Here is a 144,179-nt window from a genome sequence, read left to right on the forward strand (position 1 = left end):
GGGCATGTGGCACGCTTCTGAAGTCACACTGCAGAGCAAGAGACGCCCAATGAAGGCATTCAAACCCACTACATCATCATATGCACTCCATAAACATTAATAAAGACTTTGTGATTGTAACACTGCGCAAATCACTCCCAGGAGCCTTTGTACAAATTAAGGCGTAAGAGCATGCAACCTCTTCTTCTCTGTGTGGGGGTTATTGATTTGTGTGTGTGTGTGTGTGTGTGTGTGTGTTTGTGTGTGTGTGTGTGTGTGTGTGTGTGTGTGTGTGTGTGTGTGTGTGTGTGTGTGTGCGTGTGTGTGTGTGTGTGTGTGTGTGTGTGTGTTTATAGCATGCTGTCAGGCCCATATGGGGTAACCATAATGCCTGTGGAAACTGAGTGCTAACTGGTGATGGATTTGAGCTCCAGGATCCCCACCCTCCGTGCGTGTGCCCCTGAGAATGCCCTGGGAGACTGGCACAAGACAAGCGGAGCAGCTGCTGAGGCCCCCCCCCCCCCCCCCCCCCCCCCCCCTCCCCATACTCCAGACCCATCACAAGCTCTCCCACAGTCTCTCATCCGCCAGAAGAAAATACAAGAGAATAATCCCCTACGTTGCATAACTGCACATGGACCTGGTGTGGAGGGCACAGGAGGGGGTGGGGTGCTGACCACTTCCTTTGTGGGCAAAAAGAGTCTAATTCAGCCCCAGTCTTGAGATTGCCTTCTCAGACACGAGTTGCATGAACAATATAGTAGTATTAAATTAAGCAATAAGCCCCAAGAGGCCGTGGTTTGCGCTGATTTTAGAACAGGTAAGGGGAGTTGTTAGGCACGACGCGAAACCCCTGCAAACTGTTACTACAAATGGTTTCATAAATAAAGACAATTCAATTTAAGAAACAATAGTTTAATGATAAACCGTCATTCTTCCGCCACTAAAAAATATAGTTCCTAAATAAATCGTTGCCACGCAACCCTTGAAGCAATGCAACAGCCGGATGGAACACTGGGTATTAAAAGTGCAATATTGTGTATTCATATAGCCGCTATATGAATACACAGCCTTGCCTTGCCATTCTCTGCGCAGTAATATGGAATGTTATCATAGAATGTTATGAGGACAAATTGTAAGGTATTGCTGGATTTTACAACGGCCTTTAGCCAATAACAATCAAGGATTTGAACAATCAGTTTTAGAATAGACTATTTACCACACAACTTTGTCCTGATTTTAGAGGAGTTGATTTGCTGATTTGCTGTCAAAATGGCATGCATTGCACACGTCAGTGAATCAAAAATATTTGAACAAAGCTTTTGCAACAGATTTAGTCCCCCCCCCCCCCCCCCCAAGAGATGAAACTGTTTGGCACTGTAAGAGATGCTATGGCTATTGGAGCACATCAACATAACACACCATGGCGGCATCAGCTCTTGTGTGATGGATTCTCTTCTATGCTATCACAATCCAGGTTTGCAGGGTCTCTGATTGAAGTGGTAGGACACACTTATGTGACCAGCGAACGTCATCCAAAGTTTCAGGCTTGACAGAGAGTTCTAGCAGAGAGTTCTAGAGGACTTTAACTTGGCTGTTTGGTTCCATAAGGCAGATATATCCCTACTGTACCTCAAGGGGATCAAATAAGGACTTAATTCGACAGTATCCTGCTCAATAGGAACTCAAAGCATTTTGTGTTTAAGTGTACAGTACCTTAGTACAGTAGTTGTCATGGTGACACACTTAACACTTCTAACTAGGGCTGTGTGAGTAATGAGTCTTCCATGGCTTCCATGGCTAAATCCCTTTTCCAGTGGCTGCAGATAATGGACCTTATCATTTGGACCTTACTGAACCCCTTACACATATATGAGAGATAATGGAATGTGTGTGTGCAGGGTGTGTGTGTGTGTGTGTGTGTGTGTGTGTGTGTGTACCTGTGTGTGTGTGTGGAGGGTGAGGGGGCATCTGTGTGTGTGTGTGTGTGTGTTCCACATAATAATGCGATGCCCTAAAAGGCCACTGGTCAGAATGGAGCTTGCCCCACACACTTCTGGAGTCAATCTGTATTTATAGCGCTGATAAAGGGTCCATCCCACCTTGGTCACCCGACCACACCAGCCCTGAGGTGGACTAATCCGATAAAGAGAAAAAAAGGACTGGCTAGTCTGCTCCACGGTTCAGTCTGCTCCGACTCCTCTCATACACACACCACTAGAAGGTAAGTCTTTATCTACTCGACTGCTAAGCATCTCTACTGTCCCCCTTCTCTCTGACTCTGTCTCTCTCTCTCCCTCTCCCTCTCTCTCTCTCTCCTCGCTCCTTCACTCTTACCCACTGCTCTTTTCTCTTTTTGTCTACTCGACTGCTAAGCATCTCTACTGCCCCCCTTCTCTCTGACTCTGTCTCTCTCTCCCTCTCTCTCTCTCTCCTCGCTCCTTCACTCTTACCCACTGCTCTTTTCTCTTTTTTTTGGTATAACTCACTCATTTTCCTCCAAACACCCAGCTGACAGTAAACTAACTTGCTTTCAAATCTAATCCCTATTCTATTCTTGCCCTCTTGACTGGTGGTGGTCCTCTGTCAGTCAGCAACGCTCAATAGGGCCTGAGGCATTCACTCAAACTCAGGGCACTAACAGTGCATCTTTGTCTTCAGCTGTGGAGTGCATTGCTTAAGTGCATGTAATGACATACAAGTTGGAATGTGGATTTAAAATAAATCACATTATGTAGTCACAAACGTCCTTATATTCATGCTGTCTTGTGTGATTTAACAAGTGCACAATGACATGATGTTGAAAAGCAAGACAGATATTAAATGTTTTAGTTTATCGTGAGCTTGTAAAATATCCGCTTGAATTCTTGTGGTGCTCCCCAATTAGCCCAATGAAGCAGCCGGATAAGTAAGTCATAGCTCAGTGACCATATCACCCTAACCAATAGCATCCTTGCAGTGAGTAGTTCCTAATTGCATAGCATGACTTGTTTTGTCTGACTCAGAATACATTAAAACAATAGCAAGTGTTGAAGTCACTTGTGAAATATTTTACAGAATATGCCGACATAGCTGTCACTTAGTTGTAACCAGTGAGTTCATTTGATAGATAACTGTTTACCAATTACCATGACCGGTTTTGGGCAATAATTGGCATTTGATCCCCTACCAGTGCTGCAGGTAGAGCTGTATTTGCACTGTAAGCTTGGATGTGGAGTGGCCTAGGACTGTAGGGTTGCGTGCAGGACTGTAAATAGTACCGAGGGCTTAATGGACCTTTCTATCGGGCCTGTTTTGGCTAAAACCAAAGCTCAGGTTCCAGAGCCCTCCTCTCATTGTCTTTAATTAGCTCGGTGTGTCATCACGGCTTCCGTGGCAGATGGGGAGGCTTGCGGTGCCACGATGCCGCGGTGAGAGATAGTGAGGGCCAGGGAGACAGCTGGTCCTTTCGAGGCACCCATCTCATCCAAGAAACAGATGATGGTGTCAGAATGTGCCGAGATCAAACAGCAGTGCTCTGACTACCATGGCCCGCCAACTCCACTTAGAGATTGCACCAACTTTTTTTTCCCCTGTTGTCTATAGATGGAGATACTTTGATATGAAATAGCTGCTGTACATAATTTAGGAGAAGGAAGTTACTATAAACTGTATGATATGCTAAGCAGATTTCTTATATTATTTCATGATTATGATTATTGTCCACATTGTTTGTGGCCACTTCATTAAGATGAGTGTTGCATAAGGTCTTTTGCCCATAAACTCCAATATGCAAAAAAGACAAAAGCAATTATATTCCTCAGAGAATGAAAGACAAATGCATTCCTCTGGAATGTCTGACTTATCCACACAATCTGCTGAACATTTACACTGGGGTTTAACATTAACACAAACAGTAACAGCATGTGGTTAACACCGCTACACTCAGTATTCTACCTCTTATGGTATTTGATGATAACAAGGCAGTTGGGCTGTTGCCATTCCCCTGATTATAAAGCAAGAAGCTAGAACTTGAACTATTATCTGAGAGAAGAATAGTTAGAAGTGCACTACTGCTAGTTCAGTATACTACATGATGATGAGTACGGATATCTGTACCAACATCAGTTTTTAAACAAGCATTAAACCTTCATTGATGTAGTTGTCACCTATTCAACACACCTCAGCCAGCCTACTTGTAGAGCCTACTTTATAAAACTGATGTTTTTATGTGAAAGCCGCCTCACAAGATTTGTCCTTAGTATTACAGCAGTCAACACCATTTCACTCTTTGTGAGAGATCAGCACTTATAGCTGCAGTGGTGTTAGAAAAAGGTAGGAGGGACATTCTGAGAGTTCCCAAGGCTTCAGTGACCCAAGACTCAATCATGCTGTAGGCTGAGGGACAGGGAGACAGGGGGATAGTGTGAGATTAGCTCTCGGACACACGACAGCTGCATGCTGCCTAGGAGCTTGGCTCGTTCCTCTGCTTTTGGAAGTCTGCTTCACCCATCCCGCTTTCAGATGTTAAAATTCCTATGTCAAAACGTTTCCACGCTTTCCTTATTGTGTTTGTCCAAATTAACACTGGTTAGGTTACTGAGTTTATTCAAAAATTCAAACATTATGTCTGGCTGTGAGAATATTTTTCAAGCTTTTCAAATACCTCCTCTATTCATTGTAGAAAGGACATCAGAAGGTACAACCAGAAAGAAAATGGCTGAGCGCTATGATTGCCACTACTGCAAGGAGTCCCTGTTTGGGAAGAAGTATGTGCTACGTGAGGAGAACCCATACTGTGTCAAGTGCTATGAGAGCCTCTACTCCAACACCTGTGAGGAATGCAAGAAGCCCATTGGCTGCAACAGCAGGGTAACTCCAACACCAGATTATGTTATCAGTGACATCCCTGAAGTGACTGTATGTAAACACACGCACAGAGTACCAAACCCACCTTCTGAGTGGTAATGTGTGAGCGAATGATGGCTTCCTACCACCCTGGCATGTGTGGAGGGGATGTGAGTGGTATGAGTGGCTGAGTCCTGTGTGAATGCCAGTCCTGGGATAGAATGGGAGGGTCTTTGGCAGGAAATACCCGCCGGGAACACACATGCGAGCGGGAGACAAACGTAACTGTGCCAGACAGGCTTCTATTTCAGGGTAACATCTCTTAATCCCAACCCCTCAGATCCCTGTGCTTATGGAGGACAAATATGCATGAACACTAGATCTCATCAAACACTAGGATCACAATATCATATTTTACCCATGCTTAAAACTTTATGATATGATAGGGGTGGTCTCTGTTGGTGACCCTCAGATAATACTGATACAAGCAGGGTCAGTCCATTTGCATTGGTTCTGTTGGTGACCCTCAGATAATACTGATACAAGCAGGGTAAGTCCATTTGCATTGGTTCTGTTGGTGACCCTCAGATAATACTGATACAAGCAGGGTAAGTCCATTTGCATTGGTTCTGTTGGTGACCCTCAGATAATACTGATACAAGCAGGGTAAGTCCATTTGCATTGGTTCTGGTTTGGTCTAGGTTTCCCTTCCCTGAACAGCAAGGTCCATTCCACTGAGGACACTTTAATCACTTCCTGACATTCTCCCCTAACCTGGACAATGAGGACAGTCCTGCCGTCCCTTGCTGTCATTTTAATTCGAAAGCATCTGTAAAAGGAGTCTGTCAAATTGTGCCCTTCAATGTGTCCTAGTTCTGAAATGTACTTCTACTTGTAACTAAGCATTGTATGCAATGCATGTGCGATATACATACAGAGGAAATGAGTTGAAGGGGACGTCAAGCAGAGAAGTTAAGCGCATGCAAACATTATTAGTGTCACAGCGTATTATAATTAGGTCTGATCTGGAGGAGGTTTAAGCATTTAGTCAAACCTCAGTGGAACTTGGAGCATGAAGAGCCTCATCTTCCATGGTTCATTTCTTGTCCTCTTCCACAAGCCCAGGACAGGGTCTTAATCAGTCCTCGTGTCTACCTCCTTCACCGAATTCCTTTCAGTTAATTAAGCACATGGCGTCACATTTAACTAATTTACACGCTGAGCACTTTTTGGATGCAAAATGATTTAGTCCACAGTCATTTGTTCCCACTGATATGGAAAGCCATTTAATGTAGATGTTTAAGCAAAGACCATTTAATGTCTTCAAACCAATTATGTTTAAAATGTCTAAATATTCCTCAGCCACTTTTCTGTGAAGGTTAGCGAAAAAGGCTTCATGGGTCATGGACTAAACACGACACAGTGCATTGTTCAACAGAGTACCTGATGGTTGTTTTAACACGACACAGTGCATTGTTCAACAGAGTACCTGATGGTTGTTTTAACACGACACAGTGCATTGTTCAACAGAGTACCTGATGGTTGTTTTAACACGACACAGTGCATTGTTCAACAGAGTACCTGATGGTTGTTTTAACACGACACAGTGCATTGTTCAACAGAGTACCTGATGGTTGTTTTAACACGACACAGTGCATTGTTCAACAGAGTACCTGATGGTTGTTTTAACACGACACAGTGCATTGTTCAACAGAGTACCTGATGGTTGTTTTAACACGGCAGAGTGCATTGTTCAACAGAGTACCTGATGGTTGTTTTAACACGACACAGTGCATTGTTCAACAGAGTACATGATGGTTGTTTTAACACGACACAATGCATTGGATGTTCAACAGATTTTCTGCTGGTCGTCTAAACGTGGCACAGTGCAGGGTTCAACAGATTATCTGCTGGTTGTTTTTAACACGACACAGTGCATTGGATGTTCAACAGATTTTCTGCTGGTCGTCTAAACGTGGCACAGTGCAGGGTTCAACAGATTATCTGCTGGTTGTCCTTCTCCAGGATCTGTCCCACAAGGACCGCCACTGGCACGAAGACTGCTTCCACTGCTTCAAGTGCAGCCGTACGCTGGTGGACAAGCCCTTCTCCACCAAAGATGAGCAGCTCCTGTGCACTGAGTGCTACTCCAACGAGTACTCCTCCAAATGCTTCGACTGCAAGAAGACCATCATGCCAGGTCAGCTCAGTTCTAAGACTTCGAAAACATCGTTGAAATCCTGCCTTTATTTCTTATATCATTGAATTATTTTCCATAGTTATCTGTTTTCTTGAGTTTATTCTCTCTCTCCATCTCTCTCTCTATTGCTCTCTCCCCCTCTCATACACACATTGTTCACTCTTTTTTCTTGAGTTCATTCTCTCTCTCCCCCTCTCATACACTCATTGTTCTCTCTTTTTTCTTGAGTTCATTCTCTCTCTCCCCCTCTCATACACACATTGTTCACTCTTTTTTCTTGAGTTAATTCTCTCTCTCCCTCTCTCCCCCTCTCATACACACATTGTTCACTCTTTTTTCTTGAGTTCATTCTCTCTCTCCCTCTCTCCCCCTCTCATACACACATTGTTCACTCTTTTTTCTTGAGTTAATTCTCTCTCTTCCTCTCTCCCCCTCTCATACACACATTGTTCACTCTTTTTTCTTGAGTTCATTCTCTCTCTCCCTCTCTCCCCCTCTCATACACACATTGTTCACTCTTTTTTCTTGAGTTCATTCTCTCTCTCCCTCTCTCCCCCTCTCATACACACATTGTTCACTCTTTTTTCTAGGGTTAATTCTCTCTCTCCCTCTCTCCCCCTCTCATACACTCGTTGTTCTTCCTAGGCACCAGGAAGATGGAGCACAAGGGAAACAGCTGGCATGAAACATGCTTCACCTGCCAACGCTGCCAGCAGCCCATTGGCACCAAGAGTTTCATCCCAAAGGAAAGCCACAACTACTGCGTGCCCTGCTATGAGAAGCAGTTTGCCATGCAGTGCGTGCAGTGCAAAAAGGTATCAGTGCAGCAGACACATGCAGTGTGTGCAATATGCAACAAGGTATCAGTCCAACAGACACATGCAGTGTGTGCAATGCAACAAGGTATCAGTCCAACAGACACATGCAGTGTGTGAAATGCAACAAGGTATCAGTGCAGCAGACACATGCAGTGCGTGCAATATGCAACAAGGTATCAGTCCAACAGACACATGCAGTATGTGCAATGCAACAAGGTATCAGTCCAACAGACACATGCAGTGTGTGAAATGCAACAAGGTATCAGTGCAGCAGACACATGCAGTGTGTGCAATGCAACAAGGTATCAGTCCAACAGACACGTGCAGTGTGTGCAATGCAACAAGGTATCAGTCCAACAGTCACATGCAGTGTGTGCAATATGCAACAAGGTATCAGGCCAACAGACAAGGCATCAGTGCATCAGTCCATCAGCCAGTGGAATGTCAGTTTACAAATAACAAGCTGACTCTCATATGAACTCTATTGCTGACACATTATGCTTTATGAAGGAATTTACAGCTTGTGTCAATTCTTTGAAACAACTGTGATTTTGGAGGACACAAAATGAAGCATATATTATTGATATGCTTCCTTTTATGCTTTTGAATAGAGAATATTATAACTACTAGCACTCAGGCGGGACATATCAAGCCGTTGGCACAAAGGGATGAAAAATGACACTGTTACTGTTCCTTCTTTCCCTCATCAGCCAATCACCACGGGCGGAGTGACCTATCACGAGCAGCCGTGGCACAAAGACTGCTTCCTGTGCACTGGCTGCAAGCAGCAGCTGTCTGGCCAACGCTTCACCTCCCGTGATGACTTTGCCTACTGCCTCAACTGCTTCTGCAACCTGTATGCTAAGAAGTGTGCCTCCTGCACCACCCCCATCAGTGGTACGCAGCTGGTTAGCACCATCCAGGCCTTGACTCTCATTACTGGCCCATGGGAACAATACATGATAGCATTTAATCACACTCCAATTTGTGTGAAGAGATGCTTAGCCTTTGTGATGTGAATGATAAATGTGTATGCTTTAAATATGTGACAGCTGTAAACAGCTTTATTTAAGACAGCTTTAAATTGCTGTGGTGGAATGCTCTGTAACAACCTCCTTGGTCCTACTAAGCGTGATCATTTTTCTAAGTTGCATTACGTAATAGGGAATTAACCTTTCAAGGAAAGATGTTAATATGAAGCTGTGTGTTGACTTTCATAGGTCTTAGTGGGAGTAAGGTGTATATACTGTATGAGTGTTGTGCTGTGTGTGGTCTTCCATAGGTCTTGAGGGGAGTAAGATGTTAATATGAGTGTTGTGCTGTGTGTTGACTTCCATAGGTGTTGGTGGGAGTAAGATGTTAATATGAGTGTTGTGCTGTGTGTTGACTTCCATAGGTGTTGGTGGGAGTAAGATGTTAATATGAGTGTTGTGCTGTGTGTGGTCTTCCATAGGTCTTGGTGGGAGTAAGTACATCTCCTTCGAGGAGCGCCAGTGGCACAATGACTGCTTTAACTGCAAGAAGTGCTCCGTGTCCCTGGTGGGACGTGGCTTCCTGACGGAGAGAGATGACATCATGTGTCCCGACTGTGGCAAAGAAATCTGAAGAGAGTGACACACAGTCCAGAGAGATGAATATTAACAGAGTGCCCCAAATGCTCTGCACTCTTTGAGAATAATGCAAAAATGTTGAAAGCACATTTATATGAAGGTTTTCAACAGCTTCTTAAGGTTCACTAACAGTTGTCTTGGGGTGGATGAGTATTATTCAAATCTAATTTATGTTGTGAGGTTTTTATGATATTATGAGGACTCTCTGCATGTGAGGCCTCGGATTACTGAAATCTACAAAGCAAAGTTAAATACAATTCACTGCACTATGCTGATTTGTTTGCTAAAATATATGACATATTTTAAAGAATGTGTCTAATCGTGTGGTTTGCTCGAAGAACTTGCCTAATTAAGTTTGGCTAATTTATTTTTAAGGTGTATTTGTGTTTACTAACATGAGATTTTATACTTGGAAGGATTTCACCCAAGTCAGATAAAAAGTCATTGTATGTGGTGCTTTGTCAATAAATCATTACCAAGTGTTTGTCATGTTTTGAGTAATATTATGTTAGACTGCTATGAACTCTTCACAAAAATGAATCTTGAACAAAAACTATTAGAAATGTTATGCTGCAAACATTGTATGATCGTCCCTTTAATTAATCTTAAAATATCCGTAATTGATTTAATACAATACCTTAATATAAGAAAAGAAAAACATGTTCAAGTCGGCCAGCCACCAATGCCTATGATTGTCATTGGCCAATGAGATTTGAAGGTCTTGCATGCAGTGGTGTATTGTTAATAGATCACTGGAAATGGGTTCAAACAGAAACTCACATGTTCATTGATGCTCTCAATGAAAAGCATGTCATTTCTGGCTAACCAGGTATTGAATTGAGCTGGTGAGGTGGTTGCAGGCCTTGATTTCTCTGTCTGGTCTGTATCATTCAAGAAAACATCAGAAAGGGCCAACTGTCAGTCAAAAGCAGCCTAGGACTTTTCCATGTTTCCTTCCGAGCAAGTTTCTTTGCACTATGTCTCCAGATGGACAAAAGATACAATACAAATATATACTTCAATCATTGATATATTTGAAACTCACTTGACTGTTACCAAACTGACAACATTAACTGTAACCGAAGGTTATAACTTCAAAGGTAACATTTGGAAGATTAGATGAACAAAATGTTGGAGGTAGACTAGGCCATATTATTTGTCAACTAGTCAGGGATGTGTTAATTTGTAGTGTAATTATATTGATACATATTCATCATGAATATTAAAATAAACACACAAACAAATGAGTTTAAGATATTTGGCCGGTAGCAACATTTGAAGCCCTTTGGCTCCTTCTTGTGGCTATTCTATGTAGTTGCACTTCATCTTTATGGACTCGTAAGTACAGAATAGTTTTAGGCTTAGTTCTGGTGTGGTTGGCTTGATTTTCCAGTTTTTCAGTACGAAGAACGGGAGCACAAGCCTTTCAACCGCGAATTCTTGAATGTTCTAGTCTTACGTGACTGACAACAATTTGTGGTACCAGGTACCACAGCATCTTTAGGCGGTTCATCCACGTGACCGGATATACTTGCATTGTAGCAGGAAACATTTGCCCGTAGTGAGAGGGGAGTGGAGAGGAGTGAGGAAGCGGGGAGGCCGTGAAAAGCTGCCGTCTCCTAACACATAGCCAATGTTTTTACGGATGGGGTATGGCATGCCTGACTTTACCAATTCACCTGTCGCACCACTTGATAAGCCGCAAGGTTTGCCATTATCATGCGGCCTGGATCACAGTCGCACACAGACAGCTAGTTAGATCAGAAGTCCATCATAACGTAACCATTAAGTTATTTCATGTTATGTGCTATGCTATGCTTTGCTGTTCTGTGCAGTATTAGCTGCCCAAATGAATATGTTGCCCATTAATGGTAAACTTAGTAGTCATTGCTAATGAACCGTAAGCAGTCCAGAAATCTTTTCGCAAGGCTTGCTCAGTACAGTTGAGCAAGGATGAAATTGTAAGCTTTCTGTATTCGACATCCTGGTTTCTGTGTAATGTTAGCTCGTTAGCAAGTTAAACATAACGTAAATGCTATCTTGCCAGGGGTAGCAGAAAGTGTGATTGTTGTAAAATGATGTTGCTGTAACAGTTGACTCTACGATTCATTTCACTTTATGCCTGTGTGTCATATGATGACTGGACAACTTCGGAAATTATTTGACGTATCTTTCACTTGCGGTGATAAAACTGCTTACGTTAGTTGAGGGCTAGCTAGCTAACGTTACTTGGGTTCCAAATCGCAGGTTGATGTATGTTAGCTAGGTTGCTAGTGATGCACCTGCAGTGTTTCCTCAAATTATTGTTCGTTTATGCTGTTGCTGGTGTGTCATAGAAAGTGCTAATACAGACGGTAACTGAAGCATAGCCGTGCTAGCTATCAACCCAGTCAAGCAAGTTAAGACAAGTTATGTTTTCATTAGTTCTGTGGTGATGTCATTAGGGCTAGGGGTTTTGAAAGTGAAAACTGTGGGAAGTATCGGCTCAGGAAATACGTTAGATAATAAGACTGTATGCTTTTTAGCTGGATATAATGCGTGTCACATTGGAAAGATCTTTCTCCTCAGTACTATAAACATAATCATTATATACATTGTCTTCTGTTTTTCATGCACAGTCAGGTCATTCATGTGTGTGTGCGTGCGAGTGTGTGTGTGTGCTGATATTGTTGTAGTGTGTGCCTTCATGCGTGCTCCTAGAGTGAATTATTTTAGTCTAAAAGTTGAGTTTTTGTGTGTGTGTATATTGTCCTGTAGAGACCTGGATGTGTGAGGCATCATGAGCGTGAAGGCCTTTGAGCTGGTGCCGGTGGTGGAGCGGGAGCTCCTGAGCGGGGACAAGGCACGCATCGTCATCGAGTGCCTGGAGTGCTGTGGCAAGTACCTGTATGTGGGCACCAACGACTGCTTCATCCACCACTTCCTCCTGGAGGAACAGACCATAGCCAAAGGCAGCGTGGTCTACCTGTCTCAGAAGCTCCAGCAGAAACACCTGGGACTGAAGAAAGCCGTGTCTGAGCTGAAGGCCGCCTCTGCGCTGGAGCGCCTCATCGTGCTCTGCGATGCCACCATCTACGTCCACGACATGCTCTCCCTGGAGGTGGTGCCGTCGGGCAGCGCCAAGATCAAGGGCGTGCTGTCCTTCTGCGTCAACGAGAACCCGGTGAGCGCCGACCCCTTCTGCGTGGAGCTGGGCGTGATCTCGTCCCGGCGGCGAGCGGTGCAGATCTACACGGTGCACGAGGACCGCGTGCAGCTGGTGAAGGAGCTCAGCACGCCCCAGCAGCCCTGCGCGCTCAGCCTGGACGGCTACTTCCTCTGCCTGGCGCTCACGTCGCAGTACATGATCCTCAACTACAGTACTGGCGCCTCGCAAGACCTGTTCCCCTATGACAGCGAGGAGCGCAAGCCCATCATCAAGAGGATCGGCCGGGAGGAGTTCCTCCTAGCAGCCCCTGGAGGACTGGGTGAGGTCAAAGATAATTACGATACTGACCTGTTAGTGACCCTCACTACACAAACTTGCATGAGGACGGTCACTACTTCACTCTTGTATTTTTATTCAGCCTTTTTAAATCAAATTTGGTATGTTTACAAGGAATGACTGTATTGACTTCCCGACTATTAACCACGGTTTATACATTGATTTTTTGCGACATTTCTGCAGCACTATGGTTAATACTCGGGTGCGTCCTATACATGGGGAATGCTTTTCATTTCACCAGGTAGTTAACAACGCACACAGTAACTCTGCCAGGTAAAGCGTGAATGGGTCTCTCTCCCTCTCCCTTTCACATCCCAATCCCATTAATGTATCAGGCGAAAACAAAATCGGCTAGTCTAATTTTCATTCACTTTCGCATTCGTTCTTTCAAAAATAAAGTAACAGGTGTTGTATATTCCACCCAGACTGTGTTTAACAGGATCTGCAAGAGGTGTGTGAGGTCTCATGATTATGACATCAGCTGGATAACTAGCTAACATTTCATGCAAATGGAACTCTTCTATTTAAACCGTTAAAGGTTATTAAAAGGTTTCCTTAGCTAGCTAGTTAGATAGCATAGCAACTAGGAAGCCCATTTGCTGGAAAGTTAATTTCTCAAAATCAGCTCACCAATAAAAAGGCAGTCATGGATTCAAAGTGATCACAACCACTTGTGGGTGATGTTAAATGGCTTCACCAAGATATAAACAATCCTGAGAGATAAAATGGGACATCAATGGAGCAAGGGCTTACTCTGATACCAATGGAACAAGGGCTTACTCTATTAATGTAACTTTAGAAGTCCGTCCGTCCGTCCGCCCCCCCCCCCCCCCCATTCTCAAACACATTCATTCAATGGTTGCGATTCCGAACGAAGATTGCCGTTTATAACACTAGGGCCCCAGGGAATCAATTAACGATTCCACTTAACATTTAGCGTCTATTCCTGTTAGGTGACAATTTACTCAAGTTACCTCAGGACTCTGTTGTTGCATATAAGTATATTTATTAATAAACAACAACAACAAGCATGTCGGGCTCACCCACATCCTGGCAGGCCAGAGAGAGGCACGGGCCCTCTTTCAGAGAGAGAGAGAGAGAGAGAGGGAGCCCAGGCTCACTCCCAGCAAATGAGAGAGAAGCTAATCAAACACATCACACAAGGTTTATATAGATAGAAGTTAGCATTCTCTGACGCCAAAACAATTTGTCAGCAGGGATAACCACGTGGTGGGTCTCTGACGTCCGAGGTCATCTTATGCTTTCTGTAATACAAGGGAGTCGGTTTTACACAAGGTCGAAATAAACACAGTTCAACCCTTCTTATCACCTGTGGTCCAAACATGCTCTTACGCAGACTAAGTGGCGTCAGTTACACACACACACTGAAACACAGAGAAGCCATGTACCTGCTTAAATAAACACATGATTCATACAAGGTACTTGATTCATACATTCATACTTGATTAAAGTCAGAGTTTCATATTTCCCCTTCAATTCCCACGTAACACTAAACTTCCACAGACCATAACACCAAATAAACGCTCAAGAAATGGTTTTCACTGTGAGTGGGAATGGGGTATTTGTGAGTGAGCGTGGACGTGTGTGGGGGGGGGGGGGGGCTGTAGCTGTAGTACTTTTGTTGAAATGCCCTTCCCTCCTTCATACAACTTATAAATGGCCAGTTGCACTCCCATCACAACTACATGGCATGTATATAATAAATAAACGTGTATGTTTTATAAATGTACATAAATACTGTAATGCAGTTTATATACGGTGCAGTTAATAGTCTGGATAATACGGTAGACATGGATATTAGGCTAGAGAAATTGGACTGGATATTAGAGTTTGAGTGTCAGATGTTGTTTTTCCCATGACATCATTTGTCATTTGACAGGCAAGCAAGTCATCTATTTGCCATTTGCTAGACGCACCAAATGACAGTTTACTAAAGATACATGCTCACATACATACAGTACACAGACAGTCAGTTGGTTGTTATTTATTTTATTTTTTATTTTAATGTAAAGTAGTATTTATTGTTACAACAGGGTTCTAATGCTCGTAGCTTGACTGTTCTCTCCCTTGTACGTCGCTTTGGACAAAAGCATCTGCTAAATGACTAAATGTAAATGTTATCCCATAAAATACAAACACATTGATCAGGTTTCCTTTCTGCCCTCAGGTATGTTTGCCAATGCAGAAGGGATGTCCCAGCGTGCCCCAGTGAACTGGTCTGAGAATGTGGTTGGTGCTGCGGTGTGCTTCCCCTATGTGGTGGCGCTGGATGAAGGCTTTGTGACGGTACACAGCATGCTGGACCAGCAGCTCAAGCAGACCCTCTCCTTCAGGGATGGACACATACTGCAGGACTTTGAAGGTACGGTCCGAACGCCCTTGGTTACTGGTCTGGAGGCGGCTACTGGGGGTCTATGTGGGTCCAGTACTGTCCGAACACCCTTGGGTACTGGTCAGCATATTAATGAACAAATGCAGATGAACTGATCTTATTTGTAGTCGCTGGATACCCTCTATTATGATCTGCTTTTCTGAGGATTGATTTTGACTAATGTTTGGAAATAAGAATAGCTCGTATATCCGGGTTGAACTGAATAATCCACTCGTATTATGATTGTGTGTGATTGCACCAATAGTATGTTTTGCTCTGAGGATTTTAGCATCATTGAGGCAGGAGCGTTCTCTGGCATCATGTGTGTCTGGCATGATTGGGCGGCTCTGATGATACTCCAGCTGTGAGTCTGAGAAACAGCTGAGTCATGCTGAGGATAGACACGGATGAGTCTGCTCTGTGGGAGTGAGAAACAGCTGAGTCATGCTGAGGATAGACACGGCTGAGTCTGCTCTGTGGGAGTGAGAAACAGCTGAGTCATGCTGAGGATAGACACGGATGAGTCTGCTCTGTGGGAGTGAGAAACAGCTGAGTCATGCTGAGGATAGACACGGATGAGTCTGCTCTGTGGGAGTGAGAAACAGCTGAGTCATGCTGAGGATAGACACGGATGAGTCTGCTCTGTGGGAGTGAGAAACAGCTGAGTCATGCTGAGGATAGACACGGATGAGTCTGCTCTGTGGGAGTGAGAAACTGCTGAGTCATGCTGAGGATAGACACGGACGAGTCTGATCTGTGGGAGTGAGAAACAGCTGAGTCATGCTAAAGCCTGTCTGAATGAAGGCTCATCAATCATGTCATCTGCTCAGGAATCACTTCCCATGATGTGTGGTCGTGATTAGCCTGGAACTGAAGATGTGTTCATGGGTGTAAATAGAGATGATATTGGGGTGTCTCTGTGTCCTGCTGTTGCCTTACTTTGGAAGAGCAGAGCTGATAAGCTGAGAGCCCAAACTATGTTCATATCATTTATGTAAACTAGATTTATGTGTAAAGATACTGACCCGATCTTGTAGTGCTTCTCATCGATTTGAAGACGTTCTCTGAAATGATCTCTAACCAATTTAAGGAAGCTATCGTTATACTCTCGGACAACCTTTGTGTGGTTTGCTAATCTTAGTTGCTATAAGAGAAGAATACAATTTGATGGCCCACCCAAAACAAACAAACAAAGCTAAAAAAAACATGTGGTTATCTGGTTCTGCCAATGCTCTCCTTTAGCAGGTATGTTATCCTGGTGTGTGTTCTCAGTTCTTCTCTCCTCTATAAACACATCTCTCTCATTGATGATAATGATGATTACATTTGTCTCTACTCTGAAGGCAAGCTGGTGTTGGCGTCCACAAAAGCAGTCTACATGTTGGTGCCATTACCTCTGGAGAGGCAGATCCAGGATCTCCTGGCCGGGAACAGAGTTGATGAGGCACTGACTCTAACAGAGGGAGCACGGCGAAACATACCCAAAGACAGGTTCCAGGTACCACTATGTCTTCAGTCATCCATGAGTGTAGTCATTAGACAGAGCCCCAGTTTGAAGCATGAACAGCTGTATCTTTTTCATGGTTCCTGTCTTTTTTTCCCCTCAGATTTTGCACAAAAGAATTCTACAGCAAGCAGGATTCATCCAGTTTGGACAGCTTCAGTTTTTAGAAGCAAAGGAACATTTTAGGTAATGTGATGGTGATATTGCCCTCGGGTCGTGAACACTGATGCTTGCTTGATGACTGTTGGATAACTTATTACTCTTAGTGAATGCACTGGGCAACTTGACTCTAAACCTTTTGCATTAAACTCAGTTCAGTAAATGTAAACAACGTTGTAGGTCTTTCTAAAACGCCAGTTTTTTTTCTGGTACAGCGAATGTAAAACTATGCACATTCAGAGGTTCAGAAGTGATGTTGGCTGCTGATTATACAACTAGAATTGCTTTACCGTGACTAACTACAAGCTTGTTCTTAACACTAAGTAATCATTGTTCTCTCTCTCTCTCTGTGTTTCTGTGTGTCTGTCTGTCTGTCTGTCTCTCTGTCTGTCTGTCTGCCTGTCTGTCTGTCTGCCTGTCTGTCTGACTCTGTCTGTCTGCCTGCCTGCCTGTCTGTCTGTCTGTCTGTCTGTCTGTCTGCCTGTCTGCCTGTCTGTCTGCCTGCCTGCCTGCCTGCCTGTCTGTCTGTCTGTCTGCCTGTCTGTCTGTCTGCCTGCCTGTCTGTCTGTCTGTCTGTCTGCCTGTCTGTCTGTCTGTCTGTCTGTCTGTCTGTCTGTCTGTCTGTCTGTCTGCCTGTCTGTCTGTCTGTCTGTCTGTCTGCCTGCCTGTCTGTCTGTCTGTCTGTCTGCAGAAAAGGTCAGCTTGATGTGCGGGAGCTGATCTCTCTGTACCCGCTGCTGCTGCCCGCCTCCTCCTCCTTCGCCCGCTGCCACCCGCCGCTGCACCCGTTCGCCGACCTCAACCAGCTGACGCAGGGCGACCAGGAGAAGGTCCAGCGCTGCAAACGCTTCCTCATCAGCTACCTGCACGAGGAGCGCAGCAGCGAGGGCCAGAACGGCTTCAGGGAGGAGGTGGACACAGCCCTGCTCAAGCTCTACGCCGAGGCCCACCACGAGAGCCTGCTGGACCTGCTGGCCTCCGACAACGCATGCCAGCTCGCAGACAGCGCCCCCTGGCTGGAAAAACACCACAAGTGTGTACTGCAGTTTCCTCTGGGTCACTACCTATGAGTACAAGTTTGCTTTGAGTTAGAGGTGTGGAGGGTTGCTCATTTAGATGTCATGTCAATAAGAGAAGGGTCAAGAACACCTATAGTCTTTGGAGTGTACAGTATTGTGATGACCTTCTCTTTTATATCTTCACATTGCACACTTTTGTGTAGCATTTTTCAGTTTTCTTGAGGGGTGAAATTGCTGACCTCATGAGGATCTTTCCTTTATTATGTCGCTTTTTTTCCTCCCCAGATACTTTGCGCTCGGTCTTCTGTATCACTATAACGGCCAGGATGCTTCAGCTGTCCAGGTCAGCAAACTCCAACTTTGACTTGATTATGAATGAGTTCACAGACTGACCAGACATGGGGGGGCACACTGACAACAACACCCAGTCACTGAGGGGGGAATAGTCAGACAGTCCACAGCACATCCACTAAACATTATGCCGACATTTCACCACAATGTTCAAAGCAATTGCACTCCATGAAAACTATAAACATGCTGAATACTCTAGCACTGATAAATGTTTGTGGCATAGAGGTGTTGGGGTTAGAACATAGGGTTAGTCTGGGGAAAAAGCTTCACTTGACTTCTAAGGCTAGTGCAAAGGGGATGTGATATTCTCATTATTACATCCACTTCATTAAGGTGTCTGTGTGATGATGATGTAGTCCTGACCTCTCTCTGACCTCTCTCTTGATTTGTTCGTCTTGTGGCTCCAGATGTGGGTGCGGGTTGTGGACGGTGACCTGCAGGACCCCACCCGCTCAGACCTGTTTGAGTATGTGGTGGACTTCCTCAGCTTCTGCCCCAACCTGGACCTGGTCTGGAAGCATGCCGAATGGGCCCTGAAGAGAGACCAGACGGTGAGCACGGTTGTGTTGTTCCCTCTCACCAGACTGCATGTTGTTCTCTCTCACCAGACTGCATGTTGTTCCTCTCAGCAGACTGCATGTTGTTCCTCTCAGTAGACTGCATGTTGTTCCTCTCAGCAGACTGCATGTTGTTCCTCTCGCCAGACTGCATGTTGATCCTCTCAGCAGACTGCATGTTGTTCCCTCTCACCAGACTGCATGTTGTTCCTCTCACCAGACTGCATGTTGTTCCTCTCAGCAGACTGCATGTTGATCCTCTCAGCAGACTGCATGTTGTTCCCTCTCACCAGACTGCATGTTGTTCCTCTCACCAGACTGCATGTTGTTCCCTGTCAGCAGACTACATGTTGTTCCCTCAACAGACTACATGTTGTTCCTCTCAGCAGACTGCATGTTGTTCCTCTCAGCAGACTGCATGTTGTTCCTCTCAGCAGACTGCATGTTGTTCCTCTCACCAGACTGCATGTTGTTCCTCTCAGCAGACTGCATGTTGTTCCTCTCAGCAGACTACATGTTGTTCCCTCAACAGGCTGCATGTTGTCCGTCATGTGGCTGCATAAAACAACTTTTCTATGGTTGCGATGAGGTTATCATGAATAAATGACAAGGTCAACCATCTTAATAATCAATCCATGACTGAAAATGGCCATGGTGGATTTTGAGTGAATGTTGAGTGGATGCTAAACTGTAGTGTGTTGACTATCCTGTGTTAAGATGGAAGGATGTGGTGTTTGTGTTGACTACCGTGTGTTAAGCTGGAAGGTTGTGGTGTTTGTGTTGCAGATAGGGGCCCAGATCTTCACTAAGAGGCCAGTGGACGGGGACCAGGGAAGTAAGATGAACCCCGAGGACGTGGTCACATACCTGCAGAAGCACAGTCACGCTCTCCTCCTCTACCTGGAGCACCTGGTGCTGGACCAGCACGTACAGGTAAGAGCACGTACAGGTAGGAGCCCCTGAGCTGGGACACAATGGACCAGGGTGTGATGAGCCACACCAGCCCCTGAGCTGCCACACAATGGACCAGGGTGTGAAGAGCCACATCAGTGGTGCATTTAGTGGTGCAGTAAATAGTAGGGGTGCACAATTCAGAAAATGTCACGATTCGATACCGATTTTTAGGCTCACGATTCGATTCAAAATCGATTTTCGATGCAAAAACGATTCTCGATTAAAAAAAATTGATTCACAGTATGTAAATGTTAGTGCTGTCAAACGATCGCAATTAATCGTATTTTTGTCATAGTTAACTCAAAATGAATCGCGATTAATCGCAAATTAATTAATCGCAAATTTTATTTTAATGCTCTTATCATGGAAAAGTGGATTGGCTTGCTTTATGCAATGTTTTATTTTATTGAAAAACAACATTGCCAAACAGGGCGGTACAAAATAAGATTATAAAGTGCACATTTCAGACCTATAGTGCAGTTAAACCATGGCTTAATATTTTCTTTTTTTCAAGTTTGCTGTGAACATAGAAGTCAGGCCTCTTATTTCAAAAACAATGAACCGTAACAGTTAGGTTACCAATAAAAGGTAAGTCTACTACTTCTGTGCTTTCAGCCAGCTGCCTGTTGACATTTTCAGACAACAGTGAAGCTGGCTTCTTTTGCACAACACAACTTTTAAAGGTAAACTTTCTATTCAGAAGCTTTTTATCAACCATTTCGCCGTATCACGCTCACCATCACTCAAACCGTAACGTTAGCCTACTACACAGTTTGCGAAGCAAAAAAGAACGTTAATCTTAGAAAGAAAAAAATCGATTTTTGGAATTCTATGAACCGATTCTGAATCGGAAGCACTTGAATCGCGATACGAATGTGAATCGATTTTTTTGCACACCCCTAGTAAATAGGAGCACATTGTAAACGAAAAGAAGAGAACTTTCGTGCATAATCTCTTGACTGCATACTGTCTACAGATCTGCCAGTTGCCTTGGGTGCTCTGATGAATCTGTTGGTCTTCCAGCATCATATTCTTTGAGTTCTTTGCTGATAACTGAAGATCTTAAAAGTGTAATGGAAGTCTAGACAGCAATTGCACTTACGTACATCTTCTGCTTGCCAGCAGTCTATATTAAGGGATATTTAGATAGACGTCTAGAAGTGTCCAAAGGTTGGGGGTTAATAATTGCTTGAAGATTTGTGACATTTCCAGCTTTTAAGGACTTGGCACATTGAGGAGTGTTTTTTTATTATTTGCAGGGTAAACAAACCAGAAGTGAAGCCATGTTTGTAACCTTTCAGTTTATTGACATCAATCACACCGCATGTCATTGACACTGAAGCTATTGCACCTCCTTGCTCTCATTGCCTTGACAGATAAGTCTGGGAGGAATGTTCACAACATTTTGGCTACCATTTACTATTATGACATTTTATTTAGAAATAGGGTGACAAGATACAAGATAACATCTTGTAACCTATGTAAAGATTTAGCAATCCAGTCCAATATGACTGATTTGATCTTTTGATATTTATTATAGTCAGAGTAAGATGTCCAGCCACTTTTTTTGGTGTTGGGTGTAAATACTCCAACCTGTCTGTGTAACCTAGGGCTAGGTGATGGGGGACATGTGCCCCCAGTTACTGGGATCAGTGTGTAGTTTTAATCAAGTTTTAAAAAACATTTTGAAATCATGTTTTGTCTTCAGCTCATTTAGACAGAACATAAAACGATTCAAAGTCTGAAACGGTCCATTGCACTGAATTTCTTGGCCATATTGCCCAGCCCTGCTACCTCCTCTGCTTTGATGACTCACTCAGAGTGGCTATGGTGCCTCTTTGGAGAAATAGAGAAAGTTGGTGGGAGAGAGAGAGAGTGAAAGAGAGAAGGAGAGAGAGAGAGGGAAAGAGAGAAGGAGAGAGAGAGGGGGAGAAAGCGAGGGAAAGAGAGAAGGAGAGAGAGAGAGGGAAAGAGAGAAGGAGAGAGAGAGGGGGAGAAAGCGAGGGAAAGAGGGAAAGAGGAGAGAGAGAGAGAGAGAGAGAGAGAGAGAGAGAGAGAGAGAGAAGGAGAGACAAAGAGAGAGGGACAGAGAGAAGGAGTGAGAGAGGGGGAGAAAGCGAGGGAAAGAGAGAAGGAGAGAGAGAGAGAGAGAGAGAGAGAGAGAGAGAGAGAGGGAAAGAAAGAAGGTTGGTTTGGCTTCATTCCCCTGTATTCTGTGAGTCCTCCTCTCAGCCCCTGTGCCATCTGTCTGTCCCTCCCTGCAGAAGGAGAAGTTCCACTCCCAGCTGGCGCTGCTCTACACAGAGCGTGTGCTGGCCCTGCTCTCCCAGCCCTCGTCCCCAGACCAGGCCCTCAGCCTCGGCCAGGCCCGCTCCAAACTACAGCGCCTGCTCAAGGAGTCCAGCCTCTACCGGGTTCAGATCCTACTAGGTGAGTTCAGATGGAGCTCTTGCTGATAACCAGAGTCGGTAGTACACTCCCCCACCCAAACACATAACACAGAATCCCAGAAGGTGGCACAAGGTGTACAGAAATGTGTGAAATGGCGCCACTCTGTGGCTATTGTAGGTCAGTGCTCCACTGAAGTAGTCTGTGTTATTAGATCTAATGAAACAGCTTCCCTGCTCCAGCCAGTGGCGGACCTACCATTGAGGCGAACTAGGCAACTGCCTTAGGCCCCCACCCAGCAGAAAGCCCACGATAAATTGCCCACCAAGGCACCGATGGGCCAAGTCTATAACCAACCGGCCCTCCCGCAAATATCGTTCGTTGCGACAATTTTCCTTGCGTCACCGAATACATAATATACCTCTAATGACAACGTGTAGGAATTACTGTCTGCTATTTATACTACTCCTAGTGACCTGTATTCACACTCATGGTTCCTATTTTCTTACTATTTTCCAATCTCCTCCGTCAGTCTTACTATGTTTATTTGTTATTAAATGTCAATCACTCTAGCCTAATACTTGCGTGTCTCGCTCGTAGACACCTTTAACACCCCTACACACACACATAATCACACACCCAGCATGCAACACTACCATTACCACTGATGTTTACACCCCATCGTATGTTCTGTTCTGTTCATTTCTACAATAAAGTTCAAACCAGTGGCGGCGGACCTTAAGGGCGATTGTGGCGACGAACTGCTTTCAGGAAAAGGAGATTTTTTTTCTCTGTCGGCGTACTAATTAAGATAAATTGACAACAAAACAATTAGGACTTCCTACACCAAATGTATCGATTCAACAGGTTTCTACAAAGGGTGGAACCCTACATGCAAGAATTGGAACGAAAGAAAATCATGGCTAGCACGCTGTGAAGTGGCTAACGCGGTCTGTAGGCTATTTCTTTATTTGTAGGCTACCCACTGTCACTTTTCATAGGTTGTACAGTGAGGATGTTCGCTTTTTGCCCTAACACTGAGTTATTTTCTTTGTGAAGACTTATTTAGCTTTTGTAAGCAAATACTTTCGAGATCAGTCAATAAATATAGTTGGTTTTTACTTATATGTTGCCCCCTTCTTTACGTTGTCACTGGACATATTTTATGTGTCCTGTAAAGCTATGTTGCATCATACAACATTTGAGACATGTGGATAATAAAAAAGTGGGATAATTTAATGTGGAGCCAAATCATGTTTGCTTATGAAGGCTCCTGAATGCAACTTTCATCCATATAACTAGCTACTGTAGCTATGTAGGTAGAGGGGAAATATTTTGATTGTGTGCTGCCATCTACTATACAAAAAGGTATTGCTGTATGAGTTAATCAGCCTACAAAAAAAATGATATTGCTTAATGTAGGTCGCCCTAATCATTATCAAAAAAATGGTGTACTCTTTCTCTGCTGACATGTATTCCTAAAGGCTCTGTAGTTATAGCCTACATATAGGCCTAACCATCTGATACTAGCCCAGAGTTAAGCATATTCATCTAGCAAACTATACCTACCTTGGAGTGTTACAATAGCCAGTATCATTTTATTCCATGTGTCCATCCAGGCAAATTTGTGGATCCAAATGTTATTAAAAAACATATATAATGTTATTTCTTTGTAATCATCCAAAATTATGTTAAGTGTATGGGTATTTTGCATACATTGAGCGGGCAACGCGCCGTATATTAAGTGGGCCGCTCTGACAGACAACTCCCGGGCCACTTTTTCCCCCCAGTTCGCCCCTGCTTTGAGGTGGCCCTTTTTTTTTTTTGCATTAAAAGGACGGATGAAGAGGGCCCCTGGCTATATATTCGCCTTAGGCCCCCAAATGACTAGGTCCGCCACTGGCTCCAGCTAGTGTGATATGTGAGCTATGATGATGATGATGATGATGATGATGATAATGAAGATGATGATGTTTGCGTCCAGGGAAGATAGACGGCGTGAGCTATGATGATGATGATGATGATGATGTTTGCATCCAGGGAAGATAGACGGCGTGGAGCAGCTGCTGGTGGAGCAGGGATAGGGTTAGGGTTAGGCTTTCCTGCTCCAGCTAGTGTGTTATGTGAGCTATGATGATGATGATGATGATGATGATGAAGATGATTATGTTTGCATCCAGGGAAGATAGACGGCGTGGAGCAGCTGCTGGTGGAGCAGGCCACCCTGCGTGGGCGTCTGGGCGAGCACGAGCGGGCGCTCCACATCCTGGTGCACCAGCTGCGGGACCGCTCGGCCGCGGAGGACTACTGCAGCTGGGCGTCCACCCCCCAGGAGCCCTCCCTGGGCCAGCAGCTCTTCCACCTGCTCCTGGCCACCTACCTGGACCCGGACGTCCCCGGGGGGGTGGACACCGTGGCGGCCGTGGACCTGCTCAATCGCCACGGCAACATGTTCGACGCGGTGCGCGTCCTGGGGATCCTCCCCGAGGGCTGGTCCCTGCAGCTGCTCCGGCCGTTCCTGACCGCGGCCGTCCGGAAGAACGCCCACGAGCAGCGCACCGCCCAGGTGGCTCTGGGTCTGGCACGCTCGGAGAACCTCCAGCTCCTGCATGACCGGGTGAGTGAGTGGGCAGCTCGAGGGAGTGGGCAGCTAGTGGACACCACAGTCAGAAAGGATTCAGACCTTCACTTCACCTCCGTCACATGTTGTTATGTTGGAGCCTTTTGGCTAAATTGTTTCAGTTCATTTACACTGAGTCAGTGGGAGATCTAGAATGTTCTTTTGGGGTGGAAAAGGGATGGCAGAGAACTTCTGGAGGGTGTTTGAGTGAAGTGGCCTGAATACTTTTGAATGCTCTATGTGTGTGTGTGTGTGGTGTGTGTGTGTGTGTGTGTGTCTGTCGTCGACTAAAAGTCTGTATTGTCCCTCACATGTTTCTCACAGTAGTCTTAGGCTTAAAATCAGGCTTTTCTGTGTGACCACTTGTTTTTTGCCCATTTATTAAACCTCTTCTTCTTAAACCTCTGGAATAGGGTGATTCACTGTCATTACGCCATTCCACCATGTGCTGTGACTCAGTGTGGGTTCTCTGGTGTGTGTGTGTGTGTGTGTGTGTGTGTGTGTGTGTGTGTGTGTGTGTGTGTGTGTGTGTGTGTGTGTGTGTGTGTGCAGCTCATGTGCTGTGACTCCGAGGTGCTCAGTGTGGGTTCTCTTGTGATGTGTGTGTGTGTGTGTGTGCGTGTGCGTGTGCGTGTGCGTGTGCGTGTGCGTGTGCAGCTCATGTGCTGTGACTCCGAGGTGCTCAGTGTGGGTTCTCTGGTGTTGTGTGTGTGTGTGTGTGTGTGTGTGTGTGTGTGTGTGTGTGTGTGTGTGTGTGTGTGTGTGTGTGTGTGTGTGTGTGTGTGTGTGTGTGTGTGTGTGTGTGTGTGTGTGTGTGTGCAGAGCTCATGTGCTGTGACTCCCAGGTGCTCAGTGTGTGTTCTCTTGTGATGTCTGTGGGGGTGTGTGTGTGTGTGTGCGCAGCTCAAGACCCGAGGAGGCCCGGTGTTGGTGTCGGAGAAGAAGGGATGCCAGCTGTGCCACAACACCTTCAGCGAGCCCGACTGCGTGTGCCTGCCTGGCGGCGTGCCCGTCCACACACACTGTGCCGCCCAGCGGCTCCAGGACTCCCCCGCTAAGAGGCGCCTGGAGAATGGTAGTGACCACACATGAGTGGGGCCGGCCCTGGGTGCGTGGATGTGAAAGGAGCGTGGGGGGGGGGGGGGGAGCGTACAGGCTGGACAGGACAGGAGCGTGTGGACCCCCCCACAGCCCACCCAGGCCCCGAGTCCTGGCCAGAAGGACCCAGCTGAGTCCACACTCCCTCAGCCATTGCCTTGAAACTGTGCCCCTCTCGAAGCAAACCTAGTTTTTGTTCTCGTATGTGTTTGTGTCTGTGAGTGCTGGAGGAGGAGGAGGAGCGAACCAGAGAGAGTGCATGATTGACTGAGTCTGAAGTGTGTGTGTGTGTGTTAGTATGTTCTATTTATTTCCATGTAGTTATCTGTGCACAGTTACACTTCACACCAGAAGAGCAACAGCTGTCCTTTTTTTAAAACAAAAGGACAAAATGGCGAGTCACTTCACTGAAGAGAGACAGACCCCCCCCCCCGCCCTCCTGAAACCCTTTTGCCATGAACCAGTGGTGTGAATCCCTAAGGGCTGTTGGCTGTCTAGGTCAGTTGATGAGTATGTGGTAACAGTGGCTCTCTGAAGAGAGTAGTCCCACCAGAAGGACTGCAAAGGCCAGTCTCCAGAAGACACATGTCCTGCACTCAAATCTCCATCCAGGTTTCATCATCTTCTGTGAGAAAGTCTGTAGCACTCGTCAAGGACTACACAAACATGGATGTGTCACTGTACAATGGCGAAGGTCTTTCATATTTGCCGCCATAACCTGGATTTTTGTTGAAGGAAAATGCAATGCTAGGTCTTGTTGTTTGCTAGTGGTGTCTACTCTTTGTGCTTTGCTCCATCTGAGGTGTAGGCTTAACCACTACCACAGCTTCAAAAGACTCTTCTGTAGCGGGGCAAAACACAAAAAAACATGCTTCATCATACTGCAGTGTTTTATGCAAGATAGACATGTTCTAGTTCTTCTCTTGGAGGAGCTATGATGAGCACAAGCCAAGGACACTGTTACTAAAACACCCTGAAATCTTAGCTAGCCTCCACTCTGTGCTATTTTCTCCCTCTCTCTCTCTCTCTCTCTCTCTCTCACTCTCTCTAAAACCACATATCGCCAGTCTTTTCTCTCCAGCTGCACATGTGAAGACCCTGTGAGATGTTTCAAAATGAAGTGAGTGGTCTCATACTTTTCTGTGAAGGAAACAAGATCAGACTTTTTTTTTCTCTCCTCTATTACAGCCTTGATCAAAGCCTTATAATTGTAAAGATTATGTGGGGACTCGTAAACATGACATGTAGGCAGTTCCACTGACCATCGAGTGTCACTTGTTTTGTTCAGCCGTCTACCTACCTGTGTGTGTGTGTGTGTGTGTGTGTGTGTGTGTGTGTGTGTGTGTGTGTGTGTGTGTGTGTGTGTGTGTGTGTGTGTGTCCTAATCTGCATTTGTCGTGCTGATGTTTGCAGTGCTGTGAGGTGGTCTTTTAGGAATCCCATTTACAGATCATCTCATTATGGTAAGCATCATGTGGTGGTCTTTCCATGGTCGGTGGCGAGGTACTGCATCATAATTTCGTTTGAGATCTGGCTTCAAGAAGAGATGGAAATATGTCAGTTTACAGAAACTCCACAGGGTTGGAGGAAATGTGGAAAGCACACGTAATACACTGCCTATAGATTCAGCCCATAACCACTGCAGGACAGAAAGGCCACTGCGGCCAGCACTAAGTGATCACACGCCCCCTACTGGACATGAGTGGCATCAGTGTCTACAGGAAGCAATGGAAACATGACCTCATTAATCAAAATGGCATCATCATGTTAGTGATCGTTCAATCTGGCCTTTGTTGATGCAGCCAGTTTGTGCATGAGCTAATCCACTTCTCAGATTGATTTGGAGGGATTACACTAGATTGGTGTGATCGCTGCTCTTTCAAATTATATCTGTGTTCAATTTTGAGAAGTTAATGCCTTGGATGTTTTTTTAAATTAGAAATTAGATTTTTCAGTTCCTTAAGTTGTTGAAATTATGGCAAGCCTCAGTCTGTAGATGTTGGGGTTTGACTTGTACATTGTGTACCTGTGTCAAGCCCTGCAGAGTTAGCCCGGTACTTACATATGAAACTGTTTTCAAAACCCTTCATCAGTTATGAAAAAAGAGAAAAAAACTATGACCCCTTTAAACCTAGCCCTCAAAGTACCTACATTGCTATATCTTTATATCTTCAGAAGTATTTTATAAATATAAATACTGGTATGTAAATATTGTATTTATAACTGTCGCTTTGTAAATCATTGCCAATGTGGGTGGAATGTACAAACTGTAAAAAAAAAAAAAAACGTCCATTTTAATAAACATGATGATGCTTAAACTGACTTTTGCTCTGGGACCCGCCCTGCTAATACTCCATCCGCATTTCATTTGTACAAGCCTACTTTCACACTTTGGATTGCGTTCGACCTTCCCTCTAGTCTCTAAGCATATAGTTCATGTTTTTATTCACTGGTCATTTGGAGGGACCCTTGGGCTTTTGATAAGGACCTTCTACTAGGGCAGTATGTATATCTGTCATTGGTGAGCAACGTCCCCCTGGAACTGGAAGGATTAATTCAGGTTTGCGCTTCAAGATTTCATGAAGACGTCCGAGCTTCTACTTCATATGGAGAGTCTTACTGTATGAACCAGCTTTGTTGCATTTGAGTAGACTTTAAGAAGGAAACAAAAAATCACAACTCAAAGCATAGTCTATTTTTAATAACTTGACACATTTTCTCACAAATAAGTAATTGTGTAACGTAAATTGGGGTCATATTCTCTGCACTATAACTATAATGCTAGATTAGTATATTGGGTGTGCAACTGTACATTGTATTTTTACTTTTAATATGTAGCATTTTCTAAATAATACAATGTGCTACTGCCAGTATGACAGTGAGTTTACACATTTAATAAAAGGCGCCAGAAATTAGATAAATTGGCTAGCTGCTTGAGTGTTGACACTGGACCTGGGTCATCTCCTTCTGGTCATTGACCTTTGAACTTTTACTTTGAGGACACGTTCAGGACGGTACGGATGCTGGAACAGAGCAGACCAGAGCTTGAGGTGTTCAAAAGAGTTTCTTGTTCAAATGAAGGAATTCTACAGAAAAGATGTTTGCACTTACCATGTTCCTGTTTTCATGAGTTCAATGGAATCATTGACCTTGTCCAAGGGCATGGTGTGGGTCACAAACTCATCCAGATTGATTCTCCCAGACTTGTAGTCAAGGACAAGCTTTGGAATAGCGTCTTTGCCTTTGAATCCTAGACATACCCAAGACCACACAACACAGACAAACATTCACTGAAAATGGAGGCCCTGCATTGATGGTGAGAAACGATGACAGACAGGCAGCCAGACCCGTCACCTCCAAAGAGAGAGCCCTTCCAGGTCTTCCCTGCGATGAGCTGGATGGGCCGAGCAGAGAAGTCGTCCACATCAGTCCAACCCACCACCACACTCACGCCCCAGCCCCTCACACACGACTCCAGTGCACTGCGCTACGGGACAGAAAACACACAGCCACATTCTGTTTTATGTTCTGATGCAGTAACAGATGCAGTGTCATCAAGATACAGCTTTAATCCAGGCTTCATATAAAGGCTTCCATTACATAGCTTATGTCCGAACTCCTTGTGCTAGTAAACTCTTACTCTGGCGTTTCCATTATACCTTAGGCTACACATATCTTTAGAGGGCCACCAAGTCGCACAACTACATCGTAACACATTCCAGTCTACACGACCTCTGACATAACCCTCATTAGCTCCCAATGGTAGCTACTGCTATCATTCACTGTGCTGCACATTCAGAGTATATTCCACTATAACCTACCATAACGGCCACATTGCCCACACACTCTAAGGAGAAGTCCACCCCTCCATTGGTCATCTCAGACAGGACTTCACTGATGGGTTTTGAGTGTTTCTTTGGGTTCACTAAATCAGTGGCTCCAAGTGAGCGGGCCTTTCCAAACTTGTCCTCGTTGATATCCACACCAATGATTCTGGAGGCACCAGCATTCCTACAGCCCATCACTGCAGCAAGGCCCACTGCACCCAGACCAAACACTGCACACACAGACCCTTGGGTAACCTACACACACAGACACACACACACACACACACACACTTTCAGAGTAATTTACGACAAAAACATGAAGACCTCTTTAACGAACAATATGCCAACACACTACACTTAGTAACCTACTAATTGGTTGCAATCCTAAATGTTGCACAAGATTGTTAAATACGAAGGGTTCTACAGCTTCTATACACAGACAAATAAACACACACACACACACACACACACACACACACCTGGGCAGTGTTTATGGCCGCACCATACCCCGTTGCAACCCCACAACCCAGCAGACACACTCTGTCCAGCCTGGCGTCATCACAGATCTTTGCCACAGCTATTTGATTGAGAACCGTGTACTCAGAGAATGTGCTGGTCCCCATGAACTGGAAGATCACTTTTCCTCTGCAGGTGAAGCGGGAGTCTTCTTCCGGCATGATGCCAGTACTCAGAGATTTCCTATCAGAGACAGAAATAATACATTTCGAGTATGTGTTGCGTTTGAGTATGTGTTTTAAGGATGTACTGTGTGAGTATGATGTTCGTGAGTATGTACTGTGTGTTTAATCACCAGCTTTGTTCACACATGTTGGATTTGGGATGCTTGCAAAATCTGCATTCCCCACACTGAGAGACAACGATAGGGATCACGTTGTCACCTACAGAAACACATACATGATTTAGGTATTCTAGGGTATTTTGTCTATATTTTGTTTGATTTATATACAGTTAAGATTATGACTTTTGATTGCTTAATTTGAACTGCTTTTGAATTTTGCCAGAGTAAAACACATAGAAGATCACCACCTTTATATCCTTTCACAGTGATTTTCAGAAGGAGCTTCTAAGCTTATCAGCTCTGTGAAGGAAGAAGGAAAAAAACTAAAGTTCTGACCTGGTTTAAAGTCAGTGACTCCAGGACCCACACTCTCTACGATCCCTGCCCCCTCATGGCCCAGCACAGCGGGGAAACCCTCCTGGAGCTTCCCCTCAAACAGGTGGTACAGGTCAGTGTGACACACACCTGTGGCTATCACCTGACCTCAAAGGGGGAGAAACGTTAGCATGCATTGTGTTTAAGTATATCTGGGTGTATTATTTAAACGATGACAATAATACGCTGATATTGTATCTGAACTGAGGTCTCACCTTTATTCGTATTTCGTGTTTCTGAGGAGGAGCCACTTCAATCTCCTCCATCACAAGAGGAGCGTTGGGTTTCCAAGCCACAGCAGCACGGCACTTAATCACCTGAGAAGACATGAAGCCCAAGACATTCATCTCTTTGTTTGCACAAGCATTTCCTTTCACATGAAGATGATGTCGTTATTTCTGTTTCTTCTCAAAAGCCTGTACTTACAATAAACTTTAGTTCAAATCTGTAGGCACATGAAACTAAAGTGTCAAGATCCTATTTGGCTGTAAACCAGTGTTCGACCCAGGTTTGGTTTCAGGAGAAGAAATGGAAGATTCTAGAGTGGCCGTCACAGTCGCCTGACCTGAACCCCATCGAAAATCTCTGGTGGGATTTGAAAGAGGCTGTTGCAATACGCACACCAAAGAATATTACTGAACTGGAGACCATTGCCCTCAGGAACGCTGTCAGAAGACGGTGTCTGGCTATCCATCACGTTTGCAGCAGGTCATAACAGCAAAAGGGTGCTCTACTAAGTGCTAAAGATGCTTGTCATTATGAGTAGAATTTCTTGTTGAGTTTGGATAACACCCCTTTAATATTAGTTTCATTAAACTACTTAAACAATTATTGTGTAATTTCTTTATTGCAAACAGCTGAGAAATTGTATACTTTGCCAATAAAACTAAAAGTACAATGGGGGTTGAATAATGTTGAGTGCAACTGTACGTAAATAATACTATAGTTTTGCTTTTCTGGTTAAATGCTAATTTCTGTTATTCTGTAATTGCTATAATTTAATGGGCTTTATATCCATACTCTGCTCACTCACATTAAAAAGGAATCTAATCTAAACCATTTAGAATACAGTTGAAAAAGATGGAGTAGCTTCAAGACGGGAACATAACAGGGGCGTTGCACACAAAATGGATAAAGCAGCTGAGAAGCCGAGGTCTGCATTAGTTAGCCACTGTGCACAATGCACTTTGGAGTAAGAACATAGTTCCTCTTTACGCATATTGCACTGTGAGGTGGCGGTTCACATAAGTAGCCTACCTTCACATTTGTTTTATATTTCCTACCTATAGTGTAGCTCTTATCTGTCAAGTTCTAAAGTTATAACACGCAAGCTCTTCTCCATACGGTAGCTTAGTATAAGAAAGGTAAGAAAAGCAACTAGGACTTACTTTTCCAGAAGTTCCCATTGTTAAGTTGTGGAGAGTAAATAGAGTTCAGGATACTGGTACTACCGAGTGTTTGAAACCATCGTGTTATGTTTCCATTAATGTATGAGTAGTTTGAGTACTGTTGTACAGTCTGTTTCCTCCCAGGGTAAATTCTGTTCAAATGACATGGTGAGTCAAAAGTTTTACAATCCCAGTCTGCTGAATTGACCGTTCGAGAAACTCCCCCCTCGAACGGCCCTCGTCCAATGTAGCCTACCTTAGCAATCGCTACAGAAGAGGGTCCGAGAACTTTAAACCACTTATTAACCACTGTATATGAATAAAAACAGAGATAAGTTTTCATTATAATTGGTTATTAACACATAAACACTCGAAAAAGCCTTACACAAAAATGCCTTTTATCTTTATAGCCTATATGTTAGAATATAGCCTACCAAGTGTTGTAAAACAGCTCAAATATTATACATACAAATTTGCTTTAATTTGTTAGCCTACCATTTGAGACAATGGGATTCTACTGCATGTGTAAAGTTGGTATTGTGAGCAGCTAACAGCCTTGTGTGTTTGTCCATACCACGATTACCTTGAAAGCCATCAAGTCTTAACTTGTGTCATTTGTTATAGCATAATAAAGATCACAATAATCTAATCTCCGTTGACCTGTGATAGAAGGTGAAAGAGCTATTTAATGTGAAAGGGAGGTGGTGAAGTCAAAATCTTAACCATACAAAACGACTTGAGCCAGTATCTTCAGACTGCAGAAAGGCACCTACATCCTAAAATGTCCCACCAACAAAGAGGCTGCTATGCAGGTCCAGATAGGCAGGTCCAGATTAATACTGCTCAGATTGCAGGGTCAAATACATCGTTTTGTTCTTGACGTACGGCTCTGGTGATTATATCGTCTGTTCACAGCACTTGTGTCCAAGGTGACTGGCTCATCTAGATTTTGTCCTACTGAGGGCTTAATCGAGGGTTACGTCCAGTAGATGTAAATTAAGGAATAGTCCGCTCATGCTACAAAATTGCAAGAGCAGTTGCTTTAGATTTAATATGGATATGGATTATAATTATATTAGGATAGAGATTCAGGTACAAACTAGTTAAACACCATTTTTAAATGCTGATTTCGGGGGTTTCATTACTGACAGAGAGGGGTTGGAACACAAATGGAAACACGGACGACTCGGGACGAGACAGCAAGGGAAAATAAGCGATTAGTAAAACGGTGAAACTTTTAAAATGCGTCTAGGTGCCAATGCGTTTAAAATGAAATATCACGATACACAATGCTCAAAGCTGATAGTACAGTACAAGTTGTACACATTCTTAAAGCAAGGTTGGTCTTGTTGGAATGTATTATCCGATAATGATAGTCCTATTTCATTAATTAAATCATGGAAATCATGAAATGTTAGTGTTCCTGCCATGGGCAGATCAGGGCATTGTGACGCATTTGAGACGTTATTGTTAGATCATTAGCCACGGTGATGCCACGGTTATGTTTCAAGTATTCTCATACAGAACTTCAAATTGACTGAGCAATACAGTTCATCGAGCTATCTGCTTCGTATTTTAAAGGTTTATTTCATTTTTCGGACTCTGGTAATCCCAATCTCACAATGTTCGAAGGAAACGAGGTAGGCCTAATAGTTTAATTTCAAAACCATTAGACTTGTTAGTGTTTTAGGGATGGCTTTTTTATGGCTTAAAAATTGTTAAAATGAGACCAAATGTCCCTCTCTGCTTAGGTGCCCTGTTATAGATTAATATTTGTACATATTGATAAGGGGCTTTAGTTTGTGGTGCTAGCTAAAAAATAAAAAATTAAATAACAGCTTACTCAACAGGACTGTTTCTCTCGAAATGCGATTGACCAAACACACCCCAGGTGTATAGTTGGTCAAGAAAATGTATGCATGAATGAATACAAAAGAAAATATGGAATTAAAATGTCATAAGATCAGACATGTGTAATATGCCTAGTTGCCATGGCAGCAGAAGTTACTAATTGTCATGATGACATGCTGTATAGCAGATTAGCATACAGGCATGTTGTCAAGACATCTTTAATTGTTAGTTGTCATGACAACCAGTTGTCATAGCAACAATGTTGCCTGGGTGTTTCTAGGGTCTCTGTATAGTACTTAAGGTGGTTGCTATGGTCATTGCAAGGGTGTCACTATAATAGTTGTGGTTAGTTATGGGTGCTGCATTGGTAGTCAAGGTGGTTGCTAAGGTGTTGGTATGGTAGTCAAGGTTTTTGCTATGGTGGTTGCTAAGTTGTCATTGATGGCAGTGGTTCCGGTGTGGCTAGTTAAATTGAGGTAGTTGCTATGGTCATTTAAGTGGTTGCTAGGGCATTGCTAGGGGAGACATGGTGGTTGCTACGGTGGTGAGTGTCGGTTAAGAGAGAAAGAAGGATGGAAAGAGAGGTAGTGAAAAGTTTGGCTATTTATGTTGGAAAAACAAACAGACAGAATGCATTGACTGAATAAGAGAGGATATGACTTGCATTTTATTCCAAAATCCTGAAGGGACTGACTGCTGAGAATGAACTGATGAGTACAACTAACTATGTGTTTTCTCTAAGCTAAAGAAAACATCTTGTGAGGAATCAAGAGCTGAATGTAGTTCCACAACGAGGACCAAAAGGTTTGATGCAGGTTAGTCTATGCCAAATTCAGACATAAAAAGTATGTCAATAAAAGTAATCAAAACTAGTTTTCGTACCTAAAATAACGTTTAATATCTGACAGTCAATACAAGTTCCTCGGTGCCATAAGACCCACTGCTAAAATGGTCAACATGACCCACCACACATGCTAATAATACATGTGCTTTCTCAGATCTGGATCATATGAACCTCTCCCCCATGATACGCCACCTTGTGGAGAACATGACAGAAGAGTAAGAGACAAGAAAATTAAGTGTTTCCTGTCGGATAGTAAAGTTCCAATGTTCTAAAATTCTTTTCTCTTTTGCAGGCATTGGAGAATTGTCTGTGAGGCTCTATGTGTGCCTGTGAGTTTGATTTCGCCACATAAAATCTTCCGTATATTACTGTTCGATTATATATGGAGGGTTGATTTACATATACATTCTCTAATAATCCTTATTCTTTAATATTCCTCTCTGATGAAATACCTTATTGTCTGATTTTGTTTACTCAGAGGACCAAAGAAGAAGTTGGCCATCTTTGTGCTATCATAGTGAAGAAAGTAGTCCAGACTGCTCATTTTTACCTGCTCCCAGTCCTCAGTGAAATGCTGGGTATTCCTGTCTCATCCGTATGTGGAATGACAGGATCAGGGCAACACACATTTTGGTATGTACAGTAATAACTGGAATGTCTTGTTTATTCTTTTATTTTCATAAAACACAAGATTTGACTGTTCATTACTACTGTCCAAAATGACACCCTCATGTAGCACTTCCTGACTGCAGATCATGCCCTCCCTGTTGTGAAATAGCACCGGATTCATCGTCATGTTTTAATTTAAGTGAACTATGTGTAACTAGCTCTGTGTTAATATGAGTTGTCAGTTATACATGTGGTCTTTATGCCTTGCAATAGGGTCAGCACCTCAGAGGCCAGGAGACCTGAAGGGTCATCTCTACGCCAAGGATCTCAGGGGATAACAAATGAAATGCTCTTGGCAGCACCCAAGAAAGAAGTCGACAAGGTTTCACGAGAATCTGTCCGAATAGTCAGTGGTTTGGGTCGTGTTGTGCCTGCCTTACCAGAGCGATATTCTTCCACCTCTGAAAAGGTTGTGGATTTGACAGCCTCGGGCACCATTAAGGACTCTGACTCTGGTCCTTCTACAGCACCCATGATGACTGAACACGCTAAAGCCTCAGAACTATCACAATCCATCCACTTGCTCAACCAGTTTACTGGCACTGAATTTCAACAAAGGGCATCAAAGCAAGTGAGTGAGGTTTTGTTCAAAACTTTTGAGAATGATTCCCCAGTTGAGGAATTTGCTGAAGATGACAACGAGTCAAACGCCAAAGCAGAAAGTCAAACAGACCTCAGTCAGTTTCATGATTTCTTTCCATCGGGTCCCCTGTCAGAGTCTCTTGCAGTTGATCTAGTTGGTGATATTATTGAATCCCTGAAGGACAGAATGTCAAGCCAAGAGGTTCATTCAACATCATTTGATGTTGTTGGATGTGTTATTGAGGGGATGAAAGATCTTTTGGAGAAAACACAAGCCCTAGGAACTGTTGTTTCAATGAAAAGGATCTACAGATCAACATCTCAAAGAATGTTCAATGCCATTGAGAACATGGTGGGGAAATTGTTTTGCAAATCTTTTCACTCTGACAGTAAAGAGAAAATGACAGTGGCTTCAGCCATTAATGTCACTAGTCAAGTAATTTTGTCCATGCAGAGTGTACTTCCCGATCTCAAGACGGCAGAAAATCTAGAGCAGGTAGAGCTGATTGATAAGATGCTTGCTGCTATGTTGAATGAAGTGCAAATGATTGACATTGAAACAGAAACAGACAGGTCACAAAGCCCTGGATTGCCATTGCCATTGGACTCCTCAGTATCATTTCACTCAGAAATAGATGACCAAAGCAAACGCTCCGGTACCTCTGTTCCCTCAGAAGTGTTTGTCGAAAGGATTTCCCCTCTTCTGACGCATACTTTTGTTGACATGGACACTGCTTCACTGTCATCTGGATGTGCAAATGAAATCATCGGTAGTGTGTTAGACACCATTTTAGAATTACAAAAACGTGTACCCATCACTGGAAGTCTGGAAAGATTGATCACTGAAACACAAATAGGTCAATATTCCTGTGATATTGCAGATCAAGTACATAAGACACTTAAAGGTTATCATGGTCTGCAGACCATTTCCGTGCCAGTTGGAAAGAGTCTTTCAGATTCTATTCTGTGCAAACTACCACCTAGAGCTGAGGGAAAGAATGAAATTCCATCAGGGTTCATTTACAATTATGTAGAGGAGGCTGTGAGGCGACTACTCCTTTCATGTTTGTTCCCCTCAGTATCTTCTGACAATCAAGAACATTTACAGCACAATCTAGAGACCTCAAAATCATCACCTGAGGTGTTTGGAAATACAGTGAACTTATTCACCCAGGTGATGACCAACGAAGTCATGGTGGAAATCAACATGGAAATCATGAAGGAAAATTATGCTTCTGACTTGAAGGAATTAGTCAAGGAGGATCAGAAACTTTTAGACAAACAGGCAGAGGTCACTAACGATAAATCATCCACCACTGACTCAAACAATCTGCTGCCTTGTACTTTTGACGAACATAAAGATTTGATGCAAAATAGTCAGTGTAAAGGAGTCTCATCTCACCTACGTCTGTTAGAGTCCAACAAGAATGATTATGCCACCTTGGTCTCCATGCTGGTCATTCGACTCCTGAAGAAAGTCGATAGCTTCCACCAGGACATTGGCACCCACCAGGACATTGACAGCCTTTCAGATAATGTGCTGGATATGTCCAAAGACGTGATTCGGAAGATTTTGTCTGAGCTCGATACAGCTTTTGGCATGACAGGCGATGAAATCTATCCTCAAGACGTTAATATGAACCAGATCTACAGAAATGTTTACAAGGATCTTACTCTTCAGTTTGGGTCTAAAGATGTCCTCCGTTCTGCCTTTGAATCACAAGATCAATCTTTTGAATCATCACTGGTAGAAACGCTAACAAAAGAAATAACAAAGACTTGTAGCCAAACCAGCATAGCAGCTTCTACACACCTCCCTTCAATTCAAGCTGCAGTTGGACAAGGCCAAGGAAAGGAAAAGACCAAATTCAAAATGTTTCCAGATTGGTTGAAGATGCCAACAATGAAATTGAAGGTGGAGTATCATGCATATCATTTGCTCATGGAGTTTTGTACTGTCATACAGCCATACTGTCTATACACTACAAGATGTACTGTGCCCAGTTGAAGGGTATATCTTTTAGATACTATATAACTATGTGTTCTTCAGAAACCAAAGAGAGGATCCCAGAGTCAGAGCCAGCCCTCTCCTATTGCAAACACTAGTAAGTTCATGGTGATATTTGAAGCAACACTTCAACTAAATGTAACTTAATCACGATTTGACCTGCTATAAATTAACCAGTTTGGATGTGGAGGATATATAAATCATTCCATATTTTCTCACAGAGCTCAGTGAGACGCTGGCTGAGGTCACCAAGGCTCCTGTATCTGCTGGCCCACTGGAGATGCCACAGGAGGAAGAGACCGTAGGGTGCTGTTTCTTCAGGATGCCAAAATTCAAGTTCTCCTTCAAGGTGGAGTTCAGTTTCTATACGAGATGTTATTGTAATTTTAGACATTATGTGTACTAATGCTGATCACAGAGGCTACTGAGTGAAGAACAAATTGGTGTAACCTGATCCGTGAGTATGCAATTTAGATATTTCTTCATTCATTTAAATTTGAATTTGAAATGACTAATCTCTCTCTTACTTAATCAGAAAATAAGGAAAGGTGCTAAAATTGGGCATTGTGAGGATAAGTCCTTTGAAGAGAACATTAACGTCTCAGGTAAGTGAAACTGAATGTCTGAACACATAAAGATACATCCATTCACTGTAACATTGAGTATTCACTCAGTAAACATACTTGGAAAGTGTTTTTTTCTTCTTCACCATCTCTTTTTCAGCCTGTGCAACATCTTTTGAGACTCGGCTCAATGAGGCTACTGTTGAACTGACTGCTTCTTAGAGCCAAGCTAAACTGGAAGAGGCTGCATCTAGGCTGACCAACACATCTACTCCAGAGATGGGACTGTGCCACCTAGCTTTTTAAGTCACCAACACAGCTCAATGATCCGTTGGATCATCGGATCCTCTAAGAACTCTTCGGTCCTTTCAACTTCATTTTTTTGAACCCCAATCTGGCTATTTTAATTAAACTTATTATTGCATGCATATTGGGGTAACTTTGCCATTTGTTGGGTAATATGAGGATGACTACATAGAGTGAAAGTTTGTGAATCTGTTAGAGGTTCTTGAAAGTTCTTGAACAACAGCTTTTAATTCATTTTAATCTCATATTAAATCATATGAATTTAACTGTGCTTAATTGTAGGATCTGTCACAAGCTTGAAGCTGAAAGGTTACCCTTGCATTGTGTTCTGTTGAGAAGTTGCAGATGTACAACAATCATCATAAAACTGTAAGACTGATGAGCTGAACATACAGGGATATTACACAAACCAGCCCACAAACTACTCTGGAGTCCCATTGGATGCATACAGCGGACTTGCACCCTTTTCAATGGAGAAAAAAAAGTTACAGTGATCAGTGTTGACATTATTTTTCTTTTCACAATATTGTACACCATGAACTTTACAAAATAATGATTCACCAATTAATAATTAAAAATCAACATCACTATTCCAAAAAACATCACCAACACCATCAAATCAAGGACTTTATGTATGGGACTGTACAGCCACACATAATAGAGGCTCAGGGTTCAACTCAGGCCTCAGTGAAAAATGAGAGTCCAACACATACATGCAAACCAGCACGCTCACATGTAGAGACGTGCCATTGGACAGGAGTGTGTGTGTCAATGGTGGATGAGATATGGGCAAAGTGTGGAGTGTAAAGGCAGCTGTTTTCTAGTGTTTAGACGGTATGGATCCACTCCAGTTCTTCCTGTTCTGACATGAGATGGGTGCTATCCTGTCCCGTCCTCGCCATGCTTTTGGGTTGACAGTCCTGGGAGTTTTGTCAGAAGTAGCAACTAGGGATGCACCGATACCGATACCAGTATTGGGTATCAGGCTGATACTTCGTTAAAATACTCATACTCGTAATCGTTTCTGAATTGCCAATACCAAGCACCAATACCACTCATCAGTATTTCACTACATCAAACTGGTCGCGCTATGCGGACACAAAATGTTATTTGTTGTCCTACCTGTCCTACCACTCTCTGCTGGACTAGCAAGTAGCTTATCTGCTGTCTTGTGTTGCACTTGCTTGATGTTTGACTTTGTAAGGAAAATTGTTGACTCACTAGTTTGTCATAGTGTCAAAGTTAGCTAATTTTAACAGTTTCGTTAGGTTTAGCCGCTAGCATCTCGTTAGTGATTAGCAATTCCGTTGTGCTGCCTTAACGCCGATTTGGGCTCATTTCAAGATAAATGACGACAGAGGTAAGGCACAATGTAAGATCTGCACTGCTACGGTGCCGAGGGGTGGAAAGGAAATTACTTTGTTTAACACAAGAAATGTGATTAAACATCTGAAGACGCACCATAGTGCTAAGTACACATAGTTCACTTATGCTAGGGGCGCAAGACTGAAGCAACCAATCTTAACTGACGTCCTGCTAAAGAAAAAAACGTGCACGCACACAGAGAGAGAGAAATAGGTAGAGAGAAAGACTAATAGTGCCACATAGGTTAAGTGATTTTTTTGTGTACTTGAGTAGGAGACTCTTTTGATCCTTTTGGAACTGAAATGTGCTCATGTGCTAATGTAGTAGTTCTGTTCACTTTTTGCTAAGCAGACTGTGTTGTTAACTATGCAGCAAATTGAATTGCCTTTATCTGGTTATATTTGAAATGTGTCTAATGTAATGACATTGTGTCTTTGAAGGCTTTTTTGTTGTTGTTAAAACCAGATAGCTCTGTTTATTTTTGGCTTTGGATAGCCTTCTGTTAATTTTGTACTATAGGCTTGACATAATCTGTAGAGGATAAAATAAAATCTGCCTCCAAATTAATTGCACTTTCATGGAGACCAAATCTAAGAAGTATCGGTATCGTCAAGAACACAAGTAAAAATACTCATACTCGTATCGGTTTGTAAAAAAGTGGCATCGGTGCATCCCTAGTTGCAACAGTAACTAAGGGGGCGGGGCTTTTGTGAACAGTCAATTGCATAACACAGCTGTTGCTGTGACTTTATATGGCTGGGGCTGGAGTAATTTGATACGTCAGTGTCAGGGAAAAATATGCGTTAACAACCTTTGTCCCATGACTTAGACGTGACGTTGACGTCACGGAAACGGATCTTTGAATATAAACTGTGACTATATCAATTTTAACTTTTAGAAGACGAGACAAGAGACGAAAATGATAGTGGTGGACTAACGGACAATTTAAATGTAATGAATACTTTTTTCGAAACTTGCATGCACCTAGTGCAGTGCATCCCTAATATCATTGGTTGAATGTTGCCCGGTCCTGTATCCATCCTCCACTCCCTGAGATGCCCAGACATGCAAGTGATGCCCTAACAGACATTATATTATGGTTCAAGTTAAAGCACTCGGTAATGGAAGATAATGAAAAATCGATATCTGGACATACTTTAACTAGACGTAATGCAAAGCGTTACAAAATATGACCGCCGAACTGTTCAGTAGGTTTTGCAGGCATGAAAACGGGTAAGGGGTGAAAAAGGTGAGGAGGATATTACCCCACTGGGGGGGTCCGGGGGCGTGCCCCCCCTGTAAGTAAAATTTAAATATTCCATATTTTAAAGCGTCAATCTGATGAAGTTTGAGATGCTTTTTTTCCAACCTGGGGAGAGCTGGAGAAACTTAGCTTCAGCCATGAGTCAAAAAATATTTTGGCCTCCTTACTTAGTATTATGCAAGCCATTTCATGCCAGCCTGTCACTGGGTCTATCATTTACAGTATATGAGGCACAATGTGGTAAGGGCACCACAAATGGCTTAATGCATAGCCCCCACGAGAGATGCCGTAACTTAACTTGTCTACTCTTCCATCATGATTGACAGCCAATACAATGTTATGTAATTCAGATTTCAATACATTTTATTGGCGAGGCCCTTCGCGTTAATATTTCCATGCACTCGCATCATCCAGTTATTCAACATAATAAATCAGCGGCGAAAAAAACAATACAATCATATTCTTTAGAAGTACTAAATGATGCAAAATGTAAGGATCTCTTTTCATTTATGGAATTCTTGTCAAGAAAATATGATTCTATTGTTTTTTTAGCCGCTGATTTATTATGTTGAATAACTGGATATATATATATTTAAAAATATGTTAAGCTCCTATTAAAGTATCCATCTATCTACTTCCAGTGGCACTTGCTCTTGACTGCTTTGCCTCATAGCTTGGCGACTTGGCCTTTTTGAGCAGAGCATCACTGAAGCCTTCCATGTGACAAGAGTCCCCTTTGCAGCCATGCTCACCTTTCTTGTCACCAAAGTGCTTATCATGTCAGTGCTCAGGGTTGTACTGTATTGGGTCTTGTTTATGGTAACGAGACTGAAAATGGTCATCTGACGTCATGATTTGTTTTATACCTGCAAGGCTTGTAAGTTGACTGGCTGAAATAGTAGGAATTATTTGCTACGTTAACAGTCTGTAGTCAAACACCTTTGCAATGGTCACTTTGCCCCAACAGAGCGATTCAAAGTTAGAACAGGGAGTCTCCGTGGCGTTTGAGTTAATGTAGCTAAATTATCTTACTCCATCAGTTATTCACACCGTAGCCGTCTCGTAACCAGGCTAATCACATCATTGCTAACTTTTTCATACTTGTATCTGAAGGTTATGCCCCTTGAAATGAATCATCCCGTTAAGTTACCGAACACATGTTTTAACGTTTTATATGGTAACATTACGGTCACACCAAAAAAATGCGTCCAGCAGGGATTCCAAAATTGTCCGGGATTTTGCCTCGTCGGATATTATTGTTTCTCTGGGTCTTTCACAAATGAGTTATTACGTCTTTACACGTTTTGGAAAGGGTATCACTTACGTTCCACCTTCTTGCGCGAGCTCTGTCATTGGTCAAACTTTCCCAGTGTTGACAGATATAATTCATTATCCTCCAAATACGATCATTTTGAGCCTTTGATATGATACACAATTTACAATCTGGCAACACTGAGCACCTTGCCGCCGCCAGCACTAGTTCAGTACAAATGTACATGTCATCTGAATATGAAAAATATGTCCAACCCCCCCCCCCCCCCACACACAAAAACAAAACTCATCGAATCTACACGATTCACGTAGGTCACCTATTTTGTTTTCAAAACGGCGAATTTCGCTGAAAGGTGAGTGATTCTCATGCCTGGTTTTGGCACAGAATGAGTCATGGTTGTCAGTGTGTTTGTGTGTTTTTATTTGTTTTGTGTGTGTAAATTGGTTTGTGTTTTATTTTTATGTATTAAAGGAATTATTTGTGCATGCGTACATATGTCTACTGTGTGTGTATGTGTGCATACGAATGTCTACTGTGTATGTGTGTGTATCTGTTGCAGTTTTGACCATGCAATATGGTGCAGTTTTGACCATGAGTAGAATAGAACAGAACAGTTTTGACCATGTCAGCCAGAGATACCTGCAATTACATCAACTCATGTTTGCTTTTTCATTTTTAAGTAGGTGGCGCTATACATAAAATGAGTGTTTATGGAATGGGTTGACATGGCCCCTAACATACAAAAAACATGTGGCCCTCCTAAGCCCTACAGTTCTCAGGATATTCGAAGAAAACTGTGTCAGGCCACCTACAGGCCAGTTGGTGTACAGTCACATAAAAAACATTTTATTGTATGGCCCCCCATGGACAAAATTGCACGAAACTCGGCATGCATTCAGAGGGTCTCATAATGTTCCACCACTTTCAATTCTGTGCACTTTCGACAATATATGCATAAGTTATAAGTGACTGGAGTTGTGAAGAGTGCATAGTTTGAGGGTCTGCCACGCCCACACCCTTCAAACTTTGTAAAAGACTCTCATAACTTTTAATTCCCCATTGCTGAAGAGTAACCTGACCACGTTTGAAGGCATTACCATTAAATCTGAAGGAGGAGTTCAATCACATGCAAGGTGTGGAAACAAAATGAAGATTCCAACCACAAACAGGTGCCGCTATAGGTGATATCAGTCAGGCATATGTACGCGTTCGTGCCGGATCCAGCGTCCACCCTAAGACATTGTCTCTGGATCAAACAATGTACGCAACAGTTATAAGAGACTTTGTGTTTTGTGGCAAGCACTAACAAGTTGGCAAAGTTTGAGGGTCTGCCACGCCCACACCTTCCGACTAATGAGAAAATCCAATATAACTTTTAGTCGCCCATGGCTGAAGAGTAGCCGGACCACATTTCAAGGCGTTACCATTGAAGCTGTCGGAGGAGTTCGATCAGATGCGAGGTGTGCAAACGCCGTCAAAACGCATCTTCCACTCAAAATGGCCGACTTCCTGTGGACCTGCCACCATGGCGTTGAGAGACTTTTTGGTGCGTCCAAGCATGATGAAGACGTGTACCGAATTCCGTCAAGCTACGCCAAAATAACCCCAATGCGCAGGGGTTTTTGCAATGTTCTAGGGGGCGCTACAGACCCTTTTTGCTCCATCCATGGACAAAAACTCTACTGAAGATGGACGGTTACAGGCTTGATGTCCCTGGCAAATTTGGTAATTTTTCGAGCACTTTTACATATATTCAATTAAAACACCTCATTTTTGCTATTTAATTTTTAACTAGGTGGCGCTATACATGTAATGACTGGTTATGGTATGGGTTGACATGGCCCCTTGACACAAACTTACAAGAACAATTTGGCCCTCCAAGGCCCTACGGTTCTCGGGATATTCGAAGAAAACTGTGTCGCACCACCTACAGGCCAGTTGGTGTATAATCATATAAATCAATTTATTGCATGCCCCGCCGTGAACGGAATTCCACTAAACTTAACGTGTAGTCAGAAGGTGTCATAATGATCCCACACCTCCGATTTCGTGCAGTTCTGACCTTGTCAACTTACAATAATTTTTTTTTACAACACTCCATTTTTTCTTTTACATTTGTAACTAGGTGGCGCTATACATGTAATAAGTGGTAGTGGAATGGTTGACGGGGCCTCTTAAGAACAACATACAAAAAAAATGTGGTCCTCCTAAGCCCTACGGTTTTCAACTTATTCACAGAAAACTGAATCCCCCAAACGTCTTTAAAAGGGGTCCAGTCCGACGGGGGTAAAACGGATCAAAACGAAAATCAGTGGTTCCACGCTAATCTAGTAAGGCTACATGCCCACCAAATTTCGTGCACCCCGGTGTTTCAGTGTCCCTGAAATCGTTGACAGAAAATTGGCAAACAGACAAAGAAAAACAAAATAATGAAACAAAACTGTCGCGCGGCACTCATAATTAAAAACAAATGAAATGGACAATGTACTACAAAAAAACTATAATGGAGAGACTAAAAATCTCATATGCCAGTTTTCGCACTTGATTTACATTAACATGCTAAACTGCAAAACAAGCAAAACGGTTTATGAAAATAAACAAAACAATTTAAACAATAAACAGAAATATAATGTTGTGTCATATTCATTTTTTGCAGTTTCTATGCAGTTTTTTCTTTGTATATCTGACATGTAATGACACAATGGATGAAAGGTGCAGTGGAACTCCTCTCTAACAAACTATGGCAGCTCTATTAAATAATGACATTTTGAATCATGAAGGCAGGGCCGTCGTAAAGGGGGGAAAGGTGAGGACGATTCTAAGGGCCCACAGCCCAGGGGGGGCCCACAAAAACCCCAGTAGCCTACTATGTAAGCTTCCCTTTCCATGACTAAATTATTATGTATAGACATATCTTATTTTCATAATAATGCATCAGAGTTAAAACAAAGCGAAAAAATCAAGCAAAATTAAAAAAAAATATTATTTTTTCCGAGCAATAGCCCTCTTTTTTTAAAAATGGTTTGGTCCATATGCACATTAACACTCGCGCACGTGAAAGAGAAACTGTCATCTTGAGAGTTTAAAATGATATTAAACGAAGGGAAATCTACTGTATGGAAATATTTCTGCTTAATAGACGATGCAGATTCTAATTAGGCTGTTGGATATGTCCAATGTCAGAAGTGTGAAGTTTTAATGAGATATGATTGATGCAACTCTCGATGGTTGGATGATAGTTTCATAACGAACGTCGGCGTGCGCCAATATCTTCAATGGTAAGAGACTTGTCTGTTTTGCTTCCGTTGGTGTATCATAAAACGTGAGTTTTATTAAAGCATAGCTTGTGTAATGTGTAGCTATTTCATTCTATTTGTTAACCTTTCCTGCTGTCTGTCTGACCGTAGTTGGGGATTGCACGGGAGTAAAATGCTCCAGGGCCAAAGTAGATTACATGTTTTTAACTGCGGGGTTAATTCCCTTTCCTTTACCCTCCTTCCCCTTACAGACAGCAGGACAAGTTACAAAACGGAATGAAATAGCTACACATTACACACGCTATGCTTTAATTAAACTCACGTTACTCACATACTGGTTAACACTTTTACAGCACATAAATGTTTGTCGCTGCATCCAAACTATGCGTCACCGTTCTCCCTCCCTGTACGTGCTCATCTTAAAGGAGCCGCACCATTTTACTAAACGTTCCCAATAGGGTCCGACTGCGTCCTCCTGCCAAGACACGCCCCGTGTACAAAGACGCGCCCCTCGTGTAAAATACACGCCTATATACAACGACTGACCAATCTCAGCGTGATAACGTAATACGTAGGATTGTGATTTCCTACTGAAATCGGGGAGTACTTCCAACGTAGCACAGAGACGGGTAAAAAATAACGAAATATTTGTCCTTGTACTGTTGAGTACGGTGTCACAATGACAATGGGATTTCCACTGAAGTTTCCCCCGTCCTTCCTTAGTCTGATGTTGGAGTTTATTTGTAAGCAACTTTATTGGAGCTCCAGCAGTTGTCTTGTTGAGCAACAACACCGTTAACTCTTCTGTTACGAAGCTGTTGCGTTTTTGTCAAAACCTACAAAACGTAGTGATCTTTGCCATACAGCTACACAGCCTGCCACACCATAGGTACACAAAATAGGGTTTCAATATTTCAGTTAACTTCTGTAAGTCCACATATTGCCTGGTGTTTGTAAGCTACGGGAGGGAGTCAATTTACTGTAACAGTGGAGTTAAAAAGTTAGTGTAACATTTTGCTCATGGGCAGTGTCATTTAAATTCTGGCTCTTAATATTCACAAAAATATTGATTGGAATTTACTCTGAAAATGTCAGGCTGACCAAAGAGTAATGAAGAGAAACCGAATTTGCATTTACTGATAACTGTGATGTCAAATGCATATACTTGGCTTTAGAGAGGTACAAAGTAAAGTTACTTAAAGGATACAAGCCTTAGAATTGTACATTTTCGCCCCTATTCCACTTGTATTGTTTACAGACAATACTTATGCATACGATAGGGAATTCTTAGTAAGGGAAACATGACTCAGGCCATAAGGGTAGGCTACATTTTTTTATTATACAGAAAGGGAAGGTCATTACACAAAGCATTTAAAGTAAATAAAAAAGTAAATACAAAATATGTGCAATAACATTAAGGGATAAAATTATTATTAAAAATGGGAAACACAAGAGGCATTGGCAGGTATAAGTTAGCACAAAAAAAAGTACAAAATAAAGGGGACGGAGAAGAGGGCCCCCAGAATTGGGACCCAGAGGCAGAGCAGATGTGTGTGTGTGTGGGGGGGGGCGGGGGGGGGTGGCGCAGCCAAACATCTCGCAGGGGCCCCTTCTACAATATTTCGTGGGCCCAGAGAGAGAGAGAGAGAGAGAGAGAGAGAGAGAGAGAGAGAGAGAGAGAGAGAGAGAGAGAGAGAGAGAGAGAGAGAGAGAGAGAGAGAGAGAGACACTTTTTACTCATTTATATCCCACTCCCCCCCATCATTCAGGTGGCAATCCCAACTACAATAGCCGGGAAAGTAGTCAGTTGCATAAAAGCCCTGGAGGACTCCCCGCTGGCCGTTCCCCCTGTAGCCAGGCCCGCTGTCTTTGTACAGTTGGCGGCATTGCAGATTGCGGCACTCAGAAATGGCCAATGCCGTTCGGTACCTCTCCCGGTGGGTTGGAGCCAATCTGCTCCATTTCACCACACCTAAAATCCGATGAGCAGTGTCAGTTTAGATGCCTACACACATTTCTCTACAACCACACTTTTTGGGCATTTTTATGGCATGTCAACATCTGATGCAACAGCTCTGTCAATGCAGTATTATTTAATAACTTACTGTCTAGCCAGTTGTAATGGGCCTCCTCATAAAACTGTGGCTGGCAGACAACGGCGTTCATCTTTTGGCAGGTCATAGCCAGCCGCAGAATGGCGGAATAACCATCTTCCAATACCACCATGAGAAAAATCTCTCTCATCACTTCCTCCGGCAACTGTGGAAACAAACAGGTGGCAGTTTGTCAAAGGGTGAAGAGCTGGTGGGGGAATGCAAACAGGCTTTGCAAAGTTCTGCACTAGGGTTTTGGAATTCAATATCATAGGCACTGAAAGCAGTGAAACAGGTGCTTAGCAGTGTATGTATGATCAGGGCCTTTCAGTCATGTTCTGCCATGTTTGTAAAGAACAGCATATCCAAAAAGCTTTCAAATATGGTACAGTCTATGGCAGTTATTGTGACATACCTCCAAAATTCCAACCTCCTGGTCGTCAGGCCAGCGTTTTTTGAAAGGTGTAGGTGCCTATCACACACACACACACACACACACACACACACACACACACACACACACACACACACACACACACACACACACACACACACACACACACACACACACACACACACACACACACACACACACACACACAGTGCAGTAAATGAATATGCTGGTACACAAATTTACACTCGCTCAGACACATTCACTCAACACACACAGCGTAAAACATTAACATACCGATACAGACATGTACAACACACACGTCCTACACACGTCCTACACACAAGGGCTGCGAGTTGTTTTTTAAATATTGTCCATTCATTTTCCCTTGTTGTTCTCAGAAAACGCTCTAAAGATTTGTTATTGTGTTGCTCTGTAATCATATAAGCTACTTGTGTAGACCAAAATGGTGTTGAGGATGTTGCCAAAACAATTTAATAAAAACATAAATATTATTTTTGTTTTAAGTTTGGTATAAACAAATCCTCCAGTTGCATCCCAGAGGCACTTGTTGTTTGGGTCATATCATGCCTACATACGTCCTACACACGTCCTACACACGTCCTACACTTTGTCGGAGAGCCTTCCCAGATGAGTTACAGCTGTAATAGCTGCAATAGCTGCAAAAGATGTGTATATAAAGTAATATTACAGCAATAGGCCTTGAGATGGAGGTGGCGGGTGCGTGGCTGGCATTGGGCTCGGCGTGCTGAGGCCTTGAGATGGAGGTGGCGGGTGCGTGGCTGGCATTGGGCTCGGCGTGCTGAGGCCTTGAGATGGAGGTGGTGTCCTCATGCCAGGGCAGGTCTGCAGGTGCTTTATGCATGAAGTTTTGCTGCCAGTAATGGTTGAGCACACACTGTGGTAGTGTGGAGATCTTGTGTTGGCACAGTTGTGTTGGCACCTATAGATTTTGTAGCCTTCCAAAAAGGAACAGAAAAGTAAATTAGAAAATATTAACTGTTAGTATTCCTTGTTCACTACATCACAAGCTAATTGATATGTTATGAGTTTGATAAAAGTATAAAGAACATAGAATATAAAACATTAGTGACATGCATTTAACTTTCAATTACCATTGTGAGATATGGCTGCTCTGTCAGGTGTTTGAACATGTGCAACCATGGCTGGGTAATCGCCAACTTTTCTACAAACTTGGTACCCGTAAGAATCTCCCAACCGCACTGGCTGCATCAGAGATCCATGTTTGCAAACAGTTGGATGGATCTGAAAAGACAAAAAGTAATTTCTGCTGCACAAACAATTCAACAAGATTTACAGTTTAAGTCAGCTCTTAGGCATCCAATGTGTAATTAACTAAACCAACCCTATAGATAAATGCAAGTGTATACAATGTAAGCGCAGGTGTGACATAGATGCTGTAACATGGCTCACACAAACAGACAGATCTTCCTCAGGCTTTTTTGATCTAATCAAGTCCTTTGCAAGCAGTGTGCAGATCCTTTCCCGCTCCTACTAGTTAGCGGCTAACCACATAGTCTTGGGATGACAACTTCAAATCGGTAACACGGCGAAATGATGATAATCAAATCAATACAAACCAGTGAGAGTATATTGCGACAAAACAAACACGGCATCAAACGCGGTACTTAACCATTAAATAGGTAACATGAAAAGCAACAACTGTTAAGCTTAAGCAATATCAACATAAAGGAAAAGTTAGCAGAGACATCCCAAAAACGCAGCCAATTTGTGGTTGGATTGACGACACATTATTACGCTGTGAGTGTAGCCTACATGAAAATGTAAAGTAGAACTACACCAAGAACAATGACAGTATACGATCTCTGACTGATAATGCAGTCCACTTACCAAATCAATCGAGGCAATCATCATTATGCTGTCTAACTGCTGTTGACCAGTTCGTTAAATCTCCGGACTAGTTTCGGCAAGAGAAGAGATCCGCAAATGTCAAATAGATTATGGCTCTGCACGAGGCTATGTGTGACGCCAGACGCCGTCGTGAATCAGACCAATCAGGGCCGACTAAATACACGCCCTCCTTACAATACACGCCTCCTCAAAATACACGCCCCCGTCTTGCAGGACGCAGTCGGACCCTACTCAACGTTCCTGCAAGGTAAATCATTTAATTTAAATATGCTTATTGGCCTTATTGTGCACCATTGTGCGTTTAACAGCGCTTTTTTTGTGTGAAAGAGCATTTAACTGTTGATGCCCTAGTTTAATAAAGCCAGGCTATTCATAAACAACGTAGGGCCTACGTAAATCTGGCATTAGAAGCTACTATGAACAGTTGAGAAATTGATTCTGTCGGGCTTGGTTCGGATTCGAAAAAAACATATTTGAATGGCTGTCGGACTCAGTCCGGGCTCGGTCACTATTCTGCCGGACCGGGCCGGGCTCGGACAGAAAAATTCGGCTATGGTAGCTTATTGACATGAGTCTTAAGCAGGGACATAATAATACCCAGGCAGTGACTCTTTGTTGAGTGGTTAATTGAAAAAAAAAAAATGAATGGGGTGCATTGCGTCAGGCACTGCCAAGAACATAGAGGAACAGAAAAATTAAGAAAAAATTATAATACTTATACTGTAGTCTAAGAAAAAAAAGTTGGGTAAAATTGGCGATGACAAGTTGGGGGGGGGGGGGGGCGGGGGGGCCCACAACAATATTCTTTCAGGGGGCCCAGAATTCCTAGCAACGGCCCTGCATGAAGGGTATCTGTGGACACAACCGAAGATCACTGTGTGACTGCATGTTAGAACCATCTTATTGCCATTATATTGGTGACATACATGACAGTGCGCACATAACAGTAGACACATACTTGACAGTAAAACATATTAGCACTTTTAAGTCTTATAAGCACTTTCAACTATAAAGTCAAAGGAAAAGGGTACAGCAAACAAAAAACATGTGTAGAGTTCTCTGGTTCAATTTCTTGATATGGTCAGAACATATATCAATGCACTTGGATGGGTCCAGTGATTCCACCCAGGCTTTTCATGTGTATTAACACCAGACCCCTCAATCAAGTAACATCATATTAAAAGCACATTTAAAAGGACCTTACAATCATTGTAGTGTTTCCAGGATATCCTTATTTAATTGCTTTCCATTCAATTATGCAATCTATGAAAGTCAGACTTACTTTAGGGTGAATTCATTTTGATTAACTCACTATTTCCTTTTTGCACCTGTGGTATCTGATGAATTAAAGAGAATGGGTAACTCACAGAGATTCAAGGTCGCACATATTCTGAAGACACTGAGCAAGGCTGAAAATCCAGCTGATGTGACTTCCTTTATCGTCTGTATGCTTCTGTTGGAACAGTGTTCCGTTTTCATGCACCATGTATATGTCATGGTTAATGTGTATTAACAATAAAAATGTACATTTCCAAGAACATAAATATATTTCTGACTATGACGGTGAATGTGTGTGTGTGTGTGTGTGTGTGTGTGTGTGTTTGTATTGGGGATTTTGGACCTTTGGATTTTGAATACAATTCTTTCCTTATTACCCTTTGTGTTTATCTGATCAAAATAGCTAACTGAATACTTAAGCATGGCAGAACTTTGCTACTATTATCTCTTTTATTCACTACATGCTTCCTGTTTTTGACAACCATATTTACAAGCAATATAGATAGTGGCCTAGAATGTCCTCAATTAAGAAGGACTTGTTAATGGATAATAACTGGCTGATGGGGTTACATAGGTCAGAAGGCGTCTCTTCTCCAGAGGAAAACAGTTCTCCAACACCTATGAAAAGAAGTAGACCATGTCTATTAAGTCCATGCTGAGACAATTTATGTTTTTAATTTCTTTTTAATGTACAAAGTACTCCTAGTAATGCCAAACAAAATTAACTACATTGAACAACAACTGAAATATTCTGAAGTGGACTGAGGGCCTGATTTACTAATATGCGAGCGCTTCTTAATCTGCGTTCGCAAATTAACGCACGGTGTTTTTGCGCATTTTACTTGGTATTTATCAAGCCAGATCTGCGCTGGGCAAACTGTGCTTACTCCGCCCTTTATAGAGCCTGATTTACTAAGATTGATTTGCGAACGCATCTTTGCCAGGCGCACATTAACGCACGGTGATTCCCCGCATTTTCCGTGATATTTATCAAGCCAGATACGCGCTGGGCAATCATTATTTAGCGCACCGTTAAAAGACTGGAGAACTTGCCAGCAAGTTACTGCCACCATGGAGATTCAAGGAAGAAAAAACTAAGGTTCAGCAAATAGATAGCGAATAGATAGTGAGATAGATATATTGGTTCACGTTCGCTCAATCACTGAACCTGATTCAATGGGTTATATTGTTGTTTTGCCCGCCATCATCTACAGCGAGATGTTTAAAAGAACACGATTATAAATAATATGCTATTGGTGGCATTAATGCATAAACTGTCTATTATAACAATATATATGTGTACATGGCGAGATTAATACGTTCTACAAGGGACATGGGTTCACTACAATATATCCCCACTGAAACAAATACATTTACCAAGTAGACAGGCCTCTCCAAAATCACCGTTGCTCAATCATGGATAAATGGCACTATTCCGAAAGATAAAACTGTCATGGACAGACCACTTCCACGTAAGTAATGGTCATGTTGGCATCACATATGACCTGGACATTCATTGAATATGTGTGCTTTCTGTTTCGGTAAACGTGTTCGCGGATTGAAGGTGGGACTGTTTGCAAGTGGGTGCGATCAATTTCTCCAATTACGTTCGGAAAGTTTAATTTCATATATATGAATATATGAATTATACGAGTTGAAACAAATATTTCTGTTCGCTGTCTCTGTCTATGTCTTTGCCTTGCTGCTGCCATATCAACGTTTTCAGACTCAGTGGAAATGCGCTTGGTTAAGACGTGCTTTTATGAGGCGGAGAATTAGCCTGCAAATCAGAGATGTGCGCTCGCCGGGCAGTTTAGTAAATACCACGCAGTTCATCATTAGGCGCACTCCTCCCATTAAATAGCGCTACACGCCTACGTTACCACCCACGTTTCCGAACCATCCCACCTGTTTGCAGGTACACACCCTCAAAGCGTTAATATGCGCTGCGCCAGCTTAGTAAATACCGTTTTTCGTTACGACCGCTATTTTACGCCAGAAAATGGGCGCAATCCTGTTAGTAAATCAGGCCCTGAGTGTTTATAGTGATTATAGGAGTTTTACCAGGATAAATCAGTCATCAAGCTCAGTGTGCATGTGTGTGCATGTGTGTTTGTGTGTGCGTGTGGGAGAGACAGATAACTTTGAAAATCCAACCTTTAAATATTCTCTCCATATTTCCACATTACATCACATGTTAGTTGATGAGTTTTGTATTCACAGTGTAGCATTTTGCCAGAATGGATGCTATTCAGTTTAATAGTGAAAGGAAGTCTGACCATCCTGGAACGACAGCGTTAACCCAGGGACCCTTCCCAGCAGGGGTTGAGGGGATCCCAGAACACCTGAAAGAGTTACATACTTGGTAGCAATAGGTTATTAATGTCAGAAGTACTAACAGAAAATCACACACCATGGTAAAGAGAAACATTAGTAAATGTTATTCACTTTCCTTTCCATTTGTTTTGGATTATTATTGGAATTCAGCTGGTGTTACAAAGTGAAGTTTAAGCATAAACCGCCAGCAAATAAAAACACCTATTTTGGACACTGTAAAATCTCCCACACTATATTTCCTGTGAATATTTGTATGTGTGTGTGCCTCTGTATTTGGGCTAAAAATAAAAATGGTTTCCTTATTGTACCCTTTGTGTTTACCGGACTGAATAGCTAGATACAAGGTCAAACTGCTGCTGAGGCATGGCAGAACGTGACTACTATTATCTCTATGATGAACTGTATGCTTCTTGTTTTTGACAACTGTATTTTCAAGAATTTCCTCAATTAAGAAGGAGTTGTAAATAGATAACAACTGGCTGATGGGGTTTAAATAGGTCTGAAAGCTTCTGCCATACAACAATTTAACACTTCTGAGAACACAAGTCTCCAACGCCTATCAAAAGAAAGAGACCATGTCAAGGTAAGGGGGAAATAACTTCCATTATGTCCATGCAGAGACAATCTATGTTTTAATTCCATTTAAATGTACAAGGCACTCCAGAGTAAAAACAAAATAAACAACGACAACAACATTCTGAAGGTGACGGTTCTAAGTGTTCATTTGAGTGAGTTTTACCTTGAAAAATCAGGCCTCAATCTCAGTGTATGCGTATTTGTGTGTGTGTGTGTGTGTGTGTGTGTGTGTGTGTGTGTGTGTGTGTGTGTGTGTGTGTGTGTGTGTGTGTGTGTGTGAAAAGAAAGAGAGAGAGCAATTTGAAAAAAGCTTTGAAATTATCTCTATACTTCCATGACATCACATGTAGTAAATAATAGTTGGGTTTTGTATTAACAGTGTAGCACTTTTTCAGGGATCATTTTCTTATGGATAATATTTAGTTTAATAACATAGTCATTTATTTCATGTTTTTTCTTTTTGTTTAGTTCAATCAGTCTTCAGGTGTGTGGCTCAGACTTCAATTATGAGGCCACCATATATTAAACTGTATGTGAAGGAAAGAGAGGGAGAGACTGATTTCCATTCCAGAGAATATGTCTAATGCAATGACTGCTAAAATATATATTTTTTCCAACCAGAATGGGGACACTTTTCCTTACTATCTTCCTTGGTTTGTCAGGATTCACAGTTATGGCACTACCTCAAGGTAAACAATGACAAACTGTGATCAATTATTTACCAGATGCTTATCACATTGCCTGTCACTCGAGAAGGAACAAGTCTTTATTTTATCAAACTGTTGTGACTGATATAGCAAATGATTGCAAAGTTGCAAAAAATAGATAGGCTTGAGGAACCCTAAGACCTCTGTCATGCTCAATGTCATGTCAAGGTTAAGTTCCTCCTTCAGCTCTCCAGACAGTCATCTCTTAGGCTAAGTTAACATTAGCTGTAAAAAATGACCCAGTTCAGATGTTTTGCTCACACGTGACACAGAACGGATATGTATTATGTACGTATAAATGTATGTGTAAATTATGTATGTATAAACAGGAAGAAAGCAGATGGAATCGGATATTCTTAGTTCCGTTTCGGGCCTCATTCATATGTGGAAATAAATCCGATATTAATCGGGATACCTGCCAGTGCGACATCATGTAAACGGACCGATCAGATATTCACTGTCTTTCCGTTTCGCACATCATTGGAAATATTTCTTATTTTGTTCAGCTTTTTAATGACGTATAACTTTACTTTCACACGCTATAAGGGCTCTCCTTTTTTATTTTAAGCCTTAAAATAGGACCAATATTTTACAGACCTGTGAAAATGCTTATTTATTTGTTTGCATGCATTGCCGGCTGGTTGTTTACTTTCAGTTTCAGTGACCAAACCCTCTTGTGCGCGTGTGGGTTGTTGTCTCAAGTGTCAAGTAAGCGTCAACCCAGGTATCGGATATGGGTCAGTTTTAAAAGTAGATGCAAACAGGTAGTAAAAAAAAAAAAAATCGGATATATGCAGACCTGCAGTCTAAACACAGCCATATAGAAACAGACCCAACAGGCACAGCATCAGTCACAATCATCAGGCTTATGGAGATATATTGCTTTTTTAATTTATGATATTTGTTAATCTATTTATGAATTGTTATGTATTTTTATTTAGCTGTGGAAGAAGTCTGTTGCTGCCCTACTGTCTCGTTGTTTCCGTGGCAATGACAATAAAGTACTTTGAACTTTGAACTAATTGTCTCTCTCACTTATCTTTTCTGTTAGTGAGTAATGGCACATAATAAAACAGGGCGATGTAAAATTATACATGGTATTTATTATTTCATTGAATGCACATTTAAAGCAGCAATCTCACTAATAGGAAACCTGCATGCAGAAATGTCACTGTTATGCCCACTGCAACATTCCCCTGAAGTAAAACTCACCATGAAAATGAATGAGAAGAAGATATCGGTACAATTTGCTTATAAAAACATGCTTCAATAATTAGAACATGGGAAAATGCTGCATTTCATACACACTAATTAACAAAGAAAACTAAATATGATACGCTGTTGTTGTTCAAGTCATGTTGATGTGAATAACATTTTTTTACAGGTAGAAATTTAGCATTGTATGGAAAGGCCACCCAGTCAGACCTGATTTACCACCCCTATTCAGGGGAAGGTAATGCCCTAAATGCCATAGATGGAAATCGTGATCCACACTTTCATCATGGATCGTGCAGTCATACTGATGAACAGACTAATCCCTGGTGGAGGGTTGATCTACTGAAGCAGTACACTATTACTTCAGTGGCCATCACCAGCAGAGGAGACTGCTGCGCTGTGCACATCAACGGAGCTGAGATTCGTATTGGCAGCTCCCTGCTGGACAATGGCAATCAAAATCCACTGTAAGATTCTCATTTTCTCCCGTTGTTAACTGATTGAAAGTGGTTGGGTAGAAAGGTGATTTCAGAATGTCTAAAGGCTGATTCATGCTTCATTACGTAAGCGTAAGCGCAAGCGCAAGAGGCCGCGCAAGCCCCTTGCGCGACCCTTGCGCGACTTCTTACGACTTGCGTGCGTCGGCCCCTTTTTCTAGACTTGCGTCATTTTTTACGTAAGCCCTTACGCGAGCCTCGCAGCCTGCATTCTATCAACGAATGATACGAGATGAGGTTACTAAAATATTCTGCATGTCTACTCAGTTTTACAGTGCTTCCCAAGTAAAGGTTTGAAAAGAACTTCAAGCTTCAGACTTTCTGTTAGGGAACCTGTTATCTATCTGCAGAGCAAATGTCAGGCTCATACAAAAACAGTAACGTGAATTACTTGATGCTAACACCTAGCGCGGTGTCTATAGGATTTTCCATATACGTTAGCATTAAGCTAACGTATTTTCTTCCACAGTAAAACATACAATACTATGTGATTGTTTTTAGAAAACGAATGTTACGTGATGAGATTACTCAAATGTAGTCTGCATGTCTGCTCAGTTTAACAGTGCTACCCAAGCAAAGGTTTGAAAAGAACTTCAAGCTTCAGACTTTCTGTTAGGGAAACAGCTTTCTATCTGCCAGGCAAATGGCAGGCTCATGACAACACGCGCAACCTTTGGGAGCATGAACTGCACCGAGTAAATTTTGCGCAACCGTTAACCCTGTAGCAAGCAGCCGCCTTAATGCATAGGCCCACGGTCCATTTCAATGAGAAGCTGCAAATGTAAAAACACTATCTTATCTTATCCTATCTTATTGTGTACTGACAAAAGAAAGTGATAATGAATATTGATTACTCTTCAGCCTCCTTGCCCTGATATCACTGTATTGCAGTAAGTGGTTTATAAAGTGAATATGTCTGAGAGAACTGCTTCACTGAGGCAACAGTGTTAAGTTTTAGGTTCAATGTACCCTAAACCCTTGACCCAAACTGCATGTTAATTTTGTAACATGTTGCAATTGCATGCAGGGAGTGCACTGTATTTAGTAATTAATCAACCAATTAATGAAATAAGTAAATCATTAATAGAGATATTCTGTCCTTGCATAGTGGTCAAAGCAATTAATCATGAGAACAACGAGACAAGGCATTTTTTTTCATATACAAGTGCAGAATATTTCACCCAAAACACTTTAACTGTTGACTTCACTTTCAGGGCAGGGGTTATATCCTCTATTCCAGCTGGGAGAACCCACACCGTCAGCTGGGATAAAGGGGTGGAGGGCCGCTATGTTAATGTGTATTTGCCTGGAAACAACAAGGCTTTGATGCTTTGTGAGGTGGAGGTGTATGGCTATCCAGCACCAAATGGTAAGCATTGTCCTTTTAAATATAGCATACACATCACAACATACACAAAGCATTTAGGCTGAAGAAAAGCTTTAAAACTATTCAAATTAACGTAATTTTCATTATCCCCACACCTGATCAGATTTTTCAGTAAATGAAATGAAAGAGTAAATGTCTTATTTAAGATCAAGAAGCATTAACTTCCTGTCAACTAAACACATACAGTATACTTTTCTGCACATGGTCAAAGCTGTCTAGAAAACATGCCAATCGTATCTGATGCAATATAAGCATAGGGAAAGCAGTAGATGAGAGATGATTGGATTAACTATTTATTCAAACAAAAAATGTACTCAACCACTTCAGACAGGACATGGTTCTTAGCTACATAATTCTTAGCCTAGTTGCTCATTTGTCAGTGATCTTTCATTGTTTCCATGCAGGTGAGAATGTTGCTTTAACTGTCTAAGGTCTATATCCCTCGTACGGGATATTTTTATTTTTTTGTCAAAAAAATGTAAAGCTCCGCGAGTTTTCGTCTTAGAGACATAAAAAGAACAACCACGGAAACATTGAACCCTTTTCTTTTATAATATATACAGTTCAAAATTTTAAAATAAATAAGCACTTTGTCAGGGGAATAGAACTGATGTGTTGCACTTTCTAGTATCTGAGTGGGGTTTCTGCTGCTAAGGACCCACCCATTAGCAAATGACAGCTATTCATATGATAAGGAGATGGTGATTCAGTGATCTCCATTGGGTCATGATGTGGCAAGATTCACTCCGGGGGGTTTGGGCCACAAAGACATTCTAGGGCCATTAGGATATGGCCTTTGTTCTTTGCGAGAGGTGTCACAGGTTTGTTCACACCAACTCATCAATATGCATTTGTAGGGGCACAGATTTAGGAATGGTACAGGACACTCTGAAATTATAAATATGTGGTAGTGAAACAAGACATACTTTCTGAATGCTAAACTAACATGTGTTTAGCCAACACCTATGTTTACAAGGCTCAGAAATAAAAAGTCTTGTGAATAAATCTTTACAATGTGTTTATGTACAAAGTCTGAACACCTCTGAAACAAGGATTTTCCAAGGGTATGTTTACATTTGATTTAAATTAAACTTTTTTTTACTACATTCCTTTTACTTACATGATATTATTGCTGAGGTCGTCTAGAATAGAATCATATATTCCATTTGTGCATCAATGTTTTAAGTTAAGCAAAATGTACAAAAACATCAAGGCATGTCAGACAACTTAGAAAAGTCTAAAAGGCCTTGGACCTTAGAGTGTTAAGAGGGAAAGCAACTCAGTCAGACCTTTATGGATATGGATTTGCAAACAATGCCATTGATGGGAATCGTGACGGAATATGGGGCCATGGTTCCTGTACACACACAGAAGGTCATTTCAACCCATGGTGGAGAGTGGATTTGCTCCAAAAATATAAAGTCTTCTCTGTGATAATTGCCAACACTGTGGATAGCATTCCCAGTAGACTGAATGGAGCTGAAATCAGAATTGGAAATTCTTTGGACAACAATGGCATCAACAACCCCAGGTAAGAATTGGTATCTTAATTTCGTCTTATATCTAACACCAACACCATGTTGACACCAAAGTAGCTCTGAGTTGACATGCTGTTCTTCATATTTTTGTCCTTGGCATGCATTATTATGACCGCCGCGCGAGATAAAGGTTTAGTATGAGTTTCTTTTAGTTTTTTCTGTTTGCCGATTTTCTGTCAACGATTCCCGGGACACTGAAACACCGGGGTGCCCGAAATTTGGTGGCATGTAGCCCCACTAGATTAGCGTGGAACCATTGATTTTCGTTTTGATCCGTTGCACCCCCGTCGGACTGGACCCCTTTTGAAGAGGATGGGGCTATTCAGTTTTCTGTGAATAAGTCGAAAACCGTAGGGCCTAGGAGGACCACATTTTTTTTGTATGTTGGTCTTAAATGGCCACGTCAACCATTCCACTACCACTTATTTTATGTATAGCGCCACCTAGTTACAAATTAAAGTGTTGTAAACAATTTTAATTGTAAGTTGATAAGGTCAGAACTGCACGAAATCGGAGGTGTGGGATCGTTATGACACCTTCTGATTGCACGTTAAGTTTCGTGGAATTCCGATCACGGGGGGAAAATGCAATAAATTGATTTATATGGTTATACACCAACTAGCCTGTAGGTGGTGCGACACAGTTTTCTTCGAATATCCAGAGAACCCTAGGGCCTAGGAGGGCCAAATTGTTCTTGTATGTTTGTGTTAAGGGGCCATGTCAACCCATACCATAACCAGTCATTACATGTATAGCGCCACCTAGTTAAAAATTAAAAAGCAAAAATGAGGTGTTTTAATCGCATATATGTCAAAGTGCTCGAAAAATTACAAAATTTGCCAGGGACATCAAGCCTGTAACCGTCCATCTTCGGTAGAGTTTTTGTCCATGGATGGAGCAAAATCGCTCTGTAGCGCCCCTAGAACATTGCCAAAAACCCTGCGCATTGGGGTTATTTTGGCGTAGCTTGACGGAATTCGGTACACGTCTTCATCATGCTTGGCCGCACCAAAAAGTCTCTTGACGCCGTGGTGGCAGGTCCACAGGAAGTCGGCCATTTTGAGTGGAAGATGCGTTTTGATGGCGTTTGCACACCTTGCATCTGATCGAACTCCTCCGGCAGATTTAATGGTAACGCCTTGAAATGTGGTCAGGTTACTCTTCAGGCATGGGCGACTAAAAGTTATAGAAGATTTTCTCATTAGTCGGAAGGTGTGGGCAGTGTTGTATAGTAACGAAGTAGAAATACTTCGTTACTGTACTTAAGTAGTTTTTTTGGAAATCTGTACTTTACTTAACTACTTATATTTCTGATGACTTTTACTTTTACTTCGCTACCCCTGAAACCTTCGTTACTCGTTACAAAATCAATAAAAATAATAATCATGAGAGTGATGAGACCAAAGTCGGGACTGTGGTAGAACAGACTCCAAGCAGGTTTGGCGAATCAGCTGTCCTAGCGCACGTTAAAGCGATTTTGACCGTTCGCAAAAGCCCCCTTAGTTACCGTTGCTACGTCAGACAAAACTCCGAGGACTGTACCCAAAAGCATGGCTACGACGAGGGAGGTGGACAAGCCGCACTATATCTGTCAGTGTCAGTGATTCTTTTTGGAGTAATATATCCGCGATATCCTCCAGATCAAGGCAAAATGGACTGCAATATGCAGTGGAAGAACATATCAAAAACACTAAGATCAACAACGAAGGAAACACAACAATAACCAAAGCAATAGCATACAGGTGTCAATCTGGGAATAGCTCAGCGTGCAATTTCAGACGGTAACATTAACATTTTGACGTCAACATTTTGATTTTAACATTAACACATTTGTTGAAGAGACTAGTAATCCTAGAAGTGGTAATAATACCAGTTGACATTAACCATAACTGTTTGTGGATGTTATCTTAACTAGATAGTTAGTTACCACCTAGCAAAAGAGTAGATAGCTATCTAGATATATCTAGCTGCAAGCAGCTTCATTTGCAGACATGCAGTAGCCTATGTGTTTGTCTTTGTCGATGTATTGAGTAGGGAGTGGGGTTCAAATCAGCCCATGTTTATAAGTTTGCTCATTTTAGTCTGAATAAACTTCATTATTCTCCAAATTCTGACCCTTTGCTTTTTTATTAACTGCATTTACTTTTTTTTTTTTTTACTTTTTACTTTTACTTTCAATACTTAAGTACATTTAATATCAGAAAATTACTTTTGATACTTGAGTACAGTAAAGATCAGATACTTTAATACTTTTACTTAAGTAATATTCTAAAAGGTGACTTTTACTTTAGCTTGAGTAATTTTCCCATAACTTATCTGTACTTTTACTCAAGTATGGCTTTTGAGTACTTTATACCAGGGGTTTTCAACTGGTTTTGTCCCAGGGACCACCATTCTGACTAGAAAGTAATCCGCGGCCCACTGATGTGCCTGCGCGCGAGCGTGTTAGCGTTCGTTCGTGCATGTGTGGGGAGAGGGGAGACGTTTCAGTGTAATATCTGGGCATGGTGAAGTCCACACAGCCTGTCTATTCGTGGCGAAATAGTAGACAGTGGCAGTCTCATATCATTCTCTTGCCCTGTACTTATTCTTCAAAAAAAAATGCTCTCACACAGGTAGTTTGAAAGTTTGCAAAATACACCTCATTGCTTTTGCAGCAAGCTCTGGAAATTCGGTCTGGCAACTTATCCAGAACTTAGCACAGGCTACCATAGACTGGATAGGTGCAAGGCTACCTTCTGTCAGCATGAATCACCTTTATATTATTTTAGACATATTTTTCTTATTTCAGACATTTTCAAGAGTAATCTGGAAATGTGTTGAAATATCAAAGCAATTTTTTTTTTTTTTTTTTTTTTTTAAATCGCGGACCCCCTGCAATACCGCCGGTTGAAAACCCCTGCTTTATACAACACTGGGTGTGGGCGTGGCACAGGGGCGCCTGCAGAAAGAAATTGTGAGGTACGCACAGAGCCATCAACGCCCCCCACTCACGCACATCCACACACACGCGTGCAAATAATGGGTTGCAGGCAAAACGCATTGCCCTTCTAGTTTAAGTTAATTCTCCTTCTGCATATTGTTTAAGTACTTTTTCACTGTCAATTTCCAAATCTGTGTGAATATTCATGACAGTTAGTCCAGTCAGTCATCGACCTTCGTATGTTTTAAGATTGTAGGCCTACTGAATGACCGCTCAGCAGACGCTGTTGAAACGGGCATTGTCAACAAGACCTTCAGGACGCAATGAATGTTTGGTTGGAAATTTGCCGAACTTTCCAGGGCTTAACAAAGCTCACTGCGTTTTGGCTGTAACTAATTTAGCTGTTTCCACAGCTCCAGCTCTGTATCTGCATCCTCAATGCTGCGCATAGTCGTCCGTACGTACATGATTTTATTTTCTGCCATACATTGTCGGATAAGGACGAGAGGAGTAAGATACTGAAGGAAACCCTGAATAACAGTGATGCTGATCATAAAGTGAATTTACTCCATTAATTTGGACAGGGAGTTTGCAGTTCCTCAACTTTTAGCGTGCCCCTCTGTCTGCAGTTTCCCTATTGTAATAAATATGCGTTCATAATATTTGATTACAGTGGAAATCAGTCCCCCCAGGATTTCGCGGGCCTTTTCTGTGATAGTTGCGGGCGTAAATGACTGATTTCGCGGGGTCTTTTCCAAAAAGTTGCGGTGAAAATTGCGGTGTTTTTAGGTGTTTGTTGCGATGAAATTGCGGGCGCACGTGAAAGTTGCGATAAAAAGTTGCTTATTTCCCATAATTGAGTTATTTGTTGAAAAATAAATAATTAATAAACAAACATTCTCTAAAGAACCAAACCGTTGAAAAATGGTCCTCTAAAATAAATGTAAAATTCACCTTGGCCAACTTTAGGCATCTTAGAAATCACATGTCCACTTAGGCTGCTAAAATGTATATGTTCTCATTGATTTTATCTCACATTAACTACTGCTTACCCACCTGATCTACTGCAAACTCCGCTACTCTTAAACCAGTCATGTCTCTTTACAAACAGGCTCTCAAAATACTTGATTAAAAAAACCTAATTCACACCATCACTGTTCTGTCCTCCAAAAATACAGACTTTTAAGTTGGGACAATCTGATCACATTTAAGAACTGCTGTTTAATGTTCGAAATCCGGTTTTTGGTATTTTATTTTATTTCAATTTTTATATGTATATGTGTATATGTTTAGCCATTAACACTCTGGCAGGGGCACTGCCAATGGAAACTAGCCTTTTGGCTACAATTGGGTGCATTTACATTTTAATGTTTATTAATGTACACTGTCCCTCTTCAACAAATAAACAAACTGAAACTGAAATAACCTTACCAACATGCCAAACAAAAGATTACCAGTACTACAAAAATGTAGCATAATAAGCTGTTCTGCCCTTTGCTTATTTAGGTCAGAAAATGTATATTGTTTGTATTGTTGTTATGGAAACGAACACAGGACTTTTACTTTGACATCACTCAAATGTTCGTCTCGTGGGAATGGAAACAGCTGTTGACTGTTAACTAGAAAACATAGCTAGTTATGCTTAACACGTAGGGGGAAAAGTTCATAGGATTTACTTATCCACAACGAAGTGCACCTGTTGGAATTACATAAGGACCACAAGTAAGACTGAATAAAATGTTATGAATATCTCAGCCTACACATAAAACTGTGTTTAATTTCCATGCCTGGTGTAGCCATTCTCATTGTTTACAACGGATTAGAACTCTGCTAGTGTCTGCGGGGCAGGAGAAAGTTGTGGGAGAGGACAATGACTTGTCAAATTTGCGCGAAAATTGCGGTGATGTGCTAAAATTGCTACATCGCGCTGAATTCGCGGGTAATCGTTGAATTTGCGTGAATTGGCGCGATCGCGACATCGCGAAATCCTGGAGGGTCTGGGAAATGCATGCGTCGTGTTGGGACCAGCGTGTGTCAGACTTTCGTAAGCGTTTGTTTGTGCCTTGTGCACTATGGCCAGGCTCAGCGCATGATTGCAGACTCATCTCTTTTTTTATCTTCTCGCGTAGCAGAAGGTACGCACAGTGCGTACAGCCGTACGGCTGCAGGCGCCACTGGCGTGGCAGACCCTCAAACTTTGCCAACTTGCCAGTGCTTGTCACAAAACTTATCTTATAACTGTTGCGTACATTGTTTGATCCAAAAAAGAGATGAGAAAAAAGATGCACAAGATGGCGGCGCCCAGTGAGGCTGCGGCCAAGCCGGCTCCCGATAAAAATGTGTGTTTTATGTTAAATGTACCGTCAAAATCGTCTTCAAGAATCGCGTACAACAGGAGTACACTACTGGGACTAAGAAACAACAACAGCACTAAGGATATGTCCGGAGTTAACTTCGCCACGGATCGAGAAACTCTTCTCGGTCTAGGAATAATGTCCCGAGACTACGGACCCTCCGAGAAGCGGCAGGTGAGACCGAGCATAGGACGGAGGATAAGGCGAGGTTGCCGAGCCGGCATCACACACCGCTTGAAAAGAAACCCTCACAAAACAGCACTACCATCTATTCTCCTATCGAACGTCCGCTCGTTAGAAAATAAAATGGACTATCTCAAGCTGGATTTAACCACACAAAGAAGCGTGAGAGAATGCAACGCGATCATCCTAACCGAGACGTGGCTTCACAACAACGTTCCGGACAGCGCAATTAAACTGGATGGGTTTACAACATTCCGCGCTGACAGAAACCACGCCAGCACGGGTAAATCTCGAGGAGGTGGTGTGTGCATTTATATAAATAACAACTGGTGTACAAACGCTGCAGTCATTACAAGTCACTGCTCAGAGAACATTGAGTTTTTAACCCTCAACTGCCGTCCATTCTACCTGCCGCGTGAATTCAATACCGTCAACATCACAGCTGTTTACCTTCCCCCCAGCGCCAACACAAAGGAGGCACTCTCCACTCTGTACAATTCTGTGAGTACACTACAAAACACACACCCGGACTCGGTCTGCATAATCGCTGGCGATTTTAATCAGGCCAAATTGAAAACAGTAATGCCACACTATCACAAGTGTGTGAACTTTGCAACAAGGGGTGAGAACACACTTGACCAGGTCTACACCAACATCAGACAGGCCTTCAGAGCTGTTCCCCACCCCCACCTGGGTTCATCAGACCATCTCTCTGTTATGCTAATCCCAGCCTGCAGACCTCTGTTGACGAGAAGCAAGCCAACTGTGAAACAGATCAGGACCTGGCCAGAGGGCTCCACATCAGCTCTACAGGACTGCTTTGAATGCACAGACTGGTCGGTTTTCAGGGAGGCGGCCACCACCAACCAGGACGTCAACCTCACCGAATACACAGACTCTGTAACTGGATACATAACAAAATGCATGGAAGATGTAACCGTCATCAAGGACATTACAGTGAGAGCAAACGAAAAACCCTGGTTCACCAGGGAGGTACGTGAGCTCCTGAGGGCACGCAACGTTGCTTTCAAGTCTGGGGACAAGGAGGCCCTCAAGTTTGCCAGGGCCAACTTGCACCGGGGCGTGAGAGCAGCCAAGCGTGCATATGGACAAAAAATAAACTCACACTTCACTGACACAAAGGACCCAAGACGCCTGTGGCAAGGCATCCAGTCAGTCACAGACTACAAACCATCCCCCCCACCGTGTGAGGACAACACAGACTTCCTCAACTCACTCAACACCTTCTTCAGCCGGTTTGAAGAAAATAACACCACAACACCCACAAAAAAACCCGTAAACCCTGACAGCACAACATTTCAACTGGACCCAGCGGACGTGAGGACGACCCTACTCAAGGTGAACCCCAGGAAAGCTGCAGGTCCAGACAACATACCCGGGCGTGTGCTCAGAGACTGTGCAGACTCACTCACCGACGTCCTCACAGACATCTACAACACCTCTCTGAACCAAGCCATCATACCAGCAAGTTTCAAAGCTACCACCATCGTACCACTACCCAAGAAGTCACCGGCATCATCACTGAACGACTACAGACCCATAGCACTCACTCCCATCATGATGAAGTGCTTTGAGAGACTGGTAAAGGCCCACCTAACATCCACCCTCCCCACTACTCTGGATCCATACCAATTTGCCTACCGCCCCAAGCGCTCCACTGATGACGCCATAGCAACAGCACTCCACCTCTGCCTGGCTCATCTGGAGAACAAAAACAGTCACGCGCGGATGCTGTTCATTGACTTCAGCTCTGCGTTCAACACCGTCATCCCCCAACATCTGGTGGACAAGCTGAGTAAAATAGGCATCAGCACTTCACTGTGCAACTGGCTGCTGGACTTTCTTACTAACAGACCGCAGACAGTCAGAGTCAGAAACAACTCCTCAGCGACCACCATCATAAACACGGGGGTGCCGCAAGGATGTGTGCTATCCCCTCTGCTGTTCACGCTGATGACCCACGACTGCTGTGCCAAATTTGAAACGAATCACTTCATCAAATTTGCAGATGACACAACAGTGGTGGGCCTCATCAAAGACAACGATGACTCAGCATACAGAGAGGAGGTACAGCTACTCATCAACTGGTGTGAGAGGAACAATCTGCTTCTCAACGTCAATAAAACTAAAGAAATTACTGTGGACTTCAGAAAGAAACAACCAACACACATCCCACTCATCATCAACGGCAGTGCAGTAGAGTCTGTGAAAAGCACAAAGTTCCTGGGAGTGCACATCACAAATGACCTTTCATGGACCACCAACACCACCGCACTGGTCAAGAAGGCGCAGACACGACTCCACTTCCTGAGAAGGATGAGAAGAGCTGATCTCCCCACTTCTGCCCTCACCATCTTCTTCAGAGGTGCTATTGAGAGCATCCTGACCAGCAACGTCTCTGTCTGGCATGGCAGCTGTCTAGCTGCAGACAAGAAGGCACTGCAGAGGGTGGTGAGGACAGCAGAAAAGATCATCAGGTCATCCCTACCAGCCATTCAGGAACTGTACACTTCACACTGTTCCAAGCGGGCAATGAACATCATCAAAGACACAACTCATCCAGCACACAGTCTGTTCTCCCTTCTACCATCAGGGAAGCGGTACCGCACCCTGCGGGCCCGCACAAGCAGACTGAGCAACAGCTTCTTTCCACAAGCCATCAGACTCATCAACACACTGAAGAAAACCACATGAACATTCCATAGTCACTTCACCATGCCACTGGCACTTTACTTTACTGTTGCACCTTATGACCACTGATTGTACTTCTGCTGCTATGTGTGTGTGTGTGTGTGTGTGTGTGTGTATGTGTGTGTGTGAGTGAGAGTGTGTGTGAGAGAGAGATTATTGTCAATGTCTTATTTAAATGTTTGTGTGTGTGTGTGTGTGTGAGAGAGATTTTGTCAATGTCTTATTTAAATGTTTTAAACTGCACATTGGAGACTGGTCAAACGCAATTTCAAACTTCTGTGCTAACCCTGTTACATAGATTTTTGACAATAAAGTACACTTGACTTGACTTGACTTGACTTGATCCAGAGAAAATGTCTTAGGGTGGACGCTGGATCCGGCCCGAACGCGTACATATGCCTGACTGATATCACCTATAGCGCCACCTGTTGGTGGTTGGAAACTTCACTTTGTTTCCACACTTTGCATGTGATTTAACTCCTCCTACATATTTAATGGTAATGCCTTCAAACGTGGTCAGGTTACTCTTCAGCAATGGGGAATTAAAAGTTATGAGAATCTTTTACAAAGTTTGAAGGGTGTGGGCGTGGCAGACCCTCAAACTATGCACTCTTCACAACTCTAGTCACTTATAACTGTCGAAAGTGCACAAAATTGGAAGTGGTGGATCATTATGAGACCCTCTGAATGCATGCCAAGTTTCGTGCAATTCCGTCCATGGGGGGCCATACAATAATTTGTTTTATGTGAATGTACACCAACTGGCCTGTAGGTGGACAATTAGACAACAAATGACAATATATACATTTACCATTGGCCAAACATAAGAGATGTTAAGGGAATGTCTGCTTTTGATGGGTGTGTGAACAGTTTTAAATAGATAGTACAATTCTGAAAACAACATATTGTGTTTGGGTCAATTCAACTTTTCTTAACAACTTTATGTGACCTATTTTAACAAACTACATTGCCAAAGAAAAATATACCGAAACAATCCACAAAAAAGTAGTACACAAAACATTACATAACCAAATCATCAAAATCTATCACAAATAATTCCTTTAAAACATAAAAATGAAACACAAACCAATTTACACACACAAAACACATAAAAACACACAAACACACTGACAACCATGACCCATTCTGTGCCAAAACCTACTGAACAGTTCGGCGGTCATATTTTGTAACGCTTTGCATTACGTCTAGTCTTTAACTATATCCTTTTCAGGTGTGCCGTAATCTCCTCTATTCCTGGTGGGTTTTCCGAGACCTTTGAGTGTAATGGGATGGAGGGACGCTATGTTACCGTGGTGATTCCCGGACGTGCAGAGTACCTGACGCTGTGTGAAGTGGAGGTATATGGATCACCGCTGGACTAAAGCCCAGGGAAACAGCGCATATGATGGATAACTTTGACAATTCTCAAAACACAGCAAATGTATTGTGCTGAATATGTCATGGGCAACACTGCCATTTATAAAAATGGAATCTCTTCATATTACTTAAAAAACAGAATTTCTGGTAAACGTAACAGAGATAATATTTAAATATGATTAGCTGTTGGAAAAAAATCAACCATTTTTACAATGAGTGCAATTGCCCTAATATTGCATGAATAGAACGTTGGAGTTGCCACCAGTATAAACCAGTTTGCCCTGTGTTGTAAAAGGTTGATCGAAAACTAGCAATCTAACTAACTTACATTAGCATATTAACTTATTTCTTTTGGTGAAATAGTTGGCACACCACAAAAAAGTGGTAAATTGATGCACGCAGTTGGATTAATTCAAGCCTGAAAGTATTGACAAAATGTAAGAGAACAGAGATCAGTATAGTATTAGTATCAGTATGGAGCAATGTTTCTAGTGTGAATAAATGTATGACAGTTGTGGCTGTAAGACTTATAGGACGCTCACTTCAAGTGGAGGTAGACATTATACAATTCAATTTGTCAACTGTCCTGAGTTTTTGATTGAAGTAAACCTTTTGTTGCCAACTGCACTGTACTTCTAGTCGTTTCAGGCCTGCCTTTGGGAAGACGAGTTGTCTGAAAGGTGACTCTCACTTCTTCCCTCAGTTTGTCATGTCAGTTGTTGTCTATTTGTTTCCCTTCCTACTGGGAGTCTGAGCTCTGTCCCTCTCAAGTAGTGTGTAGTTAAGTTATGAACTGTTCTGCAAAAATAATAAGAACAACTGTCCTTACAGTAAAGTTTACCTCACATCTGGTGGGGCCACCAGATAGCGCAAAGAGCAGTTTTCAGTTCCTTAGCTTCTAGAAATCCACCTGTGGCCCACATCCCTTGTATCACCTGTAAACAAACCAGTAGTGGAGTGTTTATTTAAGCTGGATAACAACTTTTAGTCTGAGGTAAGCATTGATTACCTGTGTCCATGTCACAGAGTGTGTCTGTTGAGTTTCTCAGTTTTTTTTGGTTGGACCTTTTGTGTGAAAGTTGGAATATCTTTAGATTGGAAAACTGCTGCCTAAACTTTTTAATAAAAGAGTAAACTGACTTTTGCCCGAATTGTGACGCATTATGCGCTTCTTGCTCTGAAATGTTTCTGGCAGAGGGGTGTTCCTGGTGTGCACAGATGAAGGGGATGGTATGGGACATTTCTTTACACACACATTTTGAATGATTAAAGGCAAGCCTTTACATCTTACACACTTTATATGATTATTCAGTGATTATTACATTATGGATTTCAGACAATTCAGTGATCCAATGACTGTCTCCTAGGTCTGCAATGGTTGATTTGTGTTGTCTGTTGCAGCATTACTGGGCTTTAGTCTAGTGGTGATCCATGCACTCAACTCTCCCAAACCTATTTGCAATATTATGCACTTGGCAAAGAAAACCTAATTGGCTGGTAACCCAACACACCACCTACACTGGGTAAATGTCTCCTACCTTTTTTGACGCAGTTGCCAACCCTAAACTCAGTTCCATTCAGTCCACTCCCTATTTCCTCAACAGATCAGCTCCCCACTAGGAGGTGTCATGATAAGCAGTGTGTGTGCAGGGGCTCAGGTATCCGTGGGAATCTCGGTCACCATCTATGGCATTATGCTGGATGAGTAATAAAACTAAATTTGATTCATCCATCAGACTCTTTTGCTTTTTCACTAAGAATAACATTGTGAGAAACAGGGAGGACATATTTTGATAATCTGACGAGATGCCTATATTATCTTTTCATTTGTTGTATGAGCGTTTGGATATTTACTGCAGTGAAATATTCCCTCTTCAGATCAAACCCATGCTGTGGAGTCTACATACACATTATATACACTAATTTAGCCAACATGATTTACACTAATTTAACCAACATTAATATGAAAACCAATACAATATATCAAACAGTCATATACTGTTTTGTCTAGGGCTGGGGGTAAACGATTATTTTCAAAACGATTAATCTGGCGATTATTTTATCGAATAGTCGACTAATCTATCGACTAATTGGACGATTAGTCTAACGATTATTTTTCTGTTGCTCGATTAAAACCATAATGTATCTCAAATAAATACCCCAAAAAATCTTAATAATATACTTTAATGAGCACCGTTTTGCACAGCAAAAGTCCAACAATGCATTTCATGTTTATCTAGAGTTCACAGTAAAAATGTTTGGTACTCAAATGAGCCCTATCACATTTGGATGTGGTGCTCATTCATTTAAATGTTTTCAGTGCTTATAAAAACATTCATTCATTGATGAGCACTGCGCACCACCTTATGTGCAGCACTGTCCTGGACATTGCTTGGCTGCATTAGTTGACATTGGCGATCTAACGTGGTAGTGAATCATGATACATACTATAAGCTGGCCAACGTTAGTCTAATGTTATGTGTTTGACTCGTAAATGACCACAGCATGAGTTAGCTCTCTGTGCCGTTTGTTGGTGCTTGGTTGGCGTGTTCTGCAGCCGTAAGTTAACGTTTACTAAACTGACACAGCAGTCTAGCCGTTGCCGCTATAGTAGCTAGCTAACGTAACTACTAGCAACCAAGCACGAATAAACTGCACGGAGAGCTAAGAAGATAGTTAGCTAGCACCACCGAAGTGCGCAGAGCTCAAGCTACACAACACACTGAACAAACGTTAAATACGAGAGACAATAGGGTGCGTTTGAGAATGGAGATAGAAACGCACCCCATTGTCTCTCGTGAAGGGGACAATAAGTAACGTTGGTTACATTAATTTAACGTTTGTTCAGTGTGTTGTGTAGCTTGAGCTCTGCGCACTTCGGTGGTGCTAGCAAACTATCTTCTTAGCCCTCTGTGCAGTTTGTTCGTGCTTGGTTGCTAGTAGTTAACGTTAGCTAGCTACTAGTGTGTCAGTTTAGTTAACGTTAACTTACGGCTGCAGAACACGGCAACTAAGCATGAACAAACGGCACAGAGAGCTAAGTCATGGTGTTGGTCAGCTTATAGTATCATGATTCACTACGTTAGATCGCCAATATCAACTAATGGCGCCAAGCAATTCCCTGGGTTTCTGCTCTCTCAGTCCTTGCGCAATGTTTGTTTCTGTTTGGGTCAACCACGTGTATGTGGCGAAGCGTCGACGTAAAAATATGGCGTCGACGTAATTTTGAAATCGACGCGTCGACATCATCGACGCATCGCTACAGCACTAGTTTTGTCATATTTATATTTTGCAGTTTCTATGCAGTTTTTCTTTTGGATATCTGACATGTCATGACACAATGGATGAAAGGTGCAATGGAACTCCTCTCTAACAAACTATGGCAGCTCTATTAAATAATGCCATTTTGAATCATGAAGGGTATCTGTGGACACAACCGAAGATCACTGTGTGACTGCATGTTTGAACCATCTTCTTGCCATTACATTTGTGACATACATGACAGTGCGCACATAACAGTAGACACATACTTGACAGTAAAACATATTAGCACTTTTAAGTCTTATAAGCACTTTCAACTATAAAGTCAAAGGAAAAGGGTACAGCAAACAAAAAACATGTGTAGAGTTCTCTGGTTCAATTTCTTGATATGGTCAGAACATATATCAATGCACTTAGATGGGTCCAGTGATTCCACCTAGGCTTTTCATGTGTTTTAACACCAGACCCCTCAATCAAGTAACATCATATTAAAAGCACATTTAAAAGGACCTTACAATCATTGTAGTGTTTCCAGGATATCCTTATTTAATTGCTTTCCATTCAATTATGCAATCTATGAAAGTCAGACTTACTTTAGGGTGAATTCATTTTGATCAACTCACTATTTTCTTTTTGCACCTGTGGTATCTGATGAATTAAAGAGAATGGGTAACTCACAGAGATTCAAGGTCGCACATATTCTGAAGACACTGAGCAAGGCTGGAAATCCAGCTGATGTGACTTCCTTTATTGTCTGTATGCTTCTTGTTGGAACAGTGTTCCGTTTTCATGCACCATGTATATGTCATGGTTAATGTGTATTAACAATAAAAATGTACATTTCCAAGAACATAAATATATTTCTTGACTGACTATGACAGTGAATGTGTGTGTGTGTGTGTGTGTGTGTGTGTGTGTGTGTGTGTTTGTGTGTGTGTGAGTGTGTGTGTTTGTATTGGGGATTTTGGACCTCTGAAATAAAATTCTTTCCTTAGGCCTAGAAAAAAAATATTGTGTTTCATGTTTCAACCCTGAAAAAATTAGGGTAGGTAGGTAGGGATTATCTTTTTTTTTTTTTTTTTTTACAATTGTGATGGACCGAGCCCCACGGTAACCATCTATCCGTGGGTATGGCCACAAGCTCAGAGTCAGAGTAAAGTTTTCCAGTTTTTTTTGGTTTATCATTTTTCAAAAGTTCAAGTATCCAAAAGTAATTTCACAAACTCATTAATTTCATTCCATCAGGCATTCACAAATCTCTTATTTCCACAACCCATATAGAACCACAGACAGCAATTATTTTATTAGTTTAACGCTGAAACTATGTGTCAGATTTCATTTTCATATCCAATTTGAAATCTCTATCTGTCTGCAATACCGCTCGCGGCCACTACGCAACTTCGGCGCTCTCACACTTGCCATAATAATAGAAAGCACATGCAGCATCTACTGTTTGGGCAAACCTGGATACAGCAGGGCTGTTAACGATGTGTTTTTCGCCTGGAAGTCTCTAGAAATCTGGCACCTTATTCAATTTCAATTTCAATTTAAGAATCCTCCTGAGAACACTTCAGCTGTGTTCAGAGATATTTTTTTGCAATGGTCTTCCGAAGTCCGTAAGAAAACGAAAACACATTTTTTTTTTTTAGATCGGCCCACCCCCTAAAAAAGTTTAGGGTCGGCAGTTTTTTTTAGGGTCGGTCGGGAAACAGGAAACACAATTTTTTTTTCCCTAGGCCTTATTACCCTTGGTGTTTATCTGATCAAAATAGCTAACTGATTATCTAGATACTCAGACAAATTGTTGTTGAGGTCCTTAAGCATGGCAGAACTTTGCTACTATTATCTCTTTCATTCACTACTTGTTTCCTGTTTTTGAAAACCATATTTACAAGCAATCTCAATTAAGAAGGACTTGTTAATGGCTGATGGGGTAACATAGGTCAGAAGGCGTCTAAGCCATATGACACATCAATACTTCTCCAGAGGACAACAACAACTGAAATATTCTGAAGTGGACTGAGTGTTTATTTATAGTGATTTTAGGAGTTTTACCAGGATAAATCAGTCATCAAGCTCAGTGTGCATGTGTGTGTGCATGTGTGTTTGTGTGTGCGTGTGGGAGAGACAGATAACTTTGAAAATCCAACCTTTAAATATTCTCTCCATATTTCCACATTACATCACATGTTAGTTGATGATTTTTGTATTCACAGTGTAACATTTTGCCAGAATGGATGCTATTCAATTTAATAGTGAAAGGTACTTTCCAGTGGCGGTGCGTCAATACAGGGCGCTGGGGCGCCGCCCACCCTACATACACTTTAAAGTTGTGTAGAAAAGTTGTTACTTTTTGTTAAAGTTGTTACTTGGATTTTGTACCTTGTTACCTAGTTTCAGTTACACTCACTGTTATTATGTATTAAATTACTAAACATATAAATAAATCAGTGTATTTGTAATATTACCTAAAAACGATCAAGTGCTGTACAAAAAATCCTAGCTAAAAGCCTGACACCAACTGTGCAACTATTTTCCACATACCTTAAGCCATGCAATGAGTTAAAAGCAATCAGTGAGAGTGGACGCATTATACACTTCCAAAAGTTGTTATTTATTAACAAAAAAAGTGCTTGTCAACTTCACGCACGGGACTGTACATTCTGAATAATGCATGGCATGACGTTAGGGCGCAATGCATTAACATTAGCACTTCACATGCTACCATAGACTGGATATGTGCAAGGCTAAATTATGACAGTGTGAATCTCATTTATAATATTAAACTATTGAATTTGTTTTACCGAAAAATACCCCTGGACCTTCTTCCCACAAGTCCGAAATATCTTTACTCCGACAAAATGATACCCACTGTCCCATTTCAAAAAGTGGCGCTGAATTCATTTTTTGTGGTGGCTGAGGGCTAGCAACAGCTACACTGCAAAAATGCTTTTCTAACCTAGTGTTATTACTCTTATATTGAGATGAAAAAATCTAGTTGGTCTTGTTTCTAGCTAAATTGTACTTACCTAGTGCTTTCTTTATTTTTGCCTATTTCGAGCAAATATTACTTATTTTAAGAAATCTTAACAAGCCAAATTTGCTTAACGCACTGGCAGCCACATTTGCTGGCTCCCGTTGAAATGCATGGGGTCGCCCAGATCGCTTGTATGGATCTGCACCGTTATCAAAGGTTAGCCCAGCCGTTGAGAATAAACGGCGTTGTATCTGTTGTATCATCCAAAAAATATTGCAATACTTCACAGTATTCTTCCCAAGACTGCTCTTGACTATCGAAAGGTAACGTGCTTCCTACCAAACTAGCCATCTCTCCAGTTGCTCCCAGAAGTTCACGTCGTCCTCCAACCGTTTATGTCGTCCTCAAACCGTTTGGTGACAATTTCCCACAATAAGCGTCTTTACTGTGCTTTAATTCTCGTCGCCATTTGTAGTAACTTGAACGGCGTACTGTTCAATCTGTTTATTACCACTTCGTGCAATGATACAGTTTCATGAGAAGGCTTATCCAACTGCCAGCCTGCAGGTAACTTCCCAATTGAACTCTAACCCAACAACCCATCCAGACTACACCTGCCACCTAGTGGCTTGACTACTCAGAACAGTATACACTTTACTACATAGCATAATAAAGATCACAATAATCTAATCTCCGTTGACCTGTGATAGAAGGTGAAAGAGCTATTTAATGTGAAAGGAGGTGGTGAAGTCAAAATCTTAACCATACAAAACGACTTGAGCCAGTATCTTCAGACTGCAGAAAGGCACCTACATCCTAAAATGTCCCACCAACAAAGAGGCTGCTATGCAGGTCCAGATAGGCAGGTCCAGATTAATACTGCTCAGATTGCGGGGTCAAATAGGCTACATCGTTTTGTTCTTGACACACGGCTCTGGTGATTATATCGTCTGTTCACAGCACTTGTGTCCAAGGTGACTGGCTCATCTAGATTTTGTCCTACTGAGGGCTTAATCGAGGGTAACGTCCAGTAGATGTAAATTAAGGAATAGTTTGCTCATGCTACAAAATTGCAAGAGCAGTTGCTTTAGACTGCGGACGATCAATTCATTAATATGGATATGGATTATAATTATATTAGGATAGAGATTCAGGTACAAACTATTTAAACACCATTTTTAAATGCAGATTTCGGGGGGTTTCATTACTGACAGAGAGGGGTTGGAACACAAATGGAAACACGGACGACTCGGGACGAGACAGCAAGGGAAAATAAGCGATTAGTAAAACGGTGAAACTTTTAAAATGCGTCTACAGTTCTCATAAACGTGCCAATGCGTTTAAAATGAAATATCACGATACACAATGCTCAAAGCTGATAGTACAGTACAAGTTGTACACATTCTTAAAGCAAGGTTGGTCTTGTTGGAATGTATTATCCGATAATGATCGTCCTATTTCATTAATTAAATCATGGAAATCATGAAATGTTAGTGTTCCTGCCATGGGCAGATCAGGGCATTGTGACGCATATGAGACGTTATTGTTAGATCATTAGCCACGGTGATGCCACGGTTATGTTTCAAGTATTCTCATACAGAACTTCAAATTGACTGAGCAATACAGTTCATCGAGCTATCTGCTTCGTATTTTAAAGGTTTATTTCATTTTTCGGACTCTGGTAATCCCAATCTCACAATGTCGGAAGGAAACGAGGTAGGCCTAATAGTTTAATTTCAAAACCATTAGACTTGTTAGTGTTTTAGGGATGGCTTAAAAATTGTTAAAATGAGACAAAATGTCCCTCTCTGCTTAGGTGCCCTGTTATAGATTAATATTTGTACATATTGATAAGGGGCTTTAGTTTGTGGTGTTAGCTAAAAAAATAAAAAATAAAATAACAGCTTACTCAACAGGACTGTTTCTCTCGAAATGCGGTTGACCAAACACACCCCAGGTGTATAGTTGGTCAAGAAAATGTATGCATGAATGAATACAAAAGAAAATATGGAATTAAAATGTCATAAGATCAGACATGTGTAATATGCCTAGTTGCCATGACAGCAGAAGTTACTAATTGTCATGATGACATGCTGTATAGCAGTTTAGCATACAGGCATGTTGTCAAGACATCTTTAATTGTTAGTTGTCATGACAACCAGTTGTCATAGCAACACAATGACAGGATGTATATGTCAATGTTGCCTGGGTGTTTCTAGGGTCTTTGTATAGTACTTAAGGTGGTTGCTATGGTCATTGCAAGGGTGTCACTATAATAGTTGTGGTTACTTAAGTAGTTACCTGGGTGCTGCATTGGTAGTCAAGGTGGTTGCTAGGGTGTTGGTATGGTAGTCAAGGTTTTTGCTATGGTGGTTGCTAAGTTGACATGATGGCAGTGGTTCCTATGGTGTGGCTAGGTAAATTGAGGTAGTTGCTATGGTAATTTAAGTGGTTGCTAGGGCATTGCTAGGGGAGACATGGTGGTTGCTACGGTGACGAGTGTCAGTAAAGAGAGAAAGAAGGATAGAAAGAGAGGGAGTGAAAAGTTTGGCTATTTATGTTTACTAGTGCAGTGCCCGTAGGAATCATGCATTCTGTAGTGTTAGCAGACGTAGGTGTAGCTGTTGGTTAGTGTAATAGCAAGACATATTTGCACTCCACATAGGTACAGGTTACACTGAAGTATTATTGTGATGCATGTTTCCTTTTCATTAAGAAATGTTTTAATATTAGCCTTTTTGGAGATATAGGCTACCAACAAATAAAGTTTGAGATTATGTAGTGGATGCAGTTGAATATAGATGTCAACGTTGCTGTCTAAACTATAAACTAAATGTCATATGTCACTAAATGCTTTAAGAATGTGTACAACTTGTACTGTACTTGTACAACTTGTACTGTACTATCAGCTTTGAGCATTTTGTATCATGGTTTTTCATTTTACACTCATTGGCACGTTTATGAGAACTGTTAGACGCATTTTAAAAGTTTCACCGTTGTACTAATCGTCGTTTATTTTCCCTTGCTGTCTCGTAGATAGATTAAGCATATGTCCGTTGACGGGGTGCGGTTGGACTTTGATCAACGATGTCATATTATTTTCGAAGTCTGTATTGAATTATCAGAATTGACCCTTCCGCAAACTCCGCCCCCCTTAGCAACGTTTGGTATATCAGTCAAGCATTCACGTTTCCCAGGTTCTCAGCATTGGTATGAGTGGGGTGGCAACATGCTTTCAACCGTGTCAATTTCAGCTCTACCCAAAGAAATCATAAGCATTTTTTGGAAAAACAGCAAGATCTCAGATCGAAGCAAGCAAAAGGGTCTGCAATATGCTTATATAGGCTACAACCACAACATTACATGCCGTGTTTGTAGACAGACAAATGCTAAGGCTAACAGGTTCATTCCAGCTATGTTTATTTGTTCTATTATCTACACAGTCGCCGCTACGCAAACATGTAAGGTGGTAAAACTGAATCGTATTTTAAGCAAGGGTTTTCTCACGTTTTCGATGCAGTGGGCAGATTTTAGCGACATAGCTTCTTGGAACAAAGTAGGTGCTTCTGTTTACGTTGCTGACATTCAGCTGATGGGGGGGGGGGGGGGGGGGTCGTCTACATTGTTTGATCCACAGCAGGCATTTCTCTCTCTGGGTCTTGGGTTTCGGGAAGGGATAAAATGTTACCCCTCCCTCCAGCCTTTTTTGATATCGACTGTCAGAATTACACACTCCATAAGCACAACGTTTCATTTTCTCTTCTCGAGCAGACGTCTCTCTCATTGACTTCCATTCATCAAAATGGCTCGCTTGACTGAGGTCCCGAGCTTAGTAACCGTTGCTATGCTATGATTGATCAGTTACCGTTTTGGGGAGTGGTCGCGGAAGGGTCAATTGCAGTGCCCGTAGGAATCATGCATTCTGTAGTGTTAGCAGACGTAGGTGTAGCTGTTGGGTAGTGTAATAGCAAGACATATTTGCACTCCACATAGGTACAGGTTACACTGAAGTATTATTGTGATGCATGTTTCCTTTTCATTAAGAAATGTTTTAATGTTAGCCTTTTTGGAGATGTACCAACAAATAAAGTTTGAGATTATGTAGTGGATGCAGTTGAATATAGATGTCAACGTTGCTGTCTAAACTATAAACTAAATGTCATATGTCACTAAATGCTTTAAGAATGTGTACAACTTGTACTGCACATGTACAACTTGTACTGTACTATCAGCTTTGATCATTGTGTATCGTGGTTTTTGAGAACTGTTTAGACGCATTTTAAAAGTTTCACCGTTTTACTAATCGTCGTTTATTTTCTCCTGCTGTCTCGTAGATAGATTGAGCATATGTCCGTTGGCGGGGTGCGGTTGGACTTTGATCAACGATGTCATATTATTTTCGAAGTCTGTATTGAATTATCAGAATAATACGGGGCACTTTTTAAATATTATTATTTTGAGATCCGGGGCTAGAATCTCTGAGAACACTTTAATGTAAGACCCTTGGTAACCAATAACAGTTTACCATTCATTATACTCTGAAAGGTATGATGGTCCCATATGGTTTCCATTCAGACCATGTTTGATCTATAGGAAACTCACCTTGTTTCACTGCCGTATGTAGTCTGTGTTTTCTTGTTCCAGTATGTGTAAATAATAAGCCACTTAATTGTCTTGTTGCAAAAACTGACAATCGAGTTTGACCATCCGATTTTATAGGTTCTGAGCGTGACGTAGCTTGTTTGATTGTGACGTCATTTCGGTGCACAGTGGGACTTGCTATGGGAAACGATAACCCATTAGTGCCTACGTGAAACATTAAAATACAAATATCTCGCGAACTATGAGTTCAAAAATCTTCAAAATCAAAAAACACAGGTTCATGACATGCGTAAACTACATGCGGAATCTCATAACTAACGTAACTACCGTCAGGGTGATACGCCTGTCACGGACAGACACACAGAGATTTCTGGATTTATAGATAGATGTTGGAAAAACAAACAGACAGAAAGCATTGACTGAATAAGAGAGGATATGACTTGCATTTTATTCCAAAATCCTGAAGGGACTGACTGCTGAGAATGAACTGATGATTACAACTAACTCTGTGTTTTCTCTTAGTTAAAGAAGAAATCTTGTGAGGAATCAAGAGCTGAAGGTAGTTCTACAATGAGGACCAAAAGGTTTGATGCAGGTTAGTCTATGCCAAATTCCATAAAAAGTATGTCAATAGAAGTCATCAAAATAAGTTTTCGTACCTAAAATAACGTTTTATATCTAACAGTCGATACAAGTTCCTCTGTGCCATAAGACCCACTGCTAAAATGGTCAACATGACCTACCACAGATGCTAATACTGTAATACATGTGCTTTCTCAGATCTGGATCATTTGAACCTCTCCCCCATGATACGCCACCTTGTGGAGAACATGACAGAAGAGTAAGAGACAAGAAAATTCAGTGTTTCCTGTCGGATAGTAAAGTTCCAATGTTCTAAAATTCTTTTCTCTTTTGCAGGCATTGGAGAATTGTCTGTGAGGCTCTATGTGTGCCTGTGAGTTTGATTTCGCCACATAAAATCTTCCGTATATTACTGTTCGATTATATATGGAGGGTTGATTTACATATACATTCTCTAATATTCTTTATTCTTTAATATTCCTCTCTGATGAAATACCTTATTGTCTGATTTTGTTTACTCAGAGGACCAAAGAAGAAGTTGGCCATCTTTGTGCTATCATAGTGAAGAAAGTAGTCCAGACTGCTCATTTTTACCTGCTCCCAGTCCTCAGTGAAATTCTGGGTGTTCCTGTTTCATCTGTATGTGGAATGACAGGATCAGGGCAACACACATTTTGGTATGTACAGTAATAACTGGAATGTCTTGTTTATCCTTTTTGTAGTGGCTTAAAGTTCCCTTCTTTTGGTCAGTATGTAGTTCTTATCTTAAACCTTAAGTAACCACTCTTAGACGGAAAGAAAACGAGTCTACGTGTGTACTGTATTTCAACAACGGTAGAAAAACTGTGTTCGCTCCGTCTTTTACTGAAATTCTGACAACATTCTGACAAGTGCAACAAAGTGACAGTTGATACATCAAAAACAAACAATTGATACATTGATGCGTGAGCTCGCTACGTCACAGCTCACCTCTGGTTATTCCAAGCAATGCAATGCTTAAGCACTTAAACATATTTTAGACTGAAATGCGAGCTATAAATACAAATATGCTATAACTATAATAAACAATCACTAAATATGAATCTAAATGATATAATGCCTAAATCTGAACAACAATGTAAAAATGGCACTAACATTCCGGCCCCTAATTGCTCATCATGGGGATGACAATTACCTAAATTAAACTAAAATCAATTTCTACATTTTAAGATTCTTCCATCTCGAGCAGGAGACACAACTTATTAATGGGTCTCTCTAAAGTGTTGGTCTTCGTTTTGGCAAGGACCCGACGAACCCTTTGGCGTCAACCAGGATCATCTTGGAGCCATTTCATCCATAAGACCGCCTTCTCCAGGCTGTGCCAGTCAGAGTAGTGATGAATCAGCTTGAAGAGAGGGTCTGTGTTTGAATATACGGTCTTGATGATGTTCACACTGATCATACGATTCACTTCAGCCTCGTCTTCACTTATCTCTCTTGAGAACTCTGATAGGACAGTCCAGTGAGACTCACTCTTGTCTAGGAAGTCAGGACCTTCAATCCAGCTCTGACACTTCATGAAGTGCTCTGCCTTCATCCCTCTTGATGCGCAGTCAGCTGGCCTCGTATTCTCTCTGATAGTCGATACTCTGTTTGCTACGAATGTTTTGAAACGAGCGCTGTCGCTGTACCGGAGGACGGTGGTGCTATCTGTCCATAGCACAGACTCTTTGAGGTCCATCCGAAGCTCTCCCTTCATTAGCTTATCCATTTTCACCACAATGGTAGCCGCGCTGAGCTCAAAGCGTGGGATTGTAACTGGTTTAAGCAGAGTCACTCTGGATTTTCCTAGAAGACATGAGCAGTGGACTCGACCATGGCTGTTCTCGGTGTGGTGGTAAGTGACAACGGCGTAGCCCTTCTCGCTAGCATCAGAGGAATGGTGCAGCTGTGCTGACATCACTGGACCAAGTCCCTCTGGCTTGATGCACCTCCTGACGGAAAAGCTGGCGAACTGGCTCAGGTCAGACAGCCAGGCGAACCATCTGTTTGCCACGTCTTCTGGAACTTCTTCATCCCTGGTAAGTTTCATTCGACAGACACTCTCGACGATTGTCTTTGCAAGAAGAATGAACGGCGACAGGCGTCCAAGGGGGTCGTATATTGAGCTTACGACCGAGAGGATACCCCGTCTGGTGATGGGCATGCTCTTCACACGAGCTGGGAAATTGAAGGAATCTGATTCTATGCACACGTCCACTCCAAGGGCCCTTTCCATGGGTGGTTCATCCCTGTCCAGGTCTAGACTCTTGATCTTCTTTGCTCTTTCTTGTTTGGGAAGTGATGACAGCACTTTCCGGCTGTTGCTTGACCGCTTAGTTAAGCGGAATCCTCCACTCTCACACACTGCCTTCTTCTCGTCGGACGTTTCTGACTTTTCTGCGCAGGCTTGCTCCAGAAAGTCGTGGTTGTATTGCTGCAGCAGCATGCTGTCCACGCCACTGACTGAAATTCTGTTGACTGAAGCCCTTTGACTGCAGTGGCTGGACTTGAATTGTCCTGACTTGTGGTGATCGTCACATTTCTTGAGAGGGCCATTAACGACCCATCCCAGAGTCGTCTTTACTGCGTAAGGCCCGTCATCTTGGCTGTGGATTATCTTCCATGGCTCCATTGCAGAGTGAGCGTTCATTCCAATTAATATTTCAACATCTGCGTTGATCTGTGGTAACCGTACTTCTTTCTGCAGATACGGCCATCTTTCCAAGTCCTTCTCAACAGGAACATTGTCCTTTGTTACAGGTATGTCTGTGTGGGTGTATACGTCTGGCAGGCTTATGTACTTGTTCTCTGTCAGACCGCACACTTCTAGATCTGAGAGCACGTAGCAGGACATGGGCTTCTCCTGGCCCATAGTACGGAGTAGCACTTCAGTCTTCTTACCATGGACACCAAGCTGTCTCATCAACCTTTCGGAGCAAAACGTAGCTGAACTTCCTGAGTCCATGAAGGCATACGTCTCTATTGTTGTGTTGCTCCTCTTGGATTTGATGCGCACAGGCACGATAGACAGGATGCAGTCATTGCCTCCGGCCCCGGTGACTGCCGTAACTTCACTCCTAGCTGGCGCATCTTTTTGTTCAGCTGAGTGTCTACTGGCAGAACCTTGACCGTTCTCGTGCTTGACGTTCTCTTGGTCGGTGTTCTCGTCCCTTTGGCTGTGAAGCAGGCTTGGGTGTTTCTTGCTGCAGATTTCACAGGTGGCTCTCTTGTTACAGTCTTTTGCCATGTGCCCTTGGGTCAGACACCCGAAACAAAGTCCTTTACCTTTAATGAACTCAATTCTCTCTTTGTTTGGCAGACTTCTTATCTTGTAACATGCGCTCAGGGTATGTCTGTTGTTACAGTACAGGCATGGCTCTTGAAATGCGTTGCTTGCCTGCTTGTACTTCCTTGGTTCTGAGGCATCCCCTTTGTCTTGCTTAACACTAGTAGCACAGCCAGTGGTTCTTTTCAGTCCGCCTTCCTGGGCAGAATTAAAGCTTGACCTGCCTTTTTCTTTCAATTCGGAGTACTCGTTTATATCACCGAACAGTGGGTCTGAAGCTATCCTAGCTTGTCTGTTGATGTACGTTGTTAAATCAGAGAACTTTGCTCTTCTTCCTTCCTTTTCTTGTATGTCGAAAGCTATGACTCTCCATCTTTCACGAAGTCTGAAGGGCAACTTTGAGAGGATGATCCGAAGGTTGCTCGGGCTGTTCATCTCTTCGAGGTATTCCATGTTCTTCATGACATTGTTACATCCAGTGAGAAAGATGGAGAAGCTGTGAAGTGACTTGGCATCTTCTGCTTTGACTTGAGGCCATTTGAGAGCCTTGTCAACGTAGGCTGCAGCTATTTTGTACTCATTGCCATAGTGATAGGTCAAGAGCCTTCTCGCTTCATTGTAGCCATAGTACAAGCGGTCTTCATCGTTGTCTGTACGGCTGTGGATGATGTGCTCAAAGGCCTTCAAGAATGGCAAGAACTCAAAAAAAAAATGTATCATGAGGTTTTCAATTTCCTCTGCTTTGGAGACAAGGCGTGCCAATATATGTTTCCTAAGTTTCATTTGTTCATCACATTTCTGTTGTAGGGCCTTTGTGGTCAACTTGATCTTTCTTCTTTTGTCTAGCTCCACATTGCCTTCCATCCTGGTTTCATCCAAATCAGACATTTTAAATTGGCTACTAATGATAGACAAGTCTCTTATAGCATGGGTTCTCAAAGTGCGGCCCGCGGGCAAATGGCGGCCCGCGGAAACATTTCTGGCGGCCCGCAATAACATCTGATATTATCTGTAAGATCTGTAAAACTATTAAAACTTTACATTGCTTTCAAGGGATGAATTTGCGTTTAGTGGTGTTTAACTAGCGTGGCTACGTCAGACTTTGCATCGCCGGCTGTTTTTGAGTCCAAGCCAATCAGAAAAGAGAAGGCGGGCTGAGAGCCGTGACTGACAGAGCGGGTACACCAATGATTTTAAACTTCAAACGAGCGCCCGTTCATCGCTCAGTCGTTAGCTGCCCACACTTGACCTAACTCCCAGAAGGTTATCAAAGGAATAAGAAATATTGGTTAATTTGGTTGTGTGGAGATGGAGAAAGAGCGAGAGCTGGAGCCGGGCCCCTCGAGAAAAAAGCGTAATGTCGGAGAGGAGAAAAGGCAGTTTCAGGATAAGTGGTCAAACGCTTACTTCGTTGAAGCTCATGGGTTGGATAAAGTCGTTTGCCTGATCTGCAAGCAGGTAATTGCAACGCGCAAGGACTTCAACATAAAACGTCATTATGAAACCAAGCACAAAACTTTCGATAAATTCAGTGGCAAGGAGCGCACCAGTAAGCTTGAGCAACTTAAAAGAGGCTACACTGCACAGCAGTCAGTTTTTTCAAATTTGGCTAAAACCGGTGAAGCTGTAACAGAGGCTAGCTATGTGGTAGCCCAAGAAATAGCTAAGCGAGGCAAGCCGTTTAGTGACGGAGAATTTGTGCGAGACTGCATGTTGAAAGTGGCTGACATTGTATGCCCGGACCAAAAAACAAAGTTTCGTGACATAAGTTTGTCGAATGACACAATCACACGAAGAATCGAAGATCTGGCCAATGATCTGAAAGAGCAACTTGGAAGACGTGTGGAGGGGCTAGGGAAGGGAGCTTTTTCCATCGCACTGGATGAGAGCACGGATATCTCCGATGCAGCACAATTGCTGATTTTCATCCGAACTGTCACGGAGAACTTTGACATTGGCGAGGAGCTGTTAAGCATGGAGACTATGATAGGCACAACCAAGGGAGCCGACATTTGTGATGCTGTGTGTCGCAGTCTCGATGCATACGATGTTAACCTGGCATCTATGGTCGGTGTGACAACAGATGGAGCACCGGCAATGGTCGGGAGGCGGGCAGGTGCCGTGTCTCTGCTCTCTGAGAAGGTGGTCAACAACGGAGGTGAGAAACTAATCAGATACCACTGTATAATACACCAAGAAGCCCTCGCTGCTCAGACGCTGGAAATGAAACACGTCATGGACACAGTTGTTAAGACAGTTAATTTCCTTAAATCCAGAGGTCTCAATCACCGCCAATTTAAAGCGTTTTTGGCGCAGTCAGAGGCAGATTTTGGGGACGTGATATACTTCACTGCCGTCAGGTGGCTGAGCAGAGGTGCCACACTGAAACGTTTTTTTAACCTGAGAAAAGAGATACAAGAGTTCATGGACTCAAAAGGACAATACGTGACAGAGTTAACTGACACTAAATGGCTCTGTGACCTAGCGTTCCTCGCTGATATAAATAATTGTCTCAGCGATCTCAATCTGAAGCTGCAAGGCCATGGGAAGCTCATTTCAACGCTTTTTGACCACGTCAAATCTTTCCAGCGAAAACTTGAACTGCTGCAGGGACAGCTCCAAAAGGGAGAACTCACTCATTTTCCTGCCTGCAAGTCGCTCGTAGATGACACAGACATAGATGGGAGCCATGTTTTACGTCACCTGCGCTCAGAAAAGAACCATGACCTCCTAAAAAAACTCAGAGAGGAATTCGACCACCGCTTCTCCGACTTCAGGGACCACGAGAAGGCATTCAACCTTTTCCAAAACCCTTTTTCATGTGTGCCTGAGGAAGAGCCTGCAGAAATGCAGTTTGAGCTCATCGACCTGCAGGAGAGCTCAGAGGCCAGGGCAGCATATCGTGAAAAGGATCTCGTCCAGTTCTACAAAGGACTTTCCCCATCCACATACCCCTCACTTCGCCAGCATGCTATCAGAATGGTGTCTTTATTCGGGAGCACATACATCTGTGAGAAGACCTTCTCCACCATGGCAATCAACAAATCCAAGCTGAGATCCAGGCTGACAGATGGCCATCTACATGCTGTCCTTCGTATCACAACGACGGAGATGGAGCCGGACATCAGAGGAATCGTGGCCAACAAAAAACAGCACCACAAATCCCATGGCAATTACAAGGGGTATGTTGACCAAGTAATACATATTCAGTGTGACTTAATAGCAATGATAGATATGATTGATGATGATGACTTGTTTCGTAAGCTTCTATTTTAAACGTTTCTTTCTCTCTTTTTTCCCCCTTCTCTGTCTGTCTCTTTCTCTCCCTTGTCTGTCTGTCTGGCTCTCTCTCTCTCTCTCTCTCTCTCTCTCTGCAGGTTTTCCTGTGGTGCTTTGGTTGCTGGTATTGCCCCTGAATAAGGCCTATGCTGGGCAAGGCAACCTGAGACTGTTCTTATACAATACATTTTTCACAAAATGGACTGCACGTGACTGTTGGGGATTTTGTGTGCACTGCAATTATTGTCAATGTTTTGCCAGAGTTAGCCTGTTATTTAATTTAAATGTGTTTGGTACTTTGGTAGCTGGTATTGCCCCTTTATAAGGCCTATGCTGGGCAAGGCACAATGAGATTGTTCTTTAAATAATTCACAAAATGGACTGCACATAGGACTGTTGGGTATTGTGTGCATTGCAATTATTCTCAATGTTTTGCCAGAGTTAGCCTGTTATTTAATTTATATGTGTTGGTACTTTGGTAGTTATTGCCCCTTAATAAGGCCTATGCTGGGCAAGGCACAATGAGAGTGTTCTTTAAATTAATCACAAAATGGACTGCACATAGGACTGTTGGGTATTGTGTGCATTGCAATTAATCTCAATGTTTTGCTAGAGTTAACCTGTTATTTAATTTAAATGTGTTTGGTACTTTGGTAGCTGATATTGCCCCTTAATAAGGCCTATGCTGGCCAAGGCACAATGAGATTGTTCTTTAAATAATTCACAAAATGGACTGCACATAGGACTGTTGGGTATTGTGTGCATTGCAATAAGTCTCAAGGTTTTGCCATTAAAATGTGTTTATGGCAACAAATGGGATTTTTTTTTTTCTGTTTTCTTCCAACCCCCTGGCGGCCCTCACTTCAATGTTGGGTTCGTGAATTGGCCCTCACCTATCAAAACTTTGAGAACCCCTGTCTTATAGCAAGCTCTTACAAACTTCTGAAATCCCGTTTAACAGTCCTTTCAGCTCAAAACATGTAAATGCTTTCCAGAGAAAGATTCCAGGCCTGTCTTAATTTTCAGAAACAAACTCGAGCTTCTTATGGGCTTATATGACAAGTTAGCAATAGCACTTTTCTCAAATGTCCTGTGTGGCCAACGGCAAATAGCACGTCTTGAAAGTTCTAATGTTTTCCTTTGTTACTTCGCAACGTTACTTGGCTACATTGAGTACAATGACATAATCATCCTTATTTCGCCAGCAAGATCTTTAAATAGGCGTATCAGTTCATTCAATGGTTCTTTGGGTACTCATCCATCATCATAGAAGTTGTCTGGAAATCCGGTCGGCTGCAGTTGTAATCACCGCTAATGCTTCAGCTGGCTAGCTTCCTTCATCAACTGGTGTCCAGGGCAACGCAGCTTTCCTCGGCTTACGATGATCCTCTCTCGCCTTCAGCGATAGTTTTTCTACTTAATGTAGTGGCTTAAAGTTCCCTTCTTTTGGTCAGTATGTAGTTCTTATCTTAAACCTTAAGTAACCACTCTTAGACGGAAAGAAAACGAGTCTACGCGTGTACTGTATTTCAACAACGGTAGAAAAACTGTGTTCGCTCCGTCTTTTACTGAAATTCTGACAACATTCTGACAAGTGCAACAAAGTGACAGTTGATACATCAAAAACAAACAATTGATGCATTGATGCGTGAGCTCGCTACGTCACAGCTCACCTCTGGTTATTCCAAGCAATGCAATGCTTAAGCACTTAAACATATTTTAGACTGAAATGCGAGCTATAAATACAAATATGCTATAACTATAATAAACAATCACTAAATATGAATCTAAATGATATAATGCCTAAATCTGAACAACAATGTAAAAATGGCACTAACACTTTTATTTTCATAAAACACAAGATTTGACTGTTCATCACTACTGTCAAAAATGCCACCCTCATGTAGCACTTCCTGACTGCAGATCATGCCCTCCCTGTTGTGAAATAGCACCGGATTCATCATCATGTTTTAATTTAAGTGAACTATGTGTAACTAGCTCTGTGTTAATATGTGTTGTCAGTTATACATGTGGTCTTTATGCCTTGGAATAGGGTTAGCACCTCAGAGGCCAAGAGACCTGAAGGGTCATCTCTACGCCAAGGATCTCAGGGGATAACAAATGAAATGCTCTTGGCAGCACCCAAGAAAGAAGTCGACAAGGTTTCACGAGAATCTGTCAGCATAGTCAGTGGTTTGGGTCCAGTTGTGCCTGCCTTACCAGAGCGATATTCTTCCATCTCTGAAAAGATTGTGGATTTGACAGCCTCGGGCACTGCTAAGGACTCTGACTCTGGTCCTTCTACAGCACCCATGATGACTGAACACGCTAAAGCCTCCATCCACTTGCTCAACCAATTTACTGGCACTGAATTTCAACAAAGGGCATCAAAGCAAGTGAGTGAGGTTTTGTTCAAAACTTTTGAGAATGATTCCCCAGTTGAGGAATTTGCTGAAGATGACGAGGAGTCAAACGCCAAAGCAGAAAGTCAAACAGACCTCTGTCAGTTTCATGATTTCTTTCCATCGGGTCCCCTGTCAGAGTCTCTTGCAGTTGATCTAGTTGGTGATATTATTGAATCCCTGAAGGACAGAATGTCAAGCCAAGAGGTTCATTCAACATCATATGATGTTGTTGGATGTGTTATTGAGGGGATGAAAGATCTTTTGGAGAAAACACAAGCCCTAGGAACTGTTGTTTCAATGAAAAGGATCTACAGATCAACATCTCAAAGAATGTTCAATGCCATTGAGAACATGGTGGGGAAATTGTTTTCCAAATCTTTTCACTCTGACAGTAAAGAGAAAATGACAGTGGCTTCAGCCATTAATGTCACTAGTCAAGTCATTTTGTCCATGCAGAGTGTACTTCCCGATCTCAAGACGGCAGAAAATCTAGAGCAGGTAGAGCTGATTGATAAGATGCTTGCTGCTATGTTGAATGAAGTGCAAATGATTAACATTGAAACAGAAACAGACAGGTCACAAAGCCCTGGATTGCCATTGCCATTGGACTCCTCAGTATCATTTCACTCAGAAATAGATGACCAAAGCAAACCCTCCGGTACCTCTGTTCCCTCAGAAGTGTTTGTCGAAAGGATTTCCCCTCTTCTGACGCATACTTTTGTTGACATGGACACTGCTTCACTGTCATCTGGATGTGCAAATGAAATCATCGGTAGTGTGTTAGACACCATTTTAGAATTACAAAAACGTGTACCCATCACTGGAAGTCTGGAAAGATTGATCACTGAAACACAAATAGGTCAATATTCCTGTGATATTGCAGATCAAGTACATAAGACACTAAAAGGCTATCATGGTCTGCAGACCATTTCCGTGCCAGTTGGAAAGAGTCTTTCAGATTCTATTCTGTGCAAACTACCACCTAGAGCTGAGGGAAAGAATGAAATTCCATCGGGGTTCATTTACAATTATGTAGAGGAGGCTGTGAAGCGACTACTCCTTTCATATTTGTTCCCCTCAGTATCTTCTGACAATCAAGAACATTTACAGCATAATCTAGAGACCTCAAAATCATCACCTGAGGTGTTTGGAAATACAGTTAACTTATTCACCCAAGTGATGACCAACGAAGTCATGGTGGAAATCAACATGGAAATCATGGTGGAAAATGATGCTTCTGACTTGAAGGAATTAGTCAAGGAGGATCAGAAACTCTTAGACAAACAGGCAGAGGTCACTAACGATAAATCATCCACCACTGACTCAAACAATCTGCTGCCTTGTACTTTTGCCGAACATAAAGATTTGATGCAAAATAGTCAGTGTAAAGGAGTCAACAGTTCATCTCACCTACGTCTGTTAGAGTCCAACAAGAATGATTATGCCACCTTGGTCTCCATGCTGGTCATTCGACTCCTGAAGAAAGTCGAGAGCTTCCACCAGGACATTGGCACCCAACAGGATGGACTTCCAGATAATGTGCTGGATATGTCCAAAGACTTGATTCGGAAGATTCTGTCTGAGCTCGTTACAGCTTTTGGCATGACAGGCGATGAAATCTATCCTCAAGACGTTAATTTGAACCAGATCTACAGAAATGTTTACAAGGATCTTACTCTTCAGTTTGGGTCTAAAGATGTCCTCCGTTCTGCCTTTGAATCACAAGACCAATCTTTTGAATCATCACTGGTAGAAACGCTAACAAAAGAAATAACAAAGACTTGTAGCCAAACCAGCATAGCAGCTTCTACACATCTCCCTTCAATTCAAGCTGCAGTTGGACAAGACCAAGGAAGGGAAAAGACCAAGAACAAAATGTTTCCAGCTTGGTTGAAGATGCCAACAATGAAATTCAAGGTGGAGTATCATGCATGCATCATTTAGCTCATGGAGTTTTGAACTGTCATACAGCCATACTGTCTATACACTACAAGATGTACTGTGCCCAGTTGTAGGGTATATCTTTTAGTTACTATATAACTATGTGTTCTTCAGAAACCAAAGAGAGGGTCACAGAGTCAGAGCCAGCCCTCTCCTGTTGCAAACACTAGTAAGTTCATGGTGATATTTGAAGCAACACTTCAACTAGATGTAACTATGTTCACGATTTTACCTGCTATAAATGAACCAGTTTGGATGAGGAGGATATATAAATCATTCCATATTTTCTCACAGAGCTCAGTGAGACGCTGGCTGAGGTCACCAAGGCTCCTGTATCTGCTGGCCCACTGGAGATGCCAGAGGAGGAAGAGACCGTAGGGTGCTGTTTCTTCAGGATGCCAACATTCAAGTTCTCCTTCAAGGTTCAGTTCAGTTCAGCTTCTATACAAGATGTTATTGTAATTTTAGACATTATGTGTACTAATGCTGATCACAGAGGCTACTGAGTGAAGAACAAATTGGTGTAACATGGTCTACTGTGAGTATGCAATTTAGATATTTCTTCATTCATTTAAATTTGAATTTGAAATGATTAATCTCTCTCTTACTTAATCAGAAAATAAGGAAAGGTGCTAAGATTGGGCATTGTGAGGATAAGTCCTTTGAAGAGAACATCAACGTCTCAGGTAAGTGAAACTGAATGTCTGAACACATAAAGATACATCCATTCACTGTAACATTGAGTATTCACTAAGTAAACATACTTGGAAAGTGTTGTTTTCTTCTTCACCATCTCTTTTTCAGCCTGTGCAACATCTTTTGAGACTCGGCTCAATGAGGCTACTGTTGAACTGACTGCTTCTTAGAGCCAAGCTAAACTGGAAGTGACTGCATCTAGGCTGACCAACACATCTACTCCAGAGATGGGACTGTGCCACCTAGCTTTTTAAGTCACCAACACAGCTCAATCGGATCCTCTAAGAACTCTTCGGTCCTTTCAACTTCATTTTTTTGAACCCCAATCTGGCTATTTAAATTAAATTTATAATTGCATGAATATTGGGGTGACTTTGCCATTTGTTGGGTTATGTGAGGATGACTAGGCTACATACAGTGGTGCTTGAAAGTTTGTGAATCTGTTAGAGGTTCTTGAAAGTTCTTGAACAACAGCTTTTAATTCATTTTAATCTCATATTAAATCATATGAATTTAACTGTGCTTAATTGTAGGATATGTCACAAGCTTGAAGTTGAAAGGTTACCCAAGTGCATTGTGTTCTGTTGAGAAGTTGCAGATATACAGTACAATCATCATTAAACTATCATCATGTGCTTTTAATGTTTAACAGCAGCGTTAACCGTGACACCACATTCAAAGTCAGGAAAACGTCGTTGTAGCTAAGTGAAAAAAAGTAGAGGTCCTGGTTATAGCCAATCAAATAAATGGTCTTTTCAGTTCCTGCCTGGTAACTAATCTTAGACGAATTCTAGAATATTGATAGTTTTCAGTGACGTCACTACAATTGTTACCTGGCGGGCAAAAGGAACAGCGAAACAGCGAGAAACAGTGGAAAACTTCGAGCAGTGCCTACTCAACTACGATTGCCATCAACCACAGACTATACCACTATAGCCAGTGTTAGTGCCATTTTTACATTGTTGTTCAGATTTAGGCATTATATCATTTAGATTCATATTTAGTGATTGTTTATTATAGTTATAGCATATTTGTATTTATAGCTCGCATTTCAGTCTAAAATATGTTTAAGTGCTTAAGCATTGCATTGCTTGGAATAACCAGAGGTGAGCTGTGACGTAGCGAGCTCACGCATCAATGTATCAATTGTTTGTTTTTGATGTATCAACTGTCACTTTGTTGCACTTATCAGAATGTTGTCAGAATTTCAGTAAAAGACGGAGCGAACACAGTTTTTCTACCGTTGTTGAAATACAGTACACGCGTAGACTCGTTTTCTTTCCGTCTAAGAGTGGTTACTTAAGGTTTAAGATAAGAACTACATACTGACCAAAAGAAGGGAACTTTAAGCCACTACATTAAGTAGAAAAACTATCGCTGAAGGCGAGAGAGGATCATCGTAAGCCGAGGAAAGCTGCGTTGCCCTGGACACCAGTTGATGAAGGAAGCTAGCCAGCTGAAGCATTAGCGGTGATTACAACTGCAGCCGACCGGATTTCCAGACGACTTCTATGATGATGGATGAGTACCCAAAGAACCATTGAATGAACTGATACGCCTATTTAAAGATCTTGCTGGCGAAATAAGGATGATTATGTCATTGTACTCAATGTAGCCAAGTAACGTTGCGAAGTAACAAAGGAAAACATTAGAACTTTCAAGACGTGCTATTTGCCGTTGGCCACACAGGACATTTGAGAAAAGTGCTAAGCTAGCTTGTCATATAAGCCCATAAGAAGCTCGAGTTTGTTTCTGAAAATTAAGACAGCCCTGGAATCTTTCTCTGGAAAGCATTTACTTGTTTTGAGCTGAAAGGACTGTTAAACGGGATTTCAGAAGTTTGTAAGAGCTTGCTATAAGAGACTTGTCTATCATTAGTAGCCAATTTAAAATGTCTGATTTGGATGAAACCAGGATGGAAGGCAATGTGGAGCTAGACAAAAGAAGAAAGATCAAGTTGAACACAAAGGCCCTACAACAGAAATGTGATGAACAAATGAAACTTAGGAAACATATATTGGCACGCCTTGTCTCCAAAGCAGAGGAAATTGAAAACCTCATGATAAATGACTCTAATGCACTTTTAGTGGAAAGGATTCATCTCAGTGATTACTCCAAATTTCTGAATGATTTTATTGAAGTGAATAATACAGTAAGTGAACTATTATCAGAAGAAGAAAGGAAAGCTGATCAGCAGTATTTGAGTGAGCCAAACTTTATGAAGTATGATAACTTTTTGACTAATATAGAGCTTTGGATAATAGAAGCAAGACGGCACGCCAACCCCGCTTACGAACAGGCTGCTTCTGAATATGTGACTCCAAAGACTTGCGCGACGACACAGCAAGGTGAGTCTGCCGTTGAGTATGTGGATCCAGACGACAGTGCATCAGCTGTATATGAAAAATACAGTTCAGTCACTGTACGCAGTGTAAGCAGTAGACATTCAAAGTCATCCACAGTGTCATCTACTGCTTCATCTGTGCGTAGAAAAGAGGAAGCTAACCGCGCAGCCCTACTCGCACGCGCAGCCGCACTTAAGAAGAAACAGGCACTGAATGCCAATCAGATTCAGTTGGAGGCTCAAATGAAAACCAAGCAGATGCAGTTGAAGGCTCAAATGGAGGAACTAGATGTCGAGACTGCTATCGCAGAGTCAACAGCAAAGCTACAAGTTTTTGAAGAGTATGATAACATGGACAACAACGGAATTAATTCCTACCTCTTCAAGAACATGCCTACAGCAGAAACCATCGAACATCATGCTCCAGATGTCAGACCAAACTTGACCAGCAGTCTTCGAGTTAGCCAATACAACAGAGCTTCTCATTTTCCAGCTACACACCAGTCTTATGCGCAAGTAAAGGAAGAAAACAACAACAACAAATTCGTAAGTACAAATTCCAATGGAACGCAGATTGAACTTGGCGAAGTGATATTGAAACAGAAGGATATCACAGAGATGTTAGTCACACAACAGAGACTAGCCAACTTACCTCAACGAGAAGTCCCTGTATTCAGCGGTGATCCTTTCGAGTTCCTGCCATTCATGAAGGCCTTTGAACACATCATCCACAGTCGTACAGACAACGATGAAGACCGCTTGTACTATCTAGAGCAATTCACCAGCTGTGAACCAAAAGAACTTGTGAGAAGTTGCCAACACATGAGCGCACAACAAGGCTACAATGAAGCAAGAAGGCTCTTGACCTATTACTATGGCAATGAGTATAAACTCGCTGCAGCCTACGTTGACAAGGCTCTCAAATGGCCTCAAGTCAAAGCAGAAGATGCCAAGTCACTTCACAGCTTCTCCATCTTTCTCACTGGATGTAACAATGTCATGAAGAACATGGAATACCTCGAAGAGATGAACAGCCCGAGGAACCTTCGGATCATCCTCTCAAAGTTGCCCTTCAGACTTCGTGAAAGATGGAGAGTCATAGCTTTCGACATACAAGAAAAGGAAGGAAGAAGAGCAAAGTTCTCTGATTTAACAACGCACATCAACAGACAAGCTAGGATAGCTTCAGACCCACTGTTCGGTGATATAAACGAGTACTCCGAATTGAAAGAAAAAGGCAGGTCAAGCTTTAATTCTGCCCAGGAAGGCGGACTGAAAAGAACCACTGGCTGTGCTACTAGTGTTAAGCAAGACGAAGGGGATGCCTCAGAACAAAGGAAGTACAAGCAGGCAAGCAACGCATTTCAAGAGCCATGCCTGTACTGTAACAACAGACACACCCTGAGCGCATGTTACAAGATAAGAAGTCTGCCAAACAAAGAGAGAATTGAGTTCATTAAAGGTAAAGGACTTTGTTTCGGGTGTCTGACCCAAGGGCACATGGCAAAAGACTGTAACAAGAGAGCCACCTGTGAAATCTGCAGCAAGAAACACCCAAGCCTGCTTCACAGCCAAAGGGACGAGAACACCGACCAAGAGAACGTCAAGCACGAGAACGGTCAAGGTTCTGCCAGTAGACACTCAGCTGAACAAAAAGATGCGCCAGCTAGGAGTGAAGTTACGGCAGTCACCGGGGCCGGAGGCAATGACTGCATCCTGTCTATCGTGCCTGTGCGCATCAAATCCAAGAGGAGCAACACAACAATAGAGACATATGCCTTCATGGACTCAGGAAGTTCAGCTACGTTTTGCTCCGAAAGGTTGATGAGACAGCTTGGTGTCCATGGTAAGAAGACTGAAGTGCTACTCCGTACTATGGGCCAGGAGAAGCCCATGTCCTGCTACGTGCTCTCAGATCTAGAAGTGTGCGGTCTGACAGAGAACAAGTACATAAGCCTGCCAGACGTATACACCCACACAGACATACCTGTAACGAAGGACAATGTTCCTGATGAGAAGGACTTGGAAAGATGGCCGTATCTGCAGAAAGAAGTACGGTTACCACAGATCAACGCAGATGTTGAAATATTAATTGGAATGAACGCTCACTCTGCAATGGAGCCATGGAAGATAATCCACAGCCAAGATGACGGGCCTTACGCAGTAAAGACGACTCTGGGATGGGTCGTTAATGGCCCTCTCAAGAAATGTGACGATCACCACAAGTCAGGACAATTCAAGTCCAGCCACTGCAGTCAAAGGGCTTCAGTCAACAGAATCTCAGTCAGTGGCGTGGACAGCATGCTGCTGCAGCAATACAACCACGACTTTCTGGAGCAAGCCTGCGCAGAAAAGTCAGAAACGTCCGACGAGAAGAAGGCAGTGTGTGAGAGTGGAGGATTCCGCTTAACTAAGTGGTCAAGCAACAGCCGGAAAGTGCTGTCATCACTTCCCAAACAAGAAAGAGCAAAGAAGATCAAGAGTCTAGACCTGGACAGGGATGAACCACCCATGGAAAGGGCCCTTGTAGTGGACGTGTGCATAGAATCAGATTCCTTCAATTTCCCGGCTCGTGTGAAGAGCATGCCCATCACCAGACGGGGTATCCTCTCGGTCGTAAGCTCAATATACGACCCCCTTGGACGCCTGTCGCCGTTCATTCTTCTTGCGAAGACAATCGTCGAGAGTGTCTGTCGAATGAAACTTACCAGGGATGAAGAAGTTCCAGAAGACGTGGCAAACAGATGGTTCGCCTGGCTGTCTGACCTGAGCCAGTTCGCCAGCTTTTCCGTCAGGAGGTGCATCAAGCCAGAGGGACTTGGTCCAGTGATGTCAGCACAGCTGCACCATTCCTCTGATGCTAGCGAGAAGGGCTACGCCGTTGTCACTTACCACCACACCGAGAACAGCCATGGTCGAGTCCACTGCTCATGTCTTCTAGGAAAATCCAGAGTGACTCTGCTTAACCCAGTTACAATCCCACGCTTTGAGCTCAGCACGGCTACCATTGCGGTGAAAATGGATAAGCTAATGAAGGGAGAGCTTCGGATGGACCTCAAAGAGTCTGTGCTATGGACAGATAGCACCACCGTCCTCCGGTACAGCGACAGCGCTCGTTTCAAAACATTCGTAGCAAACAGAGTATCGACTATCAGAGAGAATACGAGGCCAGCTGACTGCGCATCAAGAGGGATGAAGGCAGAGCACTTCATGAAGTGTCAGAGCTGGATTGAAGGTCCTGACTTCCTAGACAAGAGTGAGTCTCACTGGATTGTCCTATCAGAGTTCTCAAGAGAGATAAGTGAAGACGAGGCTGAAGTGAAGCGTATGATCAGTGTGAACATCATCAAGACCGTAGATTCAAACACAGACCCTCTCTTCAAGCTGATTCATCACTACTCTGACTGGCACAGCCTGGAGAAGGCGGTCTTATGGATGAAATGGCTCCAAGATGATCCTGGTTGACGCCAAAGGGTTCGTCGGGTCCTTGCCAAAACGAAGACCAACACTTTAGAGAGACCCATTAATAAGTTGTGTCTCCTGCTCGAGATGGAAGAATCTTAAAATGTAGAAATTGATTTTAGTTTAATTTAGGTAATTGTCATCCCCATGATGAGCAATTAGGGGCCGGAATGTTAGTGCCATTTTTACATTGTTGTTCAGATTTAGGCATTATATCATTTAGATTCATATTTAGTGATTGTTTATTATAGTTATAGCATATTTGTATTTATAGCTCGCATTTCAGTCTAAAATATGTTTAAGTGCTTAAGCATTGCATTGCTTGGAATAACCAGAGGTGAGCTGTGACGTAGCGAGCTCACGCATCAATGTATCAATTGTTTGTTTTTGATGTATCAACTGTCACTTTGTTGCACTTGTCAGAATGTTGTCAGAATTTCAGTAAAAGACGGAGCGAACACAGTTTTTCTACCGTTGTTGAAATACAGTACACGCGTAGACTCGTTTTCTTTCCGTCTAAGAGTGGTTACTTAAGGTTTAAGATAAGAACTACATACTGACCAAAAGAAGGGAACTTTAAGCCACTACAGCCAGACAGAAATATTCAGAGGGGAAAACAAATTAGGAACTTGTCATACATTTACTGCAGCCGTCCTGACATTTTTATTTCGTTAACCTCCCCGAAGTCCCTGTCTGAGCTCCAGTGTGGAGATATTTACATCTATCTAATAGGAAATCCGTCCACAGACACATCTCAAAAACTGAAAGCCTACAAAAGCACAGATAGTTATTTAATTTTCAGAAGTGATTGGGTTCACAACGATGTCGTCCGGAAGGTGAAAACTAAAAACCATCTTCATAATCAGTGCAAAGATGAGTGCCATCTAATAACTAGGTACCAGCTAGCGAGGTACCTGCTGTAAGCTAGCAGCCGTTAGCCTACCCAACGATGTTCTTTATTTTTTGACACAATTCCCTGGTTTAAACGGTCCCTGGTTTAAGTAGGCTACGAAAACCTTGTCTGGCGAATGACAACTTAAATGATCTTCCCATATATTTTCTACTGACATTGTAGTATTACTAGTTGAATGACAAAATACACTAGCCTAGCCTACTTTCTTGCTTAGGTACTTAGGTAGATCAGCAGCTGGGTAATCCACTTTGAATCGTTTTGATGCTTTGTTTCTTGTCTTTATTACTTGATTTATTCCCATTTTAGGTAGTTATTCTGATAAATTAGGCGACCAGAACAGGGTGACTGCTTTTATTTCCAGCTCCAAAAGTAAGGCTACTTTACTGTGTGTCCGAGAAAAGTTGACGCAGAAGGCGTCTTCAATCAGCTGGCAGCACGGCGAAATAAACATTTTTTTGATCAGCTGGCAGGAGCGGTAGCGGGTTTTAAATGCGATAAAAACTAAATCTGGGCTTGTCTCCTCGCCGATTTAAACAGCCAACCGAGCAACAACTGTCTGGCATTTTACTAACTTATATTAAAAGAGCTTGAAAGGTGGGTGGTTCCTGTATTAACTCCCGTGTTAAACAGCTGTGGAACGTCTTTTTTTGCCCTTCAGCTGGTCATTCTGACGTCAGCTGAAAACTATCAATTGATTGGTTGTCAACCCATAGTTTTTTCAGTCAACCCGTCGTCTACCCACATCTGTGATGAGGCATGAACACCAGCACCGGTGACAGAAACGAAGAAGCGCAGACAGTGTTTTTTCCAGCCGGTATTCATTTCTTAGACACCAGTCCATGTGACCTTCGCAAGACCTGTTGTGACTGTAAGATACTGAAAGTCACTGAATACACGACGAGTCACGGATGCACAGTTCACGACTTTATTGTGTGTAGCATAATACAACAGTGCCACGAATCAAGGCAGACCCAATATATACTGTATATATCCTAGACTGCTAGTGCCACCTAGTGGCAGAACAATACATTACATCTCCCTTTCTTCAGCCTATAAAGAACACATAACATTGTTTGAAAGGGCTCAATAGTGAAATCAACTTTGAGCATAATCAGCTTAACATTAGTTAACAATTAAACATTAGGTGGCCTAACAGATAACACAAAGGACAACAGTAACAAAAGAACTGTTTAGCCTAAGAATATAAATTGTCTGACTAACTACTATAACATCTGACTTTGGCACTATATCAGAAAGTTACTGAGTGAACTAGACTACCATAATAATAATAATAGCCTACAGATCCAGTCTTTTCGGAGGCTTTACCGCTCTGCCCTGTTTAGTGACGTAGGGCACAGGGTTTGGCACTTGGCTAGAGTTTAAATGTTTCTCTGTAAGTGGGCCTAAAGCCTCACCCAGTGAGGGAAGTGTCTCTGCTGTACCTGCTCTGTCGATGGGTGTACCTGGCTGGACGGTTGAGCCTGGCTGGACGACTGGACCTGGCTGGACGACCGGATGGATGGCTGGGCCTGGCGGGACGGCTGGATCTGGATCGGCGGCTGGCTCTCCCCATGTGTCGTCTGGCATGAAGTGTCGAGACTGGTTGGCCGTGGCTGTGCTCTTTCGGAGATGCTGTATGTTGCGGCGGAACTCCTTACCACCATGGTCCACGACATAGGACCTGGGCGCGTTGTGCTTTCGGATGACGACTGCCGGAGACCACGTTCTGTTTTCTGGGTATGGTTGCATCCTCACCTCTTCTCCTGGTTGCAGTGTCGAGCGGTGTGGTGTTGTTCTGTTTTTATCATGGTAATACTTCTGGAGCGCTTTGGATCTGTTGAGTAGATCTCTGACTTTAGAGGAGTCGTACGCCCTGGGAATGAGCAGCTGTTGAGCAGCAGGGAGTTGGTTCCTGGGTCTCCTACCCATCAGGAGCTGTGCAGGAGACAGTTCCACTGATTCCAGGGGGGTCGTCCTGTAGTTGAGCAGGGCCAGGTGTTTATCTGGAGCCTTGTTCCAAAGTCTTTTCACAGTTTGCACTGCTCTCTCCGCCTCCCCGTTAGAGTGAGGAGTGTGAGGGGATGATGACTGATGCACTATGCCATAAGTGTGACAGAAATCTCTGAACTCCTCACATGCGTACTGCGGGCCATTATCTGTTCGAATGACAGCTGGAATGCCATGTCTGCTGAACTGAGATTTCAGCACTTCAATGGTGGTGCGGCTGCGCTGGTCTTTTAGTCCATCTACTTCAATGAACTTTGAAAAATAGTCCACTAAAATAATGTAGTGTTTGCCTTCAAACTCAAAAATGTCTGAGGCCACCTGTTCAAAAGGAAGCTCAGGAGTTTCTGTCGGTTTCAGTGGCAATTTGGGTAGCCTATTTTGGAATTCTGCGCATGTGCCGCAATTTCTCACCATTTCCTCTATCTGAGCATTCATGCCTGGCCAGTAAAGTACTTCCCGCGCCCTTTGCTTATTCTTCACTATTCCTAGGTGAGATTGGTGTATGAGCTTTAACATGTGTTGCCTCATAGTGGGTGGGACAACTATGCGCAGCCCCTTGTATACCACTCCATCCCATACCGCAAGCTGGCATCTTGAGGCCCAGTACGGCTGGACAGCTGCTGGTGCCTTCCTCCTCTTCTCTGGCCATCCGTGCTGTATTGCATTCTGCAGAGAGCTAAGTTCCCTCTTTGTGCACTCCTTGAGCTCAGCGTATCTCTCTCCACTACCAGCCACGTAATTCAGCATGGACACACACTCCAACTCTTTCAGCTCTGGAGTGTTGTATGGTAGCTGGGCTCTTGACAGTGTGTCTGGCAGCTCCATATCCTTCCCTTTCCTGTATCTGACCGTCAAATCGTACCATTGCAGACGGAGGCGCATCCTCTGAATGCGCATGGGTGTAGACAGGAGGGACTTTTTGAAAATGTCCTCAAGTGGCTTGTGGTCATTATATACGGTGACTGGCATGCCAAAGATGTAATTATGAAATTTGGCGCAAGCGTGGACGATAGACAGCGCCTCTTTTTCTATCTGAGCATAGCGTGTCTCAGCATCAGTCAGAGACCTGGACGAGAAAGCGACTGGATGATTGTCTTGCAATAGTACAGCGCCCAATCCACTGCTGCTGGCGTCACAGAAAATGTCCACAGGCTGTGCTGGATCAAAGTACTTCAGCACTGGATGATTCGAACAGAGGTCTTTGAGCCTGGCAAAGGCTTGTTCCTGTGCTGGTTGCCATGAGAATTCCACATTACTTTTCAGAAGTTGTCGCAGAGGTGCATCTTCTTCACTCAGGTTGGGTATGAATTTGGATAGATATGTGACAAATCCCAGGAATCGGCGTATCCCCTCTTTATCAGTGGGTGCTGCCATGCCTCTGACAGCTTCGACTTTGGCTGGGTCTGGTTTTAGACCATCTGCAGTCAGTAAGTGGCCCACGTATGACACCTGGCTTTGCCGAATGTGGCACTTACTGAAATTCAGCTTTAAATTGTAGCTGGTTGCTCGCTCAATCACCTTGCGCAGGATTTCATCGTGCATTTCTACGTTGGGGGCCGCAATCAATATATCATCCATGATGGCTATGGCTCCCGTGACGCCTTCAAGCATGCCATCCATGATGCGCTGGTATATTTCAGGTGCGCATTTTATGCCAAATGGTAGCCTTAGTCACCTGAATCTGCCAATAGGCGTGTTGAAAGTTGTGAGTACTGAGGACTCTTCATCCAGTTCAATTTGGAGGAATCCCGATTTGGCATCGAGGACAGAGAAGATCTGTGCGCCCGGCATGGAGGCTACAACCTCCTCTACAGTCCGCATTGGGTAGTGCTCTCTTTTGATTACTTTATTGAGATCGCTGGGATCTATGCAGATTCTGATCTTGTCTCCCCTGCAGACTGCCACCATAGAACTGACCCATTCAGTGGGCTGTTCCACCCTTGCAATGTATCCATCTTCCTCCATCTCATGTAGTTTCTGCACAATCCTTTCTTTAAGCGCGGAGGGCTGCCTGCGCACCGGATGGACAACCCCTTTGGCATTCGGCTGTATTTTTATTGTGTACTTGCCAGGTAAGGTCCCTGTTGTGCGAACCAGTTCAGGAAAGTCACATAGGCCTTGTGAAATAGCCTCTGAAAGGCTGGCCTTGCACTCTCGTTTCTCAGAGGTGGCATGCAGGGAGTTCAGTCTAGCTATCAAGCCTAAAGCTCCAGCTGTTGACCCACTAAGTACACTCTCTTGGGCAATATCCACTATCTCAAATTCTGCCTTTACTGTTTGCTCTCAACTGCAGCTACTGGCTTGAGCTTGTGATTTGAGTATGAGCGCAGCAGCTTGTTGGAGCGCTTCAATTCACCTGCATGCACGAGCTGCTGGTAGCTGCTCAGAGTCAGAGTATTGCATTTGGCCCCAGTATCTATCCTAAACGGGACTTCCTGAGACAGAATGTTCACTTGTACTGACCATTTATCAGCTGCTAGCGAGTTAATAGGATGTACAGTGTCAGTCAGGGACGGACTGGCCATCGGGCATACCGGGCGTTTGCCCGCTGGGCCGGGGTGCAATATGGGCCGATGGTCCCGAATTTTAATTTTTAAAATTTTTCCCCATATAATGGTCTGACCGGCTGGCCCACGAAATTAGTTCATCAGCGGCCCTACTGACACTGGGCTGGCCCAATCACATCCCCTGGGCTGACCCAACACAAACCCCTTTCGATTTGGACCTGCCTACATAATGCATTAGGACGGTAAACAGCGTGGCCCAATGACATGTTTGACACGCGCACGCTAGTCTGCGGCCCATTGGCCGTCTTCTTGAGTGACTAGGGTCTCGTCCATCATATCAGCAAACACCTTCTACCTTTAGCTAAACTTTGCCATCAGCTCCCGTGGATGACAGTGCTGGTGGCTACAGCCAGGGAGATACGATACAACGACCTACGGTAAGCTTACTGATCATGAATTAAAACGTCTCTAAAATATGTTTGACTTAGAACCTATGTTCTATGGCCAAGTTCGTTTGCATAGCTAAATACAAGACAAGTCTGTAGCTGTTTGCTAGCCCTCAGCCTACTGTACTCTGAAACAGCCAGCCGTTAGCCTACACTCTATGTTGTGTGTTTGAGTGGTGCGCGGTGCCATGTCAATTGTTCCGAAAGCCCAGTATTCCCAAACCCTGATATTCCGAAAATATGCCAATTTGTCCAGATACCGAATTATGATAGCCCGTTATACGCTCCAGTTTTCCCGTCCCCCCCGAAGTTCAGGAGCGTAGTTCAAACGTTAATGCCACCTCATCAAGCGCGTTTCCTACAGGAGGAAATAGACTCCCTTCTAGAAAAGGGAGCAATACAGCCTGTCCTCTCGGAGACGAGAACAGGGGGTTCTTCAGTCGCTATTTTCATGGAAAATATCGACCGATCTTATACCTCCGTATTCTGAACAAAGCTTTAAAGTGTATGATGTGTATTGCATTTAGATTAATTAAGACCACCACCTTAACACACAAACTCTTGTTGAACTCATACAGTAGTAGGTTCAGTGACGTGCGGTGAGACAGCTGTCTTCTGGAGCTTCTGCGAGCCCGTGAATCAATGTTTCGTTGGAATCATGATGTAACGTTGTTGTAGCGGGAATACAGCAATGCTATTTGTATTTTCTAATTGGCAGGTCATATGTATGATTCTAGACTTCGCTAAGCACTGAAGCGACTGAAACGGTGAATTTTGATCACATTCAGCGAAGTTAACAGGTAAAACGGGAGAAAAATAGGGAGTCTTTAGGCCGTCCTGCCTAAAAGTAGGGCGTCCCGTTTCTTCTTATTTTTTAGTAGACTATAGGGCAGACGCCCTGCTAGCTAGGCTATAAGCCTGGTTGGTGTAGACATTCGAGATTAAAAAGGTGTGTTATCGAATTTAATGGGCCGGTCTGGTTCAAAATGCCCGGGCCGATTTTTTGTCCCAGTCCGCCCCTGGTGTCAGTCATGCTAATGCTTAAAATCTCCTCATCTGTCTCGTGTTCTGCCACGTCAAGTGAATGAACAGTACGTTTGCGGCACACAGCCATCCAGTGGTTCGCTTTGTGGCAGTACGAACATGTAGAGCCTTTGTCTGGACACTTTCCATCATTCCACTTGTGCTCAGGGTGCTTGCCACAGCTAGGACAGGAAGCTAGCGGCTTCTGCTGAGCAAATCTTGAACGTTCTGGGGGAAAGCGAGCTTTCCGATTTTGACTAGCAGCTCTGGTTTGCGCGCTTTCCGCTACAGTAGACACTTGCGAGCATGAGGATTCATCGCGGACTATTTTCATTTGTTTCCGAGACATTTCATATTGCTGTGCAATCTCTAAAGCCTTATCCAGCCTCAGCACTTCCCCTTGGTCAAGCAATCGTTCTTGCACTTTTTTCTCATAGACACCCGCGATAATGGCATCGATAAGCATGTCATCTGGGTCTGTATATTCACAGTCCATCAACAGTATTCATAAGTCTTTTACAAAGTTGTCAAACCCCTCACTTGTACCTTGTTTCCTCTGTTTGAAGCGGTGACGAGCGATCCTCTTATTCTTCCTCGGTCTGACGTAGGCTTCAAACTTATCCAGTACTTTTTCCGGATCCTCCTTATCTCCAACAGCCCAGGTCAGAGTTTTGTAAATTTCCCTGCCTTGCCCTCCAATCTACATACCTAGCCAGCCAGCCAGTTGCTTCCCGCTTAACTCGGATAGGGGTCCATCAAACACGAAGGCAACGTGATTTCGAAACCTGCTGAATTCTTGATATAAATCAGCCGCATCCCAGTCAATCCTTGGGTGCTCAAACGGTGGTGTAGCCATGGCAGCCATGGTCCGCTTCTGACACCATGTAAGATACTGAAAGTCACTGAATACACGACGAGTCACGGATGCACAGTTCACGACTTTATTGTGTGTAGCATAATACAACAGTGCCACGAATCAAGGCAGACCCAAGATATATATCCTAGACTGCTAGTGCCACCTAGTGGCAGAACAATACATTACAGTGACTGCAGGGTGTTCCGGCATATATTTAATAAAGCCAACGACAGCAATATGGCATTAAATAATACATGGATATAAAACGTGTCTGATCAGGTGAGTGGAGTGTGTGCTAAACAAATCTAGAGTTTGCAGGGTAAAGAAACGCTGGCTAACGTTAGCATAATGTTTAGTGATTTGACAGACAGCTCGATAACCTTAAAGTGAAATTACAGATTATATTAGATTCAGCTTTATTGTCCTTGTGTTGCGTACAGGTACAAAACAAATGAACTGCAGTTAGCATTTAACTGGAACAGCAAAAGTTAGTGCTACTAGTACTAACAGAGGTGCAGGTATGGGATGTACTACACCACAAACAATGCTAACGTTATGTCTTACAATATTATCTTATGGTTTTCCTCCCTAGTTTATGTTAGCGAGTAGAGTCAGTGTGTTTATGATTCGTGCCCTAATTTGTTCCTGATGTGTTGGTGTCTTGTCTACCTGTAATAATCGGCATGGAAATCAATCAAATCAAATATAATATCATTATAAAAAAAAGATTATAATTAGTATTATTGGTTGTATACAGAGGTGTAGTAGACGGAGTTGGAGAGTAGGGAGTGCCAAATGAAGGTTGCATGTACAGTATAAATAACACATGTACAGTTGGTCATATCAACAGTATGCACAAACAACAGTTGACTGAACAGCATGAGTGGTTAAGCAGCAGTTCTTGAAAAAATATGAGTAGTATAAATTGCCGTTTAAGTTAAGGGCACGCCATGGTGTCAGAGGTAATGCATCCCTGTCATTGATGGGATAAGTTACTATGTTTTCCATGTTGTATGTGTATGGTCTATGTCAGCTTACATCTCACCACTGTCTGATCTCACTGTTTATTTCTCCAAGATGTCTGCAGAACGCAGTCAGTGCATAGACATGCAGTCGTCGAATCGGGATTACACACGACTGGGGTTCACCAAACGTCAAACAGGACCTCGGTAGTTCGGTGTACAAGAAATAAATATGAGAGACAGTATCCAGTCTTGCTCGTCCGTCCTGACGGCTCCACCATCAACATCAGGTACAAGGAGCCAAAAAGAATACTACTATGAGTAAGAAGTCATTTAGGATAATTCATTTCAGGGGTTAGTCACACACACACACACACACACACACACACACACACACACACACACACACACACACACACACACAATACAATGTCAAAAAGGGGTTTACCTAGAAAATGGGTGTATTTGTTTGGTGTCAGATGAGGAGGTCATGTTTTAATTGGCTGGCTAGGTCAGCCAATGAAGCAAAGATGGGTGGTGTTTAATGTTGGTTTAAATTGTCTTGGCGGGTTGTTTAAGGGCAGATGTAATATCCGGTATGCATCTCTTTACTGTAGGCCTAACTTACTTACAGTAAATCCATTTTGAACAATGCGTCCTTTGTCTGACTTCTGATTGTGAATTAGTTTAATACTTAATAATTGGCCACAAAAACAGTATCCAGTCTTCCACCATCAACATTAGATACAAGGAGCCAAAAAGAATACTACTGGTACATGAGCCTACCTAACGTTGCTGATCTCACACCTGGATGGCATACAGATACCTGAAGCAACTACATGTGCATTTTATTGCATAAAATACTTAAAACGTGGTAGCCTTATTTTTACATTTTGATTTAAAAAACACCATCTATGTATTTGAAATGTGTGCATGATCATATTCCATTTTTAATTAAGTGTATTGAAATGTATGCATAAAGAAACTAAGCATCAACACACATAGGCACACAGTGTCATTTTATTTCAACTGGCCCATCAGATTAACAACATAACATACCATTGCATAACATTGCATACCTGACTCCTCTCAGGCTGAGCGACTTCCTCACTGAAATGACTGGATATGTTTATAATAACAGCCTTACATGATATGTATGTCTTTTCAGATGCCGGTGGACATCAGTACTCTGTCTGAAGAGGATAGGAAAGCCAGGTTAAAGAAGAGGGATCCAAAGAAGGCTGTCGTAAGAAAAGAAAGAGAAATACTTTGAGGACGACTTTAAAATTGATGATTACAGCCAGTTCTGGAAGAAAAAGTGATCAGCCTGTTTGAGTGTTCTTGTTTCATTCCTGTATACACACAATATGGTATTGTAATTATTGTCAGGTCATTATAAATAAACATTTTCCACAACTACACAACCGTAACAAGGACCTTTTCTTTAGCTGAAAGTTTCAATAAAAATTACACATGAGGCGGTGTGCTGTAACAAACAGGTCATGTGCTAGTTGGTAGACATGAAGCTGTTATTAATCATTAGACATGTAAGATGGTTCCAGGGAATCTGGAGTAGCTTCCCTGGCTTAGAGAACTAAGAACAGAGTTGTGACGGTCTGTGATTGACACTTGGAAATGGAGTGTTCCTGGTTTATGCATAACCTATGAGGTGCATTCCTCATGTTCTGATAACAGTAAATTAATGATTAGTCTCTGTCTGTGCCTCAGACACAGCTCACACTTCCTTATTGTTGAATGGCAATGACAACCCGGCCAGTAATGGGCACTACGGTTGCGTCGTACGCCGACAGGAATGGCAAAGTTTCTCTGGAGGCTGCTGACATTGCAGTGGTGGTGGTGTATTTCGTCTTCGTCCTAGGTGTGGGAATATGGGTAAGTCAGAAGGAAGAGACAAGTCATACTTTCCTTCTTGTGTAGACGGTGAATCCAAAGAGTTAAAGGAAACACTAACGAGTGACTAAGTTGAATCTTCCTTATGTTGCTAAAGTGGAGGTATTTGTGGAATGCACACACACACAGTATCCTCCTCTGCTTGCTTTATCATAGTCCTCATTCAGAGCCAACCGGGGAACAGTAGGGGGCTACTTTTTGGCTGGAAGATCCATGACATGGTGGCCTGTAAGTACCCAGTTCTAATTCTACAGGTGGACTTTTTTCCTGATGATTCAATCATCAGGGTGTACCGATTGGAATGGTGTTTCTTTAGTCCTCATCATTCAGTAGCTGTGATGCAGAGCTCTGTTTTAGAACATCCCAATACGCTTAAAACCACATACACAAGAACCCTGAAAATGTTTAAAAAATATATAAATATGTAGACAGATTTATGCTGTAATCAATGGAGGTGTTTCCTTGGTCCCTCGTCATCCTCATCTTACATTTAGCATTTTACAAGGATGTATACACATTTACACTGATGGCGCACATCAGGAGCAATTAGGGGTTCAGTGTCTCGCTCAAGAACACTTTGACAGAGAATCGAACCAGCAACCTCCTGATTACTAAACGACTTCTCTACCTCCTGTACTACTGTCGCCCCACTCTTCTGTCCTCCCAGATCGGCGCCTCTCTGATGTCCAGCAATGTTGGCAGCGGTCTGTTCATTGGGCTGGCGGGGTCGGGGGCCGCAGGAGGCATTGCAGTCGGGGGCTTTGAGTGGAATGTAGGTCATGCTCTTAAGAGTAATACAACGCAGTTACCACGACTCTGGTATTTCAGCTATCTGACATGGGTTGGTGAGATGTGATTCAGTGGCTGTGGTGAGAAGTGCATGGGTTGGTGATTCAGTGGCTGTGGTGAGATGTGGCTGTGGTGAGAAGTGCATGGGTTTGTGAGATGTGGCTGTGGCGAGAAGTGCATGGGTTTGTGAGATGTGGCTGTGGTGAGAAGTGAGATGTGGTTGTGGTGAGAAGTGCATGGGTTTGTGAGATGTGGCTGTGGCGAGAAGTGCATGGGTTTGTGAGATGTGGCTGTGGTGAGAAGTGCATGGGTTTGTGAGATGTGGCTGTGGTGAGAAGTGCATAGGTTTGTGAGATGTGGCTGTGGTGAGAAGTGTGATGTGGTTGTGGTGAGAAGTGCGTGGGTTGGTGAGATGTGATTCAGTGGCTGTGGTGAGAACACTTTGTGGCACACTTTCAGGCGTCCTGGGTCCTGGTTGCCCTGGGCTGGATCTTCGTGCCGGTGTACATCGCCGCCGGTGTGGTCACCATGCCGGAGTACCTGAGGAAGAGGTTTGGCGGCCAGCGTATCCGAATCTACATGAGTGTACTCTCACTTATCCTCTACATACTCACCAAAATATCAGTAAGGCCTCAGGAAGCACTCTGTGCCTGGTTAGCTTTTTGTCTGGTCTGACCTCTTTAAACATGCCATAAAATATCAGAGGTCCCCTTGCAAGCAAATATATATTTATGTGTGTCAAGTGATGTCAAAATATTGCAAGCATAAGACTGGCAAATGTTATTAACACCAGCTCAACACCAACTGAAGTACATCTACTTTATATAATGCACAACACACTAGCCATGTACTATACAGTAGTTAGGACAATTCTTATCATTTTAATAATTCAATTCAATTTTATTTATATATTGCCAAAACAATACAATTACCTAAAGGTGTTTTACAGAGGCCAGGGCCTGGACCCCTGTACACCCTAATAGCTGTGGTTCTACTTAATAAGCTGCTTTTTTGAACTGAATTGATTTCTGTGTTCTGTGTGTGTGCAGACAGATATCTTCTCTGGTGCTTTGTTCATCCGGGTTTCCCTGGGTTGGGATCTCTACCTCTCCACTGTTGTGCTCATTGCTGTGACAGCAGTCTATACTATAGCAGGTAGTAATGCTTTTAATCAATGGGGGGGAAAAAGGTAGGACTCTATGCACATACAAACGCAAGATAGGTACAGATGCAAGACATAAACAAATAGCAAATAGAGAAATAAAGTATCTGTACACTAAAGCTTTTGATTTGTTGTGAATGCTTGTGGAAGCTGTTCTCTGTTTCGTAAACTGACATGGCTTAATACCCGAGGACAGGTATGCGGTCACCTGCTGACTCTGCATACCTGTTCCTTATCCTTCAGAAGTTTGCACAAAATGACACAGTCAATGATCATGAGGCACGTTAAGACAGGGCACAGATTTCCATGTCTCTGTTTATTTAAAGTTTGATAACTATTTAAGCTAATAATTTGTCCTGTGTGAGTGACACTTATCCCCTGATGTCTTGTGGTGCAGGCGGATTGACGGCAGTTATTTATACCGATGCATTGCAGACAGTCGTCATGGTAATTGGAGCATTTGTTCTCATGTTTATAGGTATATATTTTATTCTCTGTCTTTCAACCACACCAACTCAATTGTTATTGTTTTGTATCGTTTGATTTACTACAACTTTGAGTTATTGATTGCTTATAATACTAGAACTGATTGATTCATTTCCGTTTTATACTTCTGAAAGCATGGTCGTACTGTACTGCTCTCCCTGACAGCGTTTGATAAGGTGGGCTGGTATGAAGGCCTAATGGATCAATATGAGAAGGCCGTGCCCAATATCACTGTGGCCAACACCACGTGTCACCTGCCACGGACCGACGCCTTCCACATGTTCAGGGACCCGCTGACCGGAGACCTGCCCTGGCCCGGCCTGGTGTTTGGGCTCACTGTGCTGGCCACCTGGGCGTGGTGTACCGACCAGGTCACTAACAGGCTAATATCCACGCTAATGCTTCTACTAACACACACTGTGAATGTAGGGTCAAAGGTCACTAACAGAATAATATCCACGCTAATGCTACTACTAACACATTCTGTGAATGTAGGGTCAAAGGTCACTAACAGGCTAATATCCACGCTAATGCTACTACTAACACACACTGTGAATGTAGGGTCAAAGGTCACTAACAGGCTAATATCCACGCTAATGCTACTACTAACACATTCTGTGAATGTAGGGTCAAAGGTCACTAACAGGCTAATATCCACGCTAATGCTACTACTAACACACACTGTGAATGTAGGGTCAAAGGTCACTAACAGGCTAATATCCACGCTAATGCTACTACTAACACACACTGTGAATGTAGGTTCAAAGGTCACTAACAGGCTAATATCCACGCTAATGCTACTGCTAACACACACTCTGAATGTAGGGTCAAAGGTCACTAACAGGCTAATATCCACGCTAATGCTACTACTAACACACACTGTGAATGTAGGGTCAAAGGTCACTAACAGGCTAATATCCACGCTAATGCTACTACTAACACACACTGTGAATGTAGGGTCAAAGGTCACTAACAGGCTAATATCCACGCTAATGCTACTACTAACACATACTGTGAATGTAGGGTCAAAATTACTTTTACATCAGAAAAGAGAACAATGAATGTTGATATATGCGGTGTAATTAAAGCAACACTGTGCAACAATTTGCCACCATTTGAGGTATGTCTTTGTAGGCAACTGGTTTTGGTATCATCTTCAAATTCATTTTGTTGATTAATGGTCATGTGAAAGAGTGGTAAGCGATAATTACGATATAGATTAATTAAACTAAATGAAAATATTGGTAAATATACAGTATGTATGCAGTGTCAGGGAGTTATTCGTCAGGGAGTTAGGAAGTTAAATTTCAGTATAGTTGTATTTTTATTAGTCTGACAAATTCACATGTCTTATACTGTCCCCGCAAACAGGGAACGTCCCCAGGACGTTAACAGGACATTCGCAAGGTCCCCAATCGTCCCCAATTGGTCCCCGCAACAACGTTCGCTAGAGTACGTTACCAGAAAGTTTTTGACGTTCGTAGCAAGTCTACCTTTGGTCCTTCTGTGACGTTCGCATGAGTCTTAAATCGGACTTTTAGGGAACATTATAATTTGGTCTCTCAGCACACGTCCCCAGGGCGTCCTTCAAAAACGTCCCCTTTACCTTTATCTGTGGTCCTCATGCGTGACTTCGCATGAGCCTTAAAACGGACTTTTAGGGATTGTTCTTATTTGGTCTCTCAGCACACGTCCCCAGGACTTCCATTAAAAACGTCCCCGTAACCTTTACCTGCAGGTCCTCTGCGTGATGTTCGCATGAGCCTTAAAACGGACTTTTAGGGATTGTTCTTATTTGGTCTCTCAGCATACGTCTCCAGGACGTCCTTCAAAAACATCCCCGTTACCTTTACCTGTGGTCCACTGCGGGACGTTCGCATGAGCCTTAAAACTGACTTTTAGGGAACGTTCTTATTTGGTCTCTCAGCATACGTCTCCAGGACGTCCTTCAAAAACGTCCCTGTTACCTTTACCTGTGGTCCACTGCGGGACGTTCGCATGAGCCTTAAAACAGACTTTTAGGGAACGTTCTTTTTGTGGTCTCTCAGCATACGTCTCCAGGACGTCCTTCAAAAACGCCCCCGTTACCTTTACCTGTGGTCCTCTGCGGGACATTTGCATTCGGTCCTTCCAAAACACCCCCTTGACGTCCTCTGATGGTCCTCTCTGAACCAGAGGTTCCGCTAGAGAAAAATGTTTTTAATTTGCCCGACATTGTAATGATAAGCAGGCCAAATATCTAACCTTCTGCTTCTAAATTAGCCTATTGAAGAAAACTACGGCCTGCGTAGCTTAAATAATAACATAATCAGATAGTTTAGAATGCAACATGTTTATTTTCCTAAGTTTACAATGGGAAACAAAAACATTAATGTCTGATGCGCGTCAATAAGTGGCCTTTAATCGCAACCTGCTGTTGCGTTTAAATGAGCGCCGCAACATGGTCATTGCTCTGTTCAATGAGAGCAGAGATTCTTAAATTATTCGACCTTCTTGTGAATCCTTTGCGTCGCCTTTTCGCAGTGCTAACAGAACATTTTACTGTGACTATCAATTACCTCGCACCTTAGCCAAGAGAACTTGTCACTCCATAACGACATTTCGGCTCTTTCTCTGGTGATGCTGTTCGAACATCTAGGGCTTCAGGTATGCAGTGTTTGGAAAGTTCACTTTCTACACGAACTAGCTCAGTTAATTGTTCCTAATTCAAAATTTTGAACTAAGTTCTAAGCTCCAATTTTCAATATGCTGCGAGTGCGAGCTATAATTTTTCCAAATCTCTGTCTGCAATAGCCTACCGCTCTCGGCTCCTATCGGCGCGCACACGCACGGGCATAGATTAGACAGTATAATAAAATTGGATCCTTCTCACTCAGTTCGCTCCTTGTTTGAAACCGAGGGTTTGCCCTTTATTTAAAATGCAGCATGCGTGTTTCTAACGGCAGATTAGCCTGTTCCTTTAAAACATAATAAGGGCAGTGCACGTTTGCTTTATAGGCCTAAATATTAGGATTGTTGTCAAATCCAGATTGTGTTTGCGAGACGGGATTTTTAAGAGATTCCAATCAGACAATTTGACCGGTGAGCTCGTTCTGTTGCAGCATCTTTGAAGGCCTGCGGAAAGCTCAATGTTAAAGCTAGACACTTGATAGACCTTCCTATGTATGCATTGTATTGGAATCATGCAGACATTACATTTATAGCACAGATCAGTAGAGAAGCATTCATATTTATTTTATTTCATCATTCTTAGTTTGGCTAGTTATTCTGCCTCCCTGCCCGCACGTCCGTGACGTGCCATGGATGTTAATTAAAAAAGGAATCATTAAGGAAAACCTTCAATGGGTAGTGACTGAGATCGCTACAATATGCTTTTCCTCAAACCATAGGAAAAAAATGACTTTCTTGAGTTTCTTGGCTGTCTCACACTGTGCTAAACGTGTTAAAGTGACACAATAGTAATCATACAGTGTTAGTACAGTAGGTAGCGAAGTCGTTTAGTAATAGGAAGGTCTACGGTTCAAGTCCCATGCCTGCAATCAAGTTTGTAAGCGTGTGCGTCTGCGTGTGTGTCTATGCATATCATATGAAATGTGTAATATAAATGAACTTGAACTTGTGTGTGAGTGCGCCCTGTAAGCAAAACGACGGCTCCGCGATCTGTTATTATTTTATTTTATTCATTTAGCTCAGCAAAAACGGTCTTGCCTGTTACGTCCGCGGTGCGTCCTTGAATAATGTCCCCAGGACGTCTAAAACACGTTTCCCAGAAGTCACCACAATGCCCTCAGGACGTTCTTGCAACTTCCTGCAGAACGTCCCCAGGACCTATAGAAACACGTTCCCCAGACGTAACCACAATGCCCTCGGGAGGTGCTTGCAACGTCCTGCATAACGTCCCCAGGACCTATAGAAAACGTTTCCCAGTTGTCACCGCAACTTCCTCGGGACGGTCTTGGAACGTCGTGCAAAACGTCCTTGAGTTGTCAAGGGAACCATACACATTTATGTTTTTAGAACGTTCAGAGAGACCATTACAGGACGTCGAGGGGACGTAATTTTGCTCACAGGGGTATCATTGCTTTCATTCAAAGTAAGACTGAGACATTTTAAACTCTCTTGTTCGCAGGTTATAGTTCAGAGGTCACTGGCAGCCAAGAATATGTCCCATGCAAAAGGGGGGTCTGTTTTGGCAGGGTACCTCAAGGTGCTGCCCATGTTCTTCATCGTCATGCCAGGCATGATCAGCAGGGCACTCTTCCCAGGTAAAGCATACAGATACACCGCCTGAAAAGCATGTTAAAGATGGACTTTTCAGATTTATGGACGTGCATTCATGCATGTTTGATTTTTCATTTTTTTGCCCCCCTCTGTGTTGTTGTCCTGTTGTTGTTGTTGTGTTTAGATGAGGTGGGTTGTGTTGACCCTGTGGAATGTCAACGCATCTGTGAGACTAGTGTGGGGTGTTCCAACATCGCCTATCCTAAATTAGTGGTGGAACTCATGCCAGCAGGTGAGGCTGTTCTGTTGATTAGACAACCTTGTTTTAAATATGAAAACATGCTTTAAATACGAAAACATGCTTTAAATATGAACACGTGCTTTAAATATGTACACGTGCTTTAAATATGAAAACACGCTTTAAATATGAACACGTGCTTTAAATATGTACACGTGCTTTAAATATGAAAACATGCTTTAAATACGAAAACATGCTTTAAATATGAACACGTGCTTTAAATATGTACACATGCTTTAAATATGAAAACACGCTTTAAATACGAAAACATGCTTTAAATATGAACACATTCTTTAAGTATGAAAACATGCTTTAAATATGAAAACATGCTTTAAGTATGAACACATGCTTTAAATATGTACACGTGCTTTAAATATGAAAACATTCTTTAAATATGAACACATGCTTTAAGTATGTACACGTGCTTTAAATATGAACACGTACTTTAAATATGAACACATGCTTTAAGTATGAACACATGCTTTGAATATGAACACGTGCTTTAAATATGAACACATGCTTTAAATATGAAAACATGCTTTAAATATGTACACGTGCTTTAAATATGTACATGTGCTTTTAATATGAACAGGTGCTTTATATATGAAAACATGCTTTAAGTATGAATACGTGCTTTAAATATGAACACGTGCTTTATATATGAAATCATGCTTTAGTATGAACACGTGCTTTAAATATGTACACTTGTTTTAAATATGAACACGTGCTTTAAATATGAACACTTGCTTTAAATATGAAAACATGCTTCAAATATGAACACGTGAAGTCTGTATCGAGAAACAGAGAGAAAGACAGAGTACGTTTTCTTTTGTAAGGATAATTCCTTTATGATGCATACATCAACTTTATCAGAGGCTGTGATGTGACCAGTCAACATTTAGGTTCATTAAAATACAATCATACAGGCCAACCTCACATTACACAAGTTAGACTTCACATTCAATTCTAACATAGGATCTTATACTTCAAAGGCCTTTGAGAAGATTAGAAAAAGGTTATGGTTGGCGATGGTTCATCCGCTGGGCATTATCTGAGGTAGCTGCTAACAACGTGACATTCATGAGGTTGCACTACACTTGCCTGCTTGTTTGTGTGTGTTGTCTGTGATAGTCTAGGTCCTGGGGAAGATTTGTATGCGCTTCATTTAGCGGAGATTATCTCAACTGTTATAGACTAATATTACCCCACTGAACAACGTGTGATGTGTGCCAAAATCTATATCTGGGACGAAAGTCCTGAAAATGACCACTATAGGTGACACTATTATCACACTACAGGTGAATGGGACTTTTTTTTTTCCTTTAGAGATATCCTCATCAATTTCTACCAGATTAATCCTCAACTTAATAGACATACTTTTTGTATTACACTTTGTCTCAAAAATAAAATAAAATATGCAAATTAGGCACTTTCTCATTAAATATGCGTACATATACTTGACATATACTTGAAGCTACAGATTTTCTTAGGTGATCACAATGTGTACAGTGTAAGAATTCTGGTTTGATAGTTCTAATTGTGTGTCTAGATGTCCAGGGAGGATGCTGTGTGTGTGTGTGTGTGTGTGTGTGTGTGTGTGTGTGTGTGTGTGTGTGTGTGTGTGTGTGTGTGTGTGTAAGTGTGTGTGTGTGTGTGTGTATGGGGGGTTATAAATACTTGCCTGCTTGTTTGTGTGTGTTGTCTGTGAGTAGGTTTGTCATGGTGGTTGTGGGTTTTGCTCAGTCTGTTCCTCTGCCCTCCAGGCCTGCGAGGTCTGATGATCGCCGTCATGATGGCTGCTCTCATGTCCTCCCTCACGTCCATCTTCAACAGCAGCAGCACGCTCTTCACCATGGACATCTGGCAGCGTGTGCGCCCACACGCCTCCGAGGGGGAGCTCATGGTGGTGGGCAGGTAGACAGGAAGTCAACGCCACACTCCACAGTGATTGGATAGGCCAGGTCACATGATAGGGAGAGCACTCACTGATAGGTGGAGCATAGTTGATGTCCGTTCCTGAGGTTGACTGGGTATTAAACGTGAACGTAAAAGTCTGCGGGTCTGACGAAAAGTTGTTGATATTTAAGCTCAATAGTGTCCCACAGGCGCGGCTATGTACGAACACAGGAGTTTTTTGAGCACACACACAGAACGGACAGCTAGAGGACTGAAAAGAGCAATTTTCTGAATTTGACAAAAAGTGAATTGGATAAGAATCACGGATTTCCCCTTTCCACACATGTCCTGTCTTGTGGCATCTCGTATTGCTCGATCAGCTCGTAGTTCCATGGCTCGTAGTCATAGGCAACCTCAGCACACCACTCACCACACTGAATATGAAGAGGAACAGAGAAGCTGTTGCTTACCTTCCGCTAATCACTGCCCCATCACAACTGAGGCAGAAATGCAGTGAAATTTAAAATCAAAGGCAGTAAAACTCAACTGCCTTTGCCTCCCTTTGGACTACAGCTCCTGTCAGTTGTGGCTATCAAATGAAATATAATGTACACATTAAACCTACTGTAATATGAATTCTCTAATATACTACAACATGTTTGTAATAGTATTATCATTGCATCATAAGGCTTTCATCAAGAGACAATCCTGTCGTTGCTGTTGTCTCTCAGGGTGTTCATCCTGCTGATGGTGGCCCTGAGTATTGTGTGGATTCCCATCATCCAGACTGCCAACAGCGGGCAGCTCTTTGACTACGTGCAGGCCATCACCAGCTACCTAGCGCCCCCCATCACTGCTCTCTTCGTCCTGGCCATCTTCTGGAAGCGTGTCAATGAGCAGGTGGCGCCTCTCTGCATGGGTTACACAGGGCAGCTTTTGACAGAAAGATGTCTGGGGATGTCTGTTAACTCATTAGATTGACTTACCAGATGTCTGGTTATTTTTCTGTGGCTTAGTAGGTCCTTACTTTTTGAGCAGGGAGTAGTTTTTAAAAGGAATTATCACAGTAAATTAGGGTTTAACCATTTTTTAACAATGTGCTATTGACCAGGAGTGAACTCATTCTAGCTATTTCTCATTGTGTGTGTATGTGTGTATGTGCATTATTGGTCCTCCAGGGAGCCTTCTGGGGCCTCATGGTGGGCCTGGTTGTGGGGACCGTGAGAATGGTAATGGAGTTTGTGTACAGCACTCCCTCTTGTGGCCAGGAGGACACACGGCCGGCGTTGCTAAAGGATGTGCACTACCTGTACTTCGCTCTCATCCTACTTGGGGTCACCACTCTTATCATCACAGTGGTCAGCCTCTGCACCCCACCCATCGAGGACAAGCACGTGAGGACCTCATACACACACACACAGACACATACACAGACACAGACACATACACAGACACAGAAACAGACACAGACACAGACACAGACACAGACACACAGACATAGACAGGTCATGGTGAACGGGATGTTCTCAAGTAATTTTATTAACACACAGACTTTGTGATATTTTATCTGGTAATCTTAACAGGGTGTTTCTTTTCAGGAAGGAAAGTTGCAAGAGAGCTTTACTCGTCTTGTCTTGGGACTCTTGAGATTCTTAGAATGACCTTTCACCCCTGCAGCTTGTACGGCTGACATGGTGGACGAGGCACAGCAAGGAGCCGCGCGTGGAGCTACAGGACCCCTGGGCAACCCTGCCTGAGGAGGCCAAAGAGAAGCCTGACTCTCTGGACACCCGGGACTCTCCTGAGCTGAAGGAGGAGCAGGCTGCCGCATCGTGCTGGAAAAGAGCGGCCATGTGGCTGTGTGGTCTGTCTGGACGTGCCAAGGCCCGGCTCAGTGCGGAGGAGCAGCAGGCTCTGGAGAGGAAGCTGACCAACATAGAGGAGATTCCCATGTGGCGCAATGTCTGCAACATCAATGCACTTATTCTTCTCACTATCAATGTCTTTCTGTGGGGCTTCTTTGCCTGACCATAATTGTCTAAATATATTGAAGACAAAATATAGCTTTCTACAAATATATTTTATAATTTGAGTTATTCCTAAAAATTCACAAATGTCACGATAATAATTATGTATCATTATTTAAAGATTTAAGTGTAATTTGCATGCATACTATCCACAACGAGGATAGGAGTAGTTGCTTCAAGGTGTATATCCAAACCCATCTCTACAATATGAGGGAAAAAATCATCTCATTTAAACAAATAAAACATTTGGTTTAAGTATTTTGCTTATAGAAAAGGACATATTCCTGCTGTTCTTACTCTTTAGTAGTTGTCGACTTATCGTTAATTCAGTACGTTTTCCACCTATTACATGACAGAGCATGTACGATCTATATTTTTGTCACAGCAAATGTGAATGATTGAAGGAAAACTGCATATTTGTGAAAATACCAAAGTGAAAAACGTGTCTTAAAATCCACAAATGAAAACAGCAATGAATATATATTTGATTCAGAAAGGCTATGTGCATAGATTATATTGGGATCATATTATCACATTTCCTTTACAAATATCAAAATTCAGATTTACAGATATCCATACAACACACTGGATGACATAACTGACATGGTGGGTGAGGTCAATGACATTTTGAGCCAGATGTGTTTTGAGCGATACAGCACAGATCCTTCCACACCCCATACATATCTCAGCACTGAAATATGGAAACGGGTTGATGCTGATAGATTATTATGAGTAAATTAAAACAATACTTGAGTTCAATATAATTTATTCATTTTGAAAATTGACATGCCTTCAGAGAAGGCTTAGCTGGCCCTGTGGGTCCGCCACTGGTGCATGTCTGTTTGTAGGAGTGTGTTTGTGTTATTTTGTAGCTGTAAAAGATTCAGAGTGTTATAGCATATACAATCACGAAAATCTAATCTCCGTTGACCTGTGATAGAAGGTGAAAGAGCTATTTAATGTGAAAGGGAGGTGGTGAAGTCAAAATCTTAACCATACAAAACGACTTGAGCCAGTATCTTCAGACTGCAGAAAGGCACCAACATCCTAAAATGTCCCACCAACAAAGAGGCTGCTATGCAGGTCCAGCAGGTCCAGATTAATACCGCTAAGATTGCGGGGTCAAATACATCGTTTTGTTCTTGACAGACGGCTCTGGTGATTATATCATCTGTTCATAGCACTTGTGTCCAAGGTGACTGGCTCAACTAGATTTTGGGCTACTGAGGGCTTGATCGAGGGTTACGTCCAGTAGATGTAAATTAAGGAATAGTTTGCTTATGCTACAAAATTGCAGAGCAGATGCTTTATACTGCGGATGATCAATTCATTAATATGGATATTATATTAGGTCTAAATAGGACACAGATTTCAGGTACAAACTACTAAAACACCATTTTTAGATAATTTCGATTTCGGGGGTTTCTTTACTGACAGAGAGGGGTTGGAACACAAATGGAAACACGGACGAGACAGCAAGGGAAAATAAGCGACGATTAGTAAACAGTTCTCATAAACGTGCCAATGCGTTTAAAATGAAATACCACGATACACAATGCTCAAAGCTGATAGTAGGCCCTACAGTACAAGTTGTACACATTCTTAAAGCAAGGTTGGTCTTGTTGGAATGTATTATCCTATACGATCGGTCTATTTCATTAATTAAATCATGGAAATCATGAAATGTTAGTGTTCCTGCCATGGGCAGATCAGGGCATTGTGACGCATATGAGACGTTATTGTTAGATCATTAGCCACGGTGATGCCACGGTTATGTTTCAAGTATTCTCACACAGAACTTCAAATTGACACGAGCAACACAATACTACAGTTCACCGAGCTATCTGCTTCGTATTTTAAAGGTTTATTTAATTTTTCGGACTCTGGTAATCTCAATCTCACAATGTCGGAAGGAAACGAGGTAGGCCTAAGTAATAGTTTAATTTCAAAAGCATTAGACTTGTTAGTGTTTTGGGGATTGCTTATTTATGGCTTAAAAATGTTTAAAATGAGACAAAAAGTCCCTCTCTGCTTAGGTGCCCTGTTATAGATTAATATTCGTATATTGATATGGGGCTTTAGTTTGTGGTGCTAGCTAAAAAATAAAAATAAAATAACAGCTCACTCAACAGGACTGTTTCTCTCGAAATGCGGTTGACCAAACACACCCCAGGTGTAGGCTATAGTTGGTCATGGAAATATATGAATGAATGAATACAAAAGAAAATATGGAATTCAAATGTCTTACTTATTATAACTGTCATAAGATCAGACATGTCTAATATGCCCAGTTGCCATGACAGCAGAAGTTACTAATTGTCATGATGACATGCTGTATAGCATACAGGTAGGCTATGTTGTCAAGACATCTTTAATTGTTAGTTGTCATGACAACCAGTTGTCATAGCAACACAATGACAGGATGTATCTATACCTATAGGTCCATGTTGCCTGGGTGTTTTCTAGGGTCTTTGTATACTTAAGGTGGTTGCTATGGTCATTGCAAGGGTGTCACTATAATAGTTGTGGTTACTTAAGTAGTTACCTGGGTGCTGCATTGGTAGTCAAGGTGGTTGCTAGGGTGTTGGTATGGTAGTCAAGGTTTTTGCTATGGTGATTGCTAAGTTGTCATGATGGCAGTGGTTCCTAGGGTGTGGCTAGGTAAATTGAGGTAGTTGCTATGGTTGCTAGGGCATTGCTAGGGGAGACATGGTGGTTGCTACGGTGCCGAGTGTCAGTAAAGAGAGAAAGAAGGATAGAAAGAGAGGGAGTGAAAAGTTTGGCTATTTATGTTTACTAGTGCAGTGCCCGTAGGAATTATGCATTCTGTAGTGTTAGCAGACGTAGGTGTAGCTGTTGGGTAATAGCAAGACATATTTGCACTCCACATAGGTACAGGTTACACTGAAGTATTATTGTGATGCATGTTTCCTTTTCAATAAGAAATGTTTTAATGTTGTATAGCCTTTTTTGAGATATACCAACAAATAAAGTTTGAGATTATGTAGTGGATGCAGTTGAATATAGATGTCAAAGTTGCTGTCTAAACTATAAACTAAATGTCATAAAGAAAGGAATTATTTAAAATGAAGTTATGGTTGAAATAGGATCACTTCTTTATTGTAAGGGTAAGTGTAGGGTAAGAATGGTCATGCAGTTGGACTCAAATGTAGGTTCTTTTTATTGAATGTATGTAGCCTACTGTACTGTAGGCTACTGTATGACTTCGATGATGCTAGCTTTGACAGCCCACTCTCAGACAGATCGTAAGCTAATAATGTCCTTACAATGGGAACACAGTTTAAATACTCTGACTGGAGATGGCGTTACTATCCCCCACCCGAATTCAGTGCAGAACTGGGAGGATAACATGACGACGTGGCCCAACATAATTTACAGCGAGATTTGCGCGTATTTTCGTGGACTCCATAGCAACAGATGGGAAAGCAATGGACAATCTGAAAGCCTCCGAGGCTTATCAATCAATATAAGCTACCATTTGTAGCGGTGTAGTACTCCACTCTTGCGTTGTGATTTGATTGGCACCCAGCCGTTTATTCATACACTCTGACAGGTTTAATGAACACAGAGCAAAGGCGATCACACACAGTATCTTTGGAATGACAGCCTCTCCCAGCCAGGGTAAATGCAGACTGAGGTTTATAATATTGCAATAATGAGAAAACAAAATACACACGAATTACAACATATACATCGGACACTAATACATCGGAAAACCTCTCTCATTGCGTCAGTAGATGAATGAACGTATGGTCAGTGGTCTAGGCTCTAGGCTAACCACACGACTGTTCTATGACTATAACACATCATTCACGTTGCGCGGGTCCGCCCCTCTTTCTCTGAATTACTACAGTACCCATAAAGCAACGAAAACAGGTAAGAGACATTTTTGTAAGTAGGTAGGCTATTAGTGACCTTCAGGTTTTAGGGGGGAGGGGTGAATGGGCTCATTCCATTCCACAAAACATAGGTCCCTAACTTTCAAAGAATACGTCCCTATGCAACTTTCAAAATTAATCAGTTCGATGCACGTCAATAGGCTAGCTAATTTCACAGCAATTAACGTAAACAGGTTACATTTACTTACAGATGAGCAGGCCTACTCCAGCCGTCGAAGCGTGTGTTCATCGAAGTGTGCGTTCCTCATGAATAGCCTACACTATAAAATGCTTTACGCCCAAATCGCTGGTCTACGTCACAATGGATTGGCTCCCGTTGAAATGCATTGGGTTTAGAAATCGCGTCGCTAAACCCAATGCATTTCAATGCACGGCAAACGGTAAAATACAAATATCTCGGGAACTATGAATTCAAAAATCTTCAAAATCAAGGATGCACAGGTTTATGACATGCGTAAGTGTCAGGGAGATACGCCCTAGACGGACAGACACACAGAGATTTCTGGATTTATAGATAGATGTTGGAAAAACAAACAGACAGAAAGCATTGACTGAATAAGAGGGGATATGACTTGCATTTTATTCCAAAATCCTGAAGGGACTGACTGCTGAGTATGAACTGATGATTCCAACTAACTATGTGTTATCTCTTAGTCAAAGAAAAAATCTTGTGAGGAATCAAGAGCTGATGGTAGTTCTACAACGAGGACCAAAAGGTTTGATGCAGGTTAGTCTATACCAAATTCATACATCAAAAGTATGTCAATAAAAGTAGTCAAAACAAGTTTTCGTACCTAAAATAAAGTTTAATATCTAACAGTCGATACAAGTTCCTCGGTGCCATAAGACCCACTGCTAAAATGGTCAACATGACCTACCACACATGCTAATAATACATGTGCTTTCTCAGATCTGGATCATATGAACCTCTCCCCCATGATACGCCACCTTGTGGAGAACATGACAGAAGAGTAAGAGACAAGAAAATTCAGTGTTTCCTGTCAGATAGTAAAGTTCCAATGTTCTAAAATTCTTTTCTCTTTTGCAGGCATTGGAGAATTGTCTCTGAGGCTCTATGTGTGCCTGTGAGTTTGATTTCGCCACATAAAATCTTCCTTATATTACTGTTCGATTATATATGGAGGGTTGATTGACATATACATTCTCTAATAATCCTTATTCTTTAATATTCCTCTCTGATGAAATACCTTATTGTCTGATTTTGTTTACTCAGAGGACCAAAGAAGAAGTTGGCCATCTTTGTGCTATCATAGTAAAGAAAGTAGTCCAGACTGCTCATTTTTACCTGCTCCCAGTCCTCAGTGAAATTCTGGGTGTTCCTGTTTCATCCGTATGTGGAATGACAGGATCAGGGCAACACACATTTTGGTATGTACAGTAATAACTGGAATGTCTTGTTTATCCTTTTATTTTCAAAAAACAAAACATTTGACTGTTCATTACTGCTGTCCAAAATGACACCCTCATGTAGCACCTCCTGACTGCAGATCATGCCCTCCCTGTTGTGAAATAGCACCGGATTCATCATCATGTTTTAATTTAAGTGAACTATGTGTAACAAGCTCTGTGTTAATATGTGTTGTCAGTTATACATGTGGTCTTTATGCCTTGGAATAGGGTTAGCACCTCAGAGGCCAAGAGACCTGAAGGGTCATCTCTACGCCAAGGATCTCAGGGGATAACAAATGAAATGCTCTTGGCAGCACCCAAGAAAGAAGTCGACAAGGTTTCACGAGAATCTGTCAGCATAGTCAGTGGTTTGGGTCCAGTTGTGCCTGCCTTACCAGAGCGATATTCTTCCCTCTCTGAAAAGATTGTGGATTTGACAGCCTCGGGCACTGCTAAGGACTCTGACTCTGGTCCTTCTACAGCACCCATGATGACTGAACACGCTAAAGCCTCCATCCACTTGCTCAACCAGTTTACTGGCACTGAATTTCAACAAAGGGCATCAAAGCAAGTGAGTGAGGTTTTGTTCAAAACTTTTGAGAATGATTCCCCAGTTGAGGAATTTGCTGAAGATGACGAGGAGTCAAACGCCAAAGCAGAAAGTCAAACAGACCTCTGTCAGTTTCATGATTTCTTTCCATCGGGTCCCCTGTCAGAGTCTCTTGCAGTTGATCTAGTTGGTGATATTATTGAATCCCTGAAGGACAGAATGTCAAGCCAAGAGGTTCATTCAACATCATTTGATGTTGTTGGATGTGTTATTGAGGGGATGAAAGATCTTTTGGAGAAAACACAAGCCCTAGGAACTGTTGTTTCAATGAAAAGGATCTACAGATCAACATCTCAAAGAATGTTCAATGCCATTGAGAACATGGTGGGGAAATTGTTTTCCAAATCTTTTCACTCTGACAGTAAAGAGAAAATGACAGTGGCTTCAGCCATTAATGTCACTAGTCAAGTCATTTTGTCCATGCAGAGTGTACTTCCCGATCTCAAGACGGCAGAAAATCTAGAGCAGGTAGAGCTGATTGATAAGATGCTTGCTGCTATGTTGAATGAAGTGCAAATGATTAACATTGAAACAGAAACAGACAGGTCACAAAACAAAGGAAAATGATGCTTCTGACTTGAAGGAATTAGTCAAGGAGGATCAGAAACTTTTAGACAAACAGGCAGAGGTCACTAACGATAAATCATCCACCACTGACTCAAACAATCTGCTGCCTTGTACTTTTGACGAACATAAAGATTTGATGCAAAATAGTCAGTGTAAAGGAGTCTCATCTCACCTACGTCTGTTAGAGTCCAACAAGAATGATTATGCCACCTTGGTCTCCATGCTGGTCATTCGACTCCTGAAGAAAGTCGATAGCTTCCACCAGGACATTGGCACCCACCAGGACATTGACAGCCTTTCAGATAATGTGCTGGATATGTCCAAAGACGTGATTCGGAAGATTTTGTCTGAGCTCGATACAGCTTTTGGCATGACAGGCGATGAAATCTATCCTCAAGACGTTAATATGAACCAGATCTACAGAAATGTTTACAAGGATCTTACTCTTCAGTTTGGGTCTAAAGATGTCCTCCGTTCTGCCTTTGAATCACAAGATCAATCTTTTGAATCATCACTGGTAGAAACGCTAACAAAAGAAATAACAAAGACTTGTAGCCAAACCAGCATAGCAGCTTCTACACACCTCCCTTCAATTCAAGCTGCAGTTGGACAAGGCCAAGGAAAGGAAAAGACCAAATTCAAAATGTTTCCAGATTGGTTGAAGATGCCAACAATGAAATTGAAGGTGGAGTATCATGCATATCATTTGCTCATGGAGTTTTGTACTGTCATACAGCCATACTGTCTATACACTACAAGATGTACTGTGCCCAGTTGAAGGGTGTCTTTTAGTTACTATATAACTATATGTTCTTCAGAAACCAAAGAGAGGATCCCAGAGTCAGAGCCAGCCCTCTCCTATTGCAAACACTAGTAAGTTCATGGTGATATTTGAAGCAACACTTCAACTAGATGTAACTTAATCACGATTTGACCTGTTATAAATTAACCAGTTTGGATGAGGAGGATATATAAATCATTCCATATTTTCTCACAGAGCTCAGTGAGACGCTGGCTGAGGTCACCAAGGCTCCTGTATCTGCTGGCCCACTGGAGATGCCACAGGAGGAAGAGACCGTAGGGTGCTGGTTCTTCAGGATGCCAAAATTCAAGTTCTCCTTCAAGGTGGAGTTCAGTTTCTATACGAGATGTTATTGTAATTTTAGACATTATGTGTACTAATGCTGATCACAGAGGCTACTGAGTGAAGAACAAATTGGTGTAACCTGATCCGTGAGTATGCAATTTAGATATTTCTTCATTCATTAAAATTTGAATTTGAAATCATTAATCTCTCTCTTGCTTAATCAGAACATAAGGAAAGGTGCTAAGATTGGGCATTGTGAGGATAAGTCCTTTGAAGAGAACATCAACGTCTCAGGTAAGTGAAACTGAATGTCTGAACACATAAAGATACATCCATTCACTGTAACATTGAGTATTCACTAAGTAAACATACTTGGAAAGTGTTTTTTTCTTCTTCACCATCTCTTTTTCAGCCTGTGCAACATCTTTTGAGACTCGGCTCAATGAGGCTACTGTTGAACTGACTGCTTCTTAGAGCCAAGCTAAACTGGAAGAGACTGCATCTAGGCTGACCAACACATCTACTCCAGAGATGGGACTGTGCCACCTAGCTTTTTAAGTCACCAACACAGCTCAATGATCCTTTGGATCATTGGATACTATAAGAACTCTTCGGTCCTTTTATGTTTTTGAACCCCAATCTGGCTATTTTAATTAAACGTATTATCGCATGCATATTGGAGTAACTTTGCCATTTATTGGGTACTATGAAGATGACTTCACACAGTGGTGCTTGAAAGTTTGTGAATCTGTTACAGGTTCTTGAGATTTTGCCTTTCATAACTGATATACGTTTAGCATTTTAGGACAAAAATAACATCAAATGATCATAGTTTTAAAAAGTCAACCCTCCTTTTGATAACTGGAAACCACAGCAATAGCTTCAATCAACCAATCATTTCCACAATATTGACACATTCCTTCACACTGAAATACTTACTTAGAACACCATAATAGCAAAACAATTTCTTTTGACGGCACAAACCAGCACAAACGTAGCACTAACGATTGGGACTATTTTGATGAGATTTGGGCGTGAACGGGGGGCTGGGTGACGTCACATGCCAGAAAATGCAATTTTGAATTACTCAAAATCCATACCAGCACAAACGATATTTTTTACGGCACAAACCTAGCACAAACCTAGCACAAACGAACAGCAGTGTTATTTTAATATTTTGAATGAGACGGGGGGCCAACTTCACACAGGTCCCAAAATGTTAGTTGGCTTTCTTGCATTACCCACTGCTTCATGGTCTGTCACTACATGTCTATTGGATTTAAGTCCATATTTTAACTTGGGCATTTCAAAACATTAAATATGCTTTACCACAACCACTACTTGGTTTACTGACTTTAGAACTATTGTTGATTGTCTTCACTTCACAGATCCATACCCTATTCATGATGACACACTGTCCTGGTCTACACCCTATGGTAATTTAATGTTGCATCATTTGGTCACTAAAGGCATGGGAACTTGGGATCAGGTTATTATAAATAGGTATGTAAATAAGTATGGCAAGTGAATAGACCCTGTTAGGACATCCAGATAGAGTCTTTAGCGGCTCTAGCGATGTTGTACCGTTTATGTCTGTAGAGTTACAATTGATAGATGTTGAATTGGAAGAAAATGCGTCATGGGTTAGATGGAAATGATCCATCCAAACTCTTACATTTACGATATAGTCTGGCTGATGTGTGAATAAACGTCTATTCTTTGGTAGTTACATAGCTAGTTACATGAATAATTGATGATTTAGACTTTCAAATGCATCCTGTAACAATCAATATATAACGTGACAAAAACAATGTTACAAAAAATGACTCATTAACATTGTGTGTGGGTTTTGTTTGCCAATATAGACCAGGACATTGTGATATTAAAGAGACTAGTGCAGTGCCCGTAGGAATTATGCATTCTGTAGTGTTAGCAGACGTAGGTGTAGGCTAGCTGTTGTTCAGTGCAGAACTGGGAGGATAACATGACGACGTGGCCCGACATAACTTACAGCGAGAATTGCGCGTATTTCGTGGACTCCATAGCAACAGATGGGAAAGCAATGTACAATCTGAAAGCCTCCGAGGCTTATCAATATAAGCTACCATTTGTAGCGGCCACTCTTGGGTTGTGATTTTGATTGGCACCCAGCCGTTTATTCATACACTCTGACAGGTTTAATGAACACAGAGCAAAGGCGATCACACACAGTATCTTCCGAATGACAGCCTCTCCCAGCCAGGGTAAATGCAGACTAAGGTTTATAATATTGCAATAATGAGAAAACAAAGTCTACACACGAATTACAACAGATACATCGGGACACATCTGAAAACCTCTCATTGCGTCAGTAGATGCATGAACGCATGGTCACTGGTCTAGGCTTACCATCAACATTGAATAGAAAGCTAACTCTTATACAAATACATCAAACTACAATATACTACTTAACATGGTAATGAGAGTTGGTTACATGCGAGGCCCATACGCATCAACTTTGAAACTTAATATAAAGAAGCTTAAAAATAAACGAAACGAAATCAATCACTGTCTTTAGATTATAAAGAAGCTTAAAAATAAACGAATAGATAAAATCAATCACTGTCTTAAGATTACCTGAGCAAAAGTCTGTATCTGTTCACCAAGAAGAATTTGAATGCGGACCTCACCTCCTCTATCCAACGGTATTCTGAACTTTAAGTGAAGGCAGGATAGTTTAATAACGCTACGCGTTTGATTGTGACGTCTCTACCCATAGTGCCGACGGGACGGGAGACGATGACCCATTGTTTCCTACGGGAAACGGTAAAATACAAATATCTCGAAAACTATAAATTCAAAAATCTTCAAAATCAAGGATGCACAGGTTCACGACATGCGTAAGCTACATGCGAAATCTCATAACTAACGTAACTACCGTCAGTGAGATACGCCCTAGACAGACAGACAGACAGACACACAGAGACTCCTGGATTTATAGATAGATACTAAATAAGTCATAATAATTTGAAATAACATTTCAAATAACAAAGACAAGGTTTTACATAAAACTTCACATTTACAACAAATCTGACTGATGAGCTGAACATACAGGGGTATTACACAAACCAGCCCACAAACTATTATGGAGTCCCATTGGATGCCTGGACCAGACCTGCAGCTGTCATGCTTAAAAGTGACCGGGTGAGAAAAAGAGCCCGGGTGACGTAATGTTGACTTTCGAACGACTCTTGAGTGACAGTTGCTATACCAACGATAGCATTACGTAACCTGGACGCCACATAGCCCGGGCACTTTTTGGCTATCAGTCAGGGAGTCTCAAGAGTCGTTCGAAAGCCATCAGCTACTTCTTAGTCGATTAATATTGTGCCTAAACGGACGCTATATACCCGGACACTTTTTGGCTATCAGTCAGAGAGTATCAAGAGTTGTTCGAAAGCCATCAGCTACTTTTTAGCCGCTTAATATTGGCTGCCGGTCTCCTGTAAGTGAGCACATATCAACAGGTTTTGCCGCTAGCATCCCAATTGCGATTAGCAATTCCTCCTTTTGTGCGACAATATTAAGCGAGTGAAAACATTGAATTAGAGTTCACATGGTCACTTCCAACATCCCTGAGCTCAAATCTAAAATAAAAGTTCCATACACATCCTATTGGAAGCCTACATTCCGACAAGCCATTCAGCTTTTAAATACAAGAGCAAATTATACATTTTAACCTTAACATTCTTTCAAATTCTAATGAAATGATTCAGATACCTTTTTTAATATTTTTTAACTCAATTATTATATCAGAGGCAATCATGAATTTGGCTCTTACAAAGCTGTTATATACTCTCAGTCAGAGTTGGTCATTTAATCATTTTGGCCATGAAAAAGAAAGAGAAGACACACACAAATGCACCCACGCACATGCACACACACACACACACATTCTGTCATAATTATACCAGAAGATAATGAACAGCTGTAGTTAAGGAATATTTCATAAATGCAGCCATCAGTGGATTGTCCTTGTGAGTCATCCAGTCTGTCATATTCCAGTGCAGTTAGTCTTTTTCTAATAAGACCAATAGACTTCTTAATTTGTCTTCACTTGTCCGTACGGTGTACTTTTATTTGCTGTTAGGTCTCTGTATGTTCAGTGTTGTTCTGATACTATTGTAAATTAGTCTGAGATAATCTGCAGCACCGATATGAATAAGTGTCCCTGAGAGTAAGCCCAAATCCATGCAGACTCGCTGTTGGAGGGCTTCATAAGCCACCACCCTCTTGTTGGTTTGGGATGACACTCAATGTGAAACGATAAACTGAGTCAGAGTGTGTAGGGGACGTAGGGGCTGGTTTGGAAACTCACCATAGATCCACCATGTTTACTCTTCTGCAAACTCCCCCACTCATTGATCTGAGTGGGATTTGTCTCCCTCTGCTGCTGATTACATGCAACAGCATTGATTTTCAGTATGGGGTTGAAACTGATTAACACTGTTTTCCTTTTATTGGAAAGCTGGGGCGGAGTGGCCATCGAGACGACCGGGAGATTCCCCGGTCGGCCGGCCGGCCAATGAGCTCACAAGAAGCAGCCTGCAGACTAGCCTGCGCAGCCGTGTGAAGTTGAGTGGCCCATTGAGTTAAAAATAATGTCAATCAAGTCATGATCCCGTGAATAACTCCAACTCCTCCGACAGTTACATTAGACAGAAGTTCAACCACTATATATAACACTTGTTGTCTCTCTACATCTCACTCATGTTGTGTGTCGAACTCACTCTCATTAATCCAGCCTACTGATTTTTGTTTAGTCTCCTATCTTGATAGGATTCTAAAAAAAATTAATTTAGACGTTACATAACTCGATTCTGAATTCTTTTTACTCAGACGTTACATAACTTTCATGACCACAAATATAAATTTGCCAGCGATTTTATTTATTTATTTTTTGTTAAATGAATGTAGAATGGTCGGAGCAAAGCCTCATGGGAAATGGGACCTGCGTATCGCTCTGCCTTTAACGTAGGGAGATGAGTGAGCAGCTGTCAGAGAGAGAGCGGGTGAAGCGGACCTGATGGAGGGAAAGAAGAGAAAGGAGAAAGGAGGGGCCTAAAAGGCCAGAATGAAGAAGAGGCGGATGCTGGAGGAGAGTGCATCAAAATGGTCAAGAATTACGGATTTATTCCGAAACAACCAGCCGGCGTCAACTAGTGATGCAAGTGAGTTGACAGGACACATTGTTGCGAATTAGCATAACATTTGAGCCAATACAGGACGCGATTTGTTCCGTATTTCCATAAATGTACATATACAGATACACATGTCTGTCACACACACATCACAGTAAATGTAGTGGTCATATTTCCGTTAAGTTCATACATTTTGTTTGTGTAGTTGATATATGGGAGGTGAAAGGGATGGGTTGGGCCAGTTGTGGGCTCATTGTGGGCCGGTGCAGTCAGAATTGTCCTGGTGGATTTTTGTGTCCCACTCTGCCCCTGTTGGAAAGTAATGGCACAGAAAGCACTAAATAAAGTGCCACTGTTTAAGTGTTCAGGGACTTTATGACCGCCCTGATGGGGGATCTCTGCCTACTGAGGTTTACGGTAAATGCCCAGGCTGAGTGAGCTATCTGTGTTACAGCCATGATGTTTTATATGAGTATGGAAAGCAGACACTTCTAGGTGGAGGTGGGGAGCGTTAGCGGTATTAGTGATCTGGGCTCAGAGGGAACATAAAGGGTTAAACACAGCTGAGTCCACAGACATTATCTCATAGAGGCAAAATACTAAACAGCAGCTCTTGCTCTTATTTCTGAATGACATGATAATGAGGCCTAGTCCCTTACTTTGTAAGATATATACCTGTAATGTTAGTTAGGATGTTTTCCGGTGGCATGAAAGCCATGGCAATATGAGTGCCAGTGTGTTGTAACAAATACAAGCCCAGACCCACCCAGTGACCATGTAGGAAACAAGGAGAGGAGTGTGTTCCATTCTGTCTGTGTTTCTCACTGCTAGCGTCACTCCACACCCAACATAACTCCTACATCAGTCTAGTGCTTCACTCACATGGGGAAGAGAAGGTGGCCAGAGAAGGTGGTGTGGTGGTTATAGTTGTCATAGACCCATGCATTGGGCCACAGCTTCACATAGACCACATCTCCCACCTCCAGCAGCAGAGAAGCTCCATTAGAGGAGCTATGAGCAGGGCCTGGCTGACGACTCATAGCAATGACAACATGTTCTTCATTCTTATGGAGAGAGACTCCTGTACCTGTAGATGCATGACCAGGTGCATAAACAAAAACAGAGAAGTGGTAGACACCCCTGACTGGAGCCATGAAGACACCTACAGTAGAAGGAAAATAGTAAATAATAGTAATAGTACAAAATATCAAAAATCATTTGAATCTGGTCTGTGTCTTTAAAGTCATACCTGTATTGGGGTTGTAGGCGTTTCCAGTGTTGGTGAAGACATGTCTGTAGACCAGTGTGCTTGGCCTACTAAAGAGACCAAACGTTTCAATACCAGTTGTTACCAGTGAGGCAGAGAAAGACACCCTCCTCTCCTCTCTCTCCCTCCTCAGCTCCTCCACCTGGCTCACGGTGAGGTTCAGATTCACTGTCTGAGCTGAACAAAACACACAGAGAGAAAGAGAGTGAGAGAGAGATAGGAATGAACCCAAACTAAAAAAAAAACATGTAAATTATATCTTTGTGTCATGCAAAAAGATACATTTGGGAACATAATCAGAAATGTGGTACCCTCATTTTCACTCTGAAGCCGTTCCACTAGTCTCTCACTGGCTTTCAGTCTGTCTGTCAGTCTGGCTTCAGTCTGTCTGAGATCCACTCTGCTCCTCGACTGTCTTCTCACTGGCTCTCAGTCTGGTCTCCAAAGTCTCTGCTTTATTCTCGCTGGTTCTCAGTCTGGTATCCATGGCCTCCATTTGTGTCTTAGTGTATCTGAGCTCCACTCTCTGCTCCACCATCAGTGCGCTCATCTCTCTCAGCACAGTGTGGATGTCAGGCTGGCAGGTTTGTTGGGTGGAGGCTGTGGCAGCAGCTTCAGTTCTCTGTGCTGCATCCAGAACCTCATCCTCTCTGGTCTCTGCTTCACCATAGTGGCCCTGGTGAGTGCTGTCCTTTTCACTGATGGTCTCTCCTCTGAGCTGCGTCTCAGCCAAACAGCAGCACAGCAGCACCAGTAGAGCTCCAGAAGTCTTCATGCTGAAACTGGATGATTCGTCTTCTCCACTTCTCATCTCATTGTGTACTCTGTGTTCTTGCTCTCAAATATATAGCCTGGTTGCATGTTACCAAGTGATGTCATTGGGACGTGCAGATATTCATCAAACAAACAGAATCATAAACGATGCACACGTGAGGTGTAGGTCATGTGCCGTCTTTTTTTTTTTGTGGTCCACAGTGATGGTTGTTATTGTTGAAAATAGTGTGATGTCAGCATGAATCATATCTCACTGCCAGATAAACATCATCAAAAGGAGCCGCAGTGAATGGTGATCATTGCTGTGCCACTCTGGCGATGGCCCCACTGCTGACTTCACTGATCTTAGACTACAATGTGTCATAAAATCCCAGATTTACCTGCATCGCCAGAGACTGGGATGACAAAGTTTGTCAGCTGTGCTTGTGATATGCCTAATATTATGTGTTTTATGAAGATTTCCTGATCTGGTAGTCCAGTGTGCTTGTGTGGTTTCTCTAGTTCTCACTCTACAGGAACAGTCCAGTCAGTCAGAGGTGGTGACACTATTCTCCTCTAAGTGACACTGAAAAATCGCTATAGTTACTAATCACACACTTATTTCTGGTGTCCTCAGGCCTCTCCTTCAGCCTTCTACCTGGGCCCACTGCCCAACGTACTGCATTAGATATGCTGACAGCTGTCTCTTCATGAGGTTAACTTAACATCCAAATCAGCCTCATTTACATTAGCATTGTAACCCCATGTGTTGGTGTGAATGGGTGATGAGGTGCACAGTAAACAGTCCCCAATACCGTCGTCTTGTGTTAAGTAATGTGTAGCCAAATAAACAGAATCATAAATGATGTGCACGTGAGTTTCAGTACATGTGCAGTCTTGTTTTCTAAAAAGCAGCTCGAAGTCTAGGCTCAGGGTTGTGTGTTATTAGTGTTGTGGGTTATGGGTGTGTTATTGATGTTACTGTATGGTAGCATAAATCATATCTCACTGCCAGACAAACATCTTCATCATCATGATGAAGAGGAGGAGCTGCAGTTTATGGTGCTAATTTATATGCTGCTAGTCTTGTGTTGAGTAGTGTGTGTAGCCAGTCTCCAGTACTCTCCTACAGTAACTAATGTGTGTGTAACCAGCCCCCAATCCCCATCCTTACAGCAGGTAATTATACACTCAAATGTGTTTGTTTATGCCAGTTATTGTGTCCATGTTGTCTTGTTGTCTGGTGAAGTGCTCCTGATTCAGGGTCGGGGCACTGGGCTGTAGGCTGACAGGGTTGATTTTTGTTAATTATTGATTTTGCAGTTTTATGACTGATGTCTATAAACGGTTGATACTGAATGCTACTGATACTCCTCTCGATGTTAATGTCCCTCATAACAGTTATCTCTGAACAGACCTGCAGTAATAAAAGTGAACACCAAGGCCAAACACGTGCCAGGTGACAAGGAGCATATCTGGGTGTTGGGGGGGGGGGGTCCCCTGAAGTGGTTCATTTTCATAAAAGAACCTGTATTGGTTTGTACCACAATGTTGATGCCAGTGGTTCTGCTGGTTTCAACCTTTGCATTGAAATCTTTTATATACATTTAGCATAAAATGTAGAGGCTACACATGTAAGGAGAGTTTTGGTTGTTTAATGCTATAGCCTCTTTTCATGTTGGATTGGACAAATTACATGACGGGAAAAAACCCCATTAGATTAAAAAAGTATATATTCTGATAGTAGAGAGCAAAGTTCTGTTATACTTTATAACTCTATATTGACTGGAGCAGCACTAACTACATTTTACATATTGTCACATTTGTCACTGTGTTTTCCTTGTTTTCTGACTTTTATTTTGTATTTGCTGTGACTTTGTTAAGGTCCTTATTTTGTAGTAGTCTTGTGTGTTGTTTTCCTCCTGGTGGCCATGTGCTCCTATGTTTATTTAGCCATGACTGTTGTTCCTTGTGTGTCTCTCTCACCTGTTTCTGCGCTTCTCGTTTTTTAGCCTAATTATTGTCTGCCTTGTGTTCACCTGCCCCTCCTTGTGTTAAAACAATGATGTTTCCCCTGTTTGGTGCTCCCTGTGTATGGAAACCCTTGATTTATGGATATTGATTGTCTTCCAATGCTGTTCTCTGCCACATGTTTGTATACTGTTCTTGTTTGTAGCCCTTGTAGTCTTTCACCCCTCTCACTGAGAGTGAGGTCTCCAAAATCCTAGCAGGTAGCCGTCCAACTACATGCCCGCTGGACCCTATCCCATCCAACATCCTTCAAGCCATTTCCCCTGCCGTCCTACCGGCAATAACACAGGTGATTAATGCCTCATTTAATCCTGCAACATTTCCTTCCTCATTCAAAGTGGCTCGGGTAACGCCGCTGCTCAAAAAGCCGTCTCTCGATCCCACTCAGGTGGAAAACTATCGACCGGTCTCACTTCTCACTCTCCTATCTAAAACACTTGAGAGGGCAGCCTCCAAACAGGTCACAGAGTTCCTGTCAACAAACAATCTCCTCGATCCAAACCAGTCTGGATTCAAAAGCGGTCACTCCACCGAAACAGCCTTGCTATTTGTGACAGAGGCCTTAAAAACAGCTAGAGCAGCAGCTCAATCCTCAGTTCTCGTCCTGCTTGACCTATCAGCTGCGTTTGATACAGTCAACCACCGCATCCTTCTGTTCATACTATCAAGTATGGGCATCTCAGGCAAGGCGCACTCCTGGTTTGAATCGTACCTCTCTGGGCGCTCATTCAAGGTGTCATGGCAAGGTCATCTATCTGTACCCCACCACCTCACCAATGGGGTGCCCCAGGGGTCGGTAATGGGACCACTTCTCTTTGCCATCTACACCACCTCGCTGGGCCCTATCATCCGCTCGCATGGTTTTTCCTACCACTGTTATGCCGATGATACTCAACTGGTTCTGTCCTTCCCTCATGAGGACAACACTGTTTCGGCACGGATCTCGGACTGTCTTGCTGATATATCCACATGGATGAAAAACCACCACCTTCAGCTGAACCTGGGCAAAACAGAACTGATGGTCTTCCCGGCCAAACAGTTCATCCACCACAACATCAACATCAAGACTGACTCTTTATCTCTGGCTCCATCCAAAACAGCAAGAAACCTCTGGGTCATTATTGACGACCAACTAACCTTCACAGCCCACATCGCCTCTGTCGCGAGGTCATGCCGCTTTGCGCTTTACAACAGCCGCAAAATCAGGCCGTACCTAACCCAGTATGCCACCCAGCTGTTGGTGCAAACCTTGGTGAGTTCCCGCCTCGACTACTGCAACGCCCTCCTAACGGGCCTGCCGGCATGCGCGGTAAAACCACTACAGAGGATCCAGAACGCGGCAGCGCGTCTGGTGTTCAACCAACCAAAGAGGGCACATGTCACCCCGCAACTCACTGAGCTCCACTGGCTGCCAGTAGCTACTCGCATCAAGTTCAAGTCACTTATGCTTGCCTACAAAGTGTTTACTGGTTCTGCCCCCACTTACCCAAATGCTCTTGTAAGGGCAAATGTTACACCCAGGACGCTGCGCTCAGTGAGCGTCGTCTGGCACTGCCGCCTCTGCAAGCACGGCAATCCAGACTATTTTCAGTTGTAGTTCCACGTTGGTGGAACGACCTGCCTAGCACTACCAGAGCAGGGGCGTCCCTCTCTACCTTCAAGAAGCTCTTGAAGACCCAACTCTTCAGAGAGCATCTCCCTTCCTAACTGGCACCTTGGCTTAACTTGCACTTAAGCAGTGACAGTCCCGCACTTCTTTCTATGTCATATCTATTTCTTGAAAAAAAAAAACAGCATTTATTGTTACACCAGGTTTTATTGCTCTTAGCTTGATTGTTCTCTCCCTTGTACTTTGGACAAAAGCGTCTGCTAAATGAATAAGTGTAAATGTAATCAGATGTAATAAGCTACATTACTTTGATGTGATAAGTAAAATAGTTATATAACTTGTTAGAATCAGTTAGTCATTTAGGAACGTAAGTGTTTCCTTTGTGCATCACATTAAATGGCAGAGAAGCCAAAGAAACCTGTGCATTGCTCCCAGAGATGGGCAGTATTTCAATTACTTGTATTTGAAATACTAGTTAATTTGCTTTTGAGTATTTTGTAATTTGTATTTGATAGGGCCGATAAAAAATCAAATGTTATTTGTATCAAATTACTTTAGAGTGGAGTAATTTTGTATTTAAAAGACTCAAATTACTTTCCAGTGTTAAGGCAGAAGGAGATTTTTTTTCTGTCAGATTCTACCACGAGACCATCTGATCTGCCTCTGAATGTCATTGTCGAATCAGTGAATTTGCCAAAAGTGTTGCTTCTTATGGCCCGCCCCTTTTTGGGGCGAAAAGGAAATCACCCCAGATCTCTCTCATTGACTCTCATGTTAAATCAATTTTTTTCACAAAACAGGGTTGTGGTCGTAAACTTAGAAAGCTGTCTTGATCCTTGTCAATTTATCTTCCTTAGTACACCGACTTAAAGGAGGTTCTTTCACTTTGTGAATGAGGCACACCTCACCTAGGACGCGATCTGGCACTCCGTGCCGCATTGCATAGACTCTTACTAAAGATCTTACTCATTCTCACAGAGACAAAACAAATAGCTACACGGTCATTTATCTGTGTGACGTCACATGTGTGGGCCAGTGTTCTGTAACTTGTGGAAGTTGTATTGTTAAACGGTGAGTACTTTGGTAGATTAAAGTGTAAACTTTGAATACAAATGCTAGTACAACTTCTATACGTTATCTTTAAGGTTGTGAGTGTGCAGTGGTAATGTAAGTTGGATTCGTAAAACGTATTTTAGGAAATAAATTACATTGCTTGACGTGTAGCTATTTGTCTCTGTTTTGTTACCGACTTTCAACCTAATAAAAATCTCAACAACGTTTATAGTAGGCTAAGATCTTTAAAAAGAGTCTCATCGGCGCGGAGTGCCAGATCGCGTCCTAGGTGAGGGCGCCTCATTCACAAAGTGGAGCGTCTCGCCCAGGCACGGAGTGCCAGACCCACGTCCTAGGTGAGGCGCGCCTCATTCACAAAGTGGAGAGTCTCGCCCAAGCGCGGAGTGCCAGATCGCGTCCTAGTCCTTACCTGCCAATTACGTATGACGAAAGCACGGTGGGGATAGCCCTCCCGGAAGCCATAGAGATTCAATGAGAGCCCTGTGGCGGTGGTTACAAACATGAAAAAAAGGATACGGAACCACTGACATGGGCCCGTCATAATAGCCTGCACCTGGCCCCGTGGTTACTACGTTACGCCACTGATTAGCCCAAACCTGAATGTTCTGCTATACCAAATTGTGAGAAAACTGAAAAATCAGAAAAAGTATTTCATGTATTTTAAAAATACAAAATAAATGTATTGTATTTTGTTACATTTTCTGGCAACAGTATTATGTATTTTATTTTGATACATTTATTTGAGGGGTATTTTGTATTTTGTATCAAAATACATTTTGATGTATTTTTGCCCATCTCTGATTGCTCCTAGTCTTCATTACAATACCTATGATGTATTGCGTATGTTGTTGTCAGAGTTAGACAAGTGTAAGTAAGATATGGAGTTAATAAAACACACATCACAAATACAGTATATATGTTTTTTCAATAATAATATAAATGTCTCTCAATCATCTCAGGTGACTTGTTAGGGAAGACAAGTGTCATGCCTGCCATTCAATGGTCAGGCATTCGCAAGTTAGATTCAACCAGTAACCCATTGCTGGTCAAATGCCAAAAGTGAATTATGCAGTGCATCCTGACACTGATGGCTTGTAGCCTATCCCAAACTAATTTTACTATTTTTTCATGCCCACCTTTACAATAAACTACTGAATATAGGGGAAGAGAATCATTTGGAGCAAAAACAGTTCATGGAAGAAAAAGTTAGAGACAACCATCTTGCTGGGTACATGGGAAAAGAACCTGCATGACTACCACAAGTCCTACAGGAGGGGTTCCAGTGCTGCATCAGTCGCTATTAGGACACAAAAGTAATGGTTGCTGTTTCATATCATTGTGTAAATAAATACTTTGATTTATATACGCTGGTTTATTTAATGTTACACAAGAATGGACGTTGTCAACCTCTTCTATTCAGAACTCCAATTACCTTCAACCATACTATTAATAAGGTAACTTTGTTTGTAGTTATTAATTTAATTATTAATCAGAGTTCCAAATTGATAGTATAATATATTTTATGAGACTGATATATTTAATGAGACTGATTTGTGGATTATCAACTTAATTGATCTGCCTTTGTGTTGAATGGTTGATCCCTGTCCAATCGGGTGAGATTACCAACATATTGTTGCTGTTGCAAGGACAGCACAAGTGTGTCTTGGTGGCCCTCGTGAAGACAATATCACAATTCATACACAATTGCACCCACATTCACCCGGCGCCTGCTCACTGGGTAAGATACCTACATAATCTGGTACTCCCATATGAGAACGGTACCAATTTCACCTACAATATTATTTCAAAATGATCCGATTCCTCTTTCCACCCATCTCCTTCCTCAAACAAAAGATTTAATCAAAAATGGCGAAAGCATTTCTGTCCCTGATTACCACTGTATTCAAGCTGTACATGAGGCATATGTTGTGCAGTAACAATGGTCTCAACCTGAGATACCTCCAACTGAAATTTTGAGAGCTTGCAAATTCAGGTTCAGTTACAGGATAGGGCCTCTACTTAAAAAATGTAAGTAACTAATTTCAAATACTAAATACAAATTTAACTTCTTCAGTATGTTGCACAACATTCAATCAGCCCTAATGACATAGCTAGCATGACACACTGCAGCTCCAGAACCTTTAGACAAAGGAAAGGATATGAATTCACCACGACACCACCCAGCATTACTCCATCGTAGCCCAAAGGAAGCATTCAAAGTTGTTTCAGCCATTTAGTTGGAGTCTACAAGGACACCTTGTCAGCAGAAACAGGGGCACTACAGTGCAGTTCACTTGTGCAGAACAATATCTCAGTTGTATAGAAGATGCTCACACCAACCCTTCAGTGTCTGTCATACACACCCCAACACTCATCAGCACAACACACCTGAAATGTAACTCACACCCTGATCACGATCTTGGTTTCACACTTGGTAATTTTTATTTTCTAGTTGGTGAGGTCAACTGTTATCCAAATCTTCATCCTCTGCTGGCACTTCATCTATCAAGAGTGCTGAATGTTCTAGAGTGTTTACCATAGTCTATAAAAGAGAGATACTGTGATGGTTAGTTCAATTTGTTGCAGATTTCTCCAAGAAGAGACAAGGTCAGAGAAGATAACCACATTACATATTTAGGTTACAGTAGTCTTGTTGAATAATGTTGCTGCCCTACAGCATGTAGCAGCAATTGCTTGGCCAATACAGCACTCGTCAATCATCATCAAACTCGTGTGAGACCGTAGCATCATCGCATGCTGGACAAAGCCATGCGCCAGGTGCTGGCAGGGGACATCATCATCATGTCTGTCTGCCAGAATGTCTAGTACCAGTAGGGTTCTACAGGTTGACCTAAGAACAGCCAAAGCTATCAGCTAGGAGAGGCCGTCTGTTCCTCATGCTAAGACTGATGCTACATGAAACTGACTGGAGGTGTGCACCCGCTCTGGGGCCCTCTCTCAGTCCAGCAGGAAGTCGGGCCGCGGATAGCCAAAGAGGTTGAAGTCCCCTTGGAAGCGCTCGTAGAGGCGCCGCGCATCACGTCTGCTGATGCCGGAGAAGTAGCGCTCCACTTTGGTGCGGTTGTATGCGGTGATGCCGGGTGGGATGGTGGGATAGGACACCAGGTGCTCAATCCCGGCAGCCTTGAGGATGTAGGGCGCGTCCCGTTCCAGCGTCTCGTGGTGGCCTACCATGCTGTAGGAGATGTCGCATGGGGCACAGAGCTCCACATACGTCACCCAGTGGATAACGTGTGGCCCAAACTGCCTGTTCAGACGCTTCTGTCCAGAGACGTCTCCAAGATAGCGCACAAAATCCTCAAACCGCAGTCTGTAGGCTTCTTGGCTAGAGGAGTCGTTGGGGTCTCGGTGGATCTTGCGGTACTTGCGGATGATGGCGGGTGCAATGTAATGCTTGTAAAAGGGCTCAAAGCGAGGGTTCTTCGCAAACTTGTCCTTAAAGGCAGAGATGATGCGCTCAAAAGGGTCTCGCACAATAAAGAACTTGAAGTAAGTGTCCAGTCTGGAGATTTAAAAAATAAAATTTAATTGCAAACACTGTATCAGAGGCTTAAAGTAACAGTATGCAACAATTACATTTCAGGATTAGGGTTAGGATAAGCAGTTTTACCCTAAAATAACAGCTTGAAAAAAATTGGGGCGCTACAATGACTTTTACCGTAATATGGAGAATCGACTCCATGCCATTGCCATACCAGGGTCCATAGGCTTATGACTGCTAAATGTAAGATTGGCTGACGCCGCCCGGTTCTCTACTAGTACTAGTAGGTATTTATATAGCTTATTTGCCGTTTTGCTTTGTCTTGTGTTGCACCTGCTTGATGTTTGACTGTGTTAGGACAGTTTTTGAGTAACTAGTTTGTCATAATGTCAAAGTCAGCACATTTAAAGAGATTTCGTTAGTTTTACCTGCAAGTATATCGTTAGCAAATAGCAATTGATCCGGAATGTTTCTTTAATATACCATTATAACTCATTTGATTTCAAACCTTTCTCTAATCTCATTTTCCTTCAAGGAGGAGAGGCGGGTTAAGCCATTCTTCTTACGGTCATGGACTAATTCCTCAGGGATGTCCTCTACCTTAGAGTATTTTCCTAGAACACAAGAAGAGCATGGAAACAACAGCCAGATCCCCTCTTAGGCAGACTCACAACAGTATAGGTCAGATTACTCATCCTGTGCATATTTTAAATAAGCAATGAATAGTTCATAGATGTACAGCATCTTTAAGTATCTTTCAATTGCATTGCTATATTTCCTGGTGTATTTAACTGGACCAACTGCCATATGAACAGGATTTATACTCATATGTTGCCTTCATGAAACTAATGACAAGGCCATTTCATTAAGAATATTACCTTTGTGGCTACTAACAACCATGTACACATTCTTTACATTCCCACAACCAGGCCACTGGTGTTCACTCCCTATGGGTCATACAACAAGCACAGACATACAGTCAGACTCACAGACACT

The 144,179-nt window shown here is 42.5% G+C and overlaps 7 protein-coding genes across 8 annotated transcripts in view; 5 read left to right on the forward strand and 2 right to left on the reverse strand.

The window, feature by feature from the left end:
• Window positions 1–2,189: 2,189 nt before the first annotated feature.
• On the forward strand, window positions 2,190–9,857 carry fhl2b (four and a half LIM domains 2b). The gene is made up of 6 exons (XM_080834033.1): window positions 2,190–2,203; window positions 4,643–4,830; window positions 6,832–7,006; window positions 7,652–7,821; window positions 8,535–8,721; window positions 9,278–9,857. The coding sequence occupies exons 2-6, from the start codon at window positions 4,675–4,677 to the stop codon at window positions 9,427–9,429; spliced, it is 840 nt and encodes a 279-aa protein (XP_080690159.1). The 5' UTR covers window positions 2,190–2,203; window positions 4,643–4,674; the 3' UTR covers window positions 9,430–9,857.
• Window positions 9,858–11,001: 1,144 nt separating this feature from the next.
• tgfbrap1 (transforming growth factor, beta receptor associated protein 1) lies at window positions 11,002–28,173 on the forward strand. 2 transcript variants are annotated; one of them, XM_080834156.1, is made up of 12 exons: window positions 11,002–11,084; window positions 12,192–12,901; window positions 15,107–15,301; window positions 16,654–16,808; window positions 16,918–17,000; window positions 17,665–18,006; window positions 18,278–18,335; window positions 18,751–18,894; window positions 19,687–19,833; window positions 22,119–22,284; window positions 24,423–24,859; window positions 25,766–28,173. In XM_080834156.1, the coding sequence occupies exons 2-12, from the start codon at window positions 12,214–12,216 to the stop codon at window positions 25,952–25,954; spliced, it is 2,604 nt and encodes an 867-aa protein (XP_080690282.1). In that variant the 5' UTR covers window positions 11,002–11,084; window positions 12,192–12,213; the 3' UTR covers window positions 25,955–28,173. The 2 variants fall into 2 exon arrangements, with proteins under 2 accessions (XP_080690282.1, XP_080690283.1); XM_080834157.1 differs by having other exon boundaries at window positions 11,036–11,140.
• A 776-nt stretch (window positions 28,174–28,949) lies between these two features.
• LOC308361600 (alcohol dehydrogenase 1-like) lies at window positions 28,950–32,484 on the reverse strand (the record flags this gene model as incomplete). The annotated part of the gene is made up of 9 exons (XM_080833998.1): window positions 32,350–32,484; window positions 31,177–31,278; window positions 30,911–31,064; window positions 30,599–30,716; window positions 30,267–30,486; window positions 29,782–30,042; window positions 29,315–29,447; window positions 29,072–29,210; window positions 28,950–28,983 (listed from the first exon to the last, which is right to left on the reverse strand). Exons 1-9 carry the CDS (start codon window positions 32,365–32,367, stop codon window positions 28,950–28,952), a joined length of 1,179 nt encoding a protein of 392 aa, XP_080690124.1. The 5' UTR covers window positions 32,368–32,484.
• A 5,261-nt stretch (window positions 32,485–37,745) lies between these two features.
• Window positions 37,746–69,818, forward strand: LOC308362098 (uncharacterized protein; the record flags this gene model as incomplete). The annotated part of the gene is made up of 6 exons (XM_080834591.1): window positions 37,746–37,902; window positions 38,525–38,652; window positions 38,839–38,908; window positions 58,511–58,717; window positions 59,987–60,257; window positions 69,668–69,818. The coding sequence occupies 6 exons, from the start codon at window positions 37,746–37,748 to the stop codon at window positions 69,816–69,818; spliced, it is 984 nt and encodes a 327-aa protein (XP_080690717.1).
• A 30,513-nt stretch (window positions 69,819–100,331) lies between these two features.
• On the forward strand, window positions 100,332–108,705 carry LOC308363035 (large ribosomal subunit protein mL55-like; the record flags this gene model as incomplete). The annotated part of the gene is given in 7 exon segments (XM_080835799.1): window positions 100,332–100,355; window positions 100,359–100,396; window positions 106,619–106,681; window positions 106,683–106,700; window positions 107,509–107,701; window positions 108,552–108,632; window positions 108,634–108,705. Coding segments are annotated over 7 exon segments (489 nt in total).
• Window positions 108,706–109,138: 433 nt separating this feature from the next.
• LOC308361523 (sodium/glucose cotransporter 4-like) lies at window positions 109,139–120,174 on the forward strand (the record flags this gene model as incomplete). Its single annotated transcript, XM_080833889.1, has 13 exons — window positions 109,139–109,276; window positions 109,451–109,522; window positions 109,962–110,066; window positions 110,543–110,707; window positions 111,133–111,238; window positions 111,643–111,723; window positions 111,897–112,102; window positions 115,861–115,996; window positions 116,137–116,244; window positions 118,014–118,164; window positions 118,878–119,046; window positions 119,325–119,540; window positions 119,824–120,174. The coding sequence occupies 13 exons, from the start codon at window positions 109,139–109,141 to the stop codon at window positions 120,172–120,174; spliced, it is 2,004 nt and encodes a 667-aa protein (XP_080690015.1).
• Window positions 120,175–142,639: 22,465 nt separating this feature from the next.
• LOC308362099 (carbohydrate sulfotransferase 10-like) overlaps window positions 142,640–144,179 on the reverse strand; it is a gene marked incomplete at both ends in the record, with an annotated part of 13,987 nt that continues 12,447 nt past the window's right edge. The window contains 2 exons of the mRNA XM_080834592.1: window positions 142,640–143,204; window positions 143,692–143,797. Coding sequence (XP_080690718.1) covers window positions 142,640–143,204; window positions 143,692–143,797 — 671 coding nt within the window. The remainder of the gene's footprint in view (window positions 143,205–143,691; window positions 143,798–144,179) is intronic.

This window comes from Sprattus sprattus (assembly GCF_963457725.1).
Source record: "Sprattus sprattus genome assembly, chromosome: 3".
NCBI lineage: Eukaryota > Metazoa > Chordata > Actinopteri > Clupeiformes > Clupeidae > Sprattus > Sprattus sprattus.

What these genes read in the sequence shown, in the direction of transcription:
- fhl2b (XM_080834033.1), top strand. Translation starts at nt 4,675, where the DNA reads ATGGCTGAGCGCTATGATTGCCACTACTGCAAGGAGTCCCTGTTTGGG. An exon ending in CAAGAAGACCATCATGCCAG is followed by an intron (nt 7,007 to 7,651) that starts GTCAGCTCAGTT and finishes TGTTCTTCCTAG; the next exon opens with GCACCAGGAAGATGGAGCAC. An exon ending in AGTGCGTGCAGTGCAAAAAG is followed by an intron (nt 7,822 to 8,534) that starts GTATCAGTGCAG and finishes TTCCCTCATCAG; the next exon opens with CCAATCACCACGGGCGGAGT.
- tgfbrap1 (XM_080834156.1), top strand. Translation starts at nt 12,214, where the DNA reads ATGAGCGTGAAGGCCTTTGAGCTGGTGCCGGTGGTGGAGCGGGAGCTC. An exon ending in TGGCTGGAAAAACACCACAA is followed by an intron (nt 18,007 to 18,277) that starts GTGTGTACTGCA and finishes TTTCCTCCCCAG; the next exon opens with ATACTTTGCGCTCGGTCTTC. An exon ending in AGGATGCTTCAGCTGTCCAG is followed by an intron (nt 18,336 to 18,750) that starts GTCAGCAAACTC and finishes TTGTGGCTCCAG; the next exon opens with ATGTGGGTGCGGGTTGTGGA.